The 138,373-nt window shown below is 39.8% G+C and overlaps 20 protein-coding genes and 1 long non-coding RNA gene across 25 annotated transcripts; 10 read left to right on the forward strand and 11 right to left on the reverse strand.

The window, feature by feature from the left end:
- The first annotated feature begins 1,646 nt into the window (after positions 1-1,646).
- Positions 1,647-4,714, forward strand: LOC121805047 (mitogen-activated protein kinase homolog NTF3-like). 2 transcript variants are annotated; one of them, XM_042204796.1, is made up of 4 exons: positions 1,647-1,844; positions 1,913-2,043; positions 2,840-3,263; positions 3,745-4,714. In XM_042204796.1, exons 3-4 carry the CDS (start codon positions 2,841-2,843, stop codon positions 4,438-4,440), a joined length of 1,119 nt encoding a protein of 372 aa, XP_042060730.1. In that variant the 5' UTR covers positions 1,647-1,844; positions 1,913-2,043; position 2,840; the 3' UTR covers positions 4,441-4,714. The 2 variants fall into 2 exon arrangements, with proteins under 2 accessions (XP_042060730.1, XP_042060729.1); XM_042204795.1 differs by having other exon boundaries at positions 1,647-2,043.
- A 1,087-nt stretch (positions 4,715-5,801) lies between these two features.
- On the forward strand, positions 5,802-8,060 carry LOC121805644 (protein WHAT'S THIS FACTOR 9, mitochondrial-like; the record flags this gene model as incomplete). Its single annotated transcript, XM_042205584.1, has 2 exons — positions 5,802-5,921; positions 6,503-8,060. Coding segments are annotated over 2 exons (1,482 nt in total), but the record flags the coding sequence as incomplete, so codon positions are not given.
- A 12,680-nt stretch (positions 8,061-20,740) lies between these two features.
- Positions 20,741-21,043, forward strand: LOC121802444 (bZIP transcription factor 53-like). The gene has a single exon (XM_042202121.1). The coding sequence runs from the start codon at positions 20,741-20,743 to the stop codon at positions 21,041-21,043; it is 303 nt and encodes a 100-aa protein (XP_042058055.1).
- A 2,671-nt stretch (positions 21,044-23,714) lies between these two features.
- On the reverse strand, positions 23,715-26,389 carry LOC121802639 (probable ubiquitin-conjugating enzyme E2 18). The gene is made up of 6 exons (XM_042202317.1): positions 26,300-26,389; positions 26,063-26,166; positions 25,877-25,979; positions 25,683-25,746; positions 24,136-24,224; positions 23,715-24,048 (listed from the first exon to the last, which is right to left on the reverse strand). Exons 1-6 carry the CDS (start codon positions 26,321-26,323, stop codon positions 23,953-23,955), a joined length of 480 nt encoding a protein of 159 aa, XP_042058251.1. The 5' UTR covers positions 26,324-26,389; the 3' UTR covers positions 23,715-23,952.
- Positions 26,390-27,454: 1,065 nt separating this feature from the next.
- On the reverse strand, positions 27,455-29,064 carry LOC121802447 (BEL1-like homeodomain protein 11). The gene is made up of 4 exons (XM_042202124.1): positions 29,001-29,064; positions 28,420-28,892; positions 27,670-28,035; positions 27,455-27,595 (listed from the first exon to the last, which is right to left on the reverse strand). The coding sequence occupies exons 2-4, from the start codon at positions 28,831-28,833 to the stop codon at positions 27,455-27,457; spliced, it is 921 nt and encodes a 306-aa protein (XP_042058058.1). The 5' UTR covers positions 28,834-28,892; positions 29,001-29,064.
- A 1,761-nt stretch (positions 29,065-30,825) lies between these two features.
- On the forward strand, positions 30,826-33,146 carry LOC121804424 (probable ubiquitin-conjugating enzyme E2 18). The gene is made up of 6 exons (XM_042203965.1): positions 30,826-30,927; positions 31,082-31,185; positions 31,289-31,391; positions 31,564-31,627; positions 32,676-32,764; positions 32,855-33,146. Exons 1-6 carry the CDS (start codon positions 30,898-30,900, stop codon positions 32,948-32,950), a joined length of 486 nt encoding a protein of 161 aa, XP_042059899.1. The 5' UTR covers positions 30,826-30,897; the 3' UTR covers positions 32,951-33,146.
- On the reverse strand, positions 33,121-35,431 carry LOC121804423 (jacalin-related lectin 3). The gene is made up of 5 exons (XM_042203964.1): positions 35,369-35,431; positions 35,091-35,294; positions 34,317-35,024; positions 33,586-34,227; positions 33,121-33,506 (listed from the first exon to the last, which is right to left on the reverse strand). The coding sequence occupies exons 1-5, from the start codon at positions 35,369-35,371 to the stop codon at positions 33,204-33,206; spliced, it is 1,860 nt and encodes a 619-aa protein (XP_042059898.1). The 5' UTR covers positions 35,372-35,431; the 3' UTR covers positions 33,121-33,203.
- A 3,529-nt stretch (positions 35,432-38,960) lies between these two features.
- LOC121805010 (lon protease 2-like) lies at positions 38,961-43,849 on the forward strand. 2 transcript variants are annotated; one of them, XM_042204757.1, is made up of 2 exons: positions 38,961-39,993; positions 43,716-43,849. In XM_042204757.1, exon 1 carries the CDS (start codon positions 39,140-39,142, stop codon positions 39,971-39,973), a length of 834 nt encoding a protein of 277 aa, XP_042060691.1. In that variant the 5' UTR covers positions 38,961-39,139; the 3' UTR covers positions 39,974-39,993; positions 43,716-43,849. The 2 variants fall into 2 exon arrangements, with proteins under 2 accessions (XP_042060691.1, XP_042060692.1); XM_042204758.1 differs by having other exon boundaries at positions 43,707-43,842.
- On the reverse strand, positions 39,982-41,913 carry LOC121805012 (auxin-induced protein PCNT115-like). The gene is made up of 2 exons (XM_042204759.1): positions 41,430-41,913; positions 39,982-41,098 (listed from the first exon to the last, which is right to left on the reverse strand). The coding sequence occupies exons 1-2, from the start codon at positions 41,643-41,645 to the stop codon at positions 41,081-41,083; spliced, it is 234 nt and encodes a 77-aa protein (XP_042060693.1). The 5' UTR covers positions 41,646-41,913; the 3' UTR covers positions 39,982-41,080.
- Positions 42,032-44,800, reverse strand: LOC121805009 (protein WALLS ARE THIN 1-like). The gene is made up of 4 exons (XM_042204756.1): positions 44,377-44,800; positions 43,714-44,296; positions 43,074-43,225; positions 42,032-42,406 (listed from the first exon to the last, which is right to left on the reverse strand). The coding sequence occupies exons 1-4, from the start codon at positions 44,592-44,594 to the stop codon at positions 42,229-42,231; spliced, it is 1,131 nt and encodes a 376-aa protein (XP_042060690.1). The 5' UTR covers positions 44,595-44,800; the 3' UTR covers positions 42,032-42,228.
- A 7,597-nt stretch (positions 44,801-52,397) lies between these two features.
- LOC121801939 (general transcription factor IIF subunit 2-like) lies at positions 52,398-55,470 on the reverse strand. Its single transcript, XM_042201417.1, has 6 exons — positions 55,132-55,470; positions 54,911-55,019; positions 54,001-54,131; positions 53,833-53,907; positions 52,854-53,003; positions 52,398-52,775 (listed from the first exon to the last, which is right to left on the reverse strand). Exons 1-6 carry the CDS (start codon positions 55,330-55,332, stop codon positions 52,653-52,655), a joined length of 789 nt encoding a protein of 262 aa, XP_042057351.1. The 5' UTR covers positions 55,333-55,470; the 3' UTR covers positions 52,398-52,652.
- Positions 55,471-60,427: 4,957 nt separating this feature from the next.
- LOC121803086 (protein SHI RELATED SEQUENCE 1-like) lies at positions 60,428-61,976 on the reverse strand. Of its 2 annotated transcripts, XM_042202795.1 has the most exons (3): positions 61,775-61,976; positions 61,302-61,671; positions 60,428-61,003 (listed from the first exon to the last, which is right to left on the reverse strand). In XM_042202795.1, exons 2-3 carry the CDS (start codon positions 61,516-61,518, stop codon positions 60,654-60,656), a joined length of 567 nt encoding a protein of 188 aa, XP_042058729.1. In that variant the 5' UTR covers positions 61,519-61,671; positions 61,775-61,976; the 3' UTR covers positions 60,428-60,653. The 2 variants fall into 2 exon arrangements, with proteins under 2 accessions (XP_042058729.1, XP_042058727.1); XM_042202793.1 differs by having other exon boundaries at positions 61,302-61,976.
- A 7,117-nt stretch (positions 61,977-69,093) lies between these two features.
- LOC121803558 (coatomer subunit alpha-1-like) lies at positions 69,094-74,857 on the reverse strand. Its single transcript, XM_042203185.1, has 3 exons — positions 74,494-74,857; positions 72,982-73,476; positions 69,094-72,386 (listed from the first exon to the last, which is right to left on the reverse strand). Exons 1-3 carry the CDS (start codon positions 74,699-74,701, stop codon positions 69,433-69,435), a joined length of 3,657 nt encoding a protein of 1,218 aa, XP_042059119.1. The 5' UTR covers positions 74,702-74,857; the 3' UTR covers positions 69,094-69,432.
- Positions 74,858-76,953: 2,096 nt separating this feature from the next.
- On the forward strand, positions 76,954-77,956 carry LOC121802969. Its single transcript, XR_006050882.1, has 2 exons — positions 76,954-77,097; positions 77,188-77,956. It is a non-coding gene; the product is annotated as an uncharacterized LOC121802969 (long non-coding RNA).
- Positions 77,957-97,628: 19,672 nt separating this feature from the next.
- Positions 97,629-98,709, forward strand: LOC121802860 (B-box zinc finger protein 21-like). Its single transcript, XM_042202554.1, has 3 exons — positions 97,629-97,855; positions 97,939-98,241; positions 98,334-98,709. Exons 1-3 carry the CDS (start codon positions 97,679-97,681, stop codon positions 98,556-98,558), a joined length of 705 nt encoding a protein of 234 aa, XP_042058488.1. The 5' UTR covers positions 97,629-97,678; the 3' UTR covers positions 98,559-98,709.
- Positions 98,710-104,164: 5,455 nt separating this feature from the next.
- On the forward strand, positions 104,165-104,895 carry LOC121802468 (cyclin-dependent kinase 1-like). Its single transcript, XM_042202145.1, has 2 exons — positions 104,165-104,430; positions 104,517-104,895. Exons 1-2 carry the CDS (start codon positions 104,165-104,167, stop codon positions 104,893-104,895), a joined length of 645 nt encoding a protein of 214 aa, XP_042058079.1.
- A 7,145-nt stretch (positions 104,896-112,040) lies between these two features.
- Positions 112,041-113,787, reverse strand: LOC121805144 (V-type proton ATPase 16 kDa proteolipid subunit). The gene is made up of 3 exons (XM_042204934.1): positions 113,601-113,787; positions 113,229-113,514; positions 112,041-112,470 (listed from the first exon to the last, which is right to left on the reverse strand). The coding sequence occupies exons 1-3, from the start codon at positions 113,677-113,679 to the stop codon at positions 112,338-112,340; spliced, it is 498 nt and encodes a 165-aa protein (XP_042060868.1). The 5' UTR covers positions 113,680-113,787; the 3' UTR covers positions 112,041-112,337.
- A 2,471-nt stretch (positions 113,788-116,258) lies between these two features.
- LOC121805143 (aldehyde oxidase GLOX-like) lies at positions 116,259-118,160 on the forward strand. The gene has a single exon (XM_042204932.1). It carries the CDS (start codon positions 116,260-116,262, stop codon positions 117,895-117,897), a length of 1,638 nt encoding a protein of 545 aa, XP_042060866.1. The 5' UTR covers position 116,259; the 3' UTR covers positions 117,898-118,160.
- Positions 118,161-119,431: 1,271 nt separating this feature from the next.
- LOC121805290 (protein BASIC PENTACYSTEINE6-like) lies at positions 119,432-122,168 on the forward strand. 2 transcript variants are annotated; one of them, XM_042205097.1, is made up of 3 exons: positions 119,432-119,603; positions 120,815-120,936; positions 121,042-122,168. In XM_042205097.1, the coding sequence occupies exons 2-3, from the start codon at positions 120,880-120,882 to the stop codon at positions 121,891-121,893; spliced, it is 909 nt and encodes a 302-aa protein (XP_042061031.1). In that variant the 5' UTR covers positions 119,432-119,603; positions 120,815-120,879; the 3' UTR covers positions 121,894-122,168. The 2 variants fall into 2 exon arrangements, with proteins under 2 accessions (XP_042061031.1, XP_042061032.1); XM_042205098.1 differs by lacking the exon at positions 119,432-119,603 and adding an exon at positions 119,611-120,143.
- A 1,003-nt stretch (positions 122,169-123,171) lies between these two features.
- On the reverse strand, positions 123,172-126,008 carry LOC121803599. Its single transcript, XM_042203231.1, has 7 exons — positions 125,785-126,008; positions 124,974-125,591; positions 124,459-124,646; positions 124,145-124,368; positions 123,863-124,056; positions 123,494-123,619; positions 123,172-123,407 (listed from the first exon to the last, which is right to left on the reverse strand). The coding sequence occupies exons 1-7, from the start codon at positions 125,938-125,940 to the stop codon at positions 123,309-123,311; spliced, it is 1,605 nt and encodes a 534-aa protein (XP_042059165.1). The 5' UTR covers positions 125,941-126,008; the 3' UTR covers positions 123,172-123,308.
- Positions 126,009-126,119: 111 nt separating this feature from the next.
- On the reverse strand, positions 126,120-130,797 carry LOC121803598 (auxin response factor 5-like). Its single transcript, XM_042203230.1, has 13 exons — positions 130,344-130,797; positions 130,107-130,219; positions 129,498-129,596; positions 129,360-129,416; positions 129,125-129,277; positions 128,955-129,039; positions 128,773-128,863; positions 128,524-128,688; positions 128,324-128,446; positions 128,037-128,248; positions 126,747-127,960; positions 126,483-126,670; positions 126,120-126,396 (listed from the first exon to the last, which is right to left on the reverse strand). Exons 1-13 carry the CDS (start codon positions 130,450-130,452, stop codon positions 126,270-126,272), a joined length of 2,736 nt encoding a protein of 911 aa, XP_042059164.1. The 5' UTR covers positions 130,453-130,797; the 3' UTR covers positions 126,120-126,269.
- Between the last annotated feature and the right edge of the window lie 7,576 nt (positions 130,798-138,373).

A 138,373-nucleotide genomic window follows, 5' to 3' on the forward strand; every position in this document is an offset into this window, starting at 1 on the left:
TTACGCTATAAAATGGATTCCGGTAAATACTCAAGTCCCAATAGTCCGATGTTTGGAGACGGTGCATGTTGGTCGGGTACACAACCTGACGAATATCGGTCGTTTGACCCCAACACGCAGTACGATCCCGATTTCAGTACGGATTCGTACGGTCTCTCTGACATGGAGCCGTCTCCAACTCGCCCTGTCGCCCCTTCCAGTCGCGCCGCCGCCGCCCCCTCCGCCGCTGCCGCCAGAAAGAAGCGGACAAAGTACAGGGCGTACAAGTTGCCACCTCCGGCAACGAATGAAGAGTACGCCCCCGAACGTACGAACTACCAACCGGATGAAACCCTCGTCTTGGCGAGGTGTTGGGTGGATATATTGGAGGATCCGATATTCGCGAACAATCAAAAGCAGCTCGTGTACTGGGAGCGCATCGCCGAGCGCTACAATGAGGCGAAGCCGCCGACCGCGTATAAGCGCCATTGGGAGCAGCTCCGCAAGCACTGGGATCAGGTGAAGAAGCAAGTCAACCTATTCGCGGCGGAGTACGAGAAGTGCTTGAGGGAGCAGGGAAGCGGCGAGAGCTTGAGCGATGTGCGCGATAGAGCGTTGTTGTCGTACCAGTCCCTGTATGACGACTTCAAGTATCTGGGCGCTCTTGAGGGACAAGCAGAAGTTCCAAGGCGGGATTCTGCACACCGGTGCGACGAAGAGGACGAAGACCATCGACGCTGGTGGTTACACTAGCAGCGAAAGCGGAACTAGTCCGGTGGACCCCAACCGGACGTACACGGCGGAAGAGAGTTCCGACACACCGATGTCCTCCTGGCATCCCATAAGCGTTAAAGCTGCAAAGAACAAGGGGAAGGCGAAGGCTACATCCTCCTCGCAAGCCGCCTCCCCATCGCCGATCCCGACCCCGACCCTGACGGCACTTGCCTACTCGGAGTTGGCAACGGCCTCGATGGCGCGGACGTTGTTGGACACGCACAACGCCCTCATAAGTGTACGGAGCCGAATACCTCCAGGGGTTGATCGATGAGCTGCGACGGAAGTTGGAAATTTTGTAGAGTAGAACTTTTTTTTTTTTAATTTCTAACCCGTGTTATTTTTTTTAATGAATGTAGTATTTACTATTTTTCATTTAATCGTTGTGTTTTTAAATTGGTTTGCATTTATATATTTAAAAATATTTAAATTAATTAATAAAACAATAGCAAAACCAATAGGGCGCGCCTTAGTGGCACCTCACTGCAGATGGAAGGGTAGGAGGATAAAATCCTGACGTGGCGGTGTATAGGACGGGCTTTAGGGCGCCCCTTACATCTTAATCTAGAAAAGTGCTTCATGAATGAAAGTGCTTTTACAGAGCATTGAAAATAAACAGTATTCTTTGGGCACATGTATATTTATGGTCCTACAAAAAAGTTATGGGTTATATAAATATTTCCTTAACATAATAAGTATTTTATCTAAACTTTTCTCCCTCACACCAAATGTAATGGAAAAAAAAGAAGAGGCTGAACAACTGTGACTTTTTGACAAGGCTTTTTTTGGTTAGCATTTAAAATTTTTACTTTATTTAAAAATGAAAGCATAAATTTATCTACTAGGAGTATTAAAAAAGTAGTCTTAGAAACAAATAATAAAATATTAACGAAAAATATTGATTGGGCGCGTGTTTAATTCATCACTGATCCCCTCACTCATCGCCGAATTTCGAATCTAAACATTTACTTTCCATTATTTTTTTCTATCCACAAATTATCTGTTGCAGGGAAAACTTCAACAGGAATGTGAGGTAAATTATTGCTGCATATCCATCTGCTACAATTCTGTGAATTTGAAGCAAGTTCCAGGTGAATTCACATTTTGACTGAGTGAAAATTCCTCCAAAAAGATCGCAAATTGAGTGAAATTAGCGCAGAATCAGAGCTTAAAATGGGGATCTACGGCATGGTTTAGGGCTAATTTGAGCAACAAGTCGGAATTCGACGGTAGAATGAAAGATTCTGATGTCTGAGGTGCGAATTGAAGATATTTCAGGGCAATATCGAGGTAAAAGAGAGTGCTTTTTTCTTTCTCCTCTTTTTTTGTTATTTTGTGAATTCATTGTACTTCTGTTTTCCGTTGTCGAAGTACTTAATTATGTTTACCTGTTGTTTATTTTATGTACAAAAATCGATTCTTTGTTTAGATTGTACTTGGCTATCTCCTTCAAAAAACAAAAAAAAAACCTTTGATCTTTATAGTGGACTTCTGATTATTCCTTATAATTCACAAGTCTTTTTGTGTTTGAATTTCCTCCCCTAATATTGTTTCCCTTTTCATATTTTTGCTTACTGTTTAGCCCTTACCAGTTATGTTGTGTTTGTTATGGTATGAGTTACTAATTGAATGATATACCGCTGAATTTAGAGTTGTCAGCCTCCAATGCCTGTATAGATGCATTTTTATTTAGATAAGGAAATGGTGAATGATTGTAGTTGTACATTAGTTGTGAGAATACCATTTACTACCATTTGCCCAACTAGTCAGACATTGCTGCAGTTATATTAGTTTATATTGATACTTTATTGCTTCTATCGTTCGGATAGACTGCAGATTATCTTGCTGAAAAGTGGAGAGATTATGTTCTCTGGTAAAGTTGGATAAGCTTTTAAAGGAAATGACGCATTGTTCTGTTTATTTAAGTAGTGGTATTGTGTTCTGCTTATTTACGTCTACATCTAAGTAATGGTTTAGGCAGATGAGAACTGTTTGTCAAATTACTTGTTATGACGCTATTTTTGGGAAGTATTCTTTGTAGAAATGCCTATTTCCTTCTCTAAAATTTTGGCAATGGCTATTTTAGTATGGCAACGCCAGTGGAACCTCCAAACGGGGTTGGGTCTGAAGGGAAACATTACTACTCCATGTGGCAGACGCTTTTTGAGATTGATACTAAATATGTCCCGATCAAGCCCATAGGTCGAGGTGCCTATGGCATAGTGTGTTCTTCAGTGAACAGAGAAACTAATGAAAAGGTTGCTATCAAGAAAATTCATAATGCCTTTGAAAATCGTGTTGATGCACTAAGAACTTTACGCGAACTGAAGCTTCTCCGGCATCTCAGACATGAAAATGTGATAGCTCTTAAAGATGTCATGCTCCCTGTACAAAAGGGAAACTTCAAAAATGTGTACTTGGTTTACGAGCTTATGGATACGGATTTGCATCAGATCGTCAAGTCTTCTCAAGCACTTACAAACGACCATTGCCAGTACTTCCTTTTCCAGGTATTTTCCAGGGGTAGTTCCCAAATACTTCTAAAAAGGTTATTCATTAGTTTTCTTTATTTTGGCGCTAGAGTTTGTTTGAGATCCTAGGACTTTTGTCTTTAAATTTTGGTAATGCATTAATCAATGTCCATTTCTTACTTGTACTCTACTGTGGCTGTTGAACATGAGGACAAATCATGGCGGTTGTAATTGTTCTAGTTAATTTGTAGAAATGATAGTGATTTTTCTTTTGCTTGTGCCGAAGGGATTGTGCATATACCATTCTTTGGCATATTCGTGATGCTAAGAATCAGCATACTGGCTAACATTGTTCTTCAGATGAGTATTTTGAGCATTCCATGAAGATCTGATATAATTTCTTTTTCTTGCTACTGTTCTTTCATTGCATGATTATATTCATATATACAATTATGATACACGGGTCTTGCTCAGTCGGCTGCTTCACCTTTTATGCTACTATTTCTATAAACTGTTGCAGCTACTGAGAGGTCTCAAGTATGTTCACTCAGCAAATATTCTTCATCGTGATTTAAAGCCTGGGAACTTGCTCATCAACTCCAACTGTGATCTTAAAATATGTGATTTCGGGCTTGCTCGTACCAGCAGCAGTAAAGGTCAGTTCATGACCGAGTATGTGGTTACTCGCTGGTATCGGGCCCCAGAGCTCCTTCTCTGCTGTGACATCTATGGCACGTCTATAGATGTATGGTCTGTTGGTTGCATCTTTGCAGAACTCCTTGGTCGAAAGCCTATATTTCCCGGGACAGAGTGTCTCAACCAGCTAAAGTTAATCATCAACATCCTTGGCAGCCAGAAAGAAGACGATATTGATTTCATCGACAATCCAAAGGCGAAGAAATACATCAGAACTCTCCCTTACTCCCTTGGGACCCCCTTCACCCGTCTCTACCCCCACGCTCACCCTTTGGCAATTGATCTATTACAGAAGATGCTCGTCTTCGACCCTTCAAAGAGAATAAGTGTAACTGACGCCCTCCAGCACCCATACATGTCTCCCCTGTACGACCCGAGATGTGATCCTCCAGCGCAGGTCCCAATCAACCTCGACATAGATGAGGATCTAGAGGAAGGGATGATTAGAGAAATGATGTGGGAGGAGATACTGCACTACCACCCGGAACCTGCTCCTGCAACCTCCGAAATCGCCATTTGAAGCTTAGAGCGTCATTGTCGTTGTAAGTGTTTTAAGCATAAGAACAGTGATGGTGTGATCATTTGGGATCCCTTGTTTTAGCCTCTTGTTTGAATAATGATGAGAAGCAATGGCATTAACAGTTTGAGCTGCTAATGTTCTGATATTATAGGCATTTGGAATGTGCTGCAATTGCCTTGTAATCTGTACATATAGGTCTGGTGTTGTATGTCATCAACATTTCTTGTACATTACTTATCAGTTATCCCTCTATGGAAAAATGTTTTCTTTTTTCTTTTTTTTTTTTAAAAATAACTTTCTATGACTGTGGATAAGTAGGAGTACACCTGCCCAAGGTTTACCGAACCGGCGGTTAAAATCGGAACTGTAACCGCCGGTTACGGTTCCGAACTGAAACCGTGAGAATTTACTCGAACCGAAACCGTCGATTTTTGAACCGTGGTTCGGTTCAGGTTAAAAAATTTTCTAACCGAAACCGTGCTGGAACCATGAAACTGTCGGAAAACCGTGAAATCAAGCCGGAACTGCAAAAAAACCGACGGTTTGGAACCGTGAAAAACCGTAAAAAACCTCTGGTTCGGAACCGAAACCGAAACCGGCGGTTTTGGAACCGGAACCGTAACCGCGAAACACCCTTGCGGTTCGGTTCCGGTTCAACAATTTCCAAAATCGGAACCGGCCGGAACCGCTGGTTCCGGAACGGTGGGGCACCTCTAAGTAGGAGGATTATTGATTTACAGAGATAGTTTTAAAAAAATAATTAATGTATACTCCTATAATAAGCATTGAGTAGAAATAAATAGCAATCCTTTGGAACTACTACAATCCCATAAAGGATCACTAATAAGCATTGAGTAGAAATAAATAGCAATCCTTTGCAACTACTACAATCCCATAAAGGATCACCTATGCCATTATGTTCACTAATTTGCAAAAGATATAACCTCAATTAAAATATGATTTGCATTAAAAAAAATTTATTTGACAATTTCTTACTTTTATTTTCCCCACAACCTTTACAAATCAGACTCATTGTAAATATTAGCAGTAAAAAATGAATGGAATCGATGCAAAATATTAAATTTAGTTTGGAATTTCAGTTATCCAAATCAGTTTGTATTTGAGTTTATTTTCAATATCAAACTAGACCAAAATTTATACACTCCATATACTATGGAATATTAACTTTATTCAAATAACGTTGATCTAACTTTATTTAAATCCTAAACCTTTATATGCAATGTGAATAGTAACTAATCATAATTTCCTGAAATTGCAAACCTAACACAACTTTATTGAAAAAATGGGATTTTAAATATAATGAAAAATTACCATGATTATTGTTAAAATAAAATCATTGACAAAAAATAACTTGGTTTAGGCTTTTCAAAAGTTACAGCCTCGCCACCGCCCTCCGCCGTCGAGCCCAGCACCGCGCCACCGCCCTCAGGCCGCCTGCCCTTGCGCAATCATCTATTGAGGTGATCTCTTTGCGCTTTGTTTAGTTTAATTGCTCGCTGTTAAGTCTCTGAATTGGGGATTGTTGAATCGTAGTGAAAATGTGAAAACTGAAGAAGATAAATCAGATAAACTTCTTTCCTGTTTTCAGTAATCCTATAATTTTGGGTATACCGATTCGATATTCGGTTAATAAAATTCATATTGTTGGTTTTGGAAACGATTCTTTCCAGCCAATTGATTGTTTTTGAGCTAAGAACTTTAGTTCAGACTGATTTGGGAACTTCAAACTTCTTAGGTCTTGGATAGCTCTCATTCATTCTTTCCAATGTATAATTGCTATTGCTTATTTTGCTCACACATTCCTTAATAAACTGAAAGACTGATTCTTTAAGTTTATTTACTATCTGCTATATGGCTGTGAGAAGCCTAATCATGTGTTCGATAACACGATATGAACTGTAGCTGTATGCGATTATCTTTTACGACAACTGCAAGCAGTAATCTTAGTTTTCCAGTGTTTAGATGTATTAATAGATGCATTGACTACAATAATTTCAGCTTTCTAGTTTGTATTTGTAACCAGATTGCATGATTTAAACAGGATATCAAGTTTTTGAGGAATCCATTGTTGCTGTCACCATCATCTTTAGTAATCACCCAACTGATGAGGCCAACCCTTGTCGAGAAAGTCCTCTTTTCGTGTAACAAGAACCATGTCTTCTTCTTTACTTGCGCTCCTTCGCCTCCTTACTCCTACACTCAGGTACAAACTTATGTGCAGGCGTATATGAAATGGAAAAAAGACCCCTACTTTGACTCGATCGATTCAATTCACAAGTCCCTTGAACTGAAGCCCGTAATTGCTGTGAAAAATTTCTTTATCTCAACATCCTCTTCGCCACATGACAAATATTCTATTCCCATCTCAGCTGTCTCCAAAAAAGGCTCAGAATTTGATATAAGTATCAAAGTTATAAGGTTCTTGAGGAACTACCCGTCTTTCTTTGAGGAGTTTAAAGGTCCTTGCTATAATTTACCTTGGTTTAGACTGACTGATAAAGCCATTGAGCTTGATAAAGAGGAAAGATTAGTATATGAAGGATTTAGAGATGATATTGTGGGGAGATTGAAAAAGTTTATATTGATGAGCGGCAGTCGACAGATGCTTCCTTTAAAGGTTATTAAGGGCTTGCGGTGGTATCTAGGTTTGCCTGATGACTTTTTCAGGGATCCTATGGAGTATATTGGAAGCGATGGCGATTTTAGGATTGTGGACATAGAAGACGGATTAAAGGGGTTGGCTGTTCTTGACGAGTATGGTGACCGAAAAAGGGATAAAATCTTGTCAATGATGCAGCAGAGTGCAATGAGGAAGGGAATATACAGTGGTGGTGCTGATGAGGCAATTGCATTTCCGTTGTTCCCCTCCAAAGGGTTGCGGTTAAAGCAGAAGATAAAAGATTGGTCTGATGAATTTCAAAAACTCCCGTACATCTGTCCATATGCTGACTACTCGCATTTGAACCCCAACAGCGACATTTCAGAGAAAAGGGTTGTGGGAGTGCTACATGAGCTGTTGTGTTTGTTTGTCGAACATGCTGCTGAACGAAAGTCATTCTTTTGTCTGAGGAAATATTTAGGGCTGCCTCAGATGGTTCACAGGGCCTTTGAGAGGCATCCTCATATCTTTTATCTGTCACTGAAGAGTAAAACCTGCACAGCTATCCTGAAAGAAGCTTATCGCGATGAGAAGGCTATAGATCCGCACCCACTTGCTAAAGTGAGGAGAAGCTACATTGCTCTGATGATGGAATCAGCAGCCATTATGAGGAACAAAAGGGCAAACAATTCCAAGGCTTCTGATCGAGAAAGTCTTTCCTCCAACTATTCTAGTTGTGTCGATGGTGGAAGATGTAGTCCTACAGAAGCTCGGCCTTTTGAGATCGAAGGAGTGAAAACTTGATTATAAAGTGTGAATGTTCTTCCTTAAATAAAGAGATTGCAGGTTACTTGGATTGATTTGTGTATTTTCAATCCAAGAGTCACGTTCCAGATTTATGTAAGAGATGTGTATAATTTTCTGGGAGTAAATATAATTAAGATTGAGGATTCTAGGAGTTAACATGTCACTATATGAACCACTTTTTCTTTTTCACATACTTGTACGAATTCAAATTTCATACACCTTAGTTAAATTTTGTCACCACAACTTCTTTTTGTAGTAATATTGAAAAAGTTGTAAACTTGTAATTTTATTGTAGAATAGCAGATGATAATTGTAAGTGAAAAAGTAATGTATACGTTGTGTTGCTTATTAGATGAAGAAAGGTGGCCCTATTACATTTGTATACATGTACTAGTGGAAAAAAGTACTTTGGTTTTAGGCTTTTGGCTAATACTAGTATTCAAATGGGAATTTAAAAAAATGTGCAATGATAGTAATTTGGCTTCCCTACAATCAATAATTGCAAACCATAAAAATCAATAATATCCTTAGCTAACACAAACCAAACTTTATTAGCTAGATGTTCAATTTTGATTGCACAATTAAAAGAGACAAACAAGTACCTACTCCATCACATAATTTTGTCTACTTTAGAATTGATTAAACTCTTTAATTAGGTGTGATATATGCCCACAGATTACATTTTACCTTATATGAAAGCATTATGAAACCAAATATTACACTTTTAATCTATGTGTATAGTAAGGTACCATGTGATCTTCATACATCTCATATTTTTGGGCAATTTAGGGGCATAGATCCATGTTCTTTGTTACTAGATGTGCATGTGCCGAACCCGCTCCGATCCGGATGTATTGTTTTCTTATACTACAATAATTTGGTACCGCTTTTAAAATAATTATAAATACAATAATAGTATAATTTCTTTTCAATTGTAATTTTATTTCCATATATCTCATTTGATGATAAAAGAATAAGAGGACCCTTTCCTTGATTGATTGCTTATATGAAAATAACAGCTGCTTATCATGGTACAGAAGTCACCAAATAGTGCTCCAAAAAATTGATAAATAGTGTCCATCAAGACTGCCTTATCGTATTAAACAATAATTGAATCTACATTTAAATATGATATAGAGGCATGACACTCGTTTATTGTGTTCCAAATTCATAGGTAGACAAAAAGAGTATCATGGTCGGTTTTGTAGGGCCTCAATAATCACCTAATTTTGACTAAGTAGAAAAGTGCTTTAATTTTGAGAACTGATTGATGTTTTAAAATCACGCTGTGCAATTTTTTTCATGTTACTCCATATTATTACTCGTACTTAAATAAGTAAAAACATATTGATAAAATGTTAAGAAGAAAATATTTGCTCATGAGTTTAAACTGAGGCTTTGTCGATCTTACATTTTTTAATACCAGAAGAACACATGCTAAACAGCTTAGGGGCGAACAATCTGATTTCATAAGAAATTTTTTTTGCCTAAGCTGAACTAACCTGAAAATTATAATTTGAAATAATGTGAATCCAAATCGATACGAATTATCCATCAATCAGAAATTCCAATAAAAAAAAAAAATCTAATCTTTTTTATAAATGATGGTTGGACGAATTTTTGATGGTAATAAATGCAGGTAAAAAAATATAGATCACGACACAAGGAATTACGTGGTTCGATTTACTGAGGTAAATCTACGTCCACGGGAAGAAAGGAGGGCAAGATTGTATTGCTTGATCTGGTTTACAGCTTACAAATACAGACTTGCTATATGATATTTGATGTCTAGAGAGCTTTTTCTTCTTCTTTAGTCTATCTGATCTAAGTTCTATTTATACATTGAATTAAGATCGTGGCTTGCATCACCACTAACTAGGTCGTGGATGTCGTGGAGGTCATGAGATCCTGCATGGGTCCACTATCTCTTTGTTTGGTCCGCTATCCTGCATGAGATCCTGCATGAGTTGACACCACTAAATAGATCGTGTAGTGGAGGTCGTGGAGGTTCTGCATGAGTCCACTATCTCCCAGTTCGGTCGAATACTGAGACCGAACTGCTGAACTATTGCCGAGCAGCTTTTGCCGATCTGAGAGTAGAGCTTGATTGGTCGGCTTTTACCGAGCTGTAGGCTGGGGCCGAACTCTTTGGTAATGCCGAACTGATACTCTTCCTTGGGCTTTGGGCTGATGGGCTTGTTTAGTACGTACCCCATCACTACCCCCCCGAAAAGCGAAGTGAATCACTTCGGCGAAGCGAGTCACTTCGGCGAAGCGAGTCACTTCGGCATTCTGGATAAAGGTACGGGGGAGGCTGACGTCAGGGGACGTGCCTTGCGCGTGACTGCATTAAATGCGACAGTAAAATCCGGCCGTTGAATCCTGAAAAGGTGGGATTCGAAACGGTGCGATGATTTTGAACAATCCTGAAATCTTCTCCGAATCTGATAAATACGTCATTTCTTCATCATTTGAACACTTTTGCTATTGCTTCTTCTGCATTCTCTCTCTTTTGCGTAAAAATTTCCTTCCGCTTTCAAGAATTTCTTCAGAATTTCTTCAGACTTTCAAAGAGTAAGAACCATGTCTTCTTCTTCTTCTGAGTCAGGTAGCGGTAGGAAAGGGGGTAAGGGGTCTTCTAGCCGGAAAGAATCCGGGGAGAAGACCGTAGAGTATTTTCACAGCATCTTGAGTAGGGATACTGTGATATCCCTACACGAAAAATATTTTTTTCCTGGGGGGAAGGTTGCGATTCCCGACGACCTTCATAGGGCTGACTCGCCGCCGGAGGGTTACGCCACCGTTTATGAAGCCGGCTTGGAATGCGGGCTTCGTTTCCCTCTTCCCCCTGCCTTTGTAGAGCTGCTTGATTTTTTTCAACTCCCTTTAGGTCAGGTGACTCCGAACTCTTGGAGGCACTTATCGGCCTTTGCTACCGAACTGCGTAGGCTAGATAAGGATCTGTCTCTGAGGGCAATCCTTAATTTTTTCCAGTTTAAGAGAAAAGGATCTTGGTTTTACTTGATCCCTTTACAGCCTTTTAGGGCCTTCTGCAAAACCAAGTGGCCAAAGTGGCAACATCGCTTCTTTTTTTATAATAGGACAGCGGCTCCGGGCTTTCCCTGGAGAGGGCCGAAGTCCGTGATTCCTCATCCTCGGTTAGAACCGTTGGACGAGCTCGAGGGCGAGTTCAATAAGATTCCTATGATTAGGAAGCAGTACCTGGAGTCTGAGCTCGTCAAGGGCGACTTCGTGTTCGACTCCTCGTCTTCGGACGAAGAGACTGAGGGTGAGGACTTCTTTTTTGTGCCTTACTGCTTTTGTGGCGAAAACTAACCTTGCTTTCTTGCTTTTTGGCAGTGAACTTGCTAAATAAGATTAGCCGCAAATCCTCTGAGCTTAAGGAGCCGGAGAAACAGAAGGCTACCAGCTCGGTGCCTGATGCCGAGAAGAATCCGAAGAGGCAGAAGACCTCTTCTTCGGATCCAAAAAAGCCGGAGTCCACTTCGGCAAAGGGGAAGGGGAAGACCCAGAAGCCCCCAAGAGCGCCGGAGAGAGACATCGTCTTGGCGCCCCCTTCGGAGCATGTCTGTGAGCCTTTTGCATGGCCAACGGACTTTGCCGAGGTAACTTCTCTTCTTGATTCTTTGGCTTTGCTTCTTTCCTATGTTTTTTTGGTGGCCCCTCTGTTGACTCTTTCCTTTTTCCATTTTCAGAGGAATAGCATGCTCAGCAAGCTCGTCGCAGTCGAACTCTCTAAAGCGTCCAGCGACTATGCTGAGATGCAGAGGAAGTTGGCGGCTGCTCGTCACCAGGCCGAACAGGCTAAGGCAGACTTTGAGAAGGCCAGAGCTGCTAGGATCTCGGCCCAGGATGAAGCCCAGTTTGCCAAAAACCAGCTCATCATCCAGCGAGAGCAGACGAAACGGAGGGATGCTGCCGCCGTGGTTGCCCAAGGGGAGGTTCTCCGTGCTTTCGCGGAGAAACTCTTTCTGAGCAATCAATTTTCGGCCTTTGTCGGTGATCTGCTGAAACTGATGACCGATAATGCCGAACAGGGGCCCGAAGTCGTCCTGCCGCTGTACGGCCGAGAGATAGCAGCTCGTCTCCAGAGTCTGCCGCTCCTTGAGGAGCTTGCATCGTCCTCGGTCCTGCTTTCTGCTGACCGAGTTCGTAGTTGCCGAGCTGACCGGGACGAGAATATGGAGGCTATCTTTGTCTCCTTAGGGCCAGTTTCACCCGCTCCAATTTTCCACGGAGAGGGTGAGACCGAGCAGCTTGATCAGCAGACCGGAGACGGGCAGGCCGAGCAAGAGGTGCTGCAGATCGGTGATGGGGGCACCGAGCAGGCTGGGGGGAGCAGGGAGGCCGAGGCTGAAACTGAGGCAGACAAGGAGAAGGAAGCTGAACCTCACCGAGGAGCCGGAGACGAAGCTGGCGGAGTATGATTTCGTCTCCCTTCTCTTAGTTTAGTTTCTTCCTTGTTGTAAAATGGCCTTGAAGCCCTCCTTGTGTAAAATTTTTTTTTCTTATGAATGAAAAAATTCTTCTTTCTACACTTGTGTCTTCGTATAGCTTTTCGTACTCTCTTTTACTCCTGTTGTGGTTTACTACCTGCTCAGTAAACTGAAATGCCGAACTGACATAGCTGCTTTGTATTCTTAACTCTTAAGGAGCTGGAGGTACTTCACTGGAAGCGGCTGTACTCTTCCGCTTTAGACGAAGCTGAGAAAAAAGCCATAGCTGACTAGATGAAGAATGACGAACTCTTGGCTTGTTTAGTGAAGCTGGAGGCCGACAATAAGGACTTAGAGTCCGAAAAGAAAGATCTGGAGGCCGAGCTGAATACTGCCGTCGCTGAGAGGACTGCGTATGAGGATTTCATCTGCAGGCGCGGGGGAATGACCATCTCTGAAGTTCAGGAACGAGTTGACGAACTGTGGGAGGAATATCATGTACTCCGGAGGAACAATGCGCTGGAGAGCTCGGCTTGCCAACAAGTCGTGAAATCATTGCGGCGCTGGGCTTCTCGGTACGACATCATTCTTTCCCGGCGTCCCTCAATCGAGAGATTCCTTAGGCATTTCCCGCCAACAGATGCTCGCACTCCAGCTCCAACCTCTGATTCACTTGCTCAAAACCCTACTCCAAGTCAGCAACGAACTCAGGAACAACCGGAGACGTCAAGACGAGGACGGACTGAAGTTCGCAGAGGAGCGGTGACTATGAGTGAGCAAGATCGGCAAATGATTCGTGAAGAGGCTCTTCGCCGCCGAGGTGCTAGAGCTTCCCGGGCTCAGGGAAGAGGCGGTAGGTCGATTAGAGCATCTCGTCGACCTGCTTATTCTTCAGCTGCCCGGAATGGCCGAACTCGGCTTCACGAGGATTTTGTGAATAGATGGCTCAACTTTAGCAACCATGGACAGTAGAATAGTCCTTTGTAATGGCGTAACGCCTTCTCGTAGGGCAGCAGAATTATATGCCGAACAAGTTTTAATAAATGAAATCTTCATTTCGCTTCTATCACTGCGTATTTACAGCTCAGCAAAAAAATTTCATCGTGCTCGTCCTCGGTCTTATGAAGTAAACTTCTTTGACCGGACTCGTCCTCGGTCTTATGAAGTAAGCTTCTTTGACCGGACTCGTCTTTGGTCTTATGAAGTAAACTTCTTTGACCGGACTTGGTCCTCGGTCTTATGAAATAAACTTCTTTGACCGGACTCGTCTTTGGTCTTATGAAGTAAACTTCTTTGACCGGACTCGTCTTTGGTCTTATGAAGTAAATTTCTTTGACCGGACTAAGCTTGTGTCCTAATTTGGCGAGTTTTATCGCTCGGATCGGACTTTCCCTTGTCCTAACTTGGGGATCGGACTTTCCCTTGTCCTAATTCGGCGAGTTTTATCGCGTGGATCGGACTTTCCCTTTGTTGCAGTTCGTTTCAGACGAACTGCTTGTTTCTTAAGCTGAATTGTGGTCTTGTATCCTCCTTAGAAGCTTGGACTCACAATCGTTGGCTTATATATGTTCTAAAAAGGGGATCAGCCTTCGAAGAACAAGATACCTCAGTAACATTTGTAAGAGACGACACGCACATAGACAGACAAAACGCACATAGACAAATAAAAAGGACGAACAAGATTTTAAACTTTTATAAAACAAGCACAAAGAACAAGTAAAAAACAAAGAAAGCACATACCTCTAGGACCGAACTAGACACAAGACTGACTGACCGGACTGTCTCTTACAAATGGAACTTCTTGAGGTTGGAAATGTGCCATGTTCGGGGTACTTGTTCTCCTGACACGTGAGTCAATTTGTAAGACCCTTTGCCGAGGACTTCTGACACCCGATATGGACCTTCCCATGTGGGTTCGAGTTTGCCCAGCTTTTCTGCTCGGCTTACTTCGTTGTTTCTCAAGACGAGATCTCCCACTTGAAATTGCAGCTTTTTCACCCTTTGGTTATAATACCGGGCTACTTGCTCCTTGTACTTGGCTGCTTTTATGCAGGCCAATTCTCTTCTTTCTTCGGCCAGATCTAGTTCGGCTCTCAGTCCGTCATCATTCATTTCTGAGGAGAAATTTAGAGTTCGGGGACTGGGTACGCCGATCTCAACCGGAATCACGGCTTCAGTGCCGTACACCAGACTGTACGGAGTTTCACCGTTGGAGGTTTTGGGTGTAGTTCGGTAGGACCATAGGACTTGAGGGAGATTTTCTACCCATTGTCCTTTGGCTTGTTCTAACCGAGCTTTTAACCCTTTCACCAAGATACGGTTTGTTACCTCCGTTTGTCCGTTTGCTTGTGGGTGGGAGACCGAAGTGAACCGCTGTTGAATATTCAGCTCTTGGCACCAATTCTTGAATGTCTTGTCGGTGAACTGAGTCCCATTATCCGAAATGAGGATGTGGGGTATGCCAAATCGGCACACTATGTTCTTCCAGACGAAATCCAATGCCTTCGAGCTCGTTATCGTAGCTAATGGTTCAGCCTCTACCCACTTTGTAAAGTAATCCACGGCAACGATGAGGAAATTCATTTGTCGAGGAGCTTGTGGTAGTGGTCCTACTATGTCTATGCCCCATTGCATAAAAGGCCAAGGGCTTTGCATAGCATATAGATCGGTCTGCGGCATCCTTGGGATATTTGCATGGATTTGGCACTTCGTGCATGTCTTGACGAGCTGCACTGCTTCTTGTACCAAAGTTGGCCAATAATACCCCCATCTCAGAACTTTTTTAGCTAAAGCTCTAGCTCCGATGTGGCTACCGCAAGATCCTTCATGAACTTCTCTAAGGATGTAGTCCGTCTCTTCTGGCCCTACACATCGCAATAACGGCTGAAGGTAGGACTTTCTGTATAGGACTCCTCCATGAAGTTCGTACCGAAGTGCTCGGCATGTGATTTTCCGAGCTTCTCTCTTATCCTCGGGCAGTTGTCCTTGATCTAGATACTGTAAGATCGGCGTCATCCAGTTCGGCGAGCTGGCTACTGAATGTACCTCAGCTTCATCAATGCTTCGGTGCATCAATTCCTCCACCTTTGAGCTTGGATATGAGGCTAACTTACTTAAAGTATCTGCTCGGCTGTTTTCCGCTCTGGGAATGCGGATTATCCGAAAATAAGAGAAACTTCGGCTAATGCTTTGCGCTTTGTCCAAGTATTTCCTCATCCTCTCATCACGGGCTTCACTTGTACCCAACAGGTGATTCACTATGACTTGTGAATCACAATGGATTTTGAGAGACCTGATAAATAGACTTTGCGCTAGCTGGAGTCCGGCAAGGAGAGCTTCGTATTCGGCTTCGTTATTAGTGGTTGGGAACAAGAACCGAAGTGAATAAGTTACCTCGTGTCCGTCGGGAGCGATAAGTAGAATACCAGCTCCACTTCCCGTTTTATTCGAAGCTCCATCTACGAATCCGCTCCAGCAATCCGGCGGCTCTACTTCGGATTCCAGGGGCTGTGCTAGTTCGGTATTGGCAGAATTTTTCTGTTCGGCAATGACAGGGATTACTTGATCGAACTTTGCCTCTGTAAGAAAATCTGCCAAGGCTTGTCCCTTGATGGCTTTCCGAGGTAGGTATTCGATTGAGTGTTCTCCCAACTCTATGGCCCATTTGGCGATTCTGCCTGATGCTTCTGGCTTAGTCAAAACTTGCCGAAGTGGCAGATCGGTTAAGACGCATACCTTGTGAGCATAGAAGTATGGCCGCAGTCTCCTTGCTGCATTTACTAACGCCAGAGCAATTTTTTCCAGAGGTTGATACCTTGTTTCTGGACCTCTTAATGCTCGGCTTGTAAAGTAGATGGGAAGCTGCTTTAGGCCTTCTTCTCGTACAAGCACCGCGCTAATGGTTTGATCTGATGCCGCTAAGTATAAGAATATCCCTTCGGCATCTGTTGGAGCAGAGAGAATTGGAAGCTTGGCTAAATAACTTTTGAGCTCGTCAAAAGCCTTTTTCTGCTCGGCTCCCCACTCAAACTTTGGTGCCTTTTTCAACACTTTGAAGAACGGCAGTTGCTTTTCAGCTGCTTGGGAAAGGAATCTATTCAGTGCGGCTAGACATCCAGTTAGCCTTTGCACATCATGTATGGACTTCGGCATCGCCATGTTCTGAACAACTTGAACTTTTGAGGGATTTGCCTTGAGTCCGTCCTTTGAAACCCAACAACCCAGAAACTTTCCCGAATCTACCAAAAAGGTACATTTTTGGGGATTGAGTTTGAGGTTGGCTTTTTTGAGCACGTCGAGGGTGGATTTGAGGTTGTCTTCGTACTCCGAAGTGCTTCTGCTTTTGACGACTATGTCATCAACATACACTTCAACCTCTTTTCCGATCAAATGCCGAAAAAGCTTATCTACCATCCTTTGATATGTGGCTCCGGCATTCTTTAAACCGAATGGCATCTTTTTATAAGCAAAGATGCCGAAGTCAGTAATGAAAGCCGTTTTTGAAGCATCATTCTCATCCATTAAAACTTGGTGGTAGCCTTTGTATAAATCAAGAAAACAGAAAATTTTGAAGCCGGTCAAAGCTTCTACTTTTTTATCTATGTTCGGAAGGGGATAGCAATCTTTAGGACAGTGCTTGTTTAGATCGGTAAAATCTATGCACATCCGCCATCCTCCTTCTTTTTTCTTGATCATCACAGGATTGGCCACCCAAGAAGGATATTTCACCTCGAATAATACATCCGCTTTCAGTAATTGGCGGACTTCGTCATGGATGACTTGATTTCTTTCTGCCGCAAAGAGTCTTTGCTTCTGTTTTATAGGCCGGACTGAAGGATCAATATTTAACCGATGAGTGATTACCTCAGGGGGCACTCCGGTCATGTCCAACGGAGACCATGCAAAGACATCTTTGTACTCCTTGAGGAGCTGGATGGTCTTTTCCCGGAGTAGAGGCGTTCCCGCGAAACCGATCTTGACCGTTCTGGATGGATCATCTTCGTATAACTGAACGGTCATTGAGTTCGACTCTGGTGTGACTTCGGTCATTTCGCTTGCCTCTGACTCCGGCTGCTGTGATTGCTATGCTTGATGATGCCGATCTGATTGCTCGGCACTTTTAAGCGCAATCTGCAGACACTCTTTTGCTCTCTTTTGATCACCTCGGATGACCGCTATCCCACCTTTAGTGGGGATCTTGATGGTGAGGTGATAAGTAGAGCAAACGGCCCGAACTGCGTTGAGCCAGTCTCTTCCCAAGATGATGTTGTATGGGGACCGAGCTTTTACCACAAAGAACTCGATCATCGTACTGGAGCTTGTAGGCGCTTTTCCCACCGTGATCGGAAGGCTGATAATACCATCAGGGCGGGTGTCCTCCTGGGCGAAACTTTTCAGAGGAAGTGGAGCCGGACTGAGCCGAGCTGGATCCACTTCTAGTTTATCGAAACATTCTTTAAAAGAATGCTGACTGACGCTCCGGTATCCACAAACACTCTGTGGATCAGTTTGTTTGCCACTCCGGCTTGGATGACAATAGCGTCTTGATGAGGAGAGATGGCCGGGACGGGATCTGTATCTGAAAATGTAATCACTTCGTCCTGCTTCAGCCTTTTATGCGTTGGCTCCTCTCGATTGAAGCCTCTGCGCTCTGACTTCAGGGACGATTTAGTCTTCCCGGCAGGGAGAGCATCAATAGTCAGGATTACTCCATCATATTGCAGCTCGTCATCGTCTTCGGGGTCCTGTTGCTTTTTTCGGATCCTGAGGAGCGCAGTTCGCACCTCTCTGCTTTTTGTTCTTTTTCGGCTGCTTGCTTTGGTATTTTTTTAACGTCCCTGCTTTCACAAGAGCATCAATACCTGCAGCCAAATGTCGGCACTCCTCGGTATCGTGACCGTGGTCTTGATGGAAGGAGCAATATTGATCCTGAGGTCGACGCGCGGCCGATTTCGTCATCCGCTTTGGTTTTTCGAACATATCGGAATGCAGTTCGAAAATTTCCGCTCTCGACTTGTTCAATGGTACGAACTGAGCGGGCGGCTTCTCAGGATTGAGACGTGGCCCCAATCGGTCTTGCACCGGAGTCCTTTGAATCCTTTCAAAAGGAGTTCGGCGAGGATGTCCCTGATCGCCAAAAGGAGTTCGGCGAGGATGTCCCTGATCGCTATGATCGGGCTTCCTCCTGTCTCCTCGGGATGAGCTGTCTAAAGACCGTTTGCGACGGTCTGCCTCATCGGCACGGGAGAACTGGTCCGCAATGTCCCACATCTCTTGAGCTGTTTGCGGACTGCATTCCACGAGCTTTCTGTAGAGAGCTCCGGGCAGGATTCCATTTTGGAATGCCGAAATGACAAGTAGATCATTGAGATCATCTACTTGTAGGCATTCCTTGTGGAATCTCGTCATAAAGTCGCTGATCTTTTCGTCGCGACCTTGACGTATAGAAAGCAGCTGAGCCGAAGTGATTCGGGCTTCCGCTTTCTGAAAGAACCTCCTGTGGAAAGCATCCATTAGATCTCGGTAAGATCTAATGCTGCCTTGGGGGAGGCTATCGAACCACCTTCTTGCGTTCCCGATAAGCAGCTCGGGAAACAGCTTGCACATATGGACCTCATTGAGACCCTGGTTCGCCATGTTATACTGATAGCGTCCCAGGAAGTCATGAGGATTCACTAACCCGTCATAAGTCATCGACGGAGTTCGGTAGTTCTGTGGCAAGGGAGTTCGGGTGATATCGTCCGAGAACGGAGTCTTCAATGCTCCGTACATGGCGAACCCGACATCTCTTCGGTATGGAGGAGATGGAGTTCTCCTGTGATTCCGGTACCGAGGAGGAACAGGAACATGTCGGGGTTGAGGATTCTTCTTCCTGGAAGACACGGCACTACTGCGGTAGTGACTTTCATGTCTGGATGAGGAGGGAGAATCCACCGTTTTCGTCTCCGGCTTTTGGTCCTTTTGCAGGAAAATTAAGAACTCTTCCTGCTTCTCGGCCAAAAACAACTTGACAGCCTCGTTCAAATCGGGCTGCTGGGAAGACTCGGTGCGATGAGTCTTTGAGCGGCTTGTTCCTTCTCCGTGAGAACTGGAAGTAGATTTCTCCCGAGGCTGTTTTCCAGACCTGCGGGCTGGACTAGCTTCCTCATGGTTATCACGAACGGTATTATGGGTGTTACGTGATCTGGTATGCATTTTTTTTTTTTTTTTGGGGTGGAAAAAGGGTCAAAAATTCGCTTTATCACAAATTTGGTTCTCTGTTTCCCACAGACGGCGCCAGTGATGGTTGGACGAATTTTTGATGGTAATAAATGCAGGTAAAAAAATATAGATCACGACACAAGGAATTACGTGGTTCGATTTACTGAGGTAAATCTACGTCCACGGGAAGAAAGGAGGGCAAGATTGTATTGCTTGATCTGGTTTACAGCTTACAAATACAGACTTGCTATATGATATATGATGTCTAGAGAGCTTTTTCTTCTTCTTTAGTCTATCTGATCTAATTTCTATTTATACATTGAATTAAGATCGTGGCTTGCATCACCACTAACTAGGTCGTGGATGTCGTGGAGGTCATGAGATCCTGCATGGGTCCACTATCTCTTTGTTTGGTCCGCTATCCTGCATGAGATCCTGCATGAGTTGACACCACTAAATAGATCGTGTAGTGGAAGTCGTGGAGGTTCTGCATGAGTCCACTATCTCCCAGTTCGGTCGAATACTGAGACCGAACTGCTGAACTATTGTCGAGCAGCTTTTGCCGATCTGAGAGTAGAGCTTGATTGGTCGGCTTTTACCGAGCTGTAGGCTGGGGCCGAACTCTTTGGTAATGCCGAACTGATACTCTTCCTTGGGCTTTGGGCTGATGGGCTTGTTTAGTACGTACCCCATCAACAATAGTTCGAAAATCCAAATATTCTTAACCACATCTCTCTCTACTTCGCGTTTATCCAGTTTTACGTATTTGTTTTTTTGAGCACATTATTTATTTTATAAGTATTTTGTTCTTCTTCAAATTTTCTTCCTCCAATCTTGGTGTATAAATCAGTCCTCACCCCTCCCTCAGAACTTCCCCTTCTGATCTCTCTCTCTCAGCTCTTATCAAAGATCCTTAGTTATGTTGGAGATAGATTGATGTCGTCTCCTGTGGTGAGTGAGATTCTTCTTTCTGCTCTCCGGCGCAGAACTCATCTCTTTCAATCCTTCTCTGTTGTTTTTCTCTATTGGTTCTACGTTTTTTCATAAGCTGCATTTCTCCTATTGATTATCTCATATATACATATAATTAATTACTACTGGAGTATCTTTGTATATAATAAAATAAATGAAAACGGATTTCTCCTTCTCCTCCTCCTCCTCCTCGCGGAAGCAGAGGAGGATGCAATCGAACCGCGAATCGGCGCGGCGGTCGCGGATGAAGAAGCAGAAGCATCTGGGCGATCTGGCGGCGGAGGTCGCTCTCCTCTCCAAACAAAATAGCCACATCTCCAACAGCATCAATGCCGCCACGGACCAATGTGTCAAAATTGAGGCGCACAACTCGGTCCTCAGAGCTCAAATGACGGAGCTCTCTCAGAGGCTCCATTCCCTCGCCCAAATATTGACTCACGCCGACGAACTTCAGATCGCCGATGCTTTGTGGAACAATTGCTGGGGGAGCACACACAAGCACCCAATCATGGCTGCTGCTGAAACTCACCTGTTTCATTATTGTTGAATTTTATTATTGTTATTGTTATTGTTATAGTTATACTACTCCTATCTGTGGCCAACCACAAAAACTAAATCAAGTTTGGAATGGATTACCGATTTACTCCTTTTCATTTGTTATATTTATTTCACTAATAAAATATTCTTTTCCAACGTCAGATTTAATATATTTATTACCATATCAAGAGATTTTACATTTTCAATATACCAATCTCATGGGTCAGAACTTCCCAAAAACACCTCCTGTCACGTCATAAGGACCTCCCACTACACTGTCACGTCATAAGGACACCTCACTGCACAATAGCGGACATCCACAATAATAAAAATTCACAAATTCACCAAATTAAACAATTTACCGAATTAAAATTTCGACACGAATACGGAGAAAATGCAACCACTTTATTTTTAAAAAAACATACCTAATTATTTCTAAAAAAACAACCCAAAGCTTCGACAAATGCGGCCCCCGTCTCACTCCTCGTCGTCCCCGTCGCCAGTCCCGTCGTCTCCGTCGCCAGTCCCGTCGTCCTTGTTGCCAGTCCCGGCGCCACTCCCGGGCAGGGGTGGCATCCCCAAATCGCGCCTCAGAGTGTCGATGACATCCTTCAGCATGACCTTGTATAAAGGGTCAGTCGTTGCATGCCACTTGTCCATGATGTCTAGCAGGCTCTGTGTTTGCTGCATGCGGGCGAGATGGGTGAGCTCGGGATTGAGCTGGGAATGAGTTTCCGATTAGACCTCGTGGGACCCGCTGGCGCTTCCCCTAGCCACCCGCATCGCGGACTTTTGCCCAACCGGGAGACAGCGGTGGGAAGACGATTGAGGGGTCGGGAACTCTGCCTCGGCATCGGGGAGCTTGTGGGAGCTGGCACTGCTGCTGTACTCCCCGGAGGCGTTGATCTTCGTCCGCTTCGGCCAGCCAACTTCAACACCCGCACTAAACTTGGTGGAAGTCTGCACCACAACATAGACCTCCCAATATTTGAACTCCCCGAAACCCAAAGAATTGTCGGGGTACTGCTGCATGGACAGAATCTTCATATCGTCGGCGGACATGCCGCTGGCTGTCGTGCGGAGGTTGTTTTGGTAGATGTCGGAAAAGCGGCTGAGGTGCCTCCTCAACCGCTCCCACTGTTTCCGGCATTGCTCTCCATCGTGAGGCTTCCCACCTGACGGTTTGAATTGGAGGTAGCTTTGGCTAATGCGCCACCACATTATGTCAATATGCTGGTTAGCCCCGATGTAGGGATCCTCGACTATACCGACCAAGGCCTTCGCCAGCGCGACGCACTCCCCTATGCTCCAGATGGTCCTCTTTCTCCCGCCGGCTTCCTCCTCCCTCCCTCGGCCCCCGCCCCACCCTCGTTCCCCACACGCGAGGACGAGGTATTGCCCTTGCCCTACCCTTTCCCTTGCTTCCTCGTCCTCCCTGCTGCCGATGGCATCTCAGTGGGAGACTCCTTGACCGGGGATAGCCCCAACTCCTCAAAAGAGAAAGTCTCAATGCCGGTGAACTGAGTCTCCAGAGGAGTACTATGGGGGGAATCACTAGACAATAAATCCATGTAGGGGCGATAGACATTGTCCCCAGGTGATTGGGGGACCCTCTGCCTGCCCCCCACAGTGGCGGGCATGCCATGCATCATCCCGGGCATCATCATCCCAGGCATTTGGGGCATCATCGTGACGGGCGCCATCCCTGTCATCGCGGCACTCACCCCAGGCATTTGGGGCATCATCTCACCCATCCCTGCACACCAAGGGGGGTACATATTGTAGTACCCTTGCATCATCCCAGTCATCCCCGCCATTTGGGGTTGGGGCATCATCGACGCCATTTCGGGCATCATCCCGGACATCGGTGCACTTCCGCCGGCGTTTCCCCCAACTCTAACGGGAAACGTCGGCGTTTGTGACTCGCTCATGGTGGGGGAATCACTATCGTGATGCTCCATTTATCTTCAAAAGAAATGAAAGTAGAGAGAGAGAAACTCGTTAAAACAAGTGGTGCGAATGAAATAAAGTTCAACAAGCCGTATATATAGAGTTTAAAAAATAAAAAAAATCAGGACGTTCGCTGGGACACCGCAATGGCGGACGTCACGACGGACGTCGTCGGAAAGCCGCGGATCTACGGTGTCCACAAGCGACGTCCGCGTCCGCCTCACGCTCGCCTAATGGCCGATATCCGCCCGGACGACCACCATTGCTGATGCTCTTACTATGGCATTGTGCATCACTAAATATTTTTATTTTTTATCATTTCAACTTCTCTAGTATTCCTAATTTTTTAAACTTTGAGATACCACAAATTTCCATTCATATTAATAAATTCACAAAAATTAGTCCAACTTTTATTTTTAATAAACCTCTCTTTAATAAATTAAACTATATTCTCCACTAACAACCTACCTTACCAATTTTACATACCTATATTCTCCCCTAACAATAGGACTATAAGACTCTCACTTTACTAATTTTTCTTTAAAATGTATATCATCCAATACCAAAACTATTGGCAATAGATCGAAGAGTATAAATTATTTTTTTTCCTTATCTAGATTAATCGATCACCAATACTAAAAGTGAGGTTTAAAGATCAAACAACATTGTTTGACCCCTCTTCATAATAAAAATCATAGTACTACTATAATATAATTATATAACGCCTCATCTCAGTTTAAAGCAATTTATCAGCCAAGCAACATATACATACCAACATATCAACATTAGGTGCGGCTACGGATTGTTTGATGCACCACAAGGCATCCTCAGCAGTTCAAATAAAACACAGTTTTGTTTATAACACACTTATTTTTGCTTTTCTTCTCCGCCTTCCCACAATCTTTTTCAAGGGAAGAAAATATGCTATGAACTAGAGTGAGGCCCAATTGCATGTTTCTCCATGTTAGACTACACCTTATCGTCATGGAACCACCATCTCGTCTCCTTCGGAGATCTACCATTCTTACAGTTCCTAACATACCGATCGTTGTCAGCTGGACGATGCTACACCAGATAAAATTTTAAGCAGGTTAGTACCGGACTTCAGATAAGGATTGAATATGAACTTGAACAGTTGAGAAATGGACAAACCTTCGCCGTGGAGCTTGAAAGCATAGATAGAATGCTGATGCAAATCGAACTTACAGTCATAGCTGGGGACCAAGAGTCGTACAAAATATCTGCACAATAACATTACGTGGTTGTCAAGTTCCCATCTTTTGTTCTTGTTGCTGTCGGTGGTTCTCTCCAGTTCTTTATTTTTTAGATTGGAAAGATCAACAAAAACTAACAAGGAGTAGCAAATAAATCCGCAATAAGTATCACTTATCTAATAACTTCATGGCTAAAGTTCAATGGAAGCATGACTTTCGGCTGCCATTACATTCAAGACATTTACAAGCTGACTCATTTTCCAATTCATATGTAAGTGATGAAATGAGTTAATAAAAAGTTGATCAAAATCTTTATATATGTTACGAAAACCATAACTTTTTGTGCACTTTCATATTCAGTGAGCTCATACCAATGATGATGGTTCAGAAATTTTGTGATTCACATAGCAACATATGTTATATTAAGACAAATAACTGACCCCAAGTACAGTAACATTATGCTGGAATATAGGTGCAATCTTAACGGAAAACCTCAATTCACTTATTGAGGTGTTATACTTATACCCTAGTCACTTTTTTCTTTTCTATGGTCTCAGGCTCCCAGTCTCTCAGAGAGGTCATAAGTGACATTTCTACAAGAGTTTCACAGCAAAATCTTCACAAAATATGATATTAAGGTTTTGCTGGTCCTGCAAAATGCAAATAATGCGTAAAAATAGATTCTTTTTCATCAGTAGTCCACTTTGATGCATTCCCCAAGCAGGATTTGCTTTTACAATGTGTAAACCCATTTCATTTTAATGATGCAAGAACCACAGAAAGCCTTTACTGTCTTACACAAGCTTGGCAACAACAAAGTCTCTACTAATTTGCATACTAAAAATACTTCACATTTTAAGGAGAATATACCAAAATAAGGTACATACGCTTTGTTTAGCGCTTACTTTATACCAAAACATAAGTAAAACAAACATATTTTTACAATCTATATGCAATGTACACAAAAAAAACAACCTTGTGAATGCAGAAAACTTTGAGAGTAAAATAGCAAAAACAGAACGGAAACAATATCAAAACAATGAGAGAAAGGGCCACAATATACAATAATCCGATTCAGAAAGTTACATGTCCAAGCAAGTGAAGGTTGACACTAAACCTTCATTTATAAAACTAAAGTCATTCTAGACCAATCTATTCATGTAGAAACATAAGTGCTTACAAAGAAGACACGGTATCATGTTTTGTACCAAAGCTGCCAAGAGCAGTTTTATCCAAAAATAGAACGAACAATAGTACATATTCTATTAATCAAATCCAGAAGAGTAGAAGTCAAAAGTTTTACTTAACCAATTTGTGTAGTATCAAACCACTTTTGTCTATCATCCACAGATAACGATTTCATACCAGTAAACACCAGAACAGAATCAACAAAGCAAAGATATTTACGAATAAAGAAGGAACAAAATATCCAGTATAATTCAGCCAATTGAGAGAGGGGGAGTCAGAATTGCATAGAAAACAAACCTAAACATATATGCCCATTACTGTAAATGTGAGGATGCATGGGAGACGGAGGCACAAATATAACCTGCCGTAGAAACAAGAAAAAATCAATTAACTATACACCGTGGAACCTACAAAGGAACACTAGCAAAATTTCTCAATTTCCCTCACAAATCACACACAAAAACAACAGAAAAAGGAAAATAAAAACACACCTGCGGCGCTTCCATAGGGTAATGTTCCGGAAAATCAACTTGAAGCTGGTACATTTCACCGGCATAGAGCGTACCTGGCGCACCGTTCACTTCAATTACCCATCTAATCATGCCAAAAACTCAGTCAGTACTACCTGATTCCTAAATCAAAAGCCAAATTGATTTTAATTCAGTAAAAAAAGTAACCTCTTGAGATTATCAGTAGGTTTGTGCTTGAAACCGGCGGGCGGATTCACCTGCCACTCCACAAGCTCTTTCTGCAGCCGGTTGCACGCGATCTTGCTCAATGCCTTTTCCCCCAAACATTAGTCCCCCCAAAAAGAAAACAATTCAATACAACGATATTTTTCCAAAATTGTAAAATTAGAAATCGACATAACATAATCACAAACGAAATTGAACATAACCGAAACGTAAAGTGACCTTGCGTGAGGAAGCGGTGGTCATCGCGAGAGAGAGAGCTGAAAGAGAAGATGGGTGTGTAAAAAGGCTAGTGTTTTAGATGTGATAAATTTAGATTTTTCCTCATAATCAAAAGCGTGTGATCTAACTGCCACTTTACACGTGTGGCGCGTAACTATTTCTCCCACGTGACCCCTCACTTGTACACGTGGCAATACACTAGATCCTCCATTTTTCAATTTTTTGGATTTAATTATTTTAACTTTATATTGAAATAGAACTTGCATATAGTTTGATAGTTCAATTGACCACAAGATCATCTATTAGCATATTGTTTATTAAGAATGTATAATAGTATATTTTATTAACCTAAAAATAAGTTAAGAATATTTTAAAATTGGAATAAATTGAGAATTCCCACTTTTATTTGCGAGATGTAAGCATATTTGATGTTGAATGCGATAAACCGGATCATGCAAAGTGCTAGGCTCACCTAAGTCTATTAATGATAGTATATAATCGGCATGCCTACAACCTAAAATAGCATCAGTTAAATATGTAATTACCATTAAATGGTCGTGTGTGTTTATTTATATAATTTCCACTTAATAGAAATAATTAACTAAACTACTAAATCTTTTCCCAAACGTGAGTGGTTAAAAACGAACCACACGCCCCTAATAAAAGAATCACGTTAATCTCATTTTCTTTTAATGCGGTATTGTATATTTTATTTCAAAAAGAACTCAATAATAAAGACATAAAGCATGAAAAAATATTGTCTATATGACTTGTAATAATTCTCAAAATTATAAATTCTTAATTGTCTAATTTATATGAATGTAAAAAGTTACTTATATATTTTTTTACTAAAAATTGAACATTTTAAATAATAAATACCATAAATAAAAATGATAGATTGAAAAAGTACAAAATAGCTACTATAAAAATAGTGCAAAAAAACGTAATTGCACTAGTCGGCCCAAATCAATTATGTTAAAACATTAGAAATTACTAGTATAGTAGTAATAACTAAAAATGGAACACCAGAAACTTAATTGAAGTTATGCATGAATGTAATAGAAGCTCGACTAAGACTTGTAAATCGTATATACACATTAGAAAATTGTACATATATAATGTCTTTACTAGTATACAAAATAAGTTCATATTGATCTAGCGAAGTTGGAGACGAGCTGTTGCTAACAATTGATGAGATTCTGTTTGTGTGGATGAATCTTCACACTCCTCTTTGTACATCTCTTCAATCATCGGCTTCCACAGCCGGACTCGAGCATTGATGAACCAATTCGAAACCTACAAACAAACAAAGATCCATTCAATCCTATCTAAAACAACCTTTGAACATAATCTCTTGAGGAAGAATCTACCTGATTCTTTGACAAGCCTGTCTGTGATGCTAACATCAGCTTCTCCGAGTCATTTGGATACGGATGCAGGAAGTGTCCGAAGAGCCAAGCACGGAGAATGGTGACACAAGTCTCAGGCAGGCCTCTGAGGGGCCTCCAAGTGTGGATGGATCTTGATTCTAGGCTTAGCTGCGTGTCCTTGAGGAGTTTGTGCTTGGTGGTTTGGATTTGTGCAAGAATCGCGTTCCTTAGACGACAGAAGTGCTTGGACATGGCTAGGAGGGCGAGGGCCGTGTAGGACTTCCCTGCACCCGTGCCAGCAATGGCCTCGAATGAATGGATCAGATAATACATGTGGTGGGAATACTCTTCGTATCTCATCTCAACCTGCAACATCCAAATTAAAATCCAACACCAATAATCATTCTTGATCAATCAATCAGCACATTCAAAATTCAACATCAATAACCATTCTTGATCAGGAACTAACATCAATCAATAGTCTTTATCAACAACTTAGATCAATCAATATTTAACATCAAAAATCATTCTAGATCAGGATCTAACATCAATCTATGGTCTTGATCAATCAATAACACATTCAATCAGTAGCACATTCAAATTCATCATCGATAATCATGGTTGATCAGGAACTAACATCAATCAATAGAGAACATTCAAATTCAACCCAAATAAGCATTCTTGATCAAGAACTGATTAAGATCAATAAACAAACAGCACACATAAATTCACCACCAATGCAAAAACTACCTCCTCAAGCAAGCCAATGAGCTTAAGCAGGTCAACACACACCAACTCACAGCCAGAGAGCTCTGCCTTGAGCTTAGACGAGGCGTGAAGGGCGCCTCGCCTGCTCAACCTATCCATACTTCTCCGATTACTTGCATCAACTCCCTCCCCGCCAACACTGACCATTTCTTGAAGAAGGGACTGAGCCGGCTGCACGTATTTCGAGCTCCCAATCGAAGCAACAAACGACTGATTCGGGTTCCCATCCCCACACAATGACTGGTTGATTGATGGAAAGTCATCAAATCCCATCCCACAATCTTCTTTCATGGCAATGAGATAGGCTGCAGGATTCATGACTCTCTCTCCAAATGGGACAGAGCCTAATGAGAGAGAGAGCCGAGATTGAAATGATGATGAATCTTCTGAGACCATGGTGCCAAAAAGATTGAATCTTTGATATCAAGCAGAAGAGAACCTCCTGATATAAATGCCTAAGTACAAGAACAGTGATGGAGAGATTAGATATCTCTCTTTACAGATGAAGAAGAAAAGGCATTCAAGAGAGCTGCATAAATGGCATTTTATTAGTACAAACATACCTACAAAACTTGTAATTATTCATGCAGAAAAACAGATAAGAAGAGATAAGAGAGAGATTCTTTTCTCTTACATTGGCTGTCTGTTTTTTTCCTTTTCTGAAGTCTATGGTACCATATGTCAAAAAGCTGAGAGCTATAAATGACAAGAAGGTAGCTTAAAGAAACATAAAAAAAATATGGGAAAATTTCTAAAATGAAGTGAAAATGCTAAAACAGCTTTACTTTCTTGCAGTGGCATTTCTTTGGGACACTCAATAAAAAGCACATTTCAGACTGATTTTCACAAATTCTTCGATTATTGAACACAATCAATGAATGGCCAATTCCCATATTCAAAGACAGTCGATTTATGGAGATTTGTGTATGCTGCATGTTGCTAAAAATGGCATCTATATATTCAGATTGAGATCTTGGAATGATTCTTGTTTTACGGATGAAATCTTGGGCTTTGTACTGGAAAATGTGGTTAGTTTATTCAAAGTAGGTTGGGAAGTTAATTAGATTAAGATAAAAAGGGAAAAACATTAGTTTCAAGTTTGAAAATGAAGGTTGAAACTTGAAAACTTGAGATAAAAAAAGCTACACTACTCTATTTGATATAGATAGTGTGATATCACTAGCTAGGTTGGCCTTGAATAAAACCTTGGGGAAGTATGTTTTTGATCGAAATTGTAAATAATTAACTGAAATCGATTTGAAATGAGAGACAGTCTTGGCTCGAGCAATTATCATTTTAAAAAAGAAACTATAAAAAAAAGTTCATGTGGTTTGCGCATTTTCGGTACCTAGTAAAAAAATATATCACCAGAGATATCTGGACAAAGACTAAATTTCAATTGAGATACTTTTGCACTATTAAATACTCCCTCCGTCCCATTAAATATGCAACATTTATTTTTCGGCACGAGATTTTATGTAGTGTTGTTTTATGAGTTATTGAAGAAAGAGTAAAGTAAGAGAGAAGAAAAAGTGGAGAGAGTATTGTTTCTATTTTTAGAAATGTTTCATTTTTAATGGGACAGAGCGAGTATAAAACTATAATCTAAAAAGGGTAAAAAAAAGTCCAAAAATAGTACATAAGTACCTCAAATGAAAGCTCCAGTGATATAATTTTTTTCATCAGATACAGAAAATATGCAAATCTCATTGTCCATAGACTTTTTCTTGTAGTTCACTGTTTAAAAAAATTAGTGTGCAAAATCAAAATTTAGCTAAAGTTAACTAATTCACCAACTATTATGGAGTATCTTAATACTATAAAGAAAAAGAAAAAAAAATTATGAGAATGGGTGTCTCCCATCTTCGACAAAAAGTAGGAGTAATATTTAGCAAAAAATATGTACTCCATTTTTTTAAAAGATATATAGTGTTGATTAATAGTTATAGGTATAGTGATGAGATAAATGATAGATCCTGATTCCTGGGTAAGGCCAATTTGGTTGGCTGTTAAAATATGAACTCAAGGCCCACATAGATTTGGCAAATTTGAATTGTCGTACCATCATATTATTGCCCAACTTATGTCACACAATAATTTAGAAATGAATATCCTATTTTCTTGTTTTTTTATGTAATTTAAGAAGGTGATGTTTAAGTATAGAGTAAATAAATTATAAAAAATCTTACTTTATGTACTCCATATAAAAACAATTTATACTAATTTTTTTTTATTAGAAGTAACTTGTTCATGTATGTCGTTTTTTGCCATGCTGGACGATGTCAGAATGTTAGCTTCATTTTGGGGGAAAAAAATTAAAATTGGAGAAAAAGTTGGAAACGGCAGCGTTTAAGTAAGCAGCAGCGCCTACTACTACTTCTTAAGAGCACGCAGCAGAAATTCCATTTCCAACATTTAACTCTACCTCTAAAAAAATCCTCTCTCAAATTCTCTTGAGCGATGACCTCCGACTCCGCTTCCTCACGCAAGGTTACTTTGCCGATTCAATTTCATTTCTAATTTTGTATGATTGTTCGTTTATCCACAGATTTGATTCTATATTCTGTGTATCTCTTTTGGGTAAAAATGTTTTATTGATTGTTTCATTGTTTTTATATTATGTTTTCTGGAACTGGAATTGAAGGCATTGAGCAAGATCGCATGCAATCGGTTGCAGAAAGAGCTGGTGGAGTGGCAGGTGAATCCGCCCGCAGGTTTTAAGCATAAACCTACTGATAATCTTAAGAGGTTTCTAATTTTTTTCCTCGATTAATTTTATTTTCGATTTCACGAACAAATTGAAAGTCTCGGATGTCTTTGGTAGTGATTGATTGAGTTTTGGCATGATTAGATGGGTAATTGAAGTCAACGGGGTACCGGGTACGCTTTATGCTGGTGAAATGTACCAGCTTCAGGTTGATTTTCCGGAGCATTACCCTATGGAAGCGCCGCAGGTGTATTTTCTTGCTATTTAGTTCCCTTTTTTTGTGGTTGGCTAGAAAAATTTGGAAATTTTATGTCTCTGTAGTGTTACTTAAGTTGTTCTTTTACGGTTTTGCTGTTAGCTTTGAGCTGTGTCTTCTGAATGTGTTCTGTTAATCAATTGATATTCTCCATTTTGTACAGGTTATATTTGTTCCTCCAGCGCCTTTGCATCCTCACATTTATAGTAATGGCCATATATGTTTAGGTTTGTCTCTATTTTGACTCGATTCCCTTCCCCACGCCCCGAAATATAGAAATTGATTCGATATCAATTTGCTTGTTCTTTATTATTGTGACCTTTTCTGTGGTTGATTTCCTGTTTTGGATTAGTGTATAGTGCAATCATTTTGGCTTTGCTACTGTGGAAAATGATGTTGAAGATTATGTATCATTTGTGAACTATTATGACTTTCTGGAAATTAAACTAAAGTTTAAGGAGCAAGAGCATTTTTTTCCTTGGGGGGTGGGGGTTGTTCTCCCTTTGTGCAAAGAGGAATTTGAATAGAAAACCATTTGTCGTGTTTATATAATCACGAATCAGTTCAGTGTTTACTGCTATGAACTTGTAATCTTTTTGGAAAACCTGGTCCATGAGTATATAACTTGTGAGACTACCAGTGGGCTCTAAAATTCATGGGGTTTTCATCTTTTAACAATTACTCCTAGTAAAAATAAAGATTTGTCCTTTTGGGGACATGCAAGTGGTGACACCTCTTTCCCCAACTCAAAATAATAAGTACTACTATTTTATATTCTAGTGGACACCGTTTAGTAGAGGGAGAAATGCTTTTACATTTAAGCTTACATTTAAACTGGTGTGTAGTGTTTTTGCTCATCAAACTGATGAGAATCCACCCCAGCATCTTTTCTTTCATTTCTTAGTTGTAGGAAAAATATATACTCCATTATCCTTCTACTTACTTTTAGAGTTACTTTATTCCTTATTTCTCCATTATGTTCTATCTATTTACTCGCTATCAGCATTTCTGAAGTTGATATTTATAGTGTGTAAAAGGTAAGAATATGTTTGATTAGGCTTACAGAATATTTGGTTTAAAAAATGTAAATGTACTTTTTGAAATAGGATCTTGAACTCCTTGACCTTTATGTATTAATTGTAATATCCATCCAGCTATGAGATATCCAGAACTTAATGGCAGCCAAATTCAGTAAAAGTCTCTGATTCTAATGATAATAGGAGATTATTTAGTCACTCCTTGATTTCTTCTCTTCTGTGAATATCCACTGTGCAGATATTTTATACGACTCTTGGTCCCCGGCTATGACTGTAAGTTCGATTTGCATCAGCATTCTATCTATGCTGTCAAGCTCCACCGCGAAGGTTAGTCCAATATTCAACTGTCGATTTATCTCTGATCTGAATTCTGAAATTGTTCCCAGACATTGATCTCTCGAGTTTTGCCATATGCAGCAACGCCCAGCCGACAACGACCGCTATGTGAAGAATTGTAAGAATGGTAGATCTCCGAAGGAGACGAGATGGTGGTTCCACGACGATAAAGTGTGAATGCAGATAAACATGTAACTCATTCTCACTCTATCCTACGTAGGTCGGCTGAAAATTGAAACATGTAACTCATTCTCACTCTATCCTAAGCTGCTCTATCATACATTTCTGTAGCATGTTGATCTATTGGTATATATAAATGTATGTTATGTTGTATTCAATCAAAGAGGTTGCCAAACAAGACAACATTTATTTATTGAGGTGTACTATAAAGTAGAAGATGAATTATTTAAAGAAAAACATAATTAATCAATCAAGAAAAATACTTCATAAGTGATGAAGAAGCCTTAGGTGTTTTTCTATTCCCCAACCAATGCTGCATGTGTACTCCAATAGCGTCAAGATGTGTGCTGCTCTTGCCGTGAAACCCAACCACCTTCCCCTCTGTCGTCCCCGATGTGAAATACGTGCCAGTTTCTTCCCCAAAAGGACCATATTTCTTTCTACTAGTGTGGAACGTTAACGAACGGATCACTTTACTTCCTTGTTCACTTTTTATCGAACCATAGTATCCACTTATGCATGTTAACACCTCGTTTGGATAGTCTAGCTTCACCTGCAACACCATATATACAATCAAAAACTTGTTTGATGTAATGTAAGCAAACAAGTTTGTACTATGTTATATGTCTAACCCGATTTGCTGTCTGTCCGTTTGTGCCTCCGTGCTTAACCGACCACACGGATTGGCCGTTTCGATCATACTCTATTTCTACACAGCAAATTGCATCTGTTATAGTAAGAATGATCTGTTTGATCCCTGTGAATACTCCATCGTCCCACGGCTTCCCTCCTTCCCCGCCCCACGGCCCTGGCCCATATGGAGCTGGATGCACTACCTCGTCCGTTTGTCCTCGCTTGCCAAATTTGAAAGGCCATTCAGAGCCATCAGCTGCCTTTTTAGCTACCAATGCAGCTTGGTTGGTTGCTTTAGAAGCAGAGTGTTTATCATTGGCGGTTGGAGGAACATTTGCTACATTGCCTGAAGCAGAGCTTTTAGCATTGACGGCTGGAGAAGCGTTCGCTACTTTACCTTCTAGAACGTGAACACCGATTGCATCAAGAAACAATCCTCTCCGGCCGTGAAATCCAACAATCATGGACCCTTCCTTCAACTTGGTAGAGAAGAACTCCCCTTCCTCCTCTCCATATGGCCCATACTTGCCTTTCGTCGTGTGGAAAGTGAGCGATTTCACCACGCTCGGACCCATTATCATCGTAGGCCCCATATAGCCCGTCAGATGAGTCAGGATCTCCGATGGATAATCAAAAACAACCTGCAAACAACAAAAATCTATGATACTCAACTTGAGGGGGAGTATTTGAAATAATAATAATAATAAATCTGTATATTGGTTCCATGTACCTTGTCCGTCTTGAATGCTCCCGTGCCGCCATTCTTGCTCCCCCAAACAATCTCGCCGTTCCGCTCGTAACAAACCCGGACTGCCACAACGCAAACGTTGCGCGATAGGTTGATCTGTCGCACCCCGTCGTACACTCCATCATCGAACACGCTCCCTCCGCCGCCACCCCACGGCCCCGATGTAACCACACCGCTACTATTCTCAATTATTCTTTCAGAAGTAACATGATTATTCTGAAAGCTTCTTTGAAAACTAACATGTTTATGAATCTTAGTGTTGGAGGATTCAAAGTTGGCGTAGTCATGATGATTAGAAGAAGTATCCTTTTGCCTTACAGCAACAATAAGATCATAATCGGCGCCAAGGCTTCCTTGGATCATAGAATATTGATTTTTATCGACCGGCTGAGAAATTTGGTGGTGAGAGTAATAAATAGAATTTGGAGAAGCAAGATGATGGTTTTGAAATGGCTCAATGTAAGCACCAATTGCATCAAGAAACCAGCCAGACTTGCCAAGAAATCCGACTATCCTTCCTTGTATTTTGGGGAAGGAAAAATAGGTGCCTTGTTCGACCCCAAAGGGTCCGTACAGTCTCTTGTTGCTCTCTAGAGATAGGGCTCGCACGAACACGGGTCCTCGTTCGTGCAGATGCCCGAAGTATCCATGCACCGATGTTAGGTACTCGTCTGGGTAGTCAAGCCTAATCTGGTTGAGCACAACAAACAAAACATTAGAATTAATTTGATGACATGAATAAATAGAGATTGATACCTTATCTATCTTGGAGCCTCCACTACCACCATGAATTTCCGACCAGATGGATCTTCCATTGATCTCGTATTCGATTCTGATGGAGTCGATAGCATCCCCATGACTTATCTCCAGTTGCCTCACAGTCGAGTAGACGCCATCGTCCCAATATTGCCCCTCTTGCCCTCCCCACGGCCCCACCAACACCGTCTGTTTCCCATAATTCTGCAACAATCAATAATACATCAATATTCATGCAGTTAGCTAGGTTAGGGAGCTGCGTTGTGTGGCCTAATTACCATTTCTACAGAGAAAAAGTACTATTGTCGTCGAGAGAGAAATTAAAGAAAGAACAATGTTATGTGTATGAGGGTTTGAAGGGACATGAATATATATATGGAAAATTGTATAAGGCTGGAAAATTCTGGGTTCCACTATGGAGGGAAAGCATTCAAAAGAAGAGCATTTGATTCCAAAACTTAAGATATTGATGCTGTATCCCATAATTTAATTTGATGCCTCACTTTGAGCCATTTTCGAATATACTACTATAATTAGTGTTTGAAAGTTGAATTTGATCATATAAAATTATTACCCTACTAAAGGGCATTGCTGTCGTCGAGGTGGTCGAACAAATTTCATCGACTAGATCGTGTTGTAGTATCGACTCACGACAACATGTACAAGCTCGGAAGTTAGGAGGCGCTGCATGAGGATGAGGGAGTGGGTTGGGCGTTGGGGCCGTGTGCTTAGCTGCAACATCGTACATACATACAAAGTTGTCTAAGTGCGGATGCTCTAAATGATATGCATGTGTGAGTGAATTGAAGTGAATGAGATAAAGGGTTGAAGTGAATTTGGGAATGGTTAAAGAATCTAATACAGATTTATTAGGATTTTACTTCCAATTGAAGTAGAATAAATCTCCACTAATGGAGTGTTATTATGGGATTAGTGGAGAACTGATTCTATGTTTCTATTACAGATGTGCGATAGATATGCATGAATGAATACAAATTCCTTTTTCCTTTCACAAACTAAGTTCAAAATTTGAGTGAAGACAAAAGCAGACACTAGTCCAAATCAAGAAAGACTTAAGTACATATTCATATGTGGCGGATTCTACAATAAATAACCTATTGTTAAGATAGTTATAATTAAGTAAATAATAATAAAAAAATATTAAGTTCTATTTGTGGATGTGATAGGTTTTAGCGAGAAATTGGTAAAGTAAGAATGAAGGAGAAAAAGTAGATAAAGTAAGATAATGTGAAGAAAGGGTAAGTAAAAATAAGGAAGAGAAGAGAAAAGGTCTTAATGTATAAGAGGGAAACTTTCAATTTTTATAAAATAGAACTATTTTTTATAGACATCAAAAAATGGAAAAATAAAACTATTTTTGGGATGAAGTAATATGTTACTATTATAACATGAACTATTCAAATAAAAAGATAATGGTAGTAGGATGTCAAAACCTCATAAACATAAGTAAATCTGTTGGACACCTCCTCGATCGGTGCAAAAAATGTAGGTGGACGGAGGATAGGTGGTGCGGGCGAATGCTAGGGCAGGAGCCTCGGGATGGATTGTAGTTGCGAGTGGGTGAACGTTCAAATTTGAAAATTTTCAATCTTTTTAGGCATAAGGGCACCCACAATGGGGCGCCCGATGGCAAGCCCTATGCGTGCCATCGTTCTCGGGCGCGAACGATGCCTCCATTGTGGGTGCTAGCCATAGTGCGTGCCCTATGCCCACGCCCTAAGCTTTGGGCGCGGAAGAAGCGCGGACGATGGCCTATCGTCCGCGGCATCGAGCACCATTGTGGGCTATCGTCTGCGCCATCGGGCACCATTGTGGGCTCGGCGGATGATGGCACGCGTTTTTGAATTTTTTTTTCTTCTGAATTTTGTCTATTTAAACCTCGTTTCTCATTCACTTGTTCATACGAACATCTCGTCTCTCTCATTTCTCTCATCTCTCACATTTCTACCTCTCTCACATACCAAAATGAACCACGACGACGACACTAGTTCTAGTTCCTCAGAGTCAGGTAGTCCGACCTCGGAAGCCTTAGATGCAGCCGTTGAAGAGGTCATGGCGGAATGCTTAGTCGAAATGCAGCGCGAGGAGGCGGCGGCTGCAGCGGCAGCGGAGCAGATCCACAGGCCTATTCGACGTCGGACAGTTGTCCGACGCGACCACGCGGCAACTCACCAACGTCCGATTGCTGACTATTTTACCGACATGATTGAAGAAGTGTGGGCCCGTAACCGCCGTCGCTGAGTTTGCGTATTTTTTTAATTCGTATTGTAATGTATTACTTTTTATAAATGAAATGAAGTTTTTTCCCAATTTTGTAGTTATTTGAATATTCAAATAAAAGAAAATGCATATAGCGCGCCTTAGGGCGCCACACTGCAGGTGGGAGGGTAGGAGGATAAAAATGATGACGTGGAGGTGCATAGGGCGCTCCTTAGGGCACTAATGATCTAAGGAGCGACTCAAGCGAGATTGAGAGCATTAGCAATGGGGCACCTTATGGCGCGCCACGTCAGCAGTTGTATCCTCCTACCTCCCCACCTGCAGTGGGGCGCCCTAAGGCGGGCCGTAGGGTGCGCCCTATGGCGCGCCACATCATCATTTTATTGTTTTGTTTAATTAATTTAACTGTTTTCAAATAACAAGTAACGAGTAAATAAAAAACGGTCTAAATAACAAACGGCGAAGTTTAAATAAAAAAAGTTACATCATTGAACTAATAATAAAAAAAACTAAGTCAGACCAATTCCCAACTTCCGACGCAGCTCATCGAGTAACGCCCGGAGATATTCGGCTTCGTCGGGGTCGGTACACTTCTTGAGGGCCCTGTGCGTACAAGTTCACTTGCTTCTTGACTTGATCCCAGTGCTTGCGGAGTTGCTCACGCTTGCGCTTGTACGCGGTCGGCGACTTGACCGAATTGTAGAGGTCCGCGATGAGTTCCCAGTACGCGATCTGTCGCTGGTTGTTCGCGAATATCGGATCTTCCGATATATCTACCCAGCACCGGGCCAAAGTGAGAGTTTCGTCGTCGTTGTAGTTCGTACGGCCGGGGGCGTACTCATCGCAATCACCGGGAGGCGGCAACTTCTGCGCCCGCTGTCGGTTCCGCTTCTTTCTGGCTGGGGCGGAAGCGGTCGCGGCGGGGTCGGGATCGGCCGCTGCGGTTGGGCGGTGCGGAGACGGCTCCATGTCAGACAACCCATACGATTCTGTACTGAAATCGGGATCGTAATGGGTGTTGGTGTCGAACGAACGATAATCGCCGGGTTCTGTACCCGACCAATGCGCCCCTGCGCTAAACGTAGGACTATTGGGGCTTGAATCCATTTCGTAGTAATTATGTAAATGTAAGTTTCGAAAATGAAATCGAGTGAAATAAAATGTTACAAATGAACGGTATTTATAAAAAAATGAAACTGCGTGCCATCGACCGCGGTTAATCGTCCGCGACCTCCACAATGGGGCGGACGATGGCGCGGACGATGGCCATCGTCCGCGACAGCCGCAATGGGGCGGACGATGGCGCGGACGATGATCATCGTCCGCGCTATCCTCCGCGACCAAAATATAGGGCGCGACTATCGTCCGCGCCCTATGGCGCGCACCCGCAATGGGTGCGGACGATGGATGGCGCGGACGATGCGCGCCATCGGGCGTGCCATAGTTCGCCCATTGCGGATGCCCTGATATTCAAATTGTATGCTTTGCCAACATACAAATACAATACTCGACCAGGACGCTCAAAAGAGTTCCGTGATTGTTGAGAGTTTTTCTCATAGTATTTTATAGAAATGAATAGTAGTTGGCACGTGCCGAACAAACTCCACATAATCCACGTGTAAAACCACAGCCCCCAATTATCCAAAACACCAAACCCTAAAACCTTCATTGAATCAATCTCAATGGCGATGATTCAGTGAAGAAGATTACCCACTCTCCTCCACAATTCCCTCATCCCATTCAATAATTCCTCAATCAATTTCCCCTTCCCCCCCTTCCTAAACCCCATTTCTCTCTCCTCTCCCAAAATGGCCCTGCCTCAGCTCCTGCATTCTCCTCCATCTCCATCGCCATCGCCGTCGTCCTCCACCTCCCTAATCTCCCCCAAACCCCAATTAAACCCCGCCCGCAGTTTCCTCTCCCCACCGCTCCGCCGTCGCCCCCATCCCCTGTCGTGCGCCGCCTCCTCGTTCCCGGAGAAGCACCACACAAATCCTAAATCCGACTACGCGGCGGAGCTCCCCCTCTTCCCCCTCCCCCTCGTCCTCTTCCCTGGCGCCGTACTCCCCCTACAAATCTTCGAATTCCGGTACCGCATGATGATGCACACCCTCCTCCACACCGACCTCCGCTTCGGCGTCATCTACACCGACGCCTCCACCGGCACCTCCGACGTCGGCTGCGTCGGCGAGGTCGTGAAGCACGAGCGCCTCGTCGACGACCGATTCTTCCTCATCTGCAAGGGGCAGGAGCGGTTCCGCGTGAATCGATTGGTCCGCACCAAACCCTACCTCGTCGGCGAGGTGACCTGGTTGGAGGACCGCCCCTCGGCCGGCGAGCTCCACGACCTGGACGCCCTCGCCGGGGATGTCGAGAGCTACATGAAGGATGTGATCCGCCTCTCGAACCGCATAAATGGGAAGCCTGAGAAGGAGGTGCAGGATCTGCGGAAGAACCTCTTCCCCACGCCCTTCTCCTTCTTTGTGGGAAGCACCTTCGAGGGGGCGCCGAGGGAGCAGCAGGCGCTGCTGGAGCTCGAGGATACGGCTGTGAGGTTGAAGCGAGAGAAGGAGACGCTCAGGAATACCCTCAATTACTTGACGGCAGCGTCTGCGGTCAAGGATGTGTTCCCCTCGACATAGCAATAGCAATAGCAAATGTGGTAATACTATGTGTTACTCTATTTACAGTGCTATGAGTTAATGCCTAAACTTTTGATATCCAATACATAAAATTCACTTGCTCAATTAGGATCATGATCATGTACTTGTTGAGTATGAAAGATTAGAATCATGATCAAGGTTCGAGGAAATGCTCTTGTTGAGTGTAACAAATTAGGATCATGATTCAAGAATATGCACTTGTTGATTGTTGAGTAAAGCAAAGGCAGTTTTCCGGTTAGGAAAAATAATCTGACTAGTGCCTAGTGGTGAGTGTGTGTAGTGTTAGGAAAAGTTGAAAACTTTGCACTTAATATCCATTAAGACATGGTTGTGAAAGTGTTATGTTCGATTCAGTTTTGTAACTTTGTTGAACTAGTTAGTTTTTACTAGAGACAAGCAACATCTATGTTTACTTGTAGTATCAATATTGGTTGTTGCAGTTTGCTTTTCCACCCCTTTTCTTGTGATTGCTATCTTCATTTCTCAAATTTTCTTGTTGGAGAGATGGCAAATTTTACAGTGTGTGCGAATGCTTCTCTTGCAAATCTACTTGCATAGTTGCATACAAATATTCACATAGGTGTGTGCTTGAAACCAATCCATCCACTCTTCATATCCTAGGATTTGCTGTCTTATAAAGTGAATGAACCTAAATGTGTTTCTGTACCTAGGGTTCGTTTGATTGGTATGAGAGTATTGTGTATGATAGGGTAGTTGTATAGGGTTTCACATGATAGTGTTGATAGTATTATATCTCAATCGGACGTTTGTTTGGGCTGATAGTGATAATCATATAACTTATTTGGTCTTTGGTTGGGCTACTACAAAACCATGATAGTAACACTGATTGACAAATATGCCCTCATAAACATAGCATGTAAATTCCATTCATCATCAAATTAGAGATGAGTTTGAAATACATAATTTTGCTATCCACTTTTTGTAAAATAAAATTTCCATACATCATCGAATTGGAGATGAGTTTTCAAGTTACAAACCACAAAATAACTAAATTTAAATGATGAAACCTATGGCACAATACGAAGCAGAAAAGGAACCAGTTTGAAGCAATTTGCACTTTCTCCCTCAACCCCTTTTTAAAGCCTGCAACAATTTCAACATAATAGTAAATAGTTCAGGAAAATCATAGTGCACTTTATTCAAATCTCAGCCTCCATGAGAATCTCCTCAAATAAATTAAGCTCAAATAATCATGAAGATTGTCAAAATCACAATGCATAACTGCACAAGTACATCTTAACTTGAATATCTCTTCTCTGAAGTGTTCGAACAATAATACTCGGCGGAAAATCACCAAACAGGATCAATCAACTAATTAGCACAAATCGCAAACAGATTGAACCTCCACGAGTGAATACTCGAATACACTAATTCAATCGATTGAATTCAGAACTTAAGCAGAGAGAAATAATACCTTTCCAATAAGAATTTCGTTGGTGTGGGGACCGTAGGCGTCGGAGGTGTCGAGAAACGTGACGCCGGAGTTGATGGCGTGGTGTATAAATTGGATCATCTCATCTTCGGGCTTCCGCTGGCCATAGCTGGCTGACATGCCCATGCAGTCGAGGCCTTGTTTGGAGACCTCGAGCCCCTGCGACCCCAGCTTGATTCTCGGAACATTCACCCCCATTCCTCTTAATTAGGGCTTCTGCAATTTGGGTTCAGTGGCCTCTTGACTGCCGTCAGTTGTTGGAAAGCAAATGAAGTGAGGGGAGGAAGGGGAGGGGTGTTTTAGACAACCGATGTGTAGAACACAATCTGGATCGGCAACATAACTTCAATCATAGCCTTCAGCCTGGTTAGGCGTATATGAAAATGACATGTAGCTATCATAAATCTTTCCGGGTCATGAAGTTTATACCGGGTCCTCGTGTAGTTATATCATACCAATCAAACACTAGATAGAACCTAGATAGAAGCCAATATCTAGGGCTATCATACCAAACAAACGCATTGTTACATGTAATTCTTAAGAAAAACACAAAAATACCTTGTCTAATCAAACACCATTATAAATTGGTACTAATAATTAATTATATAAAAACACAAGGGACATCCATCTTAAATCTTAATACATCCCTTTTCACAAAACCCTCTTCCTATTTTCTTCCCAACTTTTTTTTCTTCTTCTCAACTTACAGGAAGATGAAAATCAAACCATTTTCATATTAAATTAAATATAGCCGAACTTGATTTTCATATTTTATCCATAGTCAAACATTCTCCGTTGACTGCGCCAGGAGTGGCTGGGTGATGGATGGCCTGATCTGCGGGGTCGCTCTGCTGGTGTTGTGCTCCGCGCGGCACTGGATCTCTGCAAACTTCTTCTCTTCACTCTTCCCCCAAAGCACCAAATACAATCCGAATATGATCAGCACTGCACCAATTATCCTGTCCATCACACACCCACCAATCAAATTTAGTCATCATTGATTGGGTCGGCTCTATTCACTTCTAGATTCAATTTAATAAATTGATTAATTTCATGAAAATACTTAATAAAATAAACGACAAAATATTAGGACGAGTAGAGAACACACTAGATCCCAACTTGGTCGGGGAATAGGGGATGGATGCATAATGCATTGTTAACAAAATGTGACATTCTTGACCTCCAAAGATATGGATGGCTAGGTACTAGCTAACTCTATGATATATCCCCATCAAATTGATCATATTTTATTTTATTTTTTACTTTATATACTAATAATAGAGATGCCCAGTCCAATTAGAAAACGACATACCGGTATTTTAAGGGAGTTAGGATCGAAAATTCATAGTGTAAGATGATATTCAGTTCATTAAATAAGATGATAGTTAAATAAAATCGGAGATGAGTAAAAATGGACTTTGTATAGGAGTAAATTAGTCACAGGATGAGGTGGGAGGGATGATTGCAAGATACAATGCAATTTTCGCATTGTGTAAACGAGGCGAGATACATTGTCACATGCCGTAAAAGGGCAAACATGGCAATAGAATGATATCCCATAGAATTTAACTAAGATCGAGTGAATTGGTTCGATTAATGATATTAAAATAAAATAGCAAGTCGTACCCGCCCAAGTAGAACTCCTCTCCCAAGAGAAGGGAAGAGGTGATAGCGACGACGAGTGTCTGGACGGGCTGGTAGACTGCGACGAAGACGGGGCCACCTTTATCTATGCACCATATCTGTACAGCGAAGGCAATCCCAGATGCCACCACTCCCTGCATCATAAGACTTGGCTGTCATCTTGATTTTCTTGACAAAACACACATTGGTGTGTGTACATGTAGACTTTTAATAATTTGATAAATAAATGTATAGGAAAAAGTATAGTAATTTTGTACATTCAATATGATATGCATACATTATATTGACTTAAACATATGTTATGTCACATGGCTCAACTCAACCATGGAGATTTAAGACCCACTAGTGCTTCAATAATGTTCTGTATTGTTTTGACAATTTCTTTAATATGGTGTCCTTTCCTTAACTTGAAGAAATTAAATATTCAAGCTAGCTTTCATTTTCATCATTTTCTTCTCAATATATGAATTCATTTAATGCAAATAATTCTATTGCCATAGTTGTTTTTGTGTGCGTCCGCTCTAATATCATGATAGAAGTATACGAAATTTCAACTTAGAAACCAATTAGACGATATGTGATGAAGTATTCATGAGACTCATATAGTGATTTTAGTACTTACAGCGTAGAAGACGCTAAAGACCTCGGAGCCGGTGCGGATGAGCCAGGCCTCGCCATTCCTCTCGAAGAAGGCGGCGATGACGAGGAACTGGAGGATCCCGAAGAAGCACTGGTAGGAGGTGAAGGAGAGGCGGGCGGGATACCTCTTGAGCACGGGCGCCTGCAGCACGAGCCACCCGGCCCACGACAGGCAGTGCCCTATCAGGTACAGGCACCCCATCGTCCAGCTCTTCCCGGCCGCATCTCCCAAAACCACCGGCGTCGACACTGCCATGGAGGGCGGCGTCGGGGTGTAGATGGCGGGCCCCTTGAAGAGCGTGATGACAGATGCCCCCGCGACGCAGATGAGGAGGCCCGCCACCTTGGAGACACCGTCCTTGCGGTCCAACCGCACCTTCTCTATCCGGAGAAGGGCGGCCATGAGGAACGTGATGGCCGGGACGGAGTTCTGGATGGCGGAGGCAAAGGTCGGGGAAGTGTTGTCGAGTCCGACGAGGTAGAAGCCTTGGTTTGCCGTTATCCCGACTATTGCGAGGAGGAAGAACTCGAGGAGGAAGCTCCATGTAATCGGCGGCCTCTCCTTCCTGTTCATGTATTGTACATATATAAATAAAGATAAATAGTAAATTTTAAAGGTTAATATTAAGCACATAGGAGTATATACTTTTCGAGAAAGTAGGCGAAGGGGAGGAGGAGGATGAAGGCGAGGATGTTTCGATAAACGGGGAAGACGATCTTGCTGATGCCCATGTTGAGGGCGAGACGGGAGACGACGTGGAAGCCTGCATAGCCGAACTGTAAGGCCAGCATGGCTATGTGGAGCTGGAATTTCTCAGGGATGGAGCAGATTCCCCGGCCCATACCCGTGGCTGCATCCGCCATTGCTAGCTGTAGTTGAGAGGAGAGATTGTGGTGAAGGTGGGATTTAGGGTAGTGATATAAATACAGATATTGAGGAGAGGAAGTGTGTGTGTGTGTGTGTGTGTGTGTGGGTCAAAATTTGAGGCTTTCAAGTGTTGTATGTTTGTCTCCTACGTACATCAGTATGGTTTTTACATACTACTCCCTATTTGATCTATTGGATGGCATGAGTGCATGACAACCTTGGTTAATTTCATATATCTAAGATGTGTTTTTGTTGCATGGTATTGTAATACGAATTTCACAATGCTGACTTGTTCATCTGCACACAACTGCCTTGAACTTAGCCATCTTTTGTCCAATCGCTATTACAGAATTGGACTGACTGTGCTTCGTTCTCTTAAACCCTAACCCCTCAATTCTCCACTCTTTACACCAATTTTATTTCTTGGTTTGCTCTCATTTTTTAATCTACCCAACTTTGATACTCTACTACTATTATACTTAGTATTCCAACTAGTCGCTTCATGGCTCTAGTGATGTGGAAAGTGAGTTCTTGTGTGTAGAGTCTTCAAAGCTAATTAATGACTCTTGATTCTTGGTGATCACCATATATATGTTCGACTTAAATTGTATTACTAGTATTGAAAATTGTTCTCTCTCATCTCATGTATGCATAAATACCCAACCAATAAATTCGAGATATTAAATACTAAATTAAAAAAGAAATGCAGTAGTATGATATATTTGGAAGGGTATTAATGATGGAGTGTGGGGTATGGAGGGGTCATGTGGTGTGGTGGTGAGCCGCCGCCGCCGCGCACGAGCGGAGAGGGTGGCGGTGCCCTTCCACCGTGCGACTCTCATCGTCCACACTAAGCCTAGACCCCACCATCCTGCCCCTACACATTTAATACAATATACTTTCCAAACATAGTCTAAAACTTATTTTAAATAACTAATAATTGACTTACACTATTTATATACTAGTTACCTCTAATTTTACCCTATAATCATTATTTGAAAATTGAAATAGTTCACTATTTTTTTTTGGCCCGTTGACATTAATAATTTCATATGAATTGCATTTTTGCATGTGCAAATCATGAGGCAAACATGCAATTTTACAGAATGCTATTTTGACGCTCGCCACTACTTTTATAGATCTAAAACAGTTCTAGTATTTATTTTGTATAATTAACATACTATAAGAATAAAATATAATATAAACAATTTTCTTTCTATTTTGTACAACCTGATTTTAATTATTATAATACGTATATTTTTAACTTACTAAATTGATAGAAATTTTAGAATATGATTATATTTTTAAAACATAATTCCTCAACATATCAAAACCGTCTCGAATACTAAATATTTTATGCATATAAGCAAAGAGTCTGATTATAGTATCTGCTGGTTTAAATGGGATCAAGATTTTGATTTATCGATTTTATAAGAAGATTTTGATTTGTTATTCACTTCGATTTCTACTGGACACAATTTTTTGATCGACGATTTTGCTTTATTTATAACATAGAAGTATATAATAGTTTATTAATTAAGATATTTTGAACACATACATTCTTAATTTTGTGATGATGGTAAGAAAAGCAATGAGTGGAAATTTAGGAGACTACTTCAAAACTTTTGTAGCATGAGGGACATTAATTAATTAAGTAAAATGAATTATTTAAGGTAATAAATTTGGTGCTCCCACTATCAATCCACCTTCCAAAGCTTGGCTGTAGTCTAATATTAATTGCTTTACTTTAATCGACATTGTGCTCCCTCTCTTTTCAGACCACCATCATTCCATAATCTCTCAAATATCTAGTCAAGTTGATTCCTGTCCAAACAATAAATATATTTATATTCAATTATTTCTACAATTAGAATGAAAGAATCAATTTAAGATTATTAGAGCATCTCCAATAAGAATAATACAATTATAGCCCAGCCACAAACTCCTATTGCCACATCATCAGTACTAAAACTCCTCCTGTCACATCATCAGGACAAGCAACTGGACAAGCAATAGCTCAGCCACAATAAACAAAATTATTAAAAACAAATAATTAACAATCACACAAAATACGGAATTAAATTTACGACACAGATACGGGAAAATTCAAAATTTTCATTTAAATTAAAAAAAGTTCATTAAAAAAATTACATAATTAAAAAAAACCCCTCTTTCACACACGAATTACGGAATTACAAAATTAAAAATTACAATCACGCAAATACGAAATTAAATTTACGACACAGATACGAGAAAATGCAATAATTTTATTTAAATTAAAAAAAGTAAATTATAAAAAAAATTACATAATTAAAAAAACCCTCTTCCACACACGAATTACGGAATTACAAAATTAAAAATTACAATCACGCAAATACGGAATTAAATTTACAACACAAATACGGGAAAATGCAATAATTTTATTTAAATTTAAAAAAAGTAAATTATAAAAAAATTACATAATTAAAAAAAATCGGCTAGTCGATTCCGGGCCTACAATGGCGGCTAGCGGATCGGCTATAGCCCGCGAATAGGCTAGAGCCCTCGAATCGGCTAGAGCTCGCCGATCGGCTAGCCGTTTTGCCGCTCGCCGCCTACAATGGATCGGCTAGCCGGTCCGCTAGCCGATCATTGGAGATGCTCCACTTTTGAGATGTATTTTTGCAGTGTGAGTTTATTAGAGCTCAAAATGAGATTTATAACGGCGCTGGCCGATCGCTAGCCGATCATTGGAGATGCTCTTACACTTTTGAGATGTATTTTTGTAGTGTGAGTTTATTAGAGCTCAAAATGAGATTTATAAAAAAAATGTTTAATTTATAGTAGTATTATTCACCAGTTCCTTGAAAAAGAATTTTTTATTTTAAAGTGGAATATAAAATAGTGAAGAATGTGTTTGGTTGGTTTGAATAAGAGCAACGAATGCTAAAGCTTTAACTTGAATGTTTAGTTGTGTGGGTTCCATCGATTTGATGTCTAGCTAGAGTATACACTAAAAAAATTATTTAAGGATACAAAAATTGAGACGTAATTACTTGCGTTTGATTTTTTTTTAAATAATAGTAATAATTTAAGACGCAAAGAAAAACGTCCCTAAAATTAAAACAAATTAACTTGAGCTTTTGTATCCTATAATTTTAATTGAGACACCAACAATAAGAACATTTTTTTGTAATGATATTGTAATTAGTAGTATAAGTGTTAGAGAATATTTATATATGAATTTTTTGCATTTTGTTTTAGTTATATGTGATTTTGTTATATGCACCTCCACATAATTTAATGATATTTGTGTCGTTTTATAATTTGAGAATATACTTAGATGGTCTGAAATACTCCAGATTGCAGAAGAAATAGTGATATTTGTTGTGTGATATAGGAACATTAGACATGCCCATTTCAAATAATTCTCACCTGCAAAAAGAATTCCCTTTTTTCTAACTATAAAGTGCTTTACATTCATTCGCGCATGCACAAACATTGAAAAACGGTTTCTTGAATTCATCATAATTTACTATAGATAAGACAGCAACATAGCCATGATCTCAATGCTAAAAGGTCTGTTCCACAGTAACATATTTTCTTACTCTTACTTTTTCCTTTGTCTTACTCCCATGTTAGAGCACCCGCAACGCGTGCCGCCGGCGTTCCGCGTGCCGTTCCGCCGGAACGGTTTCGCGGCGGAACGCGTTGCGGCGCTGCATTCCGCTCCCGTCCCGTTCCCATTCCGTGCCGGGTGCCGACGGCACGTAACGCGGCACGGAACAAGCCGCCACGCGCCTGGGCGACGTGGCCGATCCCCGTGCGTGCGTGCTTCCCACTCGCCGGCCCGCGAGTGGGACACGTCAGCAATGACGCAATAATTATTTTTTTTTTATAAACATCGAATTTTTTAAAAAAAAAATTTTTTAAACGGTAACATTACCGTTTTTTTAACTTTTTCTTAATTTTTTTAATTTTTATTTTTATTTTTATTTTCTTATTCTATAAATACACCTAATTCATTCATTTTATACACAACTACACATCTATTCTTCCTACATCAACATCAATTTCTCTCCAATTTTCATATTCTATCTCTTCAAAAAATGTCCGGCGACGGCAATTACGGTGGTGGCGGCGCCGGAGGGTGGGATCTCAACGCGTTCGGCGATTGGGAGACCATGTACAACACACTTGGTGGTTCTGGGTCATCGACGCCGGGCACGCAGGGGTCGGCGACGCCGGGTGGGTACCAACCACCCACTTTCGATGTGGATGCCTACGCTCGAGGCTCGCAGCTTTCCCAGGGTTTGTCCCAGATTCGGGAGGATATCCCCGTTGAACCCACTCAGGGAGGAGGCCGAGGCGGTGGAAGCTACAGGGCTGCGTCTGAGGCACCCGAGGAGGATGAGGAGGAGGAGCCGGAGGATCTGGGCCGGCATCCCTACACCAACGAAGAAACAAAGGCGGTGTACACCGCCTGGCTCACCGTCTCATATGATCCCATCGTCGGCAACCAACAAGCCGCCAAGTGCTTCTGGGAAAAGGTCCGTGATGTCTACCACGAGACTAAGCCGAAAGGGGCCCGGAAGCGCAAATATACAATGCTTCGTGCTCACTTTGGCCGAGTCGATTTACAGGTCAAAAAATTCTGCGGGATCTACTCCACCGAAGCGGCGCACTACCAAAGCGGAGCTTCGGGCGCCGACATACTGAGGGCGGCTTTGCGCGCCTTCCACCAGGACACCGGTGTACAGTTCAAATATGTTGATATTTGGCAGCTCGTCAAGGACGAGGAAAGGTGGGCCGGTGGTGTCCGCTCCAGCTCGGGATCAACCTCAAAGCGGACGAAGCACACGACGAGCGGCCAGTACTCGTCTGGTGACACCGATGCGCCCAGTGATCGTGGCACGCAGGAGGTTGGGGTTACGGCCGCCGAGTACGAGGGATCTAGCCGTGGGCGCCGTCGTCCGCAAGGGACGAAGGCGGCGAAAGCGGCTAGAGCGAGGAAGGGCCGAGGAGAATCAAGCCAGTCGGCCTCGGGATCGGGCTCACAAGGAGGCTCGAACACACTTATGGTGGCGTACATAACCGCCACAATGGCGGACACTTCCCGCTTCTCGTACGCCCAATACACGGCCTGGTGGAACGGAATTGTGCATATGGCAGGACTACTTGGTCTTCCCCCTCCCCCTAAACCTCGACCGCCTCCGGAGGATGATTCGCCGGCGGAGTAGTTTTTTTATTTTCCCACGTTTAATTGTGTGTTTTTTATTGTGTGTTTTTTATTTTTTAGGATTTGAATTGTGTGTTTTTTTTAATTTTTTTAAGTTTAAGTTGTAATTTTTTTTAATATTGTGTGTTTTTTAATAAAGTATGTTTGTTTTTTAATAAAGTATGTTTGTTTTTTAATAAAGTGTGTTTATTTAATTTAATTTAGTTGGAAATAAAAATAAAAATTGAAATAGAATGAATAGTAATTTAAGGAACGGTTAAGGAACGGTTAAGGAACGGAGGGTTGCAGGTTCCGTTCCTTAGTTAAGGAATGGAGTAAAAAAGTACAGTGGGGCCCTCAAATAGTGGTTTAAGGAACGGTATAGGAACGGTATAGGAACAGCGTTGTGGATGGCCTTATTCTCTCTACTTTCATCTCCCATACTTTATTACTATCTTTTATTTAATACATTACACACATTTTTTTAATCTTCATGCCAAAAAAATGTTTCCACTATTATGGAACGGAGGGAGTATTAACAATTGTAGGGTACGGCTCAAGGCTCCATAGCAGCTTCGTCTTTGATTAAACGCTTTTTTTTGGTCTTAATCGTTATACACCGCTTCAATATTAATTGTTATTGTTGGTGTTTTTTGGTTTTGTAATAGTTATAGATAAAAAAACTCTTTATTTTATGTATTTTGAACAACTTCGATACTAATAGCCCACCATCATTTTGACTTAGAGTATTTGTACAACATAAAAATAATTACTACTATACGAATTCAAATCAAAACAAAAAAAAAGTAGTACACAAATAAATGCATTATTTTTTTAATGAAATAAAATATTTATATTAGTGCTCAAAGGCATTAGTTAATTTCAAATTAACTAAAATAATTGAAACTTCTTAGAGAATAAATGTGTTTTAAATCTCAAATAGATTCAAATTAATGATCACATGAACATGACACCACTTGTGTTCCCCAAAGATCCATCATTTCCATTTTCAATTTTCAATAGCAATTATCAATACTTGGTACGAAAAATAGGTGAATGTTTTATTTGGGAAGAAAGATTTTGACAATTCAAGCTTGAGTTCCACCCAAATCCCATGCACAAAACGACAGCATGAAAATGAATGTTTGATTTATGTCACAAGTTTCCATCAATTTTAATTTAGTTGAAAATAATATTAGACTTTAAGCATCGTGGTAGGCCAAAATGACTCATAATTCAGTTCATTTTGTCGCAAACGACTTTCATATATCATGCTAGATTCTTGCAACATTTCAAATTAACTTTTACCTATTTCTATAAAATCTTAAACCCATAATTTGATTACCCTTCAGAATTTTTTTTTATGTGTTCCAATTATATTAGTAAACCAAAAATATATTGTTGAAGCCATATTAGTTATGATTTGATTTTATTCAATTTTGAAGCTTGGTCTGTTTCTCAACGGACCTTTAGTCATAGATAGAGAAGAGGAGTGATGATAAACAACCAAATTTTATACAACCAAAAAAGTTATACTATTAGTAATTTGAGGTATAAATTATATATTTAAATAATAAATGTAGTTAGTGGACAAGTTAAAAAGACTCATTAGTCTTCAGCCTCATTTTCAATTTTTTTTTTAATATTTGAATTGTCTCTATATTATTTTTCAAATATGAATTAAAGTATGAAATTAATTACATTTTATGGTTCCAAAAAAGTAAAAAAATTATACACAAATCATTAATATATGACCACAATATTATGCACGTTCCATGTACTATGTATGTGCCTATTTGTTTTAATTAAATGCATAAATAAACTGATTTTTTCTCAAATAAATTAGTTTTTGGTTGTACAAAATTTGGTCACGTGGATTTATTGAGAGGAGAAAGGGGTCCATGAAGGAATCACCACTGTTACCAACATAATGTAAGCCTAGTCAAGTCATCCCACCACTACCCAATCACACACCATTGGGAAAGCTAGAACAAGCATCTCTGGTCCAAAGATGCTCTAACATCTTCATACAGGGGACAAATAAGATTCCTAGTTACTCACTTTTCTGATCCACTAAAACCAGTGGGTGACAACACTTTTCTGATCTCATTTTACCTACTCACTTTCCATCCTCTTCAAAGACATGTGCAGAGTAACACATCACCACAGGCACCGATGATTAACAAACACTAACCAATTTTAAAGGCAGATTTGAATGTCTAAATATCTTTATCTCCAACCCTTTTGGAACTCATCAGCAGTGCTTAACAATTTTACAGAGAGCAACTACAAACCTTAATAAGCATGTTCCAACCTAGGTATAGTTCGTGGTGAAACATGATTTAGAAAAGTTCTTACATATCCAGCTTTCAGAAATTCACTATGATAAAGTAGAGGCAAAAGGATGAAATACACGAAACAGAATGCAATCAAGAAGGCCTAACAGTAAATAACCAAGACACATTGCTCTTCCACTTCCATTGAGGAGCTATATACATGGAAGAAAACAATATCATGCATAATACAAATATCACAGATGGGAAACTGAATGAAAAAAAAATATCATAACTGAATAAAACATTAACAAAAGTTTGATGGAAGAGAAAACAGCAAATAGATAGTATAATATACTAATGGCCTAATGAAAATTTGTAGATGCACAATGTAACTTAATCCACAAACAGCGGGGCATTTTGCTTTTGGCATTAATCCCTTCCATTTATAGTTCTATGACAACAGTCGATCTAGACACATCTCCACATCAAAAAGAGATGTACGGAATTAAATATTGGGGCTTGTTTTCTTACAGAAAATAATATCTCTTCATTGTAATATAATGTACACAGACAATGCCAAGTCATGTTTCAGCATCTGTATCCTCAACAGATTTCTTATACTCTGGCTTGAGCTCATAAGTACCTTGGTTTGTTCCTCTTTTATTGTACACGCATAGCTCATTTAATATCTCCTTCAAAAATTGCTGAAAAAGATACAGAAATTTATTTGATAACGAAACATAGAAACAGAAAGTGGAAATAGAGTTATGAGCAAGGCATACAGGAGGTTGATCAGTCTCTTGAACCAGCTGTTTGAGCGTCCAATTAGGTTGCCTCTCAAAAAGCTTGAACATGATATCTTCCAGCTCCCCGCGATCCCTTCTAGTTCTTTTCATATCAGCCCCCTTAACTGGAGCTGCCTTTTTCTTATCCTACACATTTGGAAATTGATTTTTCAGTAACTAAAGAATAAACAATTGAGGGAAATCTCAAAAGTTCGTAAAAGCATATTTGTGTGTAAGATGGAAACATGGAACAGGAATACATTCTGAACCAGAAACCAGTAAGACATCACGTTAAAATTTCCATACAACACTACACCAATTTCATGACTGAAAACTTAAATGAGGAGCATTAGCTGGGGACATGAAGATCCTATATACACAGAAATCAAAGCTGGAGAAGGGCTGGATGGTTGGTCGATAAATACTACTCCCTCCGTCCCCAAAGAATATGCACTTTGGATTCGGCACGAGTTTTAATGTAAAATTGGTAAAGTAAGAGAGAGGTAGCGAGAAAAAGTAATTAAAGTATTGTTAGTGGAGGATGGGTCTCATCTCATTAGAGAGGAAAAACTTTCCAAAATTAGAAAGTGCATATTATTGTGGGACGGAGGGAGTACTAAATTTTCTAGATCTTATATGGTGCTAAAAAAACTCCATTTAAAAGCATTTAGAATGAACTCCAGACATGTCATGACTCATGAGACTAATAACAGGCATAAAAAATGACTATGAACATCAAGCAAATTTGATGCTTCAGTTGGATATCATCATTCCAAATGAGAGGAAAAAAATTCACATGTTAATGTTATTATGATCATTCATAAAGGGTTGACATACCCTGTCTTTGTCCAGCTCTTAACAAACCAATCTCTAATTTCTAGGGGCCTTGAACCAAAATAAAGTATACTCTACTACATGGCAGCACATATTTTCAAGATGCTGTATTAGATTAAACAAGTAAAAAGAAACTAATTACTTTAGAATTCGACGTAATGAATCCCATCATTCCGGGCATGGGTCTCATGTGTACGCCACGATCATTATTGAGTACCTGATAAGCATGAGAGATGGATATTACTTTCAGTAAGAACTGAGAAACTAAAAGTGGCAAAACTATAAGTTAATAGTAGCTCGATGCCCTGACCTGGATTTGTCTATTCTTAACCATGGACTTATTTGTCCTTTCCCGACACATTTTTCTATACTCTTCAATGTTTGCATGGTGGGGTTTCATATCAAATTTATGCTCCACTTTTCCTTCCACTGCAACTCTTCCTTTAAAAGAGAACTTGGTATTATATACACAAGTGGCAAACAAAATAATAAGCACATCCAAAATCCTACTGGTGAAACATAGCAATTTATTGAAGAATATAAGGATAAGTAGCAGCAAAGAAGATCCATGTAACTTAACTTCCGGGGCTAGTTGCAACATTAACCTAGCCACTCTACTGATAGGTTGAAATGCATACACATAAATTAATTTCAGAGGACGATACATTAAATGAAACAGAAAATGACAGAATAGATCTGTGAGTGAGTTATGCACATCAAAGAGATAAAACCCATACACTAAAACTCTCTAAAAGTAAACAGTTTGTTCTTTTATCCATCATGTTTCAAGAAATATCACAGCTACACAATGTGGCCTTCGAAAAAGGAAACTAGAAAATGTGAGGGAAGTTTATTTTCACTTTGCTCAAAATTCTCAGTGAAATGGAATAAGCCTTTCCACAGTTGTTTTGGACTCGATCACCCACAGCAAATCTTCTATGCAGTTCCGTATTATACACTAGCACATTTACAATCCAAGTGCATATTAAAAGATTTACTCCAATTGTTATTTACAATCTCCTTTGACATAACGTGTGTAACATATATCCATAATCATTATCGTGAACAATACAATTCCAATACTTAAGGACTTGTTAGCGAATCTCATACTATAACAAAAAACAGATACCTGGACATAAATTAAATAACTAGTTGGAAGACAAGATTTTTATGAAGCAGCAACAAAGAAAGCGGATTTAGACTCCAGATAAGGAAAACACCTTGATTCGACTCGGAGAAAATTCCCATGGGAACGAAATCTTTGGACATGTTGAGAGAGTAGCTCTTTGGTATATTAACAATCTCACTCCCAGCCATCTCCATAGTAAACTGAGATGATTAATTCAGAAATCAAAACCCTAGCAAACCAAATTTCCCCAATTCAAACCAGCACATAGAATGTATTAACAGTAATCACAAGAAACAAAAATAGGGAGAGTACTTGGAGGGCAGAGGAGTCATCCGGCTGGAGGAGATCGAGAGAAACGACGACTTTGGAGACGGGAGGCGAGTCGGCGGAGGCGGAGGCGGCAGAGGACTGCCAGGCTTTGGAGACAACGGGAGGGCACTTCATGAGCCATACCGATCGGTCGGCTTTGGAGGCTTCGACATTGATGTCGCTATGAATGTAGCCCTCCTCCATTGAAGGAATCCACGAGCTTCTGACTGGAATTGGACTCTGCGGATCGCAATGGGTTGGGTCGGGTCGGGTAATCGGATATCGGTCGCTCCTTTTTTTCTGCGTTTCTTCCTTGTTTCAATTCTTAGAATTTCAGCTTCTAGTTAGCGTTTCCCTTTAATTGATTTTGTATTCCTTTTTTTCCCTTTTTTCCAATTTTTCCCATTTTTTTCTTTTTGTCTTTTAATGAGTACTAGTACTTCTTTTCTAAAAAAATTTTAGTGAATAACATTACAGTATATACTCCATCCGTCGCTTAATTTTTTTCAAATTTTAACCGGGCACATGTTTTGAGGAATACAACGGAAAGTGAGTTGAAAAAGTTGGTGAAATATGGATCATACTTTAAAATATTTCATCTGTCTCATAAAAATATGTGCATTTAAAATGACACAAGATCTAATGCACAATTAGTAAAGTAAAAGAGGGAAAATAAATGGTAGTAGAATTAGTGTCGGTGGATATTGAGACTCGCATTATTACTATTAGGGTGTGTTTGAATTGATAGATAGAGACATTTAGAGTGCATTTAATGGCTCAATCTAGTGTTTGATTTGTTGGTTAAATTTTCTGTATGGACCGCTCAATGGGCAAGGGCTCATTGAATTAAGGCTGGAAATGGTTATTTTACAATCATGAAAAATTCAGTGATAATAATCTATGCAACACTATTTCAATCTTAAATTATCTAAAGTTACTAATATAGCCCTCAGCCTTGGAAATATAGAAAAAAGTCAGATGATAGTTTTGGAATTTCCTACTGCAATGCGACTTTAAATAACAAACCAAACATATGCTATCAATGACTATAAATAACATACCATCAATTCAAACACCACAAATAGAAATGGAAAACCAAGAAAAGCATTGCTACAAATGATTGTGTTCTTATCTTAATGAAAGATAAACTTCAATTCAAACACACCCTTAGTGTTTAATGAGTTGTTTTAAATAAATTGATATATAAAGGTTACGAGGGAACAACTTCTTATAAATAGAAATGCCCATACTTTTTTGCAATGGACAAAAATGGAAAATGCTCATATTTTTATGGGACGGATGGAATAGCACTTATTAGTTTTATAATAAAATGTAAAGTGAGTGAGGATAAGTTAATTAATAGAATGTTAATTAACATTCTATTAATTAATAGAATGTGAGGTCCATTATAAAAATGATAAAAAGTAAAATGTTACAAATTTTGTGGAATGTAGGGAAATGAAAATACTCCCTCCGTCCCACAATAATTGTAACTCTTTCCATTTCGGTTCGTCCCTCAATAATTGTCGCACTTCACTTTAACCATAAATGGTAAGTAGGTCTCACATTCCACTAACTCACTTCACTCACATTTTATTATAAAATCAATATGAAAAAGTGAGTCTCACGTTCCACTAACTTTTTCAATCAACTTTTCTTTTACATTTTTTAAAACTTGTGCCCACAATAAGAGTGACAATTATTGTGGGGCGAAGGGAGTATATGACAAATTTTCAAGGACAAATGGAGTAATTCTTACTCCTATAAGAATAAAATTATAGTACTAGTAAATAATTTTACTATTTCTCTAATGATAAAATTGGGGACTGGGTTGGAATTAACATTCAATTATACGAGGCCCATGCTTATTAGGCCGAATGGATTAGAAGAAAGGCCCAATATGACCACATGATGTCTTTTCTACACTATGTGAAAATTTACATATCATTATTTAAATTCGTTTGAAAATTTCATAGATTTGGTTTGGAATAATCTATTACTAGTATATAACCAAGGTTGGAAAAGATAATAGTATTACAGTAACACTGTAATTTACCCTTGCATCAATTAATAACATAATAAATTATAAAGTTTAACCAATTAATCCATTACTAGTATATTAGCGGTATATAACCAATTAAGTTATGGTTTATTGTCATACTAGAAAAAAATATCTTCAAAAATAGCATAGATAGGCTAGCCTTACAATCAGTTGGGTTGATTTCCTATTATTCTTTCTAATTTGTCCTCCACCAAATGTCAATGCCACAATAAAAATCACAAACTTTCAAATTCCATAAAAACTTTCAGTAAACACTCATGAACCCCAACAAAAAAACAGTTTCAATAAATTACAAAAGGAATCTAATTATAAAAAGGACGATTGGCATAATTATGTACACTAATTACAAGTTCTAATTAATCAAATTATTTGCATGCAGATATGTGCTTCCTACACTCAGATCGAGTTCTCAACGTACTACTGCATAATCAAAGGACATGTTTTAAAAATACACCACCATTTTTTTAAGAATTCTTTTATTAAGTGCATACTACAAAATGAAGACAAAATGGTTGAAGTTAAGTTAAGCAGAAGCAGGTCTTGGCGTAGGTATCTTACCTCTCTATAACTTAGGTCAAGTTAACTGTTTTGGATGCACTGACAATTCACATGTGAAGTGGATACGGCTACACAGATAATGTTGCTCAATTAATCAACTTATATAGGGAAAATGTTTATGCTACAAATTCTTTTTAAAACATTAACTACGATTACGAATCATAAATTTGTTTGTCGGGTAAATGTATGAATTCAAAAATTAAACTACTACAGTAATTTTTATCGCATGAATGAAAATGAATCTTAGTTTATATTCTAAAACAAGTTTTACTTTATGTCACCCCTAAATAAAAAATAGAGGTCTCTTATGCACGCGAGCGCATAGTGAGCTCATACGGTTTGCAGAATTGGAGGAAGAGACATGGCGATGGATGGAGGAGGGGGGGAGAGAAGGTGAGCTGGCGGTGGTCGAAGGGTAGAGAGAGTTGACGTGTTTCGTGACTTTAATTTGTTTATGTATATATCCTCATCATCCACACCTCGTCGAACTTGTAAAGTAGTAAGACATATCAACCCAAATATTTAGTGATTCAGTTCGCTCCTTTTATAATCAATTAATCTTAGAACGAAACCTCGCTAGAGTTTGATTTGTCTCTCTTTCACATAGTATATAGTAGTACTAGATACGGTCTCAATCAGTAAAATGTACCTAGCCCCCGTAATTAATATTTTAAGCCTTGAATTCTCCTACCGAAATTACACTTCAAATGTAATCAAATTGAAAGGTACTACGATCAATATTTGGTGATTTATTTGATGAGAGAGAGAAAATTATTGTGACAAAGTGTGGTTTGGACCACAATTAGAAAGAAGAGGATTTAGTATGATAAGACACAGTAGAATGAAGCACGCGCTGCTGTCCCTAAACCCTATCATATAGTATCTTGTTTTTCCTCACTCTATCAAACCCTACTCCTATTATTGCTTTCCCCCTTTTCTCAATTAACACATTATATTCTTCCTCTCAATCAATAATTACTAACCACATTACCTTCACATTTTTCTTTCTCTTTTACCCTATTTCTAACATATGTATCAAACGGGATTTATTTGGGTTCAAAGTTCATAAGTCCCAATAAAACCAGGCCTTACATAAGATATATAAGTCCATTAATAAACATATAAACAAGGAACTAAACATATATATGTCCAATCTATATATAGTGTCAAAGTCTTTTGAATTGAAACATTCTGTACTTTTTATTTGTAAATATATGTGGAATCCCTAGCTAGCTATGCTTTCACCTTTTTCCTTTTCTTGAATCGAAGACTTGAATTTTGATTTTTAAACAAGTGTTTGTACAATTGAGACCACATATATATACATACAGTCAGAGTTTACATAAATGATCTAATTTGATAAAATAAAAATTCACCTTAAAATAGAAAACTAAGAACTATTTTAAGTCATTTGATTGTGAAGATTTATGCTGGATTCATAACTTTGTTGAATGATAGTACTATATATCATCAACTTTTAATTCGTCATTTTTAAAACGCGCGAGTACATTTTGTTTCACTCATCTCGTTTCATATCCTATTTGAAAATGATTTTCTAGACTAAGTCTTTCCACTCATCTCGTTTCATAACCATTTTATCCAAGAAACAATTGCATAGAAATGAAATCATTCAAAGTGACACATAATATTTCATTTTCTAGCTATGCACAATCACCTTTAAGGTATTCATAAGCTGCTTACTTTGTCACAAACATGCTAAATATTGATACAAGTACTACTAAATATTGATGATTACACTCATTTTTTTCAAAATACTAACAAATGAAATTGAAACCCTAACTCGTAGCGCACACACACACACACACAGTCAAAACTGATGGTGAGCAAACACATCAAACAAGAACTAGGTGTGTATGTGTACCCTTTAGGAACGAAATGTCATTGTCTATAAAAGATTATTGAATTTCCACAAGGTACACAAATCATGGAATCTAGGGAAAGTTTCTGTGATTATGTTTTATACTTTTATTTCATACACATGCTAAGCTTCATATCTAGAAGCCTACACAAAAGAAAAAGTCCCTTTAATTTAATCTCACCAATTCACATCCAATCCATTTATGATATATCCTGCATTAATTAAACATCAGTATTTAGAAACCACAGCTTCCCTTTTTCTAGAGTTTGGTCAATATCAGATTTTAATTCTTCACAGCTTTCTTTCTCTGGGTCTTATTTTGTGACTACACATGCATTTATGAATATTAAATGACAATCTAGTTTAAAATTGGAGAGGAGAATGATATGATATGGAATATCTTGAACATTATTTATAGTATTATAGATGTGTTTGTGTGTGAAATAAGTATTGTGTTAGGAGGGCTAAATGTCACTTCTACAATGTGCTTTTTATTGGGATATGAATAATGAAGCATAAAGTGACATTTGCCAATGTTTCAGACACTTGCAAAGCTGGACCGCCAAGTACTCCTTTTTTTTTTCTTTCATTGAATTTGAATTTAATAAATAAACACATATAGAAAAAACTCTACCCCAAAGGCATTAATCCAGCAATAAAACAAGGGGGAAGGAATCATGGGGTTGAAAATCAAGAAGAAAGCCAAATGAAGAAGACAAAAAGCATTCAAAGAGTGCAATAGTGATCAAACAACACAAATCAATGAAATCCGAAAGAAAAAAAAAGTTCCATGCTTTCGATAAGACCAAAACCCTTATAAATAAATAGGAGAATAACAAATGGAGAGAATCGTAATAGAAATTCGGACATAGTTAATTAATAACAAAACAACACACCTTCTTCTTCTTCTTCTTAACCTAACTCATTCCCTAAATCGTGTCAAAATAGGAAGACATTGAATTATAAACGTTACAACAATAACAAATGTTTATCAATGAGAAATATCAATTAGATTTATCTCAATTCTCAAGGCCTTGGTGGCAAGAAATATTGCGTACCCGACATGTAGCCACTTGAATACATCGATGGGTCGAGCATCGAGGCATTCAAGTTGCTCGTCGGGGGTGGGTCCGCTGCAGCGATCAGATGATGCTGCTCCGGCCCTCCACCGCCCGAGGAGCTTTCTCCTCCACCGCTATGGTAACGGCCTTCAGGGCCTTGATCATAGAGAATTCCTTTAAAAACATGGCCACCGATGTTCACCGCCGTCTGATAGGCCAAAGTCTCCTCCACGTCGTCCACCGCGCTAACCCTCACGCACCGGAAAACCGCCGGAGAGTTCACTTCCGGCGGAAACTGCCCCGCCACCTCAAACCCTAATTATTCACAAGGGCAAATAAATCATCACAACGAAAAAAACACATATTTTCAACAACTTTTACCTATTATAAACATAATAGAGATATATGAGGAAAGATTCGGACACCAATTTCCTTGACAAACTCTTTTTTTAGAGGCTATTTTGCGTCAGTTTTACTCTAAAACAGTAAAGAAAAAAGGAGAGAAAGGTAAAGCTCATGAAACTAGTCATAAATCTTTTGTTAGATTCTCTCACTCTTCTTCTATCAGAATAATACTCCAATTAATGAGAATTGAGAAATGGAGAATCCCCACCTCCGGCGGGGGAGGTATTCTCCCGCAGGCGCTTGAGGCTGTCGCCGCGAGAGAGGAGCCTCTCACGGCGGCGGGCGGCGGGGACCCAGGTGCTCTTGACGTGGGTCTGGCAAGGGAAGCCGCGGCTCTTGCAGCAGGTGCGACACCTCATGTGCTCGCAGTCTTTCTTGGCTTGATTCCCACAGTCTTGACAGTTGATCATGTCTCTTCCGCTCATCGCATTCAAACCCTAATTCCAAACCAAACGTCACCGTTTTGGTTGATTTGCACCTCACATAATTCGAAAACCCTTGCCCTTGTTGTAGATCTCCTCGTTTTCACCCCCAATTCCGCCCTAATTTTGTGTGTGACCTAGCACCAGATCATTTCCCTATCAAAATTTACGAGTTTTGTAGGTTAATAATCGAAAGCAATTGTTGTTAATCTAAAACAATCAATCTCTCTCTCTCTATATATATATATGCATATTATACTTGCACTAGTATTTGTTGAAGTTGAGGAATGAGAATTGAAAGTGGGATGATATCGATGAGATGAAATGAATTGAATAGTTTGTCTGTGTGTGCGCGCATTAAATTCACAGCCCTGCAAACGCCGCCATCGCCACTGCAACCTCAATTTAAGACCCCACAGTAACGTTTTCCCCCTTTCTCTTCCTCTCTCACACACAACACGCACTAAAACTCATCAAACATGGTAGAGAGAGTGATATATGTGGGGGGAAGGGGTGGGGCCTTTATTTGTTAGAGAACAAAATCTTAGCACCCCTTCTTCTCTACAGTTCTCTCCCAGTGTGAGATGGAAATTAATAGTCTCTCTTTAATTATGCATTTTATGTTCGCCGTTAGATTTTATACAATGTTACTATTTTGTTAGTTAATTGAGTAAAAAATAAAGTAAAATGAGTTAGTGTGAATCGATTGAAAAAGTAATCACCTTAAGTGAAACGAAAAGAGTAGGAAAAAATTTATCCAGCCCTAATTGCATGATCATCCAACGGGTCTACATTTGCCGGCATACATTGATTGAAAAATCTCTTTGCTTATTCCTCTTTACACCATAAAAATGCCCATAAAATTTAAATAAAAAGCGTATTCCATATAAATTTGTTATGTATATATAGGTGTTGATAGGGTTCGGGTTTGCAATCACCTAGTTCGAATTGGATTTTGCATTTGACCTATTTTAAATAGGATACTAAAACATACTCCATGCTAAAAACAATGTTAGAGTAGTTGTTAAGGCGACCTATATATAGCAACAGTGGTTTATTCAATCAGGTTACGGTTGAAGGAAAGATTAGGAACGAAATGTCAGAACCAACAGAAAATGTCAAATATTGACATTGTGTTGATATTTTCTGTTGACGCTATTTGTCATATGTTGACATCAAATATTGAAATCAAACGGTCCAAATCATAGTTTATAGTTTATATTTGATTACATCCCTATATGTAAGTATTGCGGGCATTTTTTGAGAATACCATTTATATTAAGTCCATTCACCATTATTTTGTGTGCAATATATTTTTATTTGATTCTGATAGCTTAAATCGAAAGTCATCTTTAGGTTGACCTAGCATGTTCTGTCCTTTTAGAGCAACAAGGGGTAGTAAAGTAATATGCACATGTTGTCCACTAACTACACTTTTCAACTTAATCATAGGTTCTAACTCACCCTCCGGGTCAAGGGGTATTAGATTCTTACCAATGTTTGTGTTACTCAAGTCGATATTCTCGCTTCTACTTCATCCATAATAAGGAGTCGTCGGAGAGGGAGAAGTGGTGACCTGATACATGAAGAGAGAGGAGAGTTGAACGAAACCTAGGTCAGTTTGGTCAACATATTGATTTCCAAAACTTAACAACGGGACATACGTATCTTTTCTTGTGCAAACTAACGGGATGGTTTGGCCGGAACCCCTCAATATATCATTGAGCTAATCGAATCTGTGTGGAGCTCTAGTAGTGTATTTGTATAATTAATTTTATAAATTACATAAATATCATAAGGGTCTGATTTGAGTAGAGAAATGATCGGATTATGGTAAAATTAAGATTGAGGAGTATGTGGTAGTATTAATTTTATGACACTTCAAATATTAGTACTCCATCCGTGCCCCAAAGTTTGTCTCAATTTGATTCGGCACTGGTTTTAAGAAATTGTTTGACTATGTATTAAATGAAGGTGTGTAGTGGAATAAGGGTCCTACATTGAGGAGATTGAGAGTGTATTTAATGTCTATTTTTGGTAAGACTCCAAGTGGGACTAACTTTGTGGGACAGACGAAAATGGTAAAATGGGACAAACTTTGGGGGACGGAGGGAATATAATATAGTACACTATTTTATGAGATGGGCAAATTATCAACATAGCGATATTAAAAGACTAAAGTTCAAATTTGGTCATTTACATTTGTTCTAAAAAACTTTTAGAGCACCCACAATGGGGCGCCCGATGGCACGCCCGATGCGTGCCATCGTCCTCGGGCGCGCCCGATGGCTCCATTGTGGGTGCCAGGACGATGGCACGCCCTAAGCTTCGAGCGCGGAAGAAGCGCGGACGATAGGCCATCGTCCGCGCCATCGGGCACCATTGTGGGCTCCTCGGACTATAGGCACAGACGATGGCAAGCGTTTTTGAATTTTTTTCTTCCGAATCTTATCTATTTAAACTTCGTTTCTCATTCACTTGTTCATACGAACATCTCGCCTCTCTCATTTCTCTCATCTGAAAGGGCCGACTCGTCTCTGGTTCAAGGAAGTCATCGCCGATGTCATGTATGCGTGCATAATCATGCACAACATGATTGTCGAGCATGAAGGTGGGAGCATCACCGACTGGAACGATGATGAAGGTGCATCTAGCTCGTCCGGCACGGCGACCGCGCCCACCGCTAGAGGATTACCGACGGGCTTCAATGAGGTTCTATCTAGACAGGCTTCAATGCGCAACCAACAAGACCATGCTCAGCTCATGAACGACATGATTGAAGAAATGTGGGCCAGTAACCACTGTCGCTAAGTTTGCGTATTTTTTTAATTCGTATTGTAATGTATTAATTTTTATAAATGAAATGAAGTTTTTTCCCAATTTTTGTAGTTATTTAAATATTCAAATAAAAGAAAATGCATAGGGCGCGCCTTAGGGCGCCCCATTGCAGGTGGGAGATTAGGAGGATAAAAATGATGATGTGGCGGTGCATATGGCGCGCCTAAGGGCGCCTCATTGCTAATGCTCTTAGGTCCTTTACATTAAGTTTTTACTTTTTGGTCCTAAACAATATGTTTTGGTCCAAAGTTAACCTTTACGTTAAACTTAACGGTAAAACGTGATTTGACCAAATTAGTTACTTAATTATGAATCAAATTAGTCAGATTTAACGGATAATGTTAATTTTAGACCAAAACATATTGTTTGGGATCAAAACACCTAAAAAATTTTTAGAGAAAATGTAAAAGACAAAATTTAGATTTTAGTCATATTAAAGTAAAATATAATGTTATGGCTGTGTTTTATAATATAAAGTATAGTAAAGGAAATGATTTATATTGAAAATCAACTTCAAAGTTATCATGTAAAAGGAGTCGAACATTCACTCCAACACCTCTTTTACTAAGACCAGAAATAAAATTCCATGACCGTCCAATCAAAAGAGATGCTGACATGAATACGAGCGTGACAGTCAGTAACATTAGTGGGTCACTTTTCGGAAATCCACGAATTCCACCGAGTCAAAGAATATTTATTTATCTCTTTACCTCAAATTATTGATGTAGCACACTAGAATTAATACTAGGCATCTAATAATAAAAATCATTACTATTATAAATTAAGTATGTAAATTGTTTATGTCTTTCTGTAATTGAAATTCTAATTGTTTTTAAGAATTGTTACGAAGATCTAATTGTTTGGGACTATTAAGAGATCAGCTATTTTCTAAGTAAATGTGTTGTAAATAAACATTATCCCGCTTCAATTTTAAAGAAGGCAATTAAAATTGGTTTCTCCTTTTTTTTCCTTCAATAAAAATCAGGGTTTTAAAATGGAAGATATGAACTCTTTGATTTGAGAAGCTTATTATCTCTAAAATACATCTAAGTGTTAGAGCATTGAAGAAGGACTCGAAGAAAAAGTTGAGAGCAATATGCGACAAATTTATATTCTAAAATAGCTATGTTTTCTATAATCACCCAATAGACAAAACTAGTGAAGTTTACTTGGACATTTTAGAGATCATTCGTATTTTGACAACTCTGGTAATGAATTCGATGTTGTGGAGATTCTTGTACAATACTCAAAGTTCAAAAGCTAGCAAAAACTCACAAAAGCAAAGGGAACCAACATCAAAGTGGTCATCCAATGATCTCCAAAAGAATAAGATCAGCCACTGCAAAATCAGATTAAGGAACGGGAATGAAGAATATCATGTGCAATTGTAAACACCATAAATTAATAAACTCTTAGCTTCGACCATCCAATACCTCCAAAAGTGGGTAAGACTGAATTTTGTCCCCCCAATTAATATTATTATTTTTATTATATGTGTATTTATATATCTATATCAAATACTACTACTCCAATATGCGATCATATGCATTCATTATCAACGAGAGCACCACATTCACTTGAACTTATAGTTTTCGTAACAGTTTTTAAAAAAGTTGGATTTTATTTCTAAAAAATGCATTTACATATCCACAATTTACTCATCAACGTTTCCCCATTAGGCTCGGGTTAAGGTAACTTAAATGAAAAAAAAAACTAATCCTAGAATACATTCGAACTTGAGTGAAGTGTCGAAAAGAATTTGAAATGAATTCTCTTAATTAAATCCATCTCGAGCCCCGAGTCTTTAAAGTCATTTCTATTGATGACTCAAAACGAATAGTTTTGGCATATTTCTATTTTTCGATGATGAATATTGATATTATTTTCTTACTTCTAGTGTAGTTAAAATGAGTAAGGATTAAGTTTAGACATAATGAAATTAATGAATAAATTGCTAATATTACTAGTTCAGCGTTATTTCAAAGGATAAATATAAACAACTTAGAAGAATATGTTCATTTACTTAAAGCACTTACAATTATTACCAGTGTATAAAGTCAGTAAAGAGTGAAATAGTATATCTTATAAGAGTAAGAAAGTTGATTTTATTCTCCATCTACATATATTATTAATAGGAGTAAATGAATTAGCTAGAGATAAAGTTAGCTAGAGATTTTTTATTTTTATTTGCATTAGAAAAGGATTTATGTACTGCATCAACATATAAAATCAATATATTTTGACTTAGGTGGTGATTTCGTAACTTTTAATTAAGACAAACATAGGTTTGTCTTTGAGCAAATAATTGGATTACTGACATATAATCTTTCATTATATGTGTCGTAATATGAGGAAGCATTGGACGGCTCCGTCACATGGCTTTCAACTTTCAGCTTTCAACTTTTTTTTAAACAAACAAAAGTAAAGCTCATCCATTATTTAAATGGAAGGTTAGGGTTCTGACTTCTAAGTAGGGGTGACAAATCGTGCGTGTTGTGTCGTTATCGTGTCGACACGATAACGACACGACACGATAACAATAAACACGAACACGACCCGTTAAGAAAATTCCAAACACGAACACGAACACGACCTGCTACCCTCAGACACGAACACGACATAAACATGACATGAACTCATTAACGACACGAACCACTTCGGGTCAACACGACACGATAACAACACATATATGACACGACACAATAACGACACTATAATAATACAACCTGAACATGACAAGAACATGATAACACAATAGGATTAAAAATTTAAAATCTAAGTACACAATCTGATTTAAAATCCAGCAAAGAAAAAATCCATCATTCCACACGAACACAACAGGAAATTATTTCTTAGCGTGTAACACGAACATGAAATTATTTCTTAACGTGTAAATAAAAAAAATATTATAATATATTAATATTATTTCTTAACGTGTAACATGAACACGACACGAAATTTTCGTATCGTTATCGTGTCGACACGATAAGGACACGAACCCAATAAGTTTTGACACATACCCATTAATTTCGTGCGGATTCGTGTCTTGTTAGAGCATCCACATCCGTGCTCTTGCCAACGAGCACAGATGTGGGCCCGGCATCCACATCCGTGCTCTTACCCATTAATTTGACCTATCGGCCAAATTGAGTTCGGTCAAAACCCCCCACAACGAGTTGGTGGGGGGTTGAGGTTGCACATAGGGAGCGGGAGCGAGAGCGAGAGCCGGTTTGGGAGCGGGGGCGGATGGAGTCGCAGCGCGACGGCGGTTGGCCGCTGCCTTCTTCCTTCCTTGCGGTCGGCGTTGGTAACCGCTCGGGTCGGCGTCGGGGCTACCCAAGTTAGCGTCGGCAAGTTGGCTAGCCACGTCTTCGGAGCCGGCGTCGAATAGGGATACCGACCTTGACTGTTTGGAGGAGCCGCTAGAGGCGGATGTTACACCTCCCCTATACTTCGGATGCGACCGCGTCTCCTGCCAAATGTTGAGGTACTTGAACGGCTTGTAGTTCATGGATTGGTAGGTCGACAAGGCGGAGCTGATGATGTCGACCTCGCTCCAGCCGCTCCCCGCCTACCGCTCTTCCTAGAGGTAATACCCCTAGAACTTTTGGATTTCTTCGTTGGCTATGTATATGGCGTTGCGCACCATACTCTCGTTGCGCTCGATTGTTCCAGCCGACCGATTTTCATTGTACCAGCGACAGATGCGCCACCAATAATGATCGCCGAATTGGTTCGTGCCAACCTCCGGATCTTTGGAGATTGACAAGAACGCTTTGAACAATTGCTCCATCTCCATCGGAGTGTACGGTGTGCGGACACCGCGAGTAGGAGGAGTCGGAGTTTGGGAGGGGCCGCTCGACCTCGCTCTAGGCTCGGGTGTCCACCCGTATTGCCCTTCGGGGGCGTCTTGATCGTCGATCGGGTAAGGCCGGTAGCCACCCGGAACTTCCGAACCTTGGGTTTGAGGAGGGGCCGAATATTCCGTTTTCGGACTAGGAAACGGTTGTGAACCGAACCAATCGAGGTTCCAACCGTGGGAGCCGGGGGGGTGATCGCCGTGGCTGGACATTGTTTTGTTGTAAGAGTAAGAGTGAAAGAAAGATTGAGAATTGAGAATGGAAATGAGAGAATTTAAATGAGAATGGTGTAGTGTGGTGTAAATTTTTGGTGTGGAAGTGGGGGTATTTATAGATGAAAATGTGTATTTTTGGGGAAAAAAATTGAAAAATAAATTAAAAGTGGGTAGAAAACGGATATAATTTTTTGGGAAGTGGGAAAATACTTTTTTTTTTATTTTTAATCGGATTTTTTAATTAAAATCTGATTTTTTTAAAAAAATAATAATTTAAATTGCCAACGGCAAGCTGCCACGTCGCCTGATCGTTGGCACGGACGTGCTCGATGCATCGAGCAGCGCCGTTCCAGCGACAGACAGCTCATCCGCGCCGCTGGCACGAACGGACGGACGAGCTTGTGCTCGCCGATGTGGATGCTCTTATCATGACGTGCCAAAAATTACCAGCCCTAATTCTAAGTTCTAACATAATTCAAGAGTTCTTCCAAAACTTGCATAAGGAAACGTTATTTTACGTTCATAAAGAAAACAACACGGTTTGGTTGAAAAACATGAGCAATAAACCAAAATTTGTTCAAACTTCATGTTTTTTCAAGCAATTTGCCAAAGGATGAATATGCTTAAAATAAGTGAAACTAGATATGTTATGAAGCCAAGAAACATATGAGTAGCAAAATGTGTATTACATCTGCAAAAATAAGATGTATGGTCCATCAGTACTAGGTAAAGGCACGTTGAGTAACGCACACTAAATTTCCACATAATGGTCGAAGTGAAAAATCTTACACAAATTTATTACAAACTGTAAACTGTAATCATAGAAATGAAGCAAAAAAACCGGGCAGACGGATTGCAGAAGGAAACCAAATATTAAACAGATATATAAATACGAGAGAAGCGTCTGAGTCTGAAGCTCCTACCTCTTCGTCTCGCCATGGTGTCATCACAGGCATAGCCGCTTTCTGAGGTCAGAAACAGAAACAGGCAATTGTACAATGGAATCATCTCATCTGAGAAGGAGAACAAAACAAGCCGGATGCATCTGCTCCGACTGCTGCAAGATCACAAACAGTGCATAGCTGCCCTTGCTGAGATGGAACAAAATGTGTAGTGCAGTAGGGGCAGGTTACATCTCTCTGCCCTCTATAGATTGGAACGTATGTCGCTCCGCATATAACGAAAGGATTTCTGAAATCATAGTTGAGCTGCGTGGCATCCGTCATATTCCTCTCAGCCGCCTGCAGAACCTGGCGAGCTTGTCTTGCTTGATTCTCATTGGCTGGATTACTCTCAAGAAGCCGCCTAGCAAAGTTGGCTGCGGTGCTCAGATTTTTTGCCTTGAAGCAAACAGTCATTGCACTAGCCAGTGCAAGTCTCAAGTGTGGTGGCTGGAGCTTGCAATGGGTGAAATACGCTGCAAGTTCTTGCTGACGAACTGGATCGTCCTTCAGTTCCCTTCTCTTGAGCTCCATTTGCAAGCCAAGAATGTATTCCTTTACTACGATTACCAATTCCTTCACTTCATCCACCTCTCTTCTTGTTTCAATCACAACCAGTGGAATTGTGTGAAGAATTGACAGGAAATGTCGAAGAGCTTCAGAAAACTTTCCGGTGGTTGTTGCTTTGTAACCAGCCTTCAGCTTCTCATCTAGTTGAGAGAAATCGAAGATAAGAGCAGGAGGGCCTCGCACATTGGGGCTTGCAGATTCACTCCAACCTCTCTCTACTGCAACAGATATAACTGGTGCTGAAGTACAGGCACGTAGGTAACTGTGACTGCCCAGGTGAAGATCAATAAATTGAGACTTTAAAGGGGCAAAATTGCATATCCCTAACTGACGGCTCAACAAACGAAGTGCTGTATCAAAGTTGCCAGCAGCTGCGTGTTCAGCAGCAAGAGATGACTTCTGGACCCAAATTTGGCTCACAGGCATACCAGGCGTGGGGCAAACAAAAACAGAAGACTGGGCATTAGAAGCCACCTTCGGCGTATCAGCATCAGGAGGCAGATCTAGATCCTCAAGATCCCATCCTCCCTCCTCATCATTCTCATTGTGCACATCTTCCTCCTCCAGCACCATACTGATGTCTCCATTCTGCAGATGATCCACATCGCCAATATCCAAACCCTCACCCCAATCAGCATCTGCAGCCTCTTCATAATCTTCTTCTGCACCTTTACCTGCATCGTCAAGAGAGCCTTCAAATATGCCTTTACTCACCATTAACAGGGGCCAATCTCCAGCGCATAGCACTGGACTTGGAGGGATCAACAGAGAAGCTTGTCTCCCTTCAGGAAGAGAAGGAACATTATCTCCCAGTTGTGCAGATAAACGCTCCACTACGTCATGGAGCCCGTGAATGAAAGCTGTTATGTAAGCCAGGGGCAAGTGACCCGCATTCTCCAGAATTTTCACACGCTCTTGCACATCACCGAGATACAAAGCATTATGAAACTGGCCCATAACTTCATTTTTTACCTCAGCAATTTTCATCATTTTTGACAACTTGTCCAGATTGCCAGTTATCAGATAATGAAAAGAAAGCCTCTCAAAGTTCTTTGTCTTCTGGTATGCATATTCAACGATTCCTGCATTTCCCTGTCGTAGGGCTTCAACTCCTAGCCTGTACCAGTAATCCTTCTCGTCAATTTTTTTAGCAGATTCAAGGGCTTTCTCGATGTTACCACTTTCAAGAGCTAAGTTGAAGCGAGTTCTCTCATCCTTCACAAAATAGAGAGCAACTTGTGGGAAGCCCTTCTGCTGCAAATATGCGATCATGGCTTGTCCACATAGTTCTGAATTCTTTATCATGCTCATAACATGATCATATCTCTTCTTCAGCAGGGACAACTTAAAAATATATTCTGTTGAGTCAATTATGATTGGACCGTTTTTCCCATCTCGGTCCAGGCAAAAGATTGTGTTCCCATATATCTTTGTTACATACACCGGAACATCCAAGGTCTTTATAATGCCACTATCCCCATTGGGCAGGCAGTACTTAATGTGCGTCAGTGTAGTGTAGATAAAAACACCATTATCATCCCATGATCCACTCTTAACACGAATGGTCTCATGAAGAGTGCAGCGGTGCACAAGCTTTTTATCAGCAATAACAATTGAATGCTTGCTCAGCAAAGCAACACTCTCCATATCCTGAGACCAAACCACATACCTAACAAAAGAGGCTTGAAGATCTCCAAGAACAATTCTTTGTTGGAGATCAAAAATGACAACCTTGTCCTCGGCCCGGCAGAGCAGATTCCCAGTACCAGCATAGAATATGGCATCAATAGCAACAGGCAGGACACTCTTTTTCACTACTTCATTTTTTAGGTTCTTCACCAGGACTTGGTTGCTGCTCTTCTCAAGCACAGCAAACCTATTTCGAGCCACAAAAACAGCCGAACCCCCAGCACCTCTTTTAGCCTCTTGAGCTGTATCACCTCTGCTGTAGCTATCTTTAGGTATAACATAAAGCTCATATGAACCACCATCCACGTCTGAGCAAACCAAAATTGCATTCTCAGTGGGACTATAAGAAAGAGTCCGTGGCGCTTGATTCAAACTATTGGAACCAGGACGACGGATGGGTATCAGCTGTGTATCTTTCTGAGTGGAATACTCAAAAGTGCGTAGAAACCGATCCTTGACATAAAAAACAGAGTCGCCACTGACAGAAAAGGCAGGACGTTCTCTCTCTAGCTTAAAGACAATCATACCACTATCATGACCAGCAGCGAGTAGATTCATCTCGGGGTGGGCAGAAAGAATCCAGAACCTGTCATGCTCCCTGCGGAATGTCTGCAAGCCAGTTCTTTTAGTAGCATCCCAAACTCTAATGCTCTTGTCTTCTGAATTTGATACAATAATGTCCTGTCTTGCATGAAACAGAACACAAGAAACATTGTTCATGTGCCCTCTCAATGTGTCCACTTCCCAAGCTTTTGTGTCTGAAAAATACATCATATTGATATATCAAAGAAATATATATGTATATATAACTTGAGCACAATTTATGACTAACGGAAATATCTGCAACAAAGCAAGGTCTGTCACTCAATTCCTACACTCAAATAAGCTAATTGGAATTGCCTCATCAGCTTTTTCAAGAGGGAGTACTTGGTGGCTAACCACACCATCTTGCAATCCTAAACTAAACTAATGCCTTAGCAAATACATATAAAATCATCAACTCAAAACCTATATCTCATGAACCGCTCCTTAACCCATATTATCTTTAACAAATGACAGATACTTTGCAAAATGAAGCGAATGGTTTCAGAAAGTATATATAACAAACAGGTTTTCTCAGATAGAAGTGTGAGTAACATCAACAGTGGCTTACAGCAAATCCAAACAACCATGTATGTCTAAACACTGAAGATCAAGGCCTTAATGGTCTCCCTTTTACAGTTAGGGAAGTAACTTTCCTAATACCATAGCCAAAACTATTCAACCAATGAATACATATTCATAACATTACTCTTATAAGACAACAGTAGATCTCAAGTAGCACTTCAGATATCAGTGGTCAAGGTGACATACCATTCATGCGCCAGATTTTTACTTGGCGATCATCAGCTCCAGAAACAATCAGAGGGAGAGTTGGATGAAAAGAAGCCCAATTAACCCCTCGATCATGGCCTTCCAGGACATACTTCACAACAGCATCAACCCCACCAAAGAAGTCCGCATTCATTTGAGACAATCGGAGAATGTCATCAGCAGGAGATACTGTTTTCTTCCTCAAGGCACCAATATCCCAAACACGAACAGTCTGATCCAAAGAAGCCGAAACAACCAAGTCTTCTTTGGGGTGAAATGAAGCACACATGACATAGTGGTTGTGCCCCGTTAACACAGAAATGCAAGTACGTGATTGCCAGTTCCATATTCTGATTGTCTGGTCATCACTTGCACTTACTATCCAAGGATACTCGTGATGGAACTGGACAGTCCGGATATAGTCAAGATGACCAAGAAGAGTAAATAGACATCTATGCAATTTATAATTCCACACCTTAATTTTGTAATCATCACCTACAGAAAGAAAAAATTGGTGCATAAATCAGAAAATGCATCTAGTATACATCAAGAATCAAACACGGCAAAGAATCTATTGCGACATCGTGTTCCATTAAATTCATTCAAGAACCTGCATGAGTCAGCTCGACTACGAGATCCATATCATTTTATTGCCACGTACAACAAAAGAATAATTATCAAAAGTGTTCTGCAAACCTGAGGCGCAAAGGCCTCCTATTGATACAACGCGCTATGCAATTTCAAATCAGTTACCAATAATGCACTTCAAATTGTGTACATGTTCTATTCTCAAAGGATCTAGCACGACAAAGATCCTAGGCATTCCTTTGACTACTATGAGTAAAAGAATGAAAATCGTGACATTCACAAACATAACTACTTAACTAGATTGCTAGATGTGCGAGATTTGAAACTCACTAGCGTCTTTCTATACAATGAAAAGAATCATATAAAGGATTTAGAAAGCTGAAATTAGCATGATGAAAAAAATCCTGTTAAGTCAAATGCTCCAGAGACACAATATTCAACTAAGAATCGATTGAGAGAAACAAAACCAGACAATAAACTGACATGAACACCTGTTGATAAATTGATTGCTTTAACAGCCCTTAAAAATAATAAAATAACCTTTTGGATTTACATGGAAGTCAAGATCAGCACTGATCAACAAACACTATCTTCCAATTGCATGACCAATATGTGAACGCCAATGTTATTTACTAACAGCGAACATAAAATTAAATCAGTTGTCAATCACTTAAAACGGAATACAAATGGTTTAACAAGAAAAAATCACACAGGATCAAACACACCATTATCGTCACTACACCGATCACAGAACCCGCAAACAATGTACACTCCACAATCAACATCGTGAATCAAAATTAAAAAAACTCAACCAACACCAATCAAATCAGCAGATCCACACCAGAGAAAGCAAGGATCGCATTGCAGCAACAACAACGTCCACGTAAAGCAAAACAAAAATGAACACACAGCAAAAATTCAGACCTCCGGACACAAAAAGCGGCTGCGATTTATGGAAATGAACGCCGCGGACGGGTCCATCGTGCTCGTCGAATCGGTCGATGAGGGTGCCCATGCGGTAATCCCAGAGCTGGATGACGCCGCTGTGGAGACTTGCGAGGATCCATGGGCGCTTGGTGTGAAAGCTCAATCCTTTCACTCGATTGCTCTTGGTCTCGAATTTCGTCAGCATTTTCGGCCAATCGTCTCTCCACCTATGGTCGCAGAAGGAATGGAGAGATCTGAGGTCAGTGGGAAACCCTAATTGAGATTTAGATCTGTGAAAAAATGGGTAATTTTAACGAGAAAGAATGGGGGTAAGGAATAGCGTTATTTCTTTAAGCTCGCTGTAGTCTGTAGTAGACCATTGTATTTTAAAAGAGAGAGGGGTAAGTTTGCTACTCTACTTTTCTAATACTCCGTATATACTATCCCTATGTTCTACTTAAAATGATAATCCTCTTTTATACTGAATTTTGTCTAATTTTAAAAAATATAATAAAAAGTGAGTTAAAAAAAATTAGCAAAGAGTGAGTTAAATGTTTCATTTTTTTAAAAGAAAAATGACTCAACTTAGTTAAGATATCTCAAAGCCGCATGCGGGGAGACCCGCACGTACGGTTTTTAGGGGGATCTGGTCGAAAGACCGGCCGGTCCCCGCGTGGGGAGCTCTTGGGCTTTGCCCGTGTGTATGGCATGTTTGGTTCTCGGGCTAGGGGTTCCGATGAAAGACCAGGAAAGGATTGAGAGGATTCGGAAGAAGAAGACCGTGGCTTTGAAAAGTTCTGTTAGGTTCTTAGTAGCAATCGTCCTTACAGTTCTTTTCTCTCAAGCAGCGACAGCGAGCGAACTCCTAGTCGGAGGACGCGAGCGAATAAGCAAGCCGCGTTCAGCGGGCAAGCGAGCGAGCTTGGTAGTTTCCACCGCCTGTCCAGGGTTGAGCCCTGGGATTTGACGGCGGACTTAAAAAGCCACCTACAGACGCTTTACGCCCAATCATTCCGGATAACGCTTGCATCCTCTGTCTTACCGCGGCTGCTGGGCGCAGGGGAAGCGGGCGGACAGTAGCTCCTCTTTATGATACTTTGCTAGCGAAGTACACTTCAATGACTCATAATAAATGAGGAAATTCACACAAGAAAGCAGAACAAAAAAACAAGTCAAAGGACTAAAGCAATACAGGTCCGATCCGAATCCTACCGCTCCGTGGGTCTACGTGGTTGATAGATTGCGCCTGCTTTATCATGGCGGCAGCCCTCGGCCCGATCATCCAATTCGCTCCAAGAAATACGACTCAACTTAGTTGGGAGGCAGGGAGTAAAAAGTGAAATGTGATAAATTTTGTGGGACGGACAAAAAAAAAAGTGACAAAATTTACGGGGCGGAAGGAGTAGTACATTTATGTATCGAATATAAAAGTATAAGGATTTACTAAAACAGAAAAATTATATAAGAATCTATTGAAATAAATAATCAAAGTACAAGGACTTAAAGATGTGTTTTGTCTATTTTATACTCATAAATAGCTCTCATAGTGAATTAATGATTGATATATCTGTCTATATATAAAGAAAATTTTAATTACCCATTTTTGCTAAACCGGTTCAGTTCCATTAAATACACCCTTCATCCTATAATAAATGTCACACTTTTCTTTTTAGTTTGTCCTATAGAAGATGTAATATTTTCTTTTTAGAAAATGTTCTCTCTTACATTGATATAAAATTCTATTTTTTGTCTCCACTTAACACACAAAATAATATCTCCTAAAATCTCGTTGGATTATCCAAGTATGTCATCTATTATGATATTAAGAGAGTACAATTGATAGATTTATCCAATTGAATAATAATTTGGTAGATATATCACTCTCTCCACCCCCTAAGAATATGCACTTTTTTCTTTTTAGTTCATCCCACAAAAATATACACTTTATAATTTTGGAAATTCTCTTTTCTCTAATGAGGTGAGATATAATTTCCACTAACAATACTTAAACTACTTTTTTTCTCTACCTCCTTTTTATTTTACAAATTGTGCGTTAAAATCTGTGTCCAATTCAAAATGCGTACTTATGAGATGGAGGGAGTATATTGAAATAAGTTAATGAAATACAAGATATACTTACCAAAATAATAAAAGTGAAATTAGATATTTATTGATAAATGGAAAAAAAACGATACATTTAGGATTCGGTTGATTGATTTCGTATAAGGATAATTACACATAAAATTAATTTTATTGATAAATTTTATCCTTTCTTTCTGTGACAAAATTATATTGGGAAAATCTTAACTCAAATCAATCTATAGAACAATTTGAGCATAATTTAATCCTAAACAATCAATCAAAATCTCCACGTATTTGAATTGATATGCATTGATAAGATTGTTTCATCTTACAAACATAGGATAAGGATGGAATGTCATAGGCGACTGACTTTAAACGAGTGCAACCATACATGTGTTGTTCCTATTTTTCTCCTGAAAACAATTTATTTTCCCCTAATACCCCCAGACCCCGACTCCCTCGCTCGGCTCCGGAGCTCCTCCATCGCCGACGATTACCTAGCGGACTAGCGCGAGAAAGGTGAAATGTTGAACTAGGAAATAGTGTAGCTTAGGATTTTCTATGGAAGCTTCAAAAGATCCTTAATTATGGATTATTGATTTCTTGCAGCCCTAGATTAAAGCCAAAATATTGTTTCAGAAACTAATAAGATGGTAACTTTTTAAGATGATTATAATCGGCGGAAATCTGATTCTCTACATGATTGAAATTAGGTCATCTATTGGTTAGTATTTATCTTGGAATTTATGCATAAACATATATAAGTTAGTGTTAATCAAGTTCTAATTGTCACTTCCATCTGCATTGTCAAGATGAAGCTGATAACTTTCGATATGGGTTGTGGCGTTAGCAGTGGTGGAGGGCAGAGCTTGGTGTTGGGTTACTACTTGTTTGCCAGCAATGAGGCTCTAAAAGCAGCCGCAGAGAATGCACAAGCTGTGCCGAGAGATGACAGCTCTTGAGGCATTGGGGGGAGGGGGAGTATCAGGCAGAGGTGGAGGAGCTCAAGCAATACTTGAGAACCAGGCAGAGGTGGGTTGCTGAAGCTGATAACGTTCGATCTTAGGCGAATAGGAGATATAGGTTGTGGTGGAGGGCAGTGCTTGGTGTTGGGTTACTACTTGTTTGCCAGCAATGAGGCTCTAAAACCAGCAGCTGAGAATGCACAAGCTGTGCTGAGAGATGTCATCTATTTTTAGTTTCATACCTACAACAAAATGTTTCAAACTAATGAAGCCATACTGCTAGTTCCTAGTTGCCTATCTGTAACCACATGAAAAGCCTATTTTCTTGTAAGCCTAGTTATGGACTTGCAAGACACATATACTACTGTATTGTTTGGTAACTGAACTTAATAAAATTCTACTATACTGCTACATAAGAGCATTCTACTATACTATACTAGTGTTCACATCTTATTCAACTTCTTAAGCATACAAATTCTTTACTTTAGCATATAGAAAGCATACACTGGATTCACTACAATAGCCACATAACCGATCTTTAAAATGCATAACCAGATAACTACTTCCAGTAAAATCGGGAATAGTGAAAATATAGCAGAACCACAGGGTCACCAAATTAGCCACATAACTGATCTTTAAAATGCATAAACAGTAGAGAAACAATACCAAATAACAACCACTTCCAGTAAAATCTGGAAGAGTGAAAATATAGCAAACCAATGACAGTCAAACTCAGTCTAGTCTAGAGACTAGTGAAGAGATAGTGTTAGTATGCCTTGAATTTGTTTTCTAATTGTGATAGGATTATGTTTCCTAGTTAGAATAGGATATCATGTGTGCCTATTTATATGTGAGTAGAGCACATAATTCTGTGTTCTTAGATCGTGATCTTAGATATGAAATCTGTAACTGCAGTCATAATACAATTTGTTCTCCGTTCTTGCCCGTGGATGTAGCCAATTGGCGAACCACGTAAATTCTGTGTCTCCTTACGTTCTTTTGTTTGCCGATTACACAATTACTCCATTATGCCATAACAAACTGGAGAAGATCAACACACTACTGTTGAAGCTACTATTGATACTACTAGTTCTGATGTTCATCCAGAAGCTCGTCAGAGAAGCATTGCTATTGACAGAGCTAGGAGGACAGGTGTGAAGCCTCCGTTGAAGTACGGCTTTGAGGACATGATGGAATATGCACTACAAGTTGCCAGTGAAGTGGAAGATGAACCATCTACTGAAGAACCATCCACCTATAAGGAAGCTGTGAGCGTGCTAAATGGCTCGCTGCAATGGAAGAATATATGGAATCACTATGGAAGAATCTGACATGGAGCTAGTCAAACGGCCTAAGGGGAGAAAGATTGTTACTTGTAAATGGATCTTCAAGAAGAAGGAAGGGACCACAGTAGATGAGGGTATTAGATACAAAGCTCGGCTAGTTGCAAGAGGGTTCACGCAGAAGGAAAAGGTTGACTACAATGAGATTTTCTCGCCAGTGGTCAGACACACTTCCATCAGAGTGTTACTAGCAATAGTTGCACATTATGATCTGGAGCTTGAACAACTAGACGTGAAGACAACTTTCCTACACTGATTGCTTGAAGAAGATATCTACATGACTCAGCCAGAGGGATTCGTGGTTCCTAGCAAGGAGGATTATGTTTGCAAGCTGAAGAAGCCCTTGTATGGACTAAAGCAGTCTCCGAGGCAATGGTATAAAAGATTTGACATCTACATGGTCCAGCTGGGATACATCAGGAGTCCGTATGATTGTTGTGTGTATCACAACAAAACTGATGATGGTTATGTGATCTATCTCGTTCTGTATGTAGATGATATGCTTATAGCTGCAAAGTCGAAGTCCGAAATTTAAGAGTTGAAAGCTCATCTCAGTGCTGAATTTGATATGAAGGATTTGGGTGTTGCGAAGAAAATTCTGGGCATGGAGATATCTTGGGAAAGAGCAAAGAAGAAGCTCTATTTGTCACAGAAGAGCTACATTGAGAAGATTCTGTCAAGATTTGGCATGTCTGGAGCTAAACCTATTGATACTCCAAGTGCTACAAATATTCATCTGTCATCGGATAATGCACTGAAATCTGAAGTTGAGGAGGAGTACATGTCTCGAGTCCCATACTCTAATGCAGTAGGGAGTTTGATGTACGCTATGGTCTGTACTAGACAAGACATAGCACATGTTGTTAGTGTTGTCAGCAGGTTCATGGGACATCCGGAAAAGGAGCACTGGCAAGCCGTGAAGATAATTTTTCACTACTTGAGAGGTGCGTCTGATGTTGGTCTCATTTATGGAGGTGATACTCATTGTTCAGTGACTGGTTATTCTGATTCTGACTATGCTGGAGATGTCGATAGTAGAAGATCTATGACCGGTTATGTTTTCACTCTTGGTGGTTCTGTTGTTAGTTGGAAAGCAACTTTGCGGGCTGCTGTTACTTTGTCTACGACTGAAGCAGAGTATATAGCATTGACAGAAGCTGCTAAAGAGGTATGGTTGAAAGGGCTAGTTGGTGATCTTGGTTTAAATCAAGATCAAGCTGTTGTGTTCTGTGATAGTCAGAGTGCTATTTGTTTAGCCAAAGATCAAGTCCACCATGAGAGGACTAAACATATTGATGTGAGGTATCATTTTCTGAAGAATGAGAAAAGAATTGAGGAGAAGAAAGTTGACACTGCTGATAATCCTGCTGATATGTTCACCAAGCCGGTCTCGCAGAGCAAGTTTCAACATTGTTTGGACTTGCTTAATGTCATGAGCTGTTAGTTGCCCGTGGAAGGCAAATTTGAGGCAAGGATGAAGAAGTTTGTTTGTTTGGTATTATGATGATGCATTTGGAAGGAGGATTCAAGTCAAGGTGGAGATTTATTAGTATGTTGAATTTGTTTCATAATTGGGATAGGATTATGTTTCCTAGTTTATTTAGGATCTCATGTGTGCCTATTTATATGTGAGTAGAGCACATAATTATGTGTTCTTAGATCGTGATCTTAGATCTAAAATCTGTAACTGCAGTCATAATACAATTTGTTCTCCGTTCTTGCCCATGGATGTAGCCAATTGGCGAACCACGTAAATTATGTGTCTCCTTACGTTCTTTCGTTTGTCGATTACACAATTACTCTATTATGTCACAACAGATAGATTTAATAGGAATCCAGATCAGGGGATATCAGAACCTGCGTTTTCAGATGAACGCACTAGTATTTCGACTGATCCATTGTTTGCCGGTGGCTGCTGTGATCCATTGTTTGCTGGTGGCTGCAATTCATTGTTTTCTGGTGGCTGCTCTGATCCCGAAGCTTTTGTCAGTAGATTGCTCACCCACTCAGTGGAATTAACTGCACACTGAGTTAAATCATGAGAAATAGTTGTGCAGATGGCAGCTACAAACTGGTATACAGGTGCTACACAATTCTGATAGGCACCTACGACAACATAAATGAAATAAAAAACCACGAAAGGGCACATCGCTTGGAACACAACGATTACGGAATGGAAGGCACGACAGACTCTTTGATACAGTATGTCAGAGGAGCTTTCAAAGAGGAAACCAAATATGTTGCTAAAGTTTCATGCAGCGTTCAAATGCATGAACTGGATGCAGCTGGTGATCACGTGAGGTCAACTGGAGCACGAGAGTGGCCGGCTCTATACATATGCCAAGTAACATGGATAAAGGATCTGCTGCTCTTTCACCAGACAAGATTGAGGACCACAAGGACTCGTGGAGAGACGTGACATTGAGAGGAATTATGAAGAAGAAAGATTAATGAATTCTGTTATGATTAAGAGCTGTAATAGGATTGTACCATAGATTGGGAATGGATTCTAGATCCTTCTTGGTCTAGCTATATAATCAGTTAGTATTGAGATTACATTTTAAGTAATGAAATAGTGAAAATCTTCAGCTCGACATTTATGGAATTCTCAAGCTTTACTTTCTTCTTCATGAGCTCTCTGGTTTCTTTTCATGGTATCAGAGCAGGATCAAAAATATCATGTCTCTCCTACCCTTTTTATCTTATTTTGTTATATACCTAAAATGGCAGAATCAAACGATTCAAATGCCTCAACTATTCCCTTGTCTGCGTTGCCTCTCTTTTCTCAGATTCCTCCTATCTCAGTGAAGCTCACTGAAGGGAACTTCCTGATATGGCATCAACAGGTAGATATTGTTGTGTGTGGCTACGGCCTTGAAGCATTCCTCACTGGAGAAGCAATCCCACCTCCGCAAACCATTGCAGATCCAGATGAAGGTTCCATGATACTCAATCCAGCCTTTGTGGCATGGCAAAGACAGGATAGAAGGGTAGCTGGTTGGCTGCTCTCTTCACTGTCAGAAGGAGCTCTTTCCTTTGTTGTTGGGTCAGATCCGTTAAGGATATTTGGAGAGCCTTGGAGACAAATTTTGCCAGTCACTCTACTGCCAAAGTCATGCAGTATAGACAGCAGATGCAGAACCTCAAGAAGGATGGTCTCACTATGAGTGAATATTTGGGTAAGATGAGAAATTTCTTTTACCTTCTTGGGTCTGTTGGTTGCAGGATCTCTGATGGGGAACAAATCCTGCACATTCTTGGAGGATTGGGCCAAGAATATGATCCAACAGTATGTGCAATTACTTCCAGATCTGAGCCCTGGACCATTGGAGATGTCAGCTTATTTCTCCTCAGCTTTGAGTCCAGAATGGAGACTACAAGGTCACACTCCACTAGTGTGGATGGATCTCAGCCTACATTGAACTTGTTGGTGCAGCAACAGTCAGAGCAGAGAAAGGATTCATCTTCATACTACAACAAGTTTGATAATGGAGGAGGAAGAGGTGGATCCAGAAATCAGAGAGGAGGCAGAGGAAGAAGAGGCTTTGGTAGAGGGGAGGCAACAAAATCATTTGCCAATTGTGTGAAAAGCTAGGACACACAGCAGCTAAATGTTGGCATAGGTTCGAACAGAACTATACTCTTCCTCAACTGCAGTTTAGAGGGAATGCTCCACAGCAGCAGCAAAACTACCCATCTGCTCATCTGACTCAGTCTGTGCCAAGATCACCTACTGTCAATTTCTCAGATGGAACTCTGTCAGAATTTTGGTTTAATTCTGCTGCCTCAACCAGCTGGTATCCGGATTCTGGAGCTACTCATCATATCTCCAATGATTTGAGCAACTCAAACATCGGCTCAGAATATACAGGAGGTAAACACTTGGTTCTTGGAAATGGTCAATCTGTTGATATTGCTAATGTTGGTGAAATTGTTCTTAAGTCTCATTCTCCTAGTTTCTCCAGAAAACTTCATCTTAAGAATCTCTTACATGTGCCTAACATTACCAAAAATCTCCTCAGTGTCTCACAATTTGCCAAGGATAATTCGGTTTTCTTTGAGTTTCATCATTCCTTTTGTTTTGTCAAGGATCTTTGCACCAAGGAAATAGTGCTCAAGGGAACACTTGACAAAGGGCTTTATCACTTCCTAGTAGACCATTCCCCAATCAAGAGAAGCCATAGCTCCAATCTCCTTCCTATTCAAGAAGTGCCAGTAGTTCACACAGTCAGCCTTCCCAATGATGCTTCTAGTAGTAGTTCCAGTACTTCTTCTACTCTTGATTTATCCTTGTGGCATAATAGACTATGACATCCTACACTAGATGTTGTGAAGCATGCTTTGCGCAGTTGTAATATCCCCTTTGTTTCAATGAAAAATCAATCCCTTTGTCATTCTTGTTGTGTCTCAAAGGCTCATAGACTTCCTTATTCCTTGTCAAAATCTGAGTTCAGTTCTCCTCTTGAATTAATACACAGTGACTTATAGGTACCGTCTCCTGTAGTTTCCAGAAATGGATTATCCTATTATATCTTCTTTGTTGATCACTACTCTAGATACTCTTGGATTTATCTTCTGAAGAATAAAACTGATGCCTATTCTGCCTTCAAGCAGTTTAAGGCCCTGAGTGAAAACCTTTTTAATTCAAAAAGTTAAAAGTCTCCAATCTGACTGGGGAGGTGAATTTCAAGGTTTAACTCCATTCTTGAAAGAGTGTGGAATTTCCCACAGAGTTTCTTGTCCCTACACTCCACAACAGAGTGGTCTAGCTGAAAGGAAGTATAGACACATTGTGGAAACTGGTCTTACTCTTCTGGCCCAGGCCTCTCTCCCTCAAAAATTCTGGGATTATGCTTTCCTTACTGCTACTTATCTGATAAACCGCATGCCTTCAAAAACCATCAACAACATTTCACCTTTTGAGAAACTCCACTGCCATAAACCAGATTATTCTTCTCTTAAGGTCTTTGGGTGTATGTTATCCCCTCACTCGTCCCTATAATAAGCATAAGCTTGACTTCAAATCAGCCAAGGCTACCTTTTTGGGCTATAGTCCATCTCACAAGGGATACAAAGGTGACATCCTTAATATTGAGCTCTCTGTTTTTGTCAAGAGAAACAAAAGAATATTAGCAATGTAACAAAACCAGACTGTAATAAGAATGTCAGATTAGGAATACGACATGTTTTAATTAAAGAAGAACAAATAGAGAGAGAGGAGAGAAACAGAACTGAAGAATAAGAACGGAAGATTATCTTGCTGAAGTTGTTGAGTAGAGTGTATAAGGAATGACAATGAAGATTGCTCAGTTTAAGGTATTTATAGACCTCGGAAATTGTGAGCATGCATAGTAAGAAATCAATGCAACTTCCCAAAAAGACACAATGATGAATGAGACCTTCCAAATATCAGTGTCAATAAAATCTTTTAAAAATATTGAGTTGAATTATATCTCTATGATTTAGTCCATTTAATGTCCTACGGCTATAAATAATTTATATAACTGAGCACCATTTTACATAGTATTTTTTAACCTGTTCTTCTATGATATACATGTGGCATAGGAAACTAAACAAAAGCAAACCTAAATACTTTTGGAAGAGAATATCTGCCATCCTATGCAAAAAAGAACAACCACAACATGCAGCAAAAGGAAGAATACATAATCATTAAAAAGAGAACACATGTGGTATGCCATGCGTGGGAAGATGGAGCTACTCCACATCAGCAACAAATAGGCAGTAGGAACTCTTCACTGAACAAATAAAAGGTAGTACTACATTAAATACTTCCACAAACTTATAAAATCAACTAAATACGGTTTAAATATTACATATCTGAATACCAGTTATATTTTGACCATTATATTGATTTACACTTGATGAATTGTGTTTCTATCATTCATCATTCCACATCAGGTTATAAAATAGATGGAAAATTCAAACACAGAAGCATTATACATTTAGATCATACCTGACACATGTTAGAAGATACCATAAAATAAGGTAGAACATAGGTTATAGAGCATTAAACTTAATAACTTGTGAAATTATTAAATCATGGTTTCTACTAGAGGATTATGTTAAGATGACAACCCTTCTTAAAGTGACAATGTACCACCTATCTCGTATTGCCACATGGCACGTTATCCAGCAATATTCATTTAGTATGCGTTTACAAATTGCATGATAATAATATGTGGATTGTTGTGTATATTGTCGAGTATTGTTGTATAGGCATAGAATGTTTCAGTTGCAGTATATATAGACGTATTGCTTTTTTATACAGTTATTTTGCATTATAGCCTATACAACAATACTCAGCACTCTACACTGCAATCCACGTAGTACTATCATGCAATCTGTAGAAATCCATTTAAAACGCTTACTATGATATTGTTGGATAAACCCCTAATATTGTTGGATAGCGTGCCATGTGGCAGCACGAGATTGGTGGTACGTTGTCACTCTAACTATGGTGGCACCCTAATGCTGACGTCCCGGCGGACGTCCCAATTTTTAATTTTTGTTGAACTGCCCTTTTTTTTATTTTTTTTATTTAATGAAATTATCATTGCACTTTCTCCGTCCATATTCGTGTCAAAATTTTAATGCCGTAAATTGTTTAATTTGGTGAATTTGTGAATTTGTATTATTATGGATGTCCGCCATTGTCCAGTGGGATGTCCTTATGACGTGGCAGTGTAGTGGGAGGTCCTTATGACGTGGCAGGAGGTGTTTTTGAGAAGTACGACGGGAAGTCCGCCGAGACATCCACACCATTGCAGATGCTCTTATTGTATCCAATCCATTTCAGCAGTATGCTTTGGAAAGAGGAAACCCTTTTATAAGAACATTGTTTATGAATATTCCACATTGGTCTCCATTGTAGCAACACAACTTTCAAGAATTCTCTCTTTCTCTCTGCATATTAATTAATTATTATTTTCTTATTATAAATATTTTAGGAGGCTCGAAATAAAGGAAAGAAATCAAATTTCAGCCTAGATAATAGCTGCAGCTACCCAAGCAAGCAGCCTAACACCACTATAAGGCGGACACCCCAATAGCCTCGCCCCTTTTTTTTCCACAACCCTAATTTTTTTGTCCACAACCACAAAAATTTGTTTCCGCCACTATGGTGGACACTTCCAATAGCCCCAATCTTTTTTTCATTTATGTTAATTCAATTATAATTAAATTTATCGGACTATACGTAATTAGAAGAAAACGGCTATACGTGAAGAAATTAAAATTAAAAACTAAATTTTCGTCGTATCAAAGTACAGGAAAAATTATACAACGAAAATTTAATCTAATGCAAAATCACAAAGGTGTTCACACTGCGCCGCCTCCCCTACGTACCCAAACTTCTTCAATCAAATCGGCCTGGAGTGTGGTATGTGTTGTGGTCCTGCGCATATCAGTAAAACGTTGGATCAAATATTCATTGCTCCGTGGTATGCCCATCTGGATCGGCGCGGAGGCAACACTGTGACTTGTACTTGCGCCCTCTTCCGGTGCCCAGCGTTCTGCCGCAAATCCTTCATCTTCTATTATCATATTATGCAATATGATACATGCTACATAATATTCGCGACATCATCTTCGTGCCAAAATCGTGCCGGGCACCGTAATGGCCCACCACGATGGGAGGACACCAAAAGTCTGCTCAACATCCTTCCTAGCACCCTCTTGTTTGCGCGCAAAATATTGTTTCTTCGGTCCAAATAGTATCCCCTATTATACTGTGTGTCGTTGGCTACGAAGCTGATTTCTGGACCCTCCCCCCGGCACACATCGTTTAAGAGCGGCGATGACTGAAGAACATTAATGTCGTTGTTATCCAAGCCTCCTAGCTCAACTGGTTGAGAAGGGAGGCAAGGATATGGCGCCTTTCAGGAGGTCCTGAGTTCGAATCCTGGATGGCGCAACTTGGGATTAATTTCCATGTGGGCCCAAGGCTTGTTGCCTTGGGACTTTGCAAGCATACGGGCCTAGACCAGTGTGAGGGTGGTCAACTTACGAGCCGAGGCCCTTCTGAGGGTGGTTAAGCAGCTAGTTCGTGGGCCACGAGGGAAAGGGAGAGGTCGGTGCTTGGCCTGGACCCGTCTGAGGGTGGTTAAGCGGCTAGTTCGTGGGCCACGAGGGGCAGGAGGAGGCTGGTTCCGACGTGACCACGAGGGGCTGGAAGAGACTGGTTCGCTTTCCAATGTATCTCGAACACCGATGTGTGTGTGTGTAAAAAAAACATTAATGTCGTTGTTCGAACCTTCCACACCGAAATACGCATGCCAGATCCGCAAACGGTAGTCAGCAACGGCTTCCAGAATCATCGATGGATGTTTGCTTTTGAATCCAGTTGTGAACTGGCCTTTCCAGGCCACGGGGCAGTTCCTCCACTCACAATGCATGCAATCGATGCTTCCTAACATTCATGGGACCCCGTGGATCGAACCGTGCATATCCAGCAGTCTCTGACACTCATCAGGGGTGGGCTTCCGTTGGAACTCTGCACCAAAAATTTCTCGGATCCCTTTACAAAACCGCCTAGGCACCGTTAGGCTAGTCGTCTCACCCATCTGTAGGTATTCATCGAACATATCGGCTGGTCCGGCGTAGGCAAGCTGCCGGATTGCAGCGGTGCACTTCTGATGCGTAGATAGCCCGATCCGGCCAGCGCAATCACGCCAGAGGGTGAAGCACCGGTAACGCTCCGCCAAATTCGTTGCTATATGGTTGAAGAGCCGTTGCGACATTCTGAATCGCCGGCGGAAAATCTCGAGTGGATAACGAGGGTTATCCACAAAGTAATCAGCCATTAGACGCTGGTGCGCACCGAGGTGGTCTCGTTGGATGGTCCGCCGATGAGTAATCGCACGAGGGATCGCGGCCTCCGCCTCCTCCGCCAAGCGCGCCGCATCCTCCTGGGTGGCCTGGTGTTGCACCTCTTGAATCAGAGAATTCCACGCGTCATTCCACAAATTGTCCATTTCAGTCCACAAATTATAGTGAGAGAAAGTTTGAGTGATGAAGAGTTGAAATGATGTGAAAATAATGAATGGAATGGGGTGTATTTATAGGTGAATTAAATTGAAATAAAAAAAATATTTTTGTATCTGGACCGGCGCGCCGGGCACCGCCCCACTATAGCCGGCACGCCTATTCACCGCGTCCGCCCCGGAAATGTCGTCCGCCTCGGGGCGGACGTGCTCCCCACTATAGATAACCCCGAGATCGCCCCGGTCGGGGCTATAGCCGCGCCTGGCTTATAGTGGACACCCTAATTTCCAATTTACAGCTAAAGTCTCTACTGAGTTTTGTGGCAGAAAGTGTAAGCATGCGTTCCATGTTATTTTTATGGAAAAACTCTAGCAAGTATTGAGTTGTAATATATAGAATAGTTCATATTATTCTATATTGGTGATGTTGTTGACAAGCCCATAGGTTGGTCCATCCAGCAATTCAGGTAATATGTCAAAGTTAGATTATGCATTTTTTAACCATGTAAGTCGCGTCTTGAGCATATGTATGAAATTGATGAGATGTTGGATGACATAGTTAAAGGAAAAGAGTAGAATGCTCTGTCGGTATAAGTGGTTCATGCCTTACTTAGTAGGCCACCTCTTATTGCCTTTGTTAGATTGCTATGCTGCCTTCAATCAGTGATAAGTATTAGCTGTGCCTTCTGACTGAACTAAATGCACCTTATATTGTTTTGTCAAACCTACCTAGTTTGCCTCCCTAGCTTATATGCTTATCAGTTTCATCCTATGTAGTATTGCTTTTTTTTAGAAAACTAATACTTTCTGAATAAATTTGTGTATTAGGATTGGATTACCAAGCCATGGTGGCATAGATAACTTTCAGTTCAAGGACTATGGTTCTATTGCCAGGTTTTACTTCCATAACCTAACTAATTGCATTCCCCCCCCCCCCTTAAATATCAGGGTTATAAAACTTTTTCCAATGTTGGGGGCAATGCAAGCTTTAACCATACTGATTAAGAAGGCTATAAAAATCTAATATTTATTCAAATGTTGCCACCTCTTTTTTTACCATTATCTAAAATTTGTATACCCTATAACTAAAATTCGTAGTTAAAGCGTATTGTTTAATAATATTATCTTAACTTAATCTAGATTAATGCATATTTATCTTCCCACATATAATGCGTGTACTATTATCAAGACATATTTAATGGTGAGGAATAAAAGTATTACAAATTGTGTGAGTGAGTGTAGGGAAATAATACGTTAATAGTATATAATATTCCCTCATCTCGTCTTAAAATAGTTGAGTCATTTTTTTGAATTTAAGAAATTGATGTGTTAAAAATTAAAGTAGAAAAAGTAGAGTAACATGGAAAATAATGTAAGAGAGAAAAATAGAAAGTAAAGAACGAGAAAAGATAATTTTTTTACCAAAAAATGAACTAGTTCAACTATCTTAAGACAATCTAAAAAGTAATATGACTTAACTAATATAAAACAGAGGGAGTATATCCCACCTGACAATCTTCGAATCTCCAAAAGGATGATTTTTTCAGTATAATTAATTTCATTGTGAATACACTAACCTTTTTAAAAAAAATTAGCTTAAATATGACTATTTCTTGGTCAATAAAATTACTCTAGATCATTGTAGACTATTGTTTTTTTTATTTATGTAGCACCAAGAGAGATGATTATAATTACTAAATAAATGTGGTGCCAGATTGGCATGTGAATGGAAATCGGAGAATATATTCATACTAAGATGCCGACATCTCAAATGAACTCCACCTTATCGTTTACACATAAACAATAAGATTCTTACAAGATATGTTTATTCAAACAGAGAGTAATAAAATTTCCAATATTATCTCCCAAATCTGGTCTCCAAAAAGTGTAATTTGTCCGTTTGTGTTAGTTGGCATAGAGTTGAAAAAATGCTAGTTGTATTATCTACTATACTTGAGCATATATTATTAGTATTAGATTAAAATAAATTAAACTCTATTAAAACCATAAATTTTTGTTAATTATGTTAAGTTCAAGTCATGAGCCTAAGAGCATCCACAGCGGTGAGCAGGGTCCGTCCGTCCGTGCCGCTGGCAAGGACACCCCTGTCCGCTGCTGCGCTCTTGCCGCTGGCACGGACGTGCTCTTAGCTAAGAGCACGTCTGTGCCAGCGAGCAGGGCGACGTGGCACATTTCTATCGGCCGTTGGCATTTTCTTTTTCTTTTTTTTAAAATAAAAAATCATACCAAAAATTAAAAAAAATATATTTTCGGATTACCAAAAATATACAGATTTTATTACCATTTTTTTGAAAAAATTTTTGCAATTCTTTTTTTTAAAAAATTAATCCTGAAATCATCTATAAATACACACATTCATCATTCATTTTGGCGAAATTCGGCCATGAGTAGTGAGTTTTTTTAATTTTATGAATTTAATTATGTAATTTTTAATTTTTAGGATTTAAATTATGTAATTTTTAAGACTTTAATTATGAAATTTTTAATTTTTATGATTTTAATTATGTAATTTTTAATTTTTAATTTTTTAGTAATTAGTAATAGTATTTTGGGTATTTTTAATGCATTTTAATATTGTTGAAATGTTTTTATTTAAATTGAATAATAGAATGGTGGGACCCTTGAGCATGTCCTTGCGGAAGAGCATGGATGTGGATGTTGTGCTCTTGCCTAAAAGTAGGGAGTAAAAGTGGGTCCGGGCCCACATCCGTACTCGTTGGCAAGAGCACGGATGTGGATGCTCTAAGCCCATTAGGCTAAGCTATGTCCAAATTAAATATCTACACACGTCTCGCTTTTCCACTTAATTGAATTATTTGATTCCTATAATGTCTATAAAAAAATTATTATATCTACTTAATCTATGGAAATTAATTAATAATGACGACCCTAATTAAATAGGAATGTGTATGATCAACGTCTTAAAAATCACTTACAATTTTATACTATTATACTCGGATCTGGTAGTATATATCTTGCTTAATGGTGTGTGCAGACAAGTTTATCGAATGGTTGGAAATAAATTATTGACATATCTGAACCAAATTAATTAACGTAATAAAATACTAGCTAGGTTGTCTTTTTGCAGGATAATGTCATGCGTGACATAATACATCAATAGTTTATACTAATTCAATTAACGATGTGATTACCAAAAATAATTACAATATTTTAGTAGTACGATGTGAGTCACATGGTATCATAATTGATAACAACGTTTGACTCGCTAATCCTATTCTCCACAGTCCGTACACAAAAATCAGGGTGTTTTTGGTCACCTTTAAACTTTAATTTATGTTACTACTAATTAAAAAAACAAATTTATAAACATTAGTATTTAGGTTACTTGGATATTGAATGAATATTAAATTTTCTATTTTATTGTGTTCGTGTTAATTAGGCAGATTTGTTAACATATATAACTGTATTAGAGGCTTAAATCATATAATAATTTTATATTGCATTCGTCTTTTAATATAGTCACTTCTAATATTTGAGTGTTGATTCTATATTGAGTAGGAGGCGTTTGAGTTCGTTGAAATACTCCACTTTTGTTGATGACAACATGATCAATATGTTATAGGTTTCGATCTATTTTGATTTTGATTATATTGTTGGTTCTTCTATTTTACTTTGCACGAGCTCGTAGGTGGACGTATCGAATTGAAATAAGATCTCAAAGATCTTGATACATTGATAGTTTTTAACTATATTCAAGTCGTTATACTCTCCTTGAACGATAAATGTGCAATATTAGTTTGGCAAGATTTCTAAATAAGTAATTAAGTCAAAGAAATGTAGGAGTAAATCATTTAATTGTTCTTATAAATTATGATAAGAAATAGTTTTATGATCTTATAATAGTTAATAAGTATAGAGTCAACTCTTGATAGGATATAATTGAAGATTGGCTACATGGTGTATTAATAGGTAAAACTTTTGATTTTTGAATTATTTCCACTCTCTAACTTTATGTCTTGATATCATAAGATTAACCAAAGACTTGGTGAAAAGTGGACAATTATAATTTAAGACCCATCTTTTGATTTATATTATAGTTGTTCGTTTGTCACGTCCGAGTCATTGGTTAATAATTTAATTTATTCATTAATGTTTGTCACGCAGTCATTGGTTAATCTTTTGATTTATTGATTAATTGGGTAAACACGTGTGTGTTGCAGGGGATGTACTAGTTCAATTAATAAATATGCAAATGCAATTCACTTTTTAGAGTTATTTTGGTTTTAAAAATCGAAATTTTAGTTTCTGCAATTTGTTAATTGATGAATAGTTTTTTCGGGAGAAGAGAGATAGAGAGATTGTTGAGCTCAAGACAAAACTTTTTCTATAAAAGAATCTCACACTTTTGAATATTCTCGAATGACAAATATAAAATATTAATAAAAATGTAGTAAAAATAATAATTACATACATGATCGATCAAGAAGTGAAGCAATGGTAATCTTTTGTCTCACATTAATCTTATTGGTTACGCGGTGTCATAGAAATTTTTTTCTAATTGAATGAGATTATCATGAAAATAAAAAAAAATATTGGTATTACATAATACATCATGATTAACATTTATAAAATAAATTATAACTTTCAAATATCATAGTTTTAGAATATTTTAATTGAATTTGATTACTTTGGTTGATTATTTCAAAATCATAGTATATGATTTTTTAAAAATTTTACCATTATATTTTAATGTTTTTTTTTTGTTCAAGAGAACGGTATATTTTAATGTTCATCATCATGGAGTATTATGTAAAAAAAATACTTCGTATTAAAATAATAAAACTATTAATGTCCATGATCACATGATGTGAATACTTTTGGGCCCTTCCTATTTGGGCAGATTTGAATAATTGTAAAATAAACTAAAGAATTTGGTGCAACTGTTTTAATACTTGATGCATCGTTTTAGAAGGGATATCATGCTGTTCTCTTGTCACTTCTTTTAAATTACAACTAACAAATAATATATTTAATTATTGTTTCATGAAATAAATAATACTACATCTATCTATAAAAAAATAGACTATTTTCACCATTTTAGCGTCCACCAAAATTAGACCACTTTCTAAATATGAAAAGCTTAAATTAATTAAATACTACTAATAACGTGAACTTGACAATCCACTTATACTACTTCTACTACATTCCCCTTCCCTTTTACTTTACCAATTATGTATTAAAATCCGTATAATTTACACCTTAGCCTATTTTTAGTAGGTGGAGATAGTGTAATAAACAAATAGAGAGACGCTAATGAAAAAACATAACAATAAAGAGAAGAAAATAAGAAAGAAAGTCGATAGCTCATAGACTTCCGTTGTCGACTCCTTCATGTCAACAACTACTCGGATTGCAAAGCACTAAGTCGTTGTTGCACTCCTAAATCGAAAACCTTAAATCAACCACCGTACATTCCCATTAATATAGCAAAGATTGAAATACACATGATGACACATGCACCAATTGATACATATGAATGTAAGAATCTTCATCTTGACATCTTTGTCAATCCTCATATGGAGTATTTTTGAATGAATCTGAAGCATCCCATATCAATGACAAATTGAAATGCGTATGATTGAGGATGGGAAATTTATCTTTTCCCATAACAAATAATGTAAGATTCTGATAAAGATCGAGATCCATACCATAAGTAAATCAAATATTCGAATCCAATTCCAAACCCAACAAGTCACGTGTAATTGAGAAAGTAAGAGCATCCACAATGGCGGTGAGCGGACTGGTCAGCCGATTCCCGGCGCTGGCTGGTCCGCTCGCCGAACCATTACAGCCAGCCAGCGCCAAATCGGCGAGAAAATCAGCGAGCGCACGCCGATTCCCGAGCGCTGGCCGATGCGCTTGCCGATCGGCTGGCCGCCATTGCAGGCTCCCGATCGGCCAGTCGATTTTTTTTATTTAATTTTTGAAACACTATATATACGCGATTTGCACGTCATTTTCATTCACACCACTTGTGTTAACGAGTTTTTTCTCTATCTTAAATTCTGTACAAGAGCAACAACGCGAAATGAGTAGCGTGGGTGGTAGTAGTGGTGGTAGTGATGGGGATGCTGAGGAGTACGAACGGCGACGCTTTGGAGCGTTGATATATGTGTTTCCGCTTCAGGCACGATGCGGCTGGCAGACCCGGCCACACACCTATTCAAAAGTGCACTGCGGCAATCAGGCAGTTGGCCTACGAAGGCGCGGCAGACATGTGGGACGAGTACCTCCACATCGGTGAGACGACTGCCATTGAATATATGAAGTGTTTCTGTCAGGGCGTCGTCGAAATATTCCGTGATCAGTACCTTTGAAGCCCTACCACCGAAGACTGCCAGGAGCTTATGCAGATGCACGGGGAGAAGCATGGGTTCCCGGGTATGTTAGGCAGCATAGATTGTATGCATTGGGAGTGGAAGAACTGCCCCTCTGCCTGGAAAGGGTTCTACACGACCGGCTACAAGGGAAAGAATCCCACGATGATCCTCGAGGCCGTAGCTGATTACCGGCTGTGGATTTGACATGCATATTTTGGGGTAGTCGAGTCGAAAATGACCTCAAAGTCCTCAACTCGTAGCCCCTTTTCAACGAGCAGTGCCACGGCGTCGGTCCGGCCATCAGTTTTATCGCCAACGGGAACCAGCATGATATGGGCTACTACTAGGCGGATGGGATATACCCTAGGTGGCCTGTCTTTGTGAAGACGATCAGGTGCGCATCAGATGAGAGGAAGGCCTACTTTGCGAAACGGCAGGAGTCGGCGCGCAAGGACGTGGAGCGCGCATTTGGTGTGCTCCAGTCTCGATGGGGGCAATTAGGGGTCCAACGTGTTTGTGGCATGTCGACTGCATTGCTGATATAATGTACGTCTGTATTATCATGTACAACATGAGAGCATCCGCAGCGGTGGCGGTCGTCGCCACCGCCGTCCGTGCCAGCGGCAAGGAGAAGGGTCGCCGCCGCTGCGCTCGCGCCGCTGGCACGGCGCTGCTCGATGTATCGAGCACGTCCGTGCCAGCGGACGCACACGTGGCGGCACAGGATTGGGCAACGGCGTAGCCGTTGCATTCAAACTTTTTTTTAAAAAAAATCAATATTTAATTATAAATAATGCTAAAAAATAAAAAAAAAATTTCCAAATCCCAAAAATATGGCCGTTTTTTTCCCATTTTTCTGAATTTTTTTGATTTTTTTTGATTTTTTTTTATTTTTTTTCCCAAAATCATCTATAAATACACACATTCATCACTCATTTATCACATCAATTCATCTCTCATTCATCTCTCATTCATAATTCTTATATAAACTATCAACACATTCAACCTTCACTCAAAACATCAAATGGATTTCACTCATCTCATGGTGGAAGCGGAGCGCGAAGAACAAGAATACTACGAACAACATCGTGCCGCTTACGAAGCATATGTCGCGGCGAATACCCCCGCTCATCCTCCTCAACGCACTAGATCAAATCGCCGCTACATCCATCGTGACCGGGAGGGAGCCCACGAAAGGCTCGTTGCCGACTACTTTGCCGACCATCCGCGGTTTCCGGCAGATTACTTCAGGCGCCGTTTTCGCATGTCAAAGCGCTTGTTCATGCGAATTGTCAACACATTGTCCGCACGTGTTGAATACTTTCAAACAGGTGTAGATGCAGCCGGCCGACAAAGTATCACGGCGTTGCAGAAGTGTACGTGTGCCATCCGACAACTCGCTACTGGGCAAACGGCCGACATCTTCGACGAGTATTTGCATATCGGTGAGTCCACTGGAATCCTTTGTTTAAAGAATTTTTGTGAGGGGCGTTCGTTCTGCTTTTGGGGATGAATTCCTTCGGGCACCCACCACCGATGATTGCCAACGGTTGCTTCGTCTTCACGAATCAGTCCATGGCTTTCCCGGAATGCTTGGCAGCATTGACTGCATGCATTGGAGGTGGAAGAATTGCCCGACTGCTTGGAGGGGGCAACACTTAAGCGGTCACAAAGGCGGCGGCCCAACACTTATCCTTGAGGCGGTCGCCGACTATCGCTTATGGATTTGACATGCATATTTCGGCGTTGCCGGATCCAACAACGACTTGAACGTGCTCTATTCTTCACCACTCTTCAATGATGTGATGAATGGTGTATCACCGGCGATCGACTTCACCATCAACGGAAATACATACCGCATGGGTTACTATCTCGCCGATGGTATCTACCCAAGGTGGTCGACGTTCGTGAAGACGCTCCACAACCCGCACGACCCGAGACGGGTTCTTTTTGCGCAGCGTCAAGAGTCAGCGCGGAAGGACGTCGAAAGAGCCTTCGGGGTCCTTCAAGCTCGATTCAACATTGTGAAGGCCCCGGCTCGGCTGTGGTACGTGAATAATATCGCCGACATCATGTTCACGTGTATTATATTACACAACATGATTATAGCCGACGAAGGGCCGAGGGCGGCTAGCTTCTACGACGAGGACGAAGCCGGAAGCTCAACAGCGAGGTCTCCCCCACGCCGAGGCGAGCATACGACGGTTGGCCAGAGGATCGAGACAAGACACACAATGCGCGATACTCGAATCCACAATCAACTACAAGAAGACCTAATCAACCACATGTGGGCGAAATTCGGCAACGAGTAGTGGTTTTTTTAATTTTTAGGATTTTAATTATGTAATTTTTAATTTTTAGGATTTTAATTATGTAATTTTTCATTTTTAGGATTTTAATTATGTAATGTTTAATTTTATTTGTCATTCGTAATATTTATTGTGGTTTTTAAATGAATTTTAATATTATGGAAATGTTATTGTTTAATTGAATTTTAAATTAATTGTGCTCGTCATTGCGGAAGAGCACAGTTGTGGGTGTTGTGCTCTTGCTAGAGAGCAGGCATGAATAGTACCGCCCGGGCCCACAACCGTGCCGCTGGCAAGAGCACGGTTGTGGATGCTCTGATTGTCGAAGATGAAGGTGTACAACTGACTAGTTGGGCAACGACGATAATGAAGTCGGTCCAAGCCACGGCGTGGCCGCCGCCAACGTACGAAGTGGGATACCTCACGATGAAGTCGGCCGCCTCCAAGCACATGCCGACATGTGCCAAGTGAAAGCTCATATTCGACTCCAAAAGGATTTAATTGAAGAGTTGTGGGCGCGGAGGACTGCACGACGTTAGCTTTTTTTAATTATGTAATTTTTTTAATGTACCTTTTTTATTTAAATAAAATTATTGCATTTTCTCATATCTGTGTCGTAAGTTGAATTCCGTATTTTGTGTGATTGTTATTTTTATAATTTTATTTATTGTGGCTAGCCTATGGCTAGGCTATTGCTTATCTTGATGATATGGCAAGAGAAGTTTTTAGTGCTGATGATGTGACAGAAGGAGTTTTTAGTGCTGATGATGTGGCAGGAGGAGTTTGTGGCTAGGCTATGACTGGGCTATTGCCATCGTGGAGGCTCTAAATAACTTATTACTCTTTTTCTTTATTTAAATAACCTTATCGAAGCCATTCTTTTCCTAAAACAGAGATGAGCATAAAATAATAATAATAATAATAATAATAATAATAATAATAATAATAATAATAATAATAATAATAATAATAAAAAATTAAAAAGCAAATGGGTGATGGCATAAATCATGTGGGCTGATAATTCCCAGCTATAGTAGGAATGGGTGAATAAATATAAATATAAGCCTCCTCCTTTGTTTCAACTCCTCCTAACTCTCTCACTCTGATCTTGATCAATCAATGAAGATCCTCTGCGACGTATGCAACCAAGGCGAGGCCACGGTGTACTGCACCGCCGACGAGGCCTCCCTCTGTTCCTCCTGCGACCACCGCGTCCACCACGCCAACAAGCTCGCCGGCAAACACCGCCGCTTCTCCCTCCTCCACCCCCACTCCCCCCTCTGCGACATCTGCCAGGTATTGTAAATTCTTTCACACTCTAAATACTAAATTCTCTCACGCTCCTTCTCTATTTCTAAATTCAATTTTTATTTTTGTAGGAAAGAAGCGCGTTTGTGTTTTGCAAGGAGGATAGAGCGATTCTTTGCAGGGAATGCGACATCCCAATCCACAAAGCCAACCACCACACGCACAATCACACCAGATTCCTCCTCACCGGCGTCCGCCTCTCCGCTTCTCCGGCGGAATCACCACCACCACCTCCCCCGCCCGCCCAGGATACCAACAATCTCCACTTCTCAACGAGTAGCATTTCCGAGTACTTGATCGAGACGCTGCCAGGCTGGCACGTCGAGGACCTTCTAGATTCTTCCACCCCTTCCTCCTCCGCCGCCGATTGCAAGGTCAGCCACCTCAAAGATTCGATTTTTATCAACCTTTCTTTTTTTATTTACTACAAATTTCTAATTATGGTGAAAATTAACTGAAATTGCAGAGTGGGGAGAGTGATTTGATGCTGCCGTTTTGGGACGTTGATCTGCAATTTCAAGATCAATCATTTCTAGTGAATAATTTTGGATTTGGATTGGGGAATGGAAATGGGAGCAAAGATGAGTTGAAATCCAGCAGAAAAAGAAGAGACGACAACTCTTTCGCAGTTCCACAGATCAGCCCTTCCTCCGGCGCCGTCTTCAACAAGAGATCCAAAACGTTTTGGTAGAACCAAAAAATCCAATCTTTTTCACAGCCCATTGCCGGAAAATCAGAGATCTGAATTCCCTTTTTGTAATTTTGTTTTTCTTTGTCAGATTTTTGGAGTGTAGTAAATATCTTGTTGCATTTAATGAGAAGACCTGCTACTGATATCACAACTCACTTTTTGTTTTCAGAGTATGCATCGTCCGCGGACGATAGTTCTTCGAGCACGCATCGGGTGTGCTATCGTACGCCCCATTGCGGGCGACGCAGACGATAGCGCGCCCGGTGCAACGCGTTTTACATTTTTTTAATTATTCAAAATTTATATATATACACTACAATTCTATTTCTTCCTTTCACTCTTCCATTCGCTCTCATCTCATTCTCTCTATTTCAATTTATAAAATGAATCCCGGTGATTTCCCAAGTCCGAATAGTCCCGACGGGTTACCGATGTTCTGGTTATCTCCACTCTTGTAACTTTTTTTTAAGGAAGTAAATATAGGATTTGCCTTAATTGTGGTGCTTTTTTTTTTGCTTGATATATTTGCAAACATAATAATTAAATATAAAATTAAATTGTGGTGCTATAGGGCGGCCTATATTTCCTACTGCAAGTGAAAGGGTATGAGGATAAAATGCTAATGTGGCGGAGCATAGGGCGGAGTATAGGGCTGTCATCGTGGATGCTCTCATGTTTTATGATGGAACAAGTCAAAAAAACCGAGTGATTATGGGAGTTTAGAAGTGACAGATGAATAGGTTGTCAATTTACTCCTTTTTGGAATTTGAGAATACAAAGCAAGAATAAGATGATGATGATCTTTGGTTGTTGAGAAAGAAAAAATGGCACATTTCGGGGAAAGGATTTTCTAAGGACTTAATGGAATTTATTAAGAATGGAGATGTTAATGTGTGATTAACAAATTTGCTACATCTAGCCATAAGAGATTTTAATAAGGTTCGGCCTTTTGGTAATTGAATGTGATTTTATTAGAATTTACTTATTTTGAGTGTTTTTTTCTTTTCTATAGTAGTACAAATTGCGGGTGTGTAATATAGTTGATTATGGAAAAGTCTACAAGAAATTATGTAACTCATCAATTGTCAATAATGTATTCTCAACAATCTATAATAGCTATAAATATAATCCGCTAATGTGGAAAATATGTGAAATCATCAAAGTGTAAGTTTTTCTTTGTTATTTTTTTTCCCATCAACCTATGAATCACGTGAAATTTTCAAGTTTGACTAAATAATTAGTCTTTAATCAGTACAATCTTAGTTTATTTCCAGTAAAAATATAATGAAATAATCAGACTTTATTGACCAAAAACACACGGTTAACCTAAAAGTTTGCTATTGGCGTTTTGTTGTTGAGAAAGTTTGCTATGATCACTATGATTGTTTGCACAAACTCTATATGCACAGTTTGCTATTTCCAAGTTGATTCGGCTCTAATATCTTTTAAATGTTAAAATTTGAAAAAAAATCGTAATCGTCATGTCACCTAATCATAAGATATTAGTCTCATAATATTTAGAAAATAATTATTAATAGATACATGCATCATTTAGGTTCGAATTCAATGGAGTCTTATCGCTTCTTAGAAATCTCGCCCCTCAACTCCACCGTTAGTTATTAACAAAACTTACCGAATATAAAAAATATTCATATACAAGGAGTACAATATATAACTAGTAAAATAACTTCATTCCCTAATTTAATACACTACTAGTGTATATATTATGAATCGAAGAAACCAAAGTAAATCATATGAACTGAACTAAAACAACAAATTTAATTCGAAAACAAAATTAATTTGAAAGGAAGAAAAAATTAAAAAAATACTAGTACTAATAAAAAGGCTATAAAAATTCAATGGATCTTCGAAACATGGCCGGAGCCATCCAGACGAAAATCCGCCGTCACCACCACCGCCGTCGACTTCCTACAATAACTATAATAATGACATTTTTCACTTGCTTTAAAACTGGTGGTCAACTCCAGCCTCAACTCCAGCTTTTCTATCACAATAGACGTATTAAGATTTGAGAAGTCAACGGAATCTCCTTGAACATATAGTTATTGTATGTAGATATGTGGAGGCAATACGAAGAAGAATGGGAAGTAGAAGAGTACAACTGACAATAATATCTGTATGCTCCTCGTCGGTCATCGTCATCGTCATCGTCATCGTCATCGTCATCGCTTTTGAAAAAGGAGGAATCACAGCCTAGATACTCTAAGACCATCCACTACGCGTCCCGCACCGGGCTCGCGTTTCGTCCTGGAGGGAAGGATCCTCCGCGGGACCCGTTGCAACGATCATCCCGTCCCGAGCCCGCGCCCGTCTCGTCCTGTAGCCCGTAGACGCGAGACACGGGACGCGCCGTCCCGCCACGCACCCGGGAGACGTGTCGCGTGCCCGATGCTTGCATGACGCCCACTCGCTGGGCCGCGAGTGGGCGTCGTCACGGATGACGCAATAATTCATTTTTTTAATTCGAATTTTAATAAAAAAAATAATTTTCAAACGGTAATATTGCCGTTAATTTTTTATTTTCCTTTTTTTAATTTTTTTTTACTCTATAAATAATCCTATTTCATACTCATTTCAAACACAAACACACATCTATTCCTCTCAAATCCTCTCTATCACTCCAATTTCCATCTTAAATCAACCCAAACAAATGGATCATTTTGAGCAAATGCGTCAATTAATGGAACAATCACTTGAAGAAGATCGACGACGAGAGGCGGGGGAAGCCGCTCCACCCCCACGACGCTCCCGGAAGTACATCAATCGGAACCGGGAGGAAGCCGCCGCATGGTTAGTACGCGACTACTTCTGCGATAACCCGATTTGGGGAGATACCTACTTCCGTCGCCGTTTCCGCATGAGTAAACCGCTATTTCTCCACATAGCGAAAACTTTGGCGGCCAGAGAAGAGTTCTTCCGAGAAGGGTTCGACGCAGTCGGCCGTCCCAGCCACACGACGCTGCAGAAATATACTGCAGTCATCCGTCAGCTTGCGACTGGACAAACGGCCGACATATTCGATGAATACCTTCACATCGGAGACACCACTGGGCGCATGTGCTTGCTCAACTTCTGCAGAGGCGTCCGGGCAACCTTCAGTGACGAATTTCTCCGGAGGCCAAGCACGGACGATTGTCAGTTCCTCCTCAACCTGCACGAACAAGTGCACAGATTCCCCAGGATGCTTGGCAGTGTCGATTGCATGCACTGGCAATGGAAGAATTGCCCGGTGGCTTGGAGGGGGTCCTACACAAGCGGCCACAAAGGCACCCACCCAACCGTTGTACTCGAGGTCGTTGCCGACTACCGGCTTTGGATCTGACATGCGTACTTCGGGGTCCCTGGCTCGAACAACGACGTAAACGTGCTCCACCAGTCCGACCTCTTTACCGAAGTTTTGGATGGTAAAGCGTCGGCCATCAACTTCGTCGCCAACAACCGGCTGTATAAAATGGGGTACTATCTCACCGACGGCATCTACCCGAAGTGGCCGACCTTCGTGAAGACGTGCAGCAGGCCTGCGAACCCAAAGCAGGCTCTTTTTGCGCAGAAGCAGGAGGCTGCGCGCAAGGATGTGGAGAGGGCGTTCGGGGTTCTCCAAGCGCGCTTCAACATCATCAAAGCCACAGCTCGTTCGTGGTTCATGGAGAGCATGGTCGACATCATGTATACGTGCATAATCTTGCACAACATGATTGTCCGAGACGAAGGACCCGATGCGGGAAATTGGTTCGACCCCGAATCCCCCGGAAGCTCAACCGCAAGTAGTCCGCCGCGAAGTGGAGCGCATCCGTCTATACAAGAACGGTTGGCTATTCGGGCAAGGACACACGACTCTAGCGCCCACACCCAACTCCAAGAGGATCTAATTGAGCACATTTGGGAAAACTTTGGCGGAGAAGATTAAATTATGTCATTTTTATTTTTTTAGAATTTTAATTATGTCTTTTTTTCTTTTTTTTTTTAAGTTTAAGTTGTAATGTTGTTTTAATTTTAATGAATTGTGTTTGTTTAAATTGAATTGGGTTGGAAAAAAAATAAAAAATGAAATTAAATGAATAGTAATTAAGAGACGGAATAAGGGACGGAGCGTTGCAGGTTCCGTCCCTTAGTTAAGGGATGGAGGAAAAAAGGACAGTGGGGCCCTCAAATAGTGGTCAAATAGTAGTTAAGGGATGGTTTAAGGGACGGTATAGAGACAGCATAGTGGATGGCCTAAAGCTCGACACAACGTTATGAGAAACTAAGGGCTATTTGTAGGCATAATAAGTCTTCATTCTATTTGGAAAAGGAAATCGAGTTGTACTTGGATTCTTAACAAACAAATTAAAAGATAATTACAAACTAAAAATTGTTTTATGTTGTTGGACGTGTTGATTTACTATATCTAATTGTAACTTCTTTATAGTATTAGTTAAGTATTGATATGTATAATACGTGGCCGATGCTATCCCATATAAAATTTAAATCCAAATCTCGTATTGTAACATATAACTGAAATTTTTCTACTTTTGTAATTTTAATTCTATAGTTTCTTTTACGCGCTAAGAAATAGTTATAGATTTAATTGGAGATTTTTTTTAAAGATAATTACCAAAAAAATTACTCCATCCGTCCTTGAAAAGTATGAACATTTGATTCGGCACGAGTTTTAATGCATAATTGGAAAAGTAAGAAAGATAGATTGAAAAAGTAAGAGAGAGATATTGAAAAAATTTTAAAAGTATTGTTAGTGGAGAGTCTCAACTCAATAGAGAGGGAGATTTCCAAAATTAAAAAATTTATTATTTTTAAAGACGGACTAAAAAGGAAAAAAAATTATACTTTTTAGGGTACTATTAAGTTTGATCAATTTTGACTAATCCCTCAAATTTCTTTACTTAATTAATCGCTCTTACCGTATTTGTTTTTTAATCTTTGACTAATCCCTCAAATTTCTTTACTTAATTAATCGCTCTTACCGTATTTGTTTTCTAAATCCAAAGATTAAAAAAGGAAAGGAAGATGAAATTAGTGCGGAATATGAAAATTGTTGCAACCGTTAGTATGTATATTAACAACTTTTATTTTTATTATCAAAATAATTAATAAATTAATAGTATATGCTGAACAAGGAAATTTTTATTTCGTTGTATGCTTCAAATTCCAACGTATACTTTTCCAAAAAAAATGCAATCTTTCATTACCATTGCGTGAACTTAAGATATTGAAACACTTTCCAAATATAAACTCTTACTTACCTTAATCGACTTTAAGTTATAACATAACTACTTCATCTGCCGCCAACAATCAAGCAAACGCTGAGATTTGAGAATGGCAACTCAAAGCTTCAACAACGATTCCAAACCCTACCTTTCCGTTTTCCGTGGAAGGAAGGCTGCTCGCAGATCCAAGGCACCTTAAGGGATCACAATCAAGAAACCAAACATCTTGCTGCAGAGTGCAACAAACGACGTCGCTTTCAAGAAACGAAGGGTGCGTTTCCTGAGTGTGTGAGCGTCGAGGAGTACGAGAGCTTGGGGAAGATTAGCTCAGGATCCTACGGTGTAGTCTACAAAGTCCAACACAAGAAAACCGGAGAGATCATGGCGATGAAGGAGGAGTTCAGCGGCCTGTCTCCCTCGACAAGGGCCGAAATCGATATCCTTAAGTCCCTCGGCCACCCCTCCATTGTGCAATTCAAGGAGGTCGCGCTGGATGAGTACGACGGCGTTTATGTGGTGATGGAGTACTTGGACACTGATCTAAGAAGATACATGTCTCTCAAGGGAGAAGATTGCCTTGCAATGAGCCATGTGAAGAAGCTGATGAAGCAGTTGATCCAAGGTGTCACTTTCTTCATCGGAACAAGGTCGTGCATAGGGATCTCAAGCCCGCGAATGTGCTCCTGAGCAAAGGGGGGCAGTTGAAAATATGTGATTTTGGGCTGTCGGTTAGGGTTGAGGATGAGGACGAGGAGGAGGAGGAGTGCAAGGTGGGGACGCCGTGGTATAGGGCGCCCGAGTTGCTTCTTGGGGAGAGGAGGGGTTCGTGCGCGGTGGATATGTGGGCCGTGGGGTGCATATTCGCGGAGATGGTGCTGAACGAGGTGCTGTTTCGAGGGGGGTCGGAGGAGGATCAGTTGCATGAGATGTATTGCATTCTTGGCCATCCTAGTGCTAAGAATGTTGAGAGTTCTATTTGTGGTGCAAATTTGATGCTTTCGAGAGATGGATTTGATCTGCTTAAAGGGTTGCTGTGTTATGATCCAGTGAAGAGGATGACTGCAGAAATGGCTCTCAATCATGTTTGGTTTGAAGATGAAATTACTTCTTGATTTTGTTGAGAGTTGGTGAAACTTTCATACTTGGTATATATGTATTGTGTTTAATACTTAACTGATTTTGTTGTATGCATCTTCCAACTGAAGTACTGTCACACTATTCCAACTGTGTGTTTAATCACTACTTTTGATATACTCCATCTTCTTGTTAGAATACAGTATAGTGTATACACATTCATGTATAAACTGTAGTACTGTCACACTAACACTATTTCAATTATGTCAGAAAAAGAACAAAGAAAGTGATATATAGTTCTTGAGTATATTTGATAATAGAAGTCAACAGCAATTGCCAAACCTCAAAACAATGAAATCTTCTTACAAATGAAACAAAGAATTCAGACCCAAACATATCAAAAGGACTTACTGTACAAACTTTAATATGATTCACACTAAATTTAAACAAGATAAGACAAAGTTAGGAGCCTTTGGAACCAAACCAGAGGCAGTTATCCTTGACACCCTCATTTGCATATTCCTTAAACCTATACTCTTCTTGCTTGCCTGAAGAGCTCACTCTCCCTTCGCTGTAGCACTGGCTGCACAGGCCCAATTATGGGATACCGGCAGGTACCACAAACGTGGCTGCCATGGCGACTCCTATCTCCGCCCTCGAGCTTCAAGAGGGTCGACATGATGCCAAAGCCCCATTCTTGATCATCAAACATCGCAAGGAACTCTGTCGAGGAAACCAACGAGTTATCATCACTCTCCCCGCGAATTTCCAAGATCTCACTTATGCCATGTGTGGGAATGTAGATCCTCCTTAACAGTTTGATATATCTCTGAGCGTCAGATTTCTTGATCTGCGCATTTCCTTCATTCATGGGGCGCCATAGGGGCGATAAAATTACAGTCCGATTAGCCCGTACCCGATTAACCCGCAACCCGTTAGGGCCAGACCCAAAAACCCGATGGGCTGGCCCGGAAACCCGATAAAATTTCTATTGTTTTATTTGTTTGACTCTAATTCGACAATTCATTGATTATTTTATAATATAGATTATTGAAAAAATAACTTTCTATTTTATATATTAAATATAAAAATTATATATTAAGTTTTTATTAATATAATAATAGATAAATGAATTAGAAACTTCAAATTCACTAAAAATATATATATTTAAATTTCTAAACATGCTTTAAAATTTTTGATATTTATGTTTTATTTTGCATAAATCTTATTAGTATTTGATCATATTTATGATTGAATTTAAGCATATATCTCAAATTTATCATAATTAAATATTTTACATTTTATAAATATAACTAATTTTCACCATTATTTATTGGATTGCTCGCATGTTAATTTTATCGGTAGCAACTCGATTAACCCGATGGACTAGCCCGAAACCCAAGCTTTTAGGGTTATGGTTGAACTTTTATAACCCGGAAAAATACAACCCGATTAGCCCGCACCCGATTGACCCGCAACCCGGTGGGCTGGCCCGATTGACATCCTTAATCTCACTAGACTGCGGGCCGAGCTCTCTAGACCATCCCGGATCGGAGAAAACGTCTGAATTGTCATTCTTTTATCTTCCCATCCTTCATCTGCTTCGTCTTCAACCTATTGATAAGACTCTCCAGATCATCTACAAGGTTCCACGTGTCATCGAACACAATGCCGTGGTTAGGGGAAGCAGCCCACGCAGTAGTGCGCTGCTTCTTGTGAGGCTCCATCACGACGGAGGAAGACGACGCCGCCTCCTCCGAAGCTTCGATTTTATCCTCCTCCGACGCCTTCAGCGTCGTCGTAGGTGCGGAGGAGTCCGTCGAAGGTGAGGCCTTTCTCGCCGTCGATGAATTCGCCGTAGGTGCGGAAAACCTCGTGGAGAATTGCGCTAATCTGTTCGTCGCTGAACTTAACCCTAGGATTCTCCTCCCGGTCCAAGCCCCCGTCTGTGTTCACGTCGAATTGATGGAATATTCGCTTCACTTTCTCCGATCTGCTCCCTCATGGCTCGATCTCGCCCCCAATTTCTGGATATTCAATTGGGGATTCAAATTGAGAACGAAGGGTGCCAAAATCAGGGATTGAATTGAGATAGGGCTTTATGCGAAGAGTTTAAGAGCATCCACAACTGTGCTCTTGCAAGCGGCATGGTTGTGGGCCCGAGCGGTACTATTCATGCCTGCTCTCTGGCAAGAGCACAACACCCACAACTGTGCTCTTCCGCAAGGACGAGCACAATTAATATAAAATTCAATTAAACAAAAACATTTCCATAATATTAAAATCCATTTAAAAACCACAATAAATATTACAAATTACAAATAAAATTAAAAAATACATAATTAAAATCCTAAAAATTAAAAATTACATAATTAAACTTCTTAAAATTAAAAATTACATAATTAAAATCCTAAAAATTAAAAATTACATAATTAAACTCCTAATAAGACTACGCATCCGGCGGGATCAACCCCAATTGTTTTTGGAGACCTTTTATCATGGTCTCGTGTGTTTCAAGTTGCGTGGGGGTCATAGATGACCTATCGGCCATATTGAGTTGGCTTAAGAGCATCCACAGCGAGTTGTTCGGGGGTGGAGGTGGCACATAGGGAGCGGGAGCGGCTTCGGGAGTGGCTTCGGGAGTCGAGCCGCGACGACGGTTGGCCGCCGCCTTCTTCCTTCCCTGGGGGCGGCGTTGGGAACCGCTCGGTCCGGCGTCGGGGCTACCCAAGTTAGCTCCGGCGAGTTGGCTAGCCACTTCTTCCGAGCCGGGGTCGGATAGGGCTACCGACCTTGATCGTTTGGAGGAGCCGCTAGAGGAGGATGTTATGCCTCCCTTATACTTCGGGTGCGTCCGCGTCTCCTGCCAAACGTTAAGATATTTGAACGACTTACCGTTCATGGATTGGTAGGTGCTCAGCGCGGCGGTGATGATGTCGACCTCGCTTCGGCCGCTCCCGGCATTCCGGGACTCCTGGATGAAATAGCCGTTGAACTTGCCAATTTCTTCGTTGGCTCGGCCGATGCAGTTGCGCACCATACTCTCGTTGCGCTCGATCGTTCCCGGCGGCCGGTTTGCATTGTACCGGCTAGAGACGCGCCACCAAAAGTGATTGCCGGATTGGTTCGTTCCAACCACCGCATCTTCGGAGATTTCCAAGTACGCCTTGAACAATCTTTCCATCTCCGCCGGTGAGTACGGTGTGCGGACACCTGCGCGAGATGGAGGAGTCGGCATTTGGGAAGGGGCGCGAGGCCTAGGCTCCGGTGTCCACCCGTAGCGCCCTTCGGAGGCACCTTGGTCGTCGATTGGGTATGGACGGTAGCCACCCGGAACGGCCGAATCTTGGATTTGAGGAGGGGCCGAATATTCCGTTTCCGGACTAGGAAACGGTTGTGAACCGAACCATTCGGGGTTCCAACCGTGGGAGCCCGAAGGGTTATCGTCTTGGCCGGACATAGTGATGTTGTAGGGTATGAGAGAATGAAGATGAAAATGGATATGAGAGAATGGAGATGAGAATGGATATTGGAGAATGATGATGAGAGTTGTGTAGTTTGATGTGAATTTTTGGGGTGAAATTGGGGGTATTTATAGATGAAAGTGTGTATTTTTTGGGTAAAAAAAATGAAAAAAAAATGAAAAATGTGTAAAAAACGGTTATAAACGGATATATTTTTTTGGGGAAGTGATTTTTTTTTATTTTTTATCGGTTTTTTTAATAAAAAACCGATTTTTTAAAAAAATAAAATAAAAAATGTTTAAATGCAACGGCTACGCTGTTGACGAATGGGAGCGCGCCACGTGTGCGTCCGCTGGCACGGACGTGCTCGATACATCGAGCAGCGCCGTGCCAGCGGCGCGAGCGCAGCGGCCGCGGATGGCGTCCGTGCCAGCGGCGCGGACGGCGGTGACGACGGACGCCACCGCTGCGCATGCTCTAATGAGCTGGAACAGAATATATTGCTCCTAAATCAATCAGCTCACAATGAAATCTATTTGAGGATGGATGAGAGAGAGTGTATCTCTGCAACTGTAATGTTGGTTGGAAGAATTTGTGTAAAATCAATTTTCATTTTTTCCCTTTTATTTTTTTATTAGAACGGAATACTATTTCTTTTCAGCTGGAGACAGATAACTGGTGAATTAATTTGTTTACTCGGTCTATTGCGGGGTTAATGAATGATGGGTGTCATTATTGGCATAATAATACAAATATTCTTGTATGTCAATTAAAGTTTTTAAAACATAGTAGTAATTGTTACTCCTACATCATCCTATTGGTATGGAATGAAATTAATCGAATTGTAGTTCATTTTGAGATCCTTTAAACTTTTCCCTTAGAATGGCTGTTAGATCAAAAGTAATGGTTTTAGAATTACTCCTAAAATTTAACATAGGTAGTGGTGTAAGAAACAGAATATGAAATTTCTAAGAATTAAAAACCATTTTACACAGGATAAAATATTTGTTTGAGCTTGAAAATCAAATTTAGCACCAATATTCACACCTAATGCATAGATACTTTGGTTGATTAATGGTCTTATCCTTATATATAGTCCCCATATCTAACTTTACTAAGGCCATCCACAACGCTGTCTCTATACCGTCTCTTAAACCGTCTCTTAACTACTATTTGAGCACTATTTGAGGGCCCCACTGTCCTTTTTTCCTCCATCTCTTAACTAAGAGACGGAACCTGCAACGCTCCGTCTCTTAACCGTCTCTATACCGTCTCTTAATTACTATTCATTCAATTTAATTTATAATTTTTTTTAAAACCCAATTCAATTTAAACAAACACACTTTATTAAAATTAAAACAAAAAAAAAACACACAAAAAAAAAATTTAAAAAAAACACAAAATAAAAAAACACACAAAATAAAAAAAAAACTAATCTGAAGGGCTAATCATCCTCCGGAGGCGGTCGAGGTTGAGGGGGAGTCGGAAGGCCAAGTTGTGCTGCCATATGCACAATTCCGTTCCACCAGGCCGCGAATTGGGAGTGCGAGAAGCGGGAAGTGTCCGCCATTGTGGCGTACCATAAGTGTGTCCGAGCCTCCTCGCGAGCCCGATCCTGAGGCCGACTGGCTTGATTCGCCTCGGCCCTTCCTTGCTCTAGCCGCTTTCGCCGCCTTCGTCCCTTGCGGCCGACGGCGCCCACTCGCGGATCCTCCTGCAGCGCCGACTGTACCCGCAAACTCCTGGGATTCAGCATCATGTTGGCTGATGCCTTCAGCAGTGTCACCACTAGACGCACCAGCACTAGACGAGTATAGGCCACTCGCCGTATGCTTCGTGCGCTTCGAGGTTGAGCCCGAGCTGGAGCGGAAACCGCCGGCCCATCGTTCCTCGTCCTTGACGGCGCGCCAAACATCAACAAATCTGAATTGATGTCCCTCGTCCTGGTAGTAGGCGCGCAAAGCGGACGTCAAAATATCGGTGGCCGTGGCGCCGCTTTGGTAGCGCGCCTCTTCCGCCGAGTAGATGCCGCAGAATTTTTTGACCTGTCGGTCGACTCGGTCAAAGTGACAGCGGATCATTTTAACTGTGCGCTTGCGGGAGCGGTTCGGCTTTATTTGGTGGTAGACCTCGACAACCTTTTCCCATAAACACTTCCGGGTTTGTTGATTCCCGACGATGGGATCGTACGAGACCGTGATCCAGGCGTTGTACACCGCCATCGTTTCGAGGTTGTTGTACGGATGTCGGCCAAGATCCTCTTCCTCTTCTTCCTCCTCGTCCTCGCCCGTCTGGGGTTGTACACTGCCTCGGCCACCTCCACCGCCTCGCCCACTTCCACCGCCTCGGCCTACTCCCGGCGTGGGATCAACTGGAAAATCCTCTCGGATCTGGGATAATCCCTGCGAAAACCGTGGGACGTTGGGACGAACATATGCATCAAGGTCAAAATTGGGTGGTTGGTACCCCCCGGCGTCGCCGAACCCTGGGTCCCCGGCGTTGACGAACCTCCACCGCCCAATGTGTTGATCATGTTCTCCCAATCGCCGAATGAGTTGAGATCCCACCCGCCGGAGCCGGAGCCGCCATAGTTGCCCTCGCCGTCGCCGGACATCTTGAGTTGGGTTATGAAAATTTCAGCGAAAATTTGAGAGAAAATTTAGATGATAGGAAGAATAGATGTGTAGTTGTGTGTAAATGAGGATGGGTTTAGGAGTATTTATAGAGTAAAAAATTTAATAAAAAACAAAAAAAATATAAAACAAAAAAACGGTAATAATACCGTTACAAAAAATTTTTTTTTTATTTAAATTCGATTTTTTTTTTAAAAAAAATATTTATTGCGTCAGCACGTGACGACGCCCACTCGCGGGCCGGCGAGTGGGCGTCACGCACGACGCTGGGCTGCGCCACGTAGCCTAGGCGCGTGGCGAGACAGCTCGTCTCGTGGCTCGCCGAGGCGAGACGCGCGACGAGACGGGACGAGATGGAGGCTGCAACGCGTCTCGCCGGGGTCTCGTCTCGCTGAGACGAGACGCGAGACGCCGGCGAGACCCGTTGTGGATGGTCTAAACTTTAGGATGTGTCACATGTAAATATAATAGTGGTAGGTAGATTCGATTTCACTTTTTCATCCACTTTTTCCTATTTCTCATGTGCAATTTAAGTGTAATAAAACAGTTCAACTTCCTTTGGGGTGAATTTTTCTTCTATATGGTTATATCCATTTTACTTTAATTCATTGCATCCTCATCGTTGATACTCATTGAGATTATAAGCATTTTTTCTGTCCAATAATCCAATTGAACTTTCGTTATATGGTACTACTTAAATGAACTATTGTAATTTTGTTTTATTCAATTCTTCCATTAATATTCCCTCCATTCGCCATTAATGTCCCGTATTTCTTATTTGTTGTCGACCATTAATATCTTATTTAACTTTCATTGAACTCATATTCCTCTAACTTAGCTCGTATATATGGAACATCTTTTCCCAGGGGAAGGGAGTAATTAGTTGAAGAGTAAAAAGAAGTTAGTTTTGGACCATTTTTTAGAACATTAGACATTCTTACTTTCATAAATACTCACACATCTCCTGTTTGTGTGTGTTAACCCCAATAAAACAGATCAAACTAATAAGCACTACAACTCATGAAAACATTAAGTCTAGTAGCAAAGATGAGCATTCATGGTTGTGTTAATGCATAGCTAATCAAATATAAGAAACAAGAATTAATGCATAGAAACAAGAATCAAATATGGTTTCTTCCAAAATACACCAACATCAAAGTATTGAACAACTTTATTCCCAGAAAAATAAACTCATCTACATCCTACCAACTTAACATGTCAACCCTCGAATTCAATGGCCAAGCACTTCAACGTGCACGAAAGAAAATTTGAGACTCAGTAGCCATGGCCAAACTACCATGCCAAACAGGGATAACATACTTATAATTCTTAACTTAAGGAAAGAATAGCAACTTGCACAAGCCGAGATCGAGATTTAGTCGTCTAATCCGCTCTAGACTGACCAGCACGAGATGAGAGAATGATGCCAACAATGAGACCATAGAGAGCCAAGGCTTCAGCGAAAATGAGGATAAGAATCATTCCGACAAAGAGCTTGGGTTGTTGTGCATTGGCTCTGTCATTGTACAAAATAGTGGAATGTGAATAGCAGTGTAGTCTCATAAAAACAATATGCATAAAAAGAAAACACAAAGATTATCACTTCTAGTTGATGAATGCAGTTAAGATCAAATGCCACGTTTTGACTGAGAATGAAAATGGCCAAAGGTGCACTAAACAAGAGAACTATCTGGTCAATTTCCCCATATAGCCACACCCCAGATCCTCCTCATACTTAACCAGTTCACCTTGAAGCTAAACTTTAGTAACATAACATCTAGGCAATGTAAGAGGTTTATCCCACTCTCATCAATTCGATGTGATAACAAAGCAAACTAGTAATAACCTTGAAAACCAGAACAAGAACCTTAATGCAAGAGGTTTCATTCACTAGTATAATATTGAAGCTTAGCCTTTAGTAGCATAACATCTAGGCAATGTAATTCGAAAGTTATAGAAATACTTTTAAAGCTTGTCCCACTCTCATTCATTCTATGTGAAAACAAGAACAAGAACCTTAATGCAAGAGGTAATAGGTTCATTCACTAGTATAATACTGAAGCTAGCCTTTAGTAGCATAAATCCCTCAGATTTACAAATTATACACACGCAGAAAATGTCAAACAGTCGATTATATGAAACTAAGCAAACGATCAATAAACCAATCACGGAGAGTAAACTAGCAATACCACAACTAAGAAATTACTACTATTACGTAATCCAGATGACGAAAGAGAAACAAAAAATTAGAAATTTATTAGGATTAGAAATAACCTAACACCAGCATCACCAACGATTCCGATGGCCATACCGGCGGCAAGGCCGGCGAGACCGCAAGCAAGTCCAGAAGAGAGGTGAGCGTAGCCATCAAACAAGTAGTAAGACTTGGCCTTAGGGTTAATACCGGTGCTAATGATGACAGCAATAATCAAACCATAAATCCCCAAAACACCAGCCATAACCACCGGAACAATAGACTTCATCACCAGCTCCGGCCTCATCACACCCATCGACGCCACTCCGACGCCGCTCTTGGCGGTTCCGTACGCCGCTCCCATACCTAATCAGAAACAAATTCAGAGCAGCGATAGGTTTAGATCTGAAATTGAAGGGCGGATGCGATCCGTGGATCAAAAGAGAGCTTACAGGAGAAGACTAGAGCGGCGGCAGCGCCGAGGAAGCCGAAGAACGGTGCCGTTTCATCGCCGCTGAAGGTAGACGACATGATGGATCGGTTTGGATTAGCGCAGAGATTGGATCTGAGATGATCTTCGGATTGATGAATGAAGCTAAAGTTTAGAGCTTGATTATTAGTATTATATGCTTCTATCTGATTGCTTGGGTTGCGAGTGGAGGACCTCGACTCAATCCGTATTTTAAATTACCCTTTTACCCCTTCTCTTATTTCATATTAATGGATGCATTTCTTTCCGCCATTTAGATTAAGAAAAAGATGTGTTATGTACTAAATAAACAGCTACTCCCTCCGTCCCACAATAATTGTCACTCTTTTCTATTTAGGTCCTGCATTCTACTAACTCACTTCACTCACATTTTATTATAAAATCAATATAAAAAAATGGGTCACACATTCCACTTACTTTTCCAACCAACTTTTCTTTACATTTCTTTAAACTCTTGTCCACTATAAGAGTGACAATTATTATGGGACCGAGTGAGTAATAAAATAGGAGAGATTAAAAAGTAGAGAGAATAAAGTAAGAGTAAGAAAATATGTTATTCCTACTCTCCCGCCATAAGCGAGCCACTTCTTTTGGCACAAGATTCAAGGAATTGATACTTAAATAATTAAAGGTTACCATAAATGGATATGTACTATTTCTATGGGATGGACGAAAAAAGAAATATGACCTATTTCTGTGGGAAGGAGGGAGTGGTTAAAATGGAAAGAGTAAAGTAAGAGAGAGGGAAAAGTAGATGACTGAAAAGAATAAAGTAGGTCGGAAAATAAAATAAGAGATGAAAATTTTTGATTAAAATGGAAATTACTCACTTATAATGGGACATCCCAAAAAGAAAAGTGACTCACTTATGGTGGGACGGATGGAGTACTTTTTACTAAAAAATGAAATGATATCATTACTATGGGTAGCCCAAAATTAAAAAAATAACTCTACTACTATAGTACGGCGGAAATTGTATATTTCGAGTCAGTAATTCATATTGTCATCTAATGTTTTGCACGAAAATAATACTCTCTCCGTCTCATGTTACTTGCATTGTTGCTTTTCGGCTCGTCACAAACTCCTTACACTATTTATAGTTTAAGTTAGAATTAATGTATTTAATTAATATGTTAGATTAAGTTAAGAGCTCATTTATTAAGTGATGTCTCATTACACTTAAAATTCTAATTTAATTATACTAAAAAATCAATCCCAAATTTACGACCTAAAATGAAAAGTGCGAGTAACATGGGACGGAGGGAGTATATATGACCAGATCTAGAATCAGAAACGATATTATGTATCGAACATTTAAACACAATATAAGATACTTAATTAATTGTTGTGCTATTTGTTTCCCGCATTTAATTAAATACATTACATCACCTCGGTATCAACATGTATAACAATTCTCTGTACACTAGTTTTGATTAGAGAAACTTAAGATTATAAAGTCATGTAAAGCTATGCACTGATTCTTGTAAACCAAAGATTATAAAGTCATGTAAACCTATGTACTTATTCTTTATGGAATGATTTCCTTGTTTTCTTATTTAAGGAAAGGATATAGTATATCCTTGCTAGAAGGATAACCTCATCTTCATATATAGATTTAATTCGAAATATTGTGATGCAAATAACATAATATTGTGATTCTTCTTTGTGGGGACAATGTTGTTTTTCTAATGAAAATACTACTCCTATAGTCCTGTGTGTTATTAACTTCTAAATTTATTTTCGAAGCCAACAATATCCTACATATTGCGTTTTAAACAGATAAAACCATTCGTATTGAATTAATTTGAAACGATCACTTAGACAAAGTCAAGTGATTAAATTTATGAGTTACTTCTACTCGTTGATTATTGACTGGATCCATTTTATGAATACTCCATATGTCGATAATTCAGTACATCATGTATTGGGTTTAATTATAGGCTTTATTATTCTATGAAAGCAATATTTATGGTATTATATACCTGACGATTCCTTTGAAGTAATTCCTACCACAATACTATAATACTAGTAGCTATGTTAGTCCAACATTTTGTTATAGATAGATAGATAAAGAGAATTCCTCAAATAGTTAAGTACAAATAATAAAATTATTAATTTCAATATATGTATATATACTCCATACCTTCACACATTAGCCAAATTAAAAGGTCAATCTAATATTTATAAAAATAATTTATAATTGCTAAGACCGAAAAAATGAACAGCAGCAAGAAGCCAAGAAGCAATGGCTCATTAAGTTAGTCAAGGACGCTAGACATGTTAATTAAATTTGTCATATAAAAGTCAAACCTATATTATTATAGACTTGAACTTTACATTGATTCGTACATTAGCTTTGAGTAAGTTTAAATACTTTTACATTGAAATTTTTCTTTATTTCTTTGGGAGTTATGAGTATTTCTAATCACATAAATGAAAGTTAATGGAGTATCTACTTATAAGACCTTGACAATTCAATGTTTGATCAAAATAGCACTTGAAATTGAATTAATCATATATCGCTACGTGAAGAAAAAAAATCGAAAATTTTAACTTCAACAGTACTATATATAGTACATCATTTGTCTACATTTGAATCTAAAACTTAGCAATACAAAAACATGCCTCCACCACTAATTATCCTCTTCCTCATCCTCATCCTCCTCCTCCCTCACCAGAGAGCTCTCACTCACGCCGCCAACGGTGAGTGGGAGCTTCTCCACCCGAACATAGGTGTCTCAGCCATGCACATGCAGCTCCTCTTCACCGACCGCGTCCTCATCTTCGACCGCACCGACTTCGGCCCCTCCAACATCTCCCTCCCATCCGGCCGCTGCCGCCGCGACCCCAACGACACCGCTCTCCCCCTCGACTGCACCGCCCACTCCGTCGAGTACACCCTCGCCTCCAACTCCGTCCGCCCCCTCATGCTCCTCACCGACACCTGGTGCTCCTCCGCCGCCCTCCTCCCCAACGGCACCCTCCTCCAGACCGGCGGCTTCAACGACGGCGACCACGCCGCCCGCCTCTTCAGCCCCTGCTCCGGCGCCGCCGTCTCCTGCGATTGGCTTGAGATCAACCCCGCCCTCGCGCAGCGCCGCTGGTATGCCACCAACCACATCCTCCCCGACGGCGGCGGGGTGATCATCGTGGGCGGCCGCCGCCAGTTCAGCTACGAGTTCTACCCGAGGCGGAGCGCGGCCGAGAGGCCGCGCAGCCTCCCGCTTCTCATCCAAACCAATGATCCTCGGGTTGAGAATAATCTCTACCCTTTTGTTTTCTTGAATGTAGATGGAAATCTATTCATTTTCGCGAATAATCGAGCAATCCTGCTCGATTATGTCCGCGGAGTGGTTGTGAAAAATTACCCGATGATCCCGGGTGGGGATCCGAGGAACTATCCGAGCTCCGGCTCTGCTGTTCTGCTCCCGCTGAACAGCAGCTCCGAAGCTCAGGTCCTCGTGTGTGGGGGTGCGCCTGCAGGAGCTTATGTTAGTGCCAATAATGGGAAATTTGTGACCGCGCTCGACACGTGTGGTAGGATTCGAATAAATGACCAGAACCCCCAGTGGGCCATGGAGACCATGCCTGGTCCCCGGGTCATGGGAGATATGGTCTTATTACCTAATGGGGATGTCTTAATTATCAACGGGGCCGGTTCGGGCACGGCCGGGTGGGAATTGTCCAGGGACCCGGTTCTCGCGCCTGTTATCTACCGACCCGACAATCCTGTTGGGTCGAGATTCGAGGTGCAGAGCTCGAGTTCCACTCCTCGAATGTACCACTCGACCGCAGTATTATTACGCGACGGTCGTGTCATCATTGGTGGGAGCAATCCTCACACGTATTATAATTTCACTGGAGTTTTATTCCCAACTGACTTAACTTTAGAAGCATTTTCTCCATCCTACTTGAATTCGTCATATGCTAGCACACGCCCAAAGATTATTTCTCCTGTCTCGCAGTCTAAAATCGGCTATAGACAACCACTTGTAGTAGGTTTCACGGTCCCTTCGGGCCAAATTGACAATGGTTCGGTTATGGTTACAATGGTGGCTCCCCCATTTGTAACTCACTCGTTTTCGATGAATCAAAGGTTGTTAGTACTAGGTCAGGGAAACGTAACGGTTAATGGTAATTCAAGTCGAATCTGGGTCGTCTCCCCGCAATCAAGCAATGTTGCCCCACCCGGATACTATCTTTTATTTTTGGTTCATCGGAATATTCCTAGTGAAGGTATTTGGGTCCAAATAAATTGAAGGATTTTTTAGATATAGATATATACATTCATATTCATTCAAATACACATGAAAACAATTGGATTGATTGTCTGCTTTCTTTGTTTTTTTTACTTGTGACGATTTATTGTTGTTTACTTATATATGCAATAAAAAAATTTGTTGTGACGTCGTGGTCTCGTGTAGAAAGTTGCAACCATGACAGTTTTATCAGAGAAATAACCTACTAGCTGAACTAGCAATGCAATGTTATTCTGTAGTAGTAGTATTATTATATTAGTCTCGTCAAAGAAATAAATTTATTCTACCTAAATTATTGTCAATTTCTTAGTATTTACTCTCTCCGTCTCAAGTTACTTGAGTCGTATTCCTTTTTAGCTTGTCCCAAGTTACTTGAGTCATTTCATTTTTTAGCTAAAAATAAAACATCTAATCTCACATATTTTATTTTTTCTTTTACTTTACTCTCTCTTCTTTCTCTTACTTCATTCTCTTATCTACTTTATTTAACTCATTAAACACAATTTTCTTAAATCTCGTGTAAAAAAGAAACGTCTCAAGTAACATGGGACGAATGGAGTATATGTATTGAAGTTCTTTAATATGCATGCATTTGTCAATTATATTGACCAAATAGAATCATTTAAAATGGAGATCTAAAATAAATTATTTCAGTCTCCTTTTTTTTATTGCATATATAATTTCCATCTTAAATCCATATTACTAATTATTTAAAAATGAGAAATCAAATAAAATGAAACAATCCAGCCTAGAACATGCGTATATATATAATAAATAAAAAATAGACGTACATCTCACACAAAATTACTCTTTTGAGCTCGTGAAATAGATAATATAACAAAGACAAAAAACAACTAATACAATAACTTTTTGTTCGTCCGAATTTCTGTCGGTTTCTTCACGTGAAAGCATTTGATAATAATTTTATTACAACTTGTAAATGGTGCCTACCACTAGGAACTCAAAATTTTCTTTGAATTCAGTGACTATTATTTTTTGGTTGCGTCTCAAAATAATGCAGTCTTTGTATTATTTGATGTATTTACAATGGATTTTAATTGCAATACATAAAGACATGTATTTATTTTAATCATAGTAAAACACGTTAAAGATCAATTGGAACAATTAAATAAACACTATTGACAATTGACGAAAATAAACACACGTTCGAGTTTCGGTGGTTAGTTTTGGTTTTCATATTGAATATATATCCTTTTTAATTCAGGTCAGTAACTGAAGTGGTATATACATGTATTCGTTACATGGTGTAATTTTAATTTGATTTTATATATGGGAATATTTAATATTAGAGGAAACTAACTAGTGACGGAAAATAGTTTTGGTGAATTGAGTCGAATCTCGATTGAAATCGAGACGATCAAATTCAGTGTTACAATTCTTGACTTGTGATTGAATCGGAAGAAAATGGTGATCGCCGTCCTAATCCAACGGCTAAGCAGCCAGCATCGCAATGACTCCCATCACCAACCGTCCATTTCCACTGCCTCATTAATTACTCATGCTACAGTTGGCCAAATTCTATCGCAATAAACAGTGATGAATCCGATAAAATAAAATACAATGTTGTAGAAGTGATGAAAATGAGGAAACACATAAGTGCGTGTGTTCGTGGGTGTTGCACAATTATTTCGCTGCCCCATTTCATTCCTTGCTCTCTTTGATTTTAGGGTTTCGGCTCTCACCTAGTAAGCTCTGTGTTTTCCTACCGAATTCCGTAAAAATGTTGCCTTGATCTCTATTTCGCGTTGCTCTTGCCTTTAGTTGCTAAATTTTAGTGCGTTTGCTTTGGTTGATTTTGGGGTTTGTGTGAAATGGGTTTCCTGTTTGTCTGCTGAATTAATTGTTTGTTAAAGTGAATTACTTTGTGTGTTCCATTTTAGCTGAAAATTGAGGTTGAGTTCGTTTTTATGTTTGATAATTTACCATCTACTTTTCGTCATAAAATAATATTCAATTGATTCAGATGCGTTGAAATAGCATGATATTCTACTTGATCTGAGTGGCTGCCAAAGATCAGAAACTGAAGAGAATCAATATTTAACAAAGTGTGCAAGTATTAGTGTATTTTAGACTTCATTATCTAAGCTGAGCTTCACATTGCGTTTTCTTTTTTTCTTTTTTTTTGAGAGAGAGAATGGGAAGAAAAGTTGCATTTGCGCTATAAGTTGCTATGGTTGGAGATTCTTTCATTCCACCAGTGTCTTTCTTTGGATAGTAAGCTTGAGGTTTGCATCGCAGGTGTACTTTTATCAAACGATGATCTCGGCCTTGTAAATGTTTTGATGTAAAATGTTGCCTAAATCTGCATAATGCAAGCTATTTCTAACAAAAATGTGTGGGTTGAAACTCGAAGCTAAAATCAACTATACTTACACTTCAAAATCAAGAGTGATCTGTGAATTATTGTAAACAATATTAGTACTAGTTGATTTACCAAATTATAATCAAAAGTTGAAACTTTTTGGTAGCTTAAATTCAATCAAGTCTTTGGGTGTGATCTGTGAAGTTCATTGTTTCAACAGTTAAGCAGTATGGATGATGGTTCTGGGAGTAAATGATTATTGTGTTGGTTACAAATATGATATGATTGACTTATATATCAGCTGTGTAAAGTCACCAAGTGTTGTTTTTCAAAATTCTATGCTCCAGGAGCTGAATTATTACAAGTGATGACATGCTTTGTGTCTCTGAACCATGCTACATTCAGAACCTGACATACCTATTTCGTATTTGGTTAAGTTATTCGGTGTAACACTGGCGACTCTTACTGTAAATATATGCTTCTTGTTCGTATGTGGCATTGCACCGGCAACTCTTACATATCAATTTCAACGTATTTCCCCTTGGAGCAATTACGCTAGTTTGATTTGTGTGACACAATCTTCTTTTCCTTCAGGGTGCATGGTTTAGTGGGCTTTAGTTGGCATTCGTACTAGCAGATTCTTTTGCTGTGGATCTTAGATGGACGATAGTAGGCACCCCGAAAATGGAAGGCATAAAGCACCTCAGCAGGGTCAGGTAAACAAAGTGGCACGGAACTGATGGGAATCGGTTGCTTGCACTCAAGATTTCGACTTTCATACTCTGCCCTAATTGGTTGATAAAAATTCATTTTTGTATCAGTGGTTGATGCAGCATCATCCATCAATGAAGCAGATAATGGCTATTATGACTGAAAGAGATGCTGCAATCCAGGAAAAAAATCTTGCGATTTCTGAAAAAAAGGCGGCCGTAGCAGAGAGGGACATGGCTATTATGCAGCGGGATGCAGCGATAGCTGAACGAAATAATGCCATAATGGAACGAGACAGCGCTATTGCTACTCTTCAGTATCGAGAAAATGACATCAACAACAACGGCAACATATCCCCTTGTCCGCCCGGATGCCAAATTCCCCGCGGAGTGAAGCATATGCATCATCCTCAGCATCAGCACGTACATCACCAAGCTCACATGGTTGAAGCCCCGTACACGAGCAGGGAAATTCAGATACCCGATGCGGTTCCAGTTTCGCCAGAGCCTGCAAAGCCCAGTCGTACAAAACGTGCTAAGGAGGCGAAACAAGCTGCACCTGCGAGGAAGGCTCCAAAGCCAACCAAAAAAATTAAACAGGAAGAGGATGATCTCACTAAATCTGAGTGGAAGGATCAAGATCTTGGTTTGAACCAGGTTGCCTTTGATGAGTCGACCATGCCCGTGCCAGTCTGTTCATGCACTGGGGTCCTAAGGCCGTGCTACAAATGGGGCAACGGTGGCTGGCAGTCACCGTGCTGCACAACCAATTTGTCAATGTATCCACTCCCAGCTGTGCCTAACAAGCGACACGCCCGTGTTGGTGGAAGGAAGATGAGTGGAAGTGCGTTCAACAAGCTACTTGGTCGACTTGCTGCTGAGGGGATTGATCTTTCCAACCCGGTTGATCTCAAAGAACACTGGGCAAAGCACGGGACAAACCGCTACATCACCATCAAGTAAGTACTCTCAACAAGGATTAAAAGGGATTTCTCAAAATGCTGCACATCATCACCATCAATGCTGGAGAGGTGTATTTAATATCTGGCTTAGGTAAATAGGAAGGTGTGCTACACTTGGTGTAAGATTGATGATGCTTATCGTGCCCGCCCAGTTCTCGTTGTGTAATAATGTGTATGAGAATGTTGATGAGAGATGGCAGAAGGGATGTAATTGTAAAGCAAGGATCTATGAAAATGATGTCTTATTGTATCAAATCTAAGAGCATTTCATGATGATTCTGTTTGTGACTGGGTTGTATATGATGAACCTCATTACGTTTGTAGGATCTCCATGGATTAGGTGAATGATGGAATGAGGCTTAGTATTTTTACGGAAGAGTAAATACTATTGGTATTTTATGGAAGGTTATGTGGCTTAGTTTTAAGAAATTATTACTCCCTCCGTCTCTAATAATTTGGCTCCATTTGACGGGACACGGGTTTTAAAACCTGTAATAGAAAGTAGGTTGAAAAATTTAGTGTACTCTGGGTCTTTTTTTTATATAGTACTAGTTTTATTTTATAATAAAATGTGAGTAAAAATGAGTTAGTAAAATGTATGGTCTACTATCAAAAATAGGAAAAGAAAATGTGACAAAATTTTGTGGAAGAAAAAAATCGAAGTAAGTTGATAAATTTTCAGGGAGAGACGGAGAGGGAGAGAAGGAGAGTGTTTTTCATTGTTTTAGTTTTGTTTTTTTTAAATACTATAGTACTATTATTTTTTAAGAATTGATTTTTGTTAATCATTACAACTCATTTCATTTTAACTCAAACTCCAAATACTTAAGACATCAAATAAGATTTTGTTAAGTCAACAATTAATAATAATAATAATAACATTGGATTTTTGTAATGACCAATGTTGAAACTTGAAACCTTGATATGAATATAAATACTTATCAATTAATTATTTTAATCTTTCTAATAATTTAATAGTAGATCGGACTTCTCCACATTCTCACAAAACAAAACAAAAAAAGTATTTTACCGGAAGTATAAGAAAAAAGTAAATTTCATGAACACAATCCCAGTCACTAACAGAACGTCAGCACAAACGAGACTCGTGCAGTCAAAGAAAACAGAAGACAAGCCACAGCCGTGAATGATACCTTTATTCATTGGATCTATCTACCACATGGAATTAATTGAGCTGCAATTGCTATTTTGACATCATAGTGTAAAATTCTTGATTGTAGCTTTTGAGAATCAGTAAAGCTATCTTTATGGATCTACAATATTATAGCAATGAAGCAATTAATTTTATTTTCTCAACACTCTGAATTTCAAGTCTTCCACAAAATGGGGTAGTAGTATCAGAAGAAGCACTCTAATGTACACTCATATTTACAATATGGTGGTTGATCTGTCTTGTGTTCATCGTTCTTCGCGCCTAACAGCGTTTGGATTGGACACCATATCCATCATCATCTTCTCCGGCGAATCTTCCCAGTTGGTAAATGTTTTCAAGTCGATCTGCAAGAGATTAGAATAGCATCAGAGTGCCATTGAAGCTTGATTGACTGCCTGCTCAATGAAATACAGTGAAAGATCGGGATTACCTTTCGCCTTTGATCTGTAAAAATCTCTTCTCGCTTCTGATGAGAAGCTTGGACCTCTCGCGCAGATCTCCCGCCTAACCCCCATACCTCTACTTGGAAAACTGAGGCTTCAGTTGGAAGGAATCCCTATCAATGCACACACACAAATTGAGATCATCAACCACACCATCCAAATGAATCATAAAGTGAATGTGGATAATTGTATTCGCCACTTCCTCAAAAACCAAAGAAAATAATGTTGTTTTAAACTCAAAAACTAAAAACTAGGTCCAGTCCTATTCAGTGAATGCTGAGTAAAAGGAACTAATCTACTAATAAGAAAACAATGAAAAGCTAACAGATCAAAGAGTTGGAGTTGTATGGTAATACCTGATTGGGGAAGAGGTTGCCATGTTGGTATGTTTTGTCAACGGCATGGTGGCGTGCGGTAACTCTTGCAAAATCATCATCCAAAAATATTCTTTCGTTTCCTAAAGATCCACCAAATGCAAGTCCTACTGGTTTAGGTTTAGCCTCATAAGACCTACCTTGCGAATGACTATAGACAAAGTTTTTCTCCCTTCCTGCCAATTCGATAAATCTCCGGTCAGTTTTAATCATCTTACACTGAAAATAACATATATATCGTAGAACAAACCCCAAGTGGCTGACCAGAGGATATGAATGCATGGAAGACTGGGCTTAAAGCATACAGACTGCCAGAATTTCCATAATATATATCCTTATTTTCAAATCCCCCATTTGTGAGTGCACCAATGATCCATGGCCTTGCATTGGTCTTTTGCTCACGCGCAGAGATAAGCATTATAGTTGGACCATTGTAGCCTTCAACCCTTGACCAAAAGCGATTAAGACCTTTGCCATCAACAGAAGACCTGCATGCATGACTTGAAATGTAAAACACATGCTAGAGTATAATATGAGAAACACAAACGCAGTCGAGTACTGTAAGAGAGTGGACAAACTGGTAAAGTAGGTTGTCGATCGTTTCATCGTCATCGTTGGGAAAACAAGTTTTTGACATCTCTTCATACATAGCACCTCTCAATGAGAGTGAGATAGCCCAGGCCCTTCCAGGAGTCAAAAGGCGATGTTTAGAAATTGCTAAAGAGGAGCTCTCATGAGCAGAAGCGCATGATGTCTCTGATTTCTCCTGCAATTAGGCATTTAAAGGTTATGGTAACAGAAATACAATACAAAATGCTCGTGAAGCTCCATTGATATCATGATCTTATCAAAAGACAGTTTTACCCGAGTCTCGTCCTCATAAAATTGACACAGACCAAGACAAGATTATGAAAAAGAACTATTAACAGACCACTATAGCTCTAGTAATGGACCAAAGCATCCATCTTAAACATCGTAGGAACTCTTTTAAGCAATATAATGCATTTTCAGTGAAATCCTACGAAAACTTGCATGTGAAATTATGTATAACATCATACAAAACAATATGATGAACTGAACAAAGTGTGCCAACCTCCGGGAGCGTGAGGTAACAGAGTCTTGCATGAACGAATTGTTGAAAGCAATCTGCAAGGTGAGGTACATTCTTCAAAGCCCAAAGATGAATTTTTGCAGCAGGAAGTTGCATATCTATCTCCGACACACGGGAGTCCCAAAAATCCAAGCCGGCATCTCCTTCACTACACGCCTCAATAGCCGAGAATACCAAATGAGATATATCCGGAACACTAAATTTCCCTTCTCCCTTCCCTGCATTCAATCTAAGCATCCTAGAATCACAAGAGAAAATCCAACAGATGCACAGAAGCATACAAACATCACGGGGCGACAAAGCCCCACTAATTTTGCAATCATCATTAAACAGCTCAAACTGCAGATCAACTCGAACCCCGGCCTTGGAACACGCCACAGAAAATACCCGAAACAAATTATTCAACAATGTGGAAGCAACCGCCCTTCCGCAGATATTGGTGTAGCCTCTCAAGAACTCAACTTCACTCACTCCATTTTCATCAGCCACGAAAAACAATTCAACTATTGCAGAACCTAGATGAGTAAACAACAGGGGCAATTCCTTAAGCACCACATCTTGATCGAATTCCACATTCGCGCAAGTCAAATCGAAACATTTCTGAGACACAAAGTAAAAGGGGGAAACGGAGTAAACAACTGGTTGCGTAATCAAAGAATCAAAGTTGAGGCAATCGAGTAATAAATTTGGGGAATCCAACGCAATATCGAGTTTGATCAGGTAAGTGGTGACCCAATTCTACAAAAGCACGTGGTGATTATAATTTGTGGTTAATTTGTTATTGTTGAATTACCTGCAGAGATGGGAGAGGAATCGATTGAGTTTGTGGATCAGAGAGAAGAGGAAATGATTTCTGGAGAGATGGTAGGGCTCCAGTTGAAGCAACTAGTGATTGCACTTCGAGCATCTCCGGTGATGCTCCCTGCTCCGTCGACGATGATTGCCCCATTTCTCTGATAAAGAAGAGATTTTTCTGGAATTCTGAAGGTGGGAGTTGTGGGCCAATTTAACTGCCTTTACCAACATCCTTTTATTTTATAGTTTTTTAATCAGTACCAAAAATTAAGTACGTCCCAAACAATACCCCATGGGTCATTTTATCTATTTTCCTATATTTATTTGTATAGATTTTGAATATGCATATTTCTGTTTATTTGAGTCAAAATTTAGAGCGATAAACGAAGTTTTGGGGGGAAAAAGAGAATGATGAAAAGCTACAAGGCTGAATCAGAATCCAATTTACATACAGCATTCATCTAATACGATCATATAACACATTCAAGTTGAATCCCCCTGCAGCTGCATCCCCGCCGCGGAGTTGAGCAGCTGCATCCCCTCCTCCCCCATCTGCTTCACCTCCGCCGGCGACAGAATCCTTATGCATCGAACACACCCAACAAACTCCCTACACAACATATCATCATCATCATACACATTATACATGCCTCACCTTTTCAGTAACTAATTAAGAAAGGAAAGAGCTCGACTTACTCCCACGGATCATCCCCAACGAGAAGCACGTCGCTCTCAAAGTCCACGTACACGAGCTTCCATCCCGAGCCGGGGTCGTTCAGCAGACCCTCCAGCCCGAACATGCGTTCAATCTCCGACCGCAGCTGGTTGTACGTTTTGAAACTCGACACGTCAATCGACCTCCCCACCGATCCCGCCTTTTGAATCTGTCATCACCAACACGAATTAACCAATTAAATTCTGCTTTTTTTTTGTAGTGGAATGAAATGGCTAGATCATCACCTTTGTGTAAGTCCGGAATCTAGGAGTGACTTGCTGGAAGGAGCTCTGCTGCAGGAGATTGTTGTCATCGAAGTCCACGTTGCTGGATGATGCCCCGCCCGAGTTGTCAGCGTATTCCTGTATGGAGAACGTCCGGGAGTCTGCTAAGCTGGCCGACGTGATCTGCGATTGGACGTCTTGGGTCGAGCAGAAGCCCCCCACCATGTAATCCGTGGGGTTCGAGAAATCCATGTTCTTGAGGGCGGATAAGTCGTCCAAGATGGTGCTAGAGACCGAAGAAGGGTCGATCACCGTGCTCCCGCTGTTACTCCCGTCAAGATTGAGACAGCTGTATATGTCACTTTGTTTGTGGTTATCATCTGACAAATCTTTCAAAACATTAGAACAATACTGGAAGTTCGACATGTCGTGATGAGGCAGCAGCACGGGAAGAGCGGCGCACTTGGGGTTGCTAAATTGGCCGTCCCATAACTCTTGTCCGACTGAAGGCAGCATCATCGGGTAAGCCACTTCAGACGACATTGGAGACTGGTCAGGTTTCTTGAACACGGACAAGGATCCCGTGTTTCTAAACAATCCCGGGGGAGGATATGGACACATCATCGGGTATGGGCTAAAATCGACCAAGGCGTTGGCAATAGTAGATTCAACGTGGGATGGATTGACCGTTAGATTTTGAAGACTGTGTGTCTCCAGGCGTGTTTGCGTTTCACACGGACTCGTTTGGAAAGGCACGGAGCCTCCACCAATCTGCCCCGACACCATCAAATCGTTGCTGAAGCTTTGTGGATTCGTGGGCTTACTCATCAATTTTTCTTCGCTGAGCTGTCCCTCGGACTGGCACTGACCTGATTGATTCGCAGCAGGAACGGAGTCGATCTCCGACAGTTCCTGACCAGCTCCTGGAGATATTAGGTTCCCGGATATGTTAGGCTTTCTGTATGGCTGGCCGGTGAAGCTCTGAGAATGAGTGTCGGCTTGCAGACAAACGTCCTTGATGGCCGGTTGCACTAGAGACTTTGGTTCGTGCAACGCAACGTCTTTCATTTCCTGCATAGGATGAGGACTCATCATACCATGAGGCTTTCCAAGCATCTTCAACAATTGCTCGGGCCACATGCTTGATATCGGGGGGCATTGAAACTCGCCATGTGGATTCTCTGGAACCCTGAGGAAAGGCCGATTCATTAAAGAATCCCATTCGGGCGGTGCTCCTGATTCATGGAAAACAACGAATCAGCAAATACGAAAACACAACCAAAACAAGTCGATGCTTATAAAACAAACTACCTATGAAAGCCGAGTGGAAAGGGCGTTTCATGTTTGCGGTTAGAGATGGAAATATGAAGAGGCTCTCGGGAGTCTCGATCTCCCAAGGGCTAACTCGATTCTGCTTATCACCACATCCAGGCTCATCCCACTCCACCTGAAGACTACGCCACTTCGAGGCGGGCCATCTTAATGGATCTATGTCGCTTATTCCTATGATCGTGCCCATGTATCTGTACAAAGAAGAAGAACGTAAAGCAATGACCGAGGCGATATGGAATACAAAGCGGATCTGCTTCGCCTGTTACCTCCGTTTAGTGGATTCTTCGGTTTCAAACATAATGCCGAACCTCATACCAATAGACAGCTGCGTCCCAAAAACTGCTTTTCTATATTTAGCCAACGGAATGACAAACTCCGAGGGGCATGCCCTACAAAATGGGGTGAGTGAGTTAGTTTGAAAAATATGAGGGCGGATCCGTTAGCTAAAAGGAGTTATTTAAGAAACCTCGGATTGTAAAAGATCGTAAACGGGCTTCTGTTAGCAGCAGCATGAGCAGCAGCAGCAAGGATTCCTATATGCATGCTGTCAGCAGATAGAACGGAAGATGGCATCATCGTTTGCTGGCGGTTGGCACGCCTCACTCCCAGCAACAACTGCGATTTCTCGTCCCTACAGGGAAAGTAATGCAAACAGTGGGCATACATAACGACCGTGACTGGATTATGCGGTTAACTGTAGAGTTACAAACGCTACCTGATAAACAGCACTGAATCACCAGCTCGAAGCCGCTTTGCTCCAACGAACATACTCCAGCCAGTTGTAAGAAGGTGACGCTTCGGCTGCCCTAAATAAAGAAAATTCAAAAATACCGAGGTTATTATACTTATACTACAGAGGCATGCCTCGAGCTTTGTACAACTCTGCAGCGTGATTACCCCGGTATATGTGGCGAAAGGTCCAGGTGTTATCGTGTAAATCCCGGACCACTAGTTCTTGAAATGGAGGTTGCATCGAGTAATCCTGAAATCGTTAAGCATAAAATGAATTGATATCATTTTTTAGATATAGAGAGACACGTATAGAGCCAATTAGACTAAAACCATACTAATTGAGGGAAAAGCTTTTCGGCCGCCCTCCTAGGAACAGAAAAACCACCATGCGTGCTTGTATCACTAGCCGTCAAAGTTTTGCAGAAGAACTCCGTTGGATGTTTACTCGGTTTTAGTCCAAAATCAGGTACAGGGAATACATCCTTTTCCTGCCACAAGGAAAACGCACATCATCACAGTGACGAAAGGCGCACAACATGGAAAAATACTATCTTCAGTTGCTAGACTTACAGAATTTATGCACTGCAGGCACATCTGGGCGTAGATCTCATCGGTTTCTTTGTCTGCCTGTTGACACAAACACATTTAAATTGATGCAATGAGTTGTTAACCAAAGCCGTAGAATAGTTTCCCTCTCGAAATACTTACATGGAGTGTAACGTTGTGAACTTGGCACAGCAACTGAGTGGGAAGATTCGGATAGTTTGGTATTTGTGTCGTTGCTGACCTATTTGTGGAGACGGCAACCTGATGCAGAGAAACCGAGATATACTAGCTCAATCAGAACCCAACTCGAGCAAATGAACTCGAGATATACACACAAACTCAAATGATTATGGCCAAAACTCATGCTGTTTGTAGCTTCAACCACAGAATTCAATCAGTGGAAGGTCAAAAAAGCGCAGAGGAACATCACATTCGAGCTAGCACGATACTTGCACTAGCTACACAATTGCCTAACAGGGCCTTAACTGCAATGAAAGCAATTCCACTATCTACATTCCTTCCAAATTATGCAGATTTCGCAGTTCATTCGAAGATGAAGATATGAGCCTAAATAAGTATACAAATAAAATTAAGGCCAAAACACATGCTATAAGCAGCTTCAGCGAAAGAATTCTATCCGTAAAGAAAAAAACCACAGCAGAACGACACATTCGAGCTAGCACGATACGTGCACTAGCTACACAGTTGGCTAACTACATTCCTTCCAAATTAGACTGATCTTGCAGCTCATTCAAAGATGAAGAGACGAACCTGCTCACTGTGGCCTTGTGGGAAATAGTATACGAGGCTTCCCACCGGAGGCAAGGTGACGAGTGGACCAGCACAGGCATGCCACAGCTCAGAATTTATTGGTTTCTTTACCCCTAAAACATCAACAACTCATTGATAATTGATAAATCCATACAATGCCACATAATTTCACCAAAACAACACACACACACACACATGACTAAGAAAGAGAGATCAGGAGATGAACCAGAAACTAACCACTGTGATCCTGCATTTCCTTCAACAGCTTCATACCATCAATCACATTGCTTTCCCCACTCACCAAACCTCCTCCCCCTGCCTTCATCTTTTCTTCAATAAAAGCCATCTTCTCCCTTCTCTCTCCAGCGCACACACTACTTGAATCCCACAACACTAGGCTCCATCTCTTGCAGCAAGCAAGAATCAAGCTTCACAAAGACTGAAAAAATCACCCCACCAACAAAAAAAACACTAGTTCAAGAAAATGCATGTATGTTAAACAATTGATGAGAGGAATAAGGCCAAGACAGACAAATATTGAGAGAATCTAGTGGTATGAGAGGAACCAATCAAAGAAGGCATGCTCAAAAAACACACTGCAAAAAAGTAGTAATACTGAAAAATCTAAGTGGGGCTTCCTCGCCCTATCACCAACAACCCATCCACAGCGAAAAGGGAATTTTCTTTTTTATTAAAAAAGTCACAAAAATATAAATACACACACAGCACGCGGATCAAAGCATGAGTGGTTGGACTATCAAGTGTTTCCTCTTCCCTTTTTTCTCCCTTCTCATAAAGAAATTGACCTTTCAGCAGAAAATATGGAGTTTTGAGATGGCAAATGGAAATGACAAAAAATAAAGGTTTCACCTTGCTCTTTCTCAATCAACATAGCACCAAAAAGATTCAATCTTTATCTCTCTAACATTCCTACACTGTTCTCGAGTTTCTCGCTACATGTGATTTGAAGGCAAAGGGTGTGATTACTCTTAAGCTGCGCATAAACTTGCTTAAAATGGTTGGTTCTGTTTTGAGAGCTGAAGAAATGAGAAACGGAAATTTGCAGAGAAAATCAGACAACCTTTGCTTGCACCCATTAACTACTACCATGTACTGTACTAGAAAGAACGTAGGTAGCATTTTTTTAGTTTTTATCACACAAAAACAAGTTCCAATTTTTATTTACTAATAAATCCTTCATTAATCCCTATACATCTTCATGTGGGCTTAACGTGTTTGTTAGTACTAATTTTGATTTTTATAAATCATTTTCATTTAATGTGGAAATTTATGTGCTAAACATACTGTTTTCACACAACTTTTTAATCTAACAAAAGTATAATTATCTCAATGTAAAAAAACTCCACTATAGTAGTAAGTTTTTGCAATATAATTAATTAATTCAATGTTTATGAGTTGTTCTCCATTAAACTGTATAGATTAGTTAATAAAGATAATCCACTACACATTCTTGGAAGCAAGTTTCCCTTTTTTCTCCACTTTTTAAAAATTGATGTGATGTTTTATGCAGCATTTCGAATAAGTTTTGTACAAATTGACACTTTATATCAAGTGTATCAAAGATTCAATCAACAAAATATATCTTCATCATTTATTGCTTCATAAAATCTCATAACAAAAAATTGTTTCAGGGGAGATTATTATACTAATACTATTACAAATTATAAATAAAGAGAAATGACAAAAAAATTAATGGGAAAGGCGTATTTTAGCACGTGGATTACGAGGTATGAGGAAAAAAAGGGGTCATTTCTCTTGTTTGAGCGTATCAAGACTAGACCATTTTTGTGTTATTTTGGAGAATATTTTATATTCCAAAAATAAAATGGAATTGTATTTTTCTTTTGTCATGAGCTTTCGCGTCACATTATTATATTTTTGAATATTGGGCATGCGAACCGTGCATGATAGTCACAAACATACGGCGCACGTTAGGAATGCACCTCGAAAATAGCTACTCTGCCGATTTCCCATTTTACTTGATGATGTGTCTCAACAACCTTTTTTTTTTTCAAGGAAAATAATGTGTTTACACTTTCATTTAGGAATTCTTTGACATTATCTACCTACTTTTTTTAGAAGGTTTAATTCAATGATTGATGCTAAATGGCCCCAGCCACACAGCTAAAAAATTAATAAAAAAAGTAGTGTAATTAATGCTAATTTAACAAAATTAATTCACCTCAAATACAGCAAACATAATTCGGACAATTGTACCCTTTCACTTGTGGAGATATCTTTTTATATATACAACGAACTTGTGTAGTTGCATTCTTTAAATATTTTTAATTATTATAGTTCATATATACAACGGTTTCTATTTAATTTATTTATTAACCATTTTATAGTTTGATTCCCTTTTCAGTAAAATAGTATGATTGCATCGCAACATAATTTATTACTAATGATTAAAAATAAGAATATGTTAAAATCTATTAATGATAAACTAATGCATTTTAATCCATTTTTTATATTTGAGTTATTATGGACTTAAACTTATCTTAGTTCAAATGAAAATTTAAATTGATCTTGTGTTTATTTAATTAAATAATTTGGGATTTCGGTCGTTATTAGATACTCCTACAATATATCTCGATTTAGTTGAATAATTGAAATTTTTAATTTATGTATTAAATTCAATTGGACGGTTGAGTAATTAAATTTATCTCAAATTCAACTACGGGTTCAATTGATTTCAAATTCAATTGAAGACTTTGAAGATTTCAATTCATCTTTGATTTAGTTTAGGAATTGTAGATTTCAGTTAATCTCTAAATCCAGTTGAGTATTTAATTGATCAATTAATTTGTAATTAAATCAAATTTCTATTTTTTTTTAATAATCATATTTCCAGTTGATACATCTAAACTTCAATTGATGGTAAAATTAGTTGAATATTTATTACAATATTATTATTACATTATTTTTTTATAGCTATTTTTATTCAATAATAATTGGAAATTATAACAATGTACGTATATAATATTACAAACTACAGCTATTTTTTCCTTATTGGTAATATATTTACTGAACTATTCATCAATTTAATTTACTAATTAAGTATAATATTCGTTTGCCATCATTTAAACATTAAGGTGGTTGGTTGAAATTGAATTATAAAAAATTTTAATTAAGTAACAACTGCCCATCAACCCATGTATGCCCAAGAACAAAGTAGTGATTCAAAATACTGTAAAAGTCCCTTAAAACAAAATTTGATGATGATATTATGTTTTTCTTAATTTTAGTAAAAAATGATGTGGTAATTATATAACTTATGAAGTTAATTTAAATTATTGTGAGGTTATAATTATTTAGAATAAAATAATTAAAAATAGAATAAAACCTTAAATTATACTCCATAAAATATAGAGTTAAGTAGTACTTTGTTTTGAAACAAATTAAAGTTACTAATTAATTTGATACATACAAGTACTATAATTTAATAATCATTGTTTTATAAGTAATTCAATCATCATCATCGGCTAGCAGCTCATTTTTAAAAGTACTGAGCTTATAACTTATACTATAGTATATGTCATTAGTAAATAATAACTCTTAATATATTATATAGCACATACTGTAATCCATGTTAACAATCATAATATTAATTGCTATTAGCATTAGATTATATCACACCTTATAATTGGAAAAATATATTACTTTTATAAAATATTATGTATAATTAATGTTATATTTTGATATTGTCATTTAAGTATTTTTTAAATATATTAGTATATTATAGGCTATACATTAATATACTAATGCAGTAGGGAAGGATTTTGATTTCTCTAAGAGAGTGGGAGATGGCGGCGAGGAAGGAGAAATTTCATGTTTTTTCTCAAAAAATTATTTTATTTTAAGATTTTACTGTATAATTTTTATAATAAAATTTAAGTTGGAACTAATTATCATACCGTGTTTAAATTTTGCACACGCTACTATAGTACTATTCAAAACAATAATTAGTATATTAATTTATGAAATTATATTAAAATACACTCTATATTTTTAATATAATTGATAATATTAAAATATAAAATGATAATATATAGTATCACAACTTATAAATTATTATTGACTTCAACTTTAGTATCGTATAATAGTAAAAGATTTTTAAAATAATTAAAGTTTAATCATAAAATAAAAAATCAGTGTAAAATAAGATATTTGAATGAGATATTTGAATTATTATGGCATTAAATGAGATATTTGAATTATTAATATCCATGGCATCCAAATTTACTAAAATGCGATTTTATGGCCGGTCATAATGTGGCTAAATAGCATTTCCCTTAATTTACAACCCACATTTGCACAGTGCCATTTTTATATAAAATGAAATAATGGAATCAATGGCAAAGTCATAATTTTATACCGGGCTCAAACCGTGTTAACAGTTTTAGGATACAAGAACAGTATAGACTATAAGAGATTGATAATGGGAGAAAAATAATTAGATAACTAGAAATAAGAAGTAGATCTATATTCGGTGGCTATCATTAAAAGAATCACAGCAATGTCGAAAGAGTTGACAGTCGAAAAACAACAATAACATGATATCAAAACTGCTATTAATAACACTATCTTTAAATGACTAAATATGATAACACCAAATAAGCTATATAATAATATAATTTTCTTATTTATCCGTATGTTCGATTATAATACTTTTTTCTACATTTTTTCTAGGCGTCATTTAAATAAGGAAGAAAAATAAATATCAATTTTCCACATAATTGGAATTAAGAAATGGACACACGGGGAAAAAAATAATGTGACATGCATAGAGTAGTTTGGATATACTTCAAATACTCGAATTTCGTACGTGCAAATCTAGATATGCTTCAAATAGTAATCAAAAAAATTGATCACCAATTATTGTCCTTAACAATTTATTTGATTAATTAATATATTAATTACATAGGGTGGCTTATCCTAATCTACGTGGCAGTCTTAGCACTATGTCCAATTATTGAACCATGTTATTATTATCCATGATTGTGAATATACGATTTGTTTCGGCGAAATCGTAGCAATTAATTAATCGATTTTTGTATAAGGGCCAAATCAATCACATTGCTAGGATGTATATATATTGCTCTAATTGTAGTGTACTAAACAAGAATTAAATTTTATCAATTATTAGTAATGTTTTATTGTAAGGTGAATGCTCGGTAATACTACTATAAGTAACCTCCTAAATAGTTGGTTTATAATTCATACTCAATAATTTCTATTATAGTCCTAATTTTCGTAATAAAACAATCATCGAGAACGGAAGGGAAGAAATGTGTATAGAACTGCATTTGAATTTCTAAATCAAGAAGAAAAGTTAATTTATTATTGCAATTAAAGTTGAATATATGAAGTAATTAGGAGATTGTAATGCGACGTACAACTGACTTAGTGCAATTATATTGTAATTCAAGTAGTAATTATTTAGTTCCCACTAAATCGTCCAAAAATAATTTTCTACGTTATTACTACAAGACAAGTGCTTCTTGAAAAGTGAAAACTTTTGTTGCCTAAATTATTCAACTTAATTTGTTTGCAAATTATACCAATAGAATAGTAGTGGTAGTAGTATTTTTCTTAGGCATGAAGGTCAGATTATTCGATTATCCGAATAATAAGTTGAATTAATTGAACCAATTATTGAGCAACTATCTCTCTCCATTCATCAAAACATATACTCCTTTTGTTGTCCAACATTTTTACACATTCCACGTACTCCATTTATATTCTAACTAACTTATAGTAATCAAAGAAGATTCCTGCCAAGCAAATTAAAGAAAAAATAAAGAACTTAGACGTGAAGCAAAACATTTTCAACCTATATAGAAAAGCAAAAAAATAAGCCTAAATAATGCAAATAACTTTCCCAATTTCTAAATATTTACCTAAATTTCAATAGGGGGTAAAAGTGGGGGATGTGAGAGCATCCACATCCATGCTTTTAGGTAAGAGCATTGAAGTGGGCTCGGGTCTTGCGGATTGCTGAGCGTCTTCACGAAAGTCGACCACCTTAGGTAGATACCGTCGGCGAGATAGTAACACATGTGGTATGGATTTCCGTTGACGGTGAAGTCGACCACCGATGCCACACCATTCAAAACATCATTGAAGAGTGGTGAAGAATAGAGCACGTTCAAGTCGTTCTTGGATCCGGCAACACCGAAATATGCATGCCAAATCCATAGGCGGTAGTCGGCGGCCGCTTCAAGGATAAGCGTTGGGCCGCCGCTTTTGTGGCCGCTTAAGTGTTGCCCCCTCCAAGCATTCACACAATTCTTCCACTTTCAATGCATGCAGTCAATGTTGCCAAGCATACCAGAAAAACCGTGGACTGTTTCGTGAAGATGAAGCAACCGTTGACAATCTTCGGTGGTGGGTGCCCGAAGGAATTCCTCACCGAAAGCATAAGGAATGGCGTCACAAAAATTTTTGACGGATAAGATTGCAGTTGACTCACCCACATGCAAATACTCGTCAAAGAGGTCAGTCATTTGCCCAGTAGCAAGTTGTCGGAGGGCACAAGTAAACTTCTGCAACGCCGAGAAACTTTGTCGACCTTTTGCGTCTCTATGTGATTGAAAATATTCAACACGGGCGAACAATGTGTTGACAATACGCATAAACAATCGTTTTGACATGCGAAAACGGTGCCGGAAGTAATCTTCCGGAAACCGCGGCGTGTCAGAAAAATAGTCGGCAACGAGCCTTTCGGGGGCTCCCTCCCGGTCACGAGGAATGCAGCAGCGTTTTGATCTAGTTGGTTGATGAGGAGGGGCGGGTGTGGCGCCGGCGACACGATATTGTTCATAGTATCTTGGTCTTCGTGCTCCGCTTCCGCAATGATATCATTGAGATCCATTTTTGAATGTAGAGAGGGTTTGAGTGAGAGAGGAAGATGTAGATGAGTTGTATGAAAAAATGGATGATGAATGTGTGTATTTATAGATGATTTTGGGATTAATTTTTTAAAAAAAATTCAAAAAAAATTCAAAAAACGGCTGTATTTTTTGGGAATCCGATTTTTTTTAAAATTTTTGGTATTATTTTTTATTAAAAAAAAAGAAAATTACAACGGCATTATCGTTGATCAATCGCACGCTGCCACGTCGCCCTGCTCAGCGGCACGGACGTGCTCGATATATCGAGCAGCGCCGTGCCGTCGACGCGAGCACAGCGGCGGACACGAGTGTATCGCGCCATCGGCACGGACGCCGTCCGCCCCATCGATCAACGATGGGGATGCTCTGATACTAGAGCTCCTTCTCTATGAATGACACATGTCAACAATCATATTAATTCGATATCACATAATTAATTTTGAAAGTTCTATATGTGAAAAAACAGTGATGGAGTGACGCGATTTAAAGTCATTTTCTTTTGATTTTTTAGTGTGACAAACATAAGAAATTGTCACTTAATAATGTGACGTGTCTCAATTTTCAGCGTCATTAGATTTTAAGTGTCGAGAGTAAAGTGTGATTTTAACATCATAAATCAGTAACGAATTAAAAGAAAATTAGTAGAGTACAAAATTAATTTCATCAGTCATATACTTTATTGCTCAATGTACAGAAGGCAAATACTCCTACTTGTGTGTACAAAGTTCGACTGCAGGAATCTCTACTCTTACCTCTCTCTGCATTGCCTGCAATTATCGGTGGGGCCCACATTACAGTGCGCGCTTGCATCTATGGTGATCACTGGCTAGATCCAACGGTCAGGAGGCGGCGCTGGGTTCGCAAATTACGAGGGCGTTGCATCTTAAACTGTCCGCAATCGCAGCGGATACTTCTCTCTATTCGCTATGCTTTCCCATTTGCTAATTTCAACACCGTTGACCACAGCCCACGTGTCGAGCATGCATTCGATACATCGATCATGTACTATTTGTAGAAATAAATTGTTTGCGTTTTCTGCACATGAATATCTAATTATTTTGCGCTGAATTTGCAAATTTTTGTTTTTGATTCTTTTCATGGATCATTAAAAATTCAGAAATATAATAATTAGTTGATTCGTTTTTCTCAAAATAACTTCCATTCCACTCATCTTCAGACCATCCGCAACGCTGTCTCTTATCCGTCTCTCAACCGTCTCATCTTTTCACTATTCATTAGCCCCACTATACTTTTCATTTCATCTCTTAACTAAGAAACAACACCTGCAACCCTTCATCTCTTAACCATCTCATCCTTTAACTATTCATTTAATTTCATTTTTTATTTTTA

Source organism: Salvia splendens, chromosome 5, assembly GCF_004379255.2.
Source record: "Salvia splendens isolate huo1 chromosome 5, SspV2, whole genome shotgun sequence".
In the NCBI taxonomy this organism is placed as follows: Eukaryota; Viridiplantae; Streptophyta; class Magnoliopsida; order Lamiales; family Lamiaceae; genus Salvia; species Salvia splendens.

What these genes read in the sequence shown, in the direction of transcription:
- LOC121801939 (XM_042201417.1), bottom strand. Translation starts at nt 55,332, where the DNA reads ATGGAGGAGGGCTACATTCATAGCGACATCAATGTCGAAGCCTCCAAA. An exon ending in TTAAGAATAGACAAATCCAG is followed by an intron (nt 53,908 to 54,000) that starts GTCAGGGCATCG and finishes CATGCTTATCAG; the next exon opens with GTACTCAATAATGATCGTGG. An exon ending in TCATTACGTCGAATTCTAAA is followed by an intron (nt 53,004 to 53,832) that starts GTAATTAGTTTC and finishes CCAAATGTGTAG; the next exon opens with GATAAGAAAAAGGCAGCTCC.
- LOC121802444 (XM_042202121.1), top strand. Translation starts at nt 20,741, where the DNA reads ATGAAGAAGCAGAAGCATCTGGGCGATCTGGCGGCGGAGGTCGCTCTC.
- LOC121802468 (XM_042202145.1), top strand. Translation starts at nt 104,165, where the DNA reads ATGGCGATGAAGGAGGAGTTCAGCGGCCTGTCTCCCTCGACAAGGGCC. An exon ending in ACTTTCTTCATCGGAACAAG is followed by an intron (nt 104,431 to 104,516) that starts GTCGTGCATAGG and finishes GCTGTCGGTTAG; the next exon opens with GGTTGAGGATGAGGACGAGG.
- LOC121805009 (XM_042204756.1), bottom strand. Translation starts at nt 44,594, where the DNA reads ATGGCGGATGCAGCCACGGGTATGGGCCGGGGAATCTGCTCCATCCCT. An exon ending in TTCGCCTACTTTCTCGAAAA is followed by an intron (nt 44,297 to 44,376) that starts GTATATACTCCT and finishes ATACATGAACAG; the next exon opens with GAAGGAGAGGCCGCCGATTA. An exon ending in TCTTTAGCGTCTTCTACGCT is followed by an intron (nt 43,226 to 43,713) that starts GTAAGTACTAAA and finishes CTTATGATGCAG; the next exon opens with GGAGTGGTGGCATCTGGGAT.
- LOC121803598 (XM_042203230.1), bottom strand. Translation starts at nt 130,452, where the DNA reads ATGGCTTTTATTGAAGAAAAGATGAAGGCAGGGGGAGGAGGTTTGGTG. An exon ending in GCCTGCAGTGCATAAATTCT is followed by an intron (nt 129,278 to 129,359) that starts GTAAGTCTAGCA and finishes TCCTTGTGGCAG; the next exon opens with GAAAAGGATGTATTCCCTGT. An exon ending in GATTCAGTGCTGTTTATCAG is followed by an intron (nt 128,689 to 128,772) that starts GTAGCGTTTGTA and finishes CTTTCCCTGTAG; the next exon opens with GGACGAGAAATCGCAGTTGT.
- LOC121803558 (XM_042203185.1), bottom strand. Translation starts at nt 74,701, where the DNA reads ATGCTGACGAAATTCGAGACCAAGAGCAATCGAGTGAAAGGATTGAGC. An exon ending in GCCGCTTTTTGTGTCCGGAG is followed by an intron (nt 73,477 to 74,493) that starts GTCTGAATTTTT and finishes TTCTTTCTGTAG; the next exon opens with GTGATGATTACAAAATTAAG. An exon ending in AAAAATCTGGCGCATGAATG is followed by an intron (nt 72,387 to 72,981) that starts GTATGTCACCTT and finishes TGTATTTTTCAG; the next exon opens with ACACAAAAGCTTGGGAAGTG.
- LOC121803086 (XM_042202795.1), bottom strand. Translation starts at nt 61,518, where the DNA reads ATGAGCGGAAGAGACATGATCAACTGTCAAGACTGTGGGAATCAAGCC. An exon ending in GAATACCTCCCCCGCCGGAG is followed by an intron (nt 61,004 to 61,301) that starts GTGGGGATTCTC and finishes GTGAATAATTAG; the next exon opens with GGTTTGAGGTGGCGGGGCAG.
- LOC121805010 (XM_042204757.1), top strand. Translation starts at nt 39,140, where the DNA reads ATGGCCCTGCCTCAGCTCCTGCATTCTCCTCCATCTCCATCGCCATCG.
- LOC121802447 (XM_042202124.1), bottom strand. Translation starts at nt 28,833, where the DNA reads ATGGTCTCAGAAGATTCATCATCATTTCAATCTCGGCTCTCTCTCTCA. An exon ending in TCATTGGCTTGCTTGAGGAG is followed by an intron (nt 28,036 to 28,419) that starts GTAGTTTTTGCA and finishes TGGATGTTGCAG; the next exon opens with GTTGAGATGAGATACGAAGA. An exon ending in CAGGCTTGTCAAAGAATCAG is followed by an intron (nt 27,596 to 27,669) that starts GTAGATTCTTCC and finishes GTTTGTTTGTAG; the next exon opens with GTTTCGAATTGGTTCATCAA.
- LOC121804423 (XM_042203964.1), bottom strand. An exon ending in GAGGCTCCAAGATAGATAAG is followed by an intron (nt 35,025 to 35,090) that starts GTATCAATCTCT and finishes GTGCTCAACCAG; the next exon opens with ATTAGGCTTGACTACCCAGA. An exon ending in GAGCATTCAAGACGGACAAG is followed by an intron (nt 34,228 to 34,316) that starts GTACATGGAACC and finishes TGTTGTTTGCAG; the next exon opens with GTTGTTTTTGATTATCCATC.
- LOC121802639 (XM_042202317.1), bottom strand. Translation starts at nt 26,323, where the DNA reads ATGACCACCGCTTCCTCACGCAAG. An exon ending in CCACCGCTTCCTCACGCAAG is followed by an intron (nt 26,167 to 26,299) that starts GTCACTTTACGT and finishes TTGGGGGAAAAG; the next exon opens with GCATTGAGCAAGATCGCGTG. An exon ending in CCTACTGATAATCTCAAGAG is followed by an intron (nt 25,980 to 26,062) that starts GTTACTTTTTTT and finishes TGGCATGATTAG; the next exon opens with ATGGGTAATTGAAGTGAACG.
- LOC121805290 (XM_042205097.1), top strand. Translation starts at nt 120,880, where the DNA reads ATGGACGATAGTAGGCACCCCGAAAATGGAAGGCATAAAGCACCTCAG. An exon ending in AAGCACCTCAGCAGGGTCAG is followed by an intron (nt 120,937 to 121,041) that starts GTAAACAAAGTG and finishes TTTTTGTATCAG; the next exon opens with TGGTTGATGCAGCATCATCC.
- LOC121805047 (XM_042204795.1), top strand. Translation starts at nt 2,841, where the DNA reads ATGGCAACGCCAGTGGAACCTCCAAACGGGGTTGGGTCTGAAGGGAAA. An exon ending in GCCAGTACTTCCTTTTCCAG is followed by an intron (nt 3,264 to 3,744) that starts GTATTTTCCAGG and finishes AAACTGTTGCAG; the next exon opens with CTACTGAGAGGTCTCAAGTA.
- LOC121805012 (XM_042204759.1), bottom strand. Translation starts at nt 41,645, where the DNA reads ATGGGGGTGAATGTTCCGAGAATCAAGCTGGGGTCGCAGGGGCTCGAG.
- LOC121805143 (XM_042204932.1), top strand. Translation starts at nt 116,260, where the DNA reads ATGCCTCCACCACTAATTATCCTCTTCCTCATCCTCATCCTCCTCCTC.
- LOC121802860 (XM_042202554.1), top strand. Translation starts at nt 97,679, where the DNA reads ATGAAGATCCTCTGCGACGTATGCAACCAAGGCGAGGCCACGGTGTAC. An exon ending in CCCTCTGCGACATCTGCCAG is followed by an intron (nt 97,856 to 97,938) that starts GTATTGTAAATT and finishes TTATTTTTGTAG; the next exon opens with GAAAGAAGCGCGTTTGTGTT. An exon ending in CCTCCGCCGCCGATTGCAAG is followed by an intron (nt 98,242 to 98,333) that starts GTCAGCCACCTC and finishes CTGAAATTGCAG; the next exon opens with AGTGGGGAGAGTGATTTGAT.
- LOC121805144 (XM_042204934.1), bottom strand. Translation starts at nt 113,679, where the DNA reads ATGTCGTCTACCTTCAGCGGCGATGAAACGGCACCGTTCTTCGGCTTC. An exon ending in CGCCGCTCTAGTCTTCTCCT is followed by an intron (nt 113,515 to 113,600) that starts GTAAGCTCTCTT and finishes GTTTCTGATTAG; the next exon opens with GTATGGGAGCGGCGTACGGA. An exon ending in GTTGGTGATGCTGGTGTTAG is followed by an intron (nt 112,471 to 113,228) that starts GTTATTTCTAAT and finishes GTACAATGACAG; the next exon opens with AGCCAATGCACAACAACCCA.
- LOC121804424 (XM_042203965.1), top strand. Translation starts at nt 30,898, where the DNA reads ATGACCTCCGACTCCGCTTCCTCACGCAAG. An exon ending in CCTACTGATAATCTTAAGAG is followed by an intron (nt 31,186 to 31,288) that starts GTTTCTAATTTT and finishes TGGCATGATTAG; the next exon opens with ATGGGTAATTGAAGTCAACG. An exon ending in TAATGGCCATATATGTTTAG is followed by an intron (nt 31,628 to 32,675) that starts GTTTGTCTCTAT and finishes TCCACTGTGCAG; the next exon opens with ATATTTTATACGACTCTTGG.
- LOC121803599 (XM_042203231.1), bottom strand. Translation starts at nt 125,940, where the DNA reads ATGGGGCAATCATCGTCGACGGAGCAGGGAGCATCACCGGAGATGCTC. An exon ending in GTTACCTCACGCTCCCGGAG is followed by an intron (nt 124,647 to 124,973) that starts GTTGGCACACTT and finishes GCCTAATTGCAG; the next exon opens with GAGAAATCAGAGACATCATG. An exon ending in TTACAGATCAAAGGCGAAAG is followed by an intron (nt 123,408 to 123,493) that starts GTAATCCCGATC and finishes AATCTCTTGCAG; the next exon opens with ATCGACTTGAAAACATTTAC.